Raw genomic sequence first — 144,179 nt, 5'->3', positions numbered from 1 at the left:
CATTAATCAAATGAGCTTTTGCTTTCCGGTTTATAAAAGGGAGCACGAATACCAGGAATATACTAAAGCTTTTTTTGGTGGTGAGAAACAAAGAATAATATGGCTGCACTTTTTGCTTTCAAAATAATGTTCCAATTATGAGTACCGCTCATGATATGATATGACCTGAATGCCTCGTTTGCATAAATTAACTGCAATTGCACAGGCAACCTTAGTGATTTCGCTCGAAGAGCACTTGGGTTGTCCTTTGGGAATGCTTTTTAGCAAATGGCAGCTGCGAGGCTACTTCCCCTCACCACCTTTATTTTCAGTTATTTATTTATTTATTATATATATATATATATGAAGACCTTTATTTTCAGTTGAGGATTCCTCATGACATGATTTGAGCATGATTTAAACTGCTTTCCAATTTTATTTTTTATTATTTTACAAACGAGGTAACTTCTTTTTGGGTATCTAATTTTTTTTTTATTGTATGCAATTATTTTTGTCTCACACAAACTAAATTATTTACAATTAAAAATCTATCGAAAGTAACCCAAAATACTAGGAAGAAATTTCAAACTTAAAATTATTAATATAATGAGATCTTAAAAACTATTTTAGCTAACTCTAATAGTAATAAAATTTTGAGAGAAGAACTTTATTTATTTTTCTCTTTCGGAGAATCTTTGTGAGAATTAACTCTTTTAAAGAATCTTTATGAGAACTTTTTTTTTTTTTTTTTTTTTGTTGATAAACTTCAATATTATTGAAACGATTAACAAAAAAAAAAAAAATTATTGACAAGACAAAAAAAAAAATTTAACAACGGTCACCCTCACACGTGGCCCGTAAGACCATGGGTAGACTTTGATGATATAAAACAAAAGGAACCTTTGACACAATAATAAGACAAGGACTAGTCGGTTTTTATTTTTTATTTTTTTATTTTTTTTTAATAGAGGAAACACATGACAGTTCCAGTTGTACTGATATATAACCCATTTATTTTGGGTACGTCAGTAATAGTAATAATACAGATATCTATCACATTGAGGCAGAGAACACAGTAATAATACGTAACAGCCGGCGGTAATGCAGATGTTTATCACATTTACTTTTAATATTTGATCAGACTTTCGTGCCCTCATTTTGATGGGTTGTAGTGCCCATTATTGCATTGCGTGGCATATTATATACGATTCTTGATTTGAAACTTTGAATCCGAGTACATACCTTTTTAAATTTATTTCTAAGTTAAAGATAGAAGTTGAATATATACTCTAACCTTTTTTGAGAATCAAATTGTTGGTACTTAATATTATTTTTTCTACCATGCACCTTTTAGTTAGTATTTTACAGGTATAAGCGATAAAAGTTGGGGTTTAATTTCTAGAAGAGAGTTTTATACACATGTATACTTAGATTAGACTAAAGTAGAATTTATATTATATATAAAAAAATTATATTTTTCTTTTATGATAGGAACTTAATACTTATACTTGCTTTTCTTGTTTCTGTTTAAAAGGTCCCAGTATATTTAAATGTAATATTTAATGGAAGGGTGATTATTTTTTGGCTAGTATTTGTTTGGGTAGAGGTGTGCATTAATCTCACTAAGCGGACAAACCAACATAATCTAACCCTACCCAACCATTGATTTGGTTTCGTAGGTTAGTGGGTTGGATTGGGTTGAGCTGAAATTTTATTTTTAGTTTTAGGTAAGGTCGAGTTTAGGTTGATAGTATTTTCAACCTATTTGCTTCAACTTGACCACCATGTAGATAAATTTATTTTTATTATCCTTATTCTAATTTTTTAGTTTGATTGATCTCGGTATTTTGAAAATTAGTTTTAATGAATTTGAAACTATGGAATATAAATTAAGCATATTATATGAATTGCAATAGTTTATTGAAAATGGTGTTCAAATAATTGATGAAACTCGAATATATATATATATATATATATATATATATATGTGTGCATAGCCCACTAACCGAACCGAACCCAATTCAACTCACGTTAATTAGGTTTAGAAATTTTCAACCTAACAAGATTGGGTTGGGTTGGGTTGAAAAGACCTTCCAACTCAACCCATGCACACTTCTAGTTTTAGGGATTCTACGCAACATGTTTAGATTTGGTGTATCATGTAGTTACTACTTGTTGATGTAAAAATTAAAATGGTAATTTTCTTTTAAATTTTATCTTTTTATTACCTTTTTAATGTTGTATTATTATTATTTTACCATTTTAAATATTATACCTCACAACTGAACAGTGATAATTGCACGGAGCAATAGCTCATCCAAGTCCCTAGCCAAATCATCCATTTACCAAAACGGATTTAACCCAATAAATAAATAACTTGTATTTCAAGTTAGTTTTTGCTGAATTAATGGGATTGAGTTGGATTTTGTTTTAATTAAAAAAAAAAAAAAAATCATCTTAGATTGGGTTCAGGTTGATAATATATGCAATGACCCAATCCAACATATATAATATATACTTTAAAAATACATACTGTTCTTCTTCGGTCAATCCGTTAAATATGATCATTTCAATTAAAGTATATCTAATATTATAATTGTATCAACTTGAGATTGAATTGTGTAAGTTTGTGAATAAATTTGTAAGATACCTAACTACTCTTTTTAATTTAGGGATAATAAAAATTAAAATAGTAAATTTCTTAATAAACATTATATACACTTTACAATACAAGATTGATAAATCCAATTTTGTTAAGTTCATAAATGAAAATTGTCACATGTACATAATCTATAAAACTTGAATAATATACTTGCAACTATAATTTAGCTTTTAAGTATTAATAAAGATTTTTTTTTTTTTTTTTTAATTTGAGAAACACACACACACATGATTGTTTTCTATATATACAGGGAAGAATAAGTTAGTCGAGCAATTTTTAAAAATGCGAGTTTGTTCATAAGAAAATGAACAAAATTTGAACGTCTAATTTAAAGTGTTAGGAGTTCTAGTTTGGCTGAACTAATTCCCTAATTCTTATCTCATAATACTTACATATAAATTATTTGGCAAGCAATAAAATTAACTTACTTTTCCCTGTCCACCTCTAGCACTAAAACCATTAGGTGCTTCAAGTGACCTAAAACTAGCACACTCGCTCAAGCTAGCCTTCCCCAATATGATAGCCCCAACATTTCTCAATTTGGGTACCACACTAGCATCCCTAGGTACAACTGAACCAAGCAGTGCAAACGAGCGAGCCAACCGTGGTATTCGGCTTATCCTTTGTTCCAATAGTATCCTTGATCAAACCTGGAATACCATGCAACCTAGATAGTGAATTTGGTTCCTTAGCGTTGCGCTCGTGGTCTGCCTTATCAGCTACATATAGAGCATCTGGGTTCACCTCTATGACTCCACCCAAATTTCTCCAATGTAAAACTCAACGAGTTGTCTTGAGGTGAGTTGGTTTTGCTCGAAAGCAAGTTGGAGGTCATCAATGGTTGCTTCTCTGATTGACAAACCATAGCCCGTGATAATGTGAGACCCGAATTGTAATATGGCTAGGAGAATTAAAAGAAGTGATAAGATTGAGAAGTTAGAATTCATAAGACGTGAGTTGCCATTGGTAGCTAAACATGGCAAAATGGGAGGGTCAAGTCGGTTCGGAGTTGGGTCAAATGGGTTGTGGATCAAAATCGGGTCATTTTAAGAGGGTTAAAAACAAGGTCGGATCAATCGGATTATGGATCAGGTTGGGTTGACCTGTATTTTTCAATCTTTGTTAACTATTTTATGGAAAAATAATTAACTCTTCATACATGCCTTTTCATGAAATATACGTGCCTTTTCAACTCAACCCAATCCAACCCACTAACGTACGAAACTAAATCAAGGGTCAGATAGGGTTAGATTATGTCAGTTTGTCCGCTTAATGAGATTAATGCACAACCCTACCCAAACATAATACTTGCAAAAAAAATAATATCACCCTTCCATTAAATATACCGGGACCTTTCAAAACAGAAACAAGAAAAGCAATTACAAGTACTAAGTTCCTATCATAAAAGAGAAAGTATAATTTTATTTTTATTTTTTTTAAAATATAAATTCTACTCTAGTCTAATCTAAGTATATATGTATATGAAACTCCCTCCTAGAGACTTAAACCCTAGCTAGGGTGCGGCTTATGCCCAGTGCTCCAGTGCACTGGAGTTGCATCGATTGTGACACGTGTCTATTTTTAGACACATGTCACAATCGCAACGCGTCCAGTGCACTGGACATAAGTTGCGCCCGCATTTATCCCTCAAAGCTTACAATCACTTATATTTGTAAAATACTTACCATCAAGTCAAGAGGGTACATGGTAGAAAAAGTATAATATTAAGTACGTAAAACTTGACTCTAAAAAAAGGTGTAATGAAGACTTGAAGTATATATTCAACTTTTATCGTTAACATATAAATAAAATTTAAAAAAGTACGTACTCTGATTGAAAGTTTCAATCCAATGATTGTATATAATATATATTGCCACGCACATGCAATAATCGGCAATACAACCCATCAAAATACTAATCATCACGTCAAGAGGGTGCATGGTAGAAAAAGTATAATATTAAGTACGTACAATTTGATTCTCAAAAAAGGTGCAATGAAGTCTTGAAGTATATATTCAACTTCTATCGCTAACCTAGAAATAAATTTTAAAAAGGTAAGTACTCCGATTCAAAGTTTCAAACTAGTGATCAAATATAATGCTGCCATGCACATGCAATAGTCAGCAATACAACCCATCAAAATATTAACCATCACGTCAAGAGGGTGCATGGTAGAACAAGTATAATAATAAGTACGTACAATTTGATTCTCACAAAAGGTGTAATGAAGACTTGAAGTATATATTCAACTTCTATCGCTAACCTAGAAATAAATTTTAAAAAGGTAAGTACTCTGATTCAAAGTTTCAAACTAGTGATCAAATATAATGTTGCCACGCACATGCAATAGTTGGCAATACAACCCATCAAAATACTAACCATCACGTCAAGAGGGTGCATGGTAGAAAAAGTATAATATTAAGAGGGCATTTGGATTGCACGTTGCGCGTCCACGTTTCCTCAATCCGCGTTTTCCCTTTTTTTTTTTTTTTTTGGCTGCATTATTTGACTCTGAGAGACAAAAAACACTGTGCATGAACAGTGCGTGCACTGTTCACGCACTGTTCATGCACTGTTCACGCAATAAAAAATATTAAAAATGGGTCCCACGGCACTATTCACACATTTAAAAATTATTTTGCTACAGTGTTTTCAATTTTCAGCTTTTAGTTTTCAGTTTCAGCAACAATAAGTTCAATCCAAACGGACCCTAAGTACGTACAATTTGATTCTAAAAAAAGGTGCAATGAAGACTTGAAGTATATATTCAACTTCTATCACTAACCTAGAAATAAATTTTAAAAAGGTAAGTACTCCGATTCAAAGTTTCAAACTAGAGATCAAATATAATGTTGTCACGCACATGCAATAGTTGGCAATACAACCCATCAAAATACTAACCATCACGTCAAGAGGGTGCATGGTAGAAAAAATATAATATTAAGTACGTACAATTTGATTCTCAAAAAAGGTGCAATGAAGACTTGATGTATACATTCAACCTCTATCGTTAACCAAGAAATAAATTTTAAAAAGGTAAGTACTCCGATTCAAAGTTTCAAACTAGTAATCAAGTATAATGTTGCCACGCACATGCAATAGTCGGCAATACAACCCATCAAAATACTAATCATCATGTCAAGAGGGTGCATAGTAGAAAAGTATAATATTAAGTACGTACAATTTGATTCTCAAAAAAGGTGCAATGAAGACTTGAAGTATATATTCAACTTCTATCGCTAACCTAGAAATAAATTTAAAAAAGATAAGTACTCAGATTCAAAGTTTCAAACTAGTGATCAAGTATAATGTTGCCACGCACATGCAATAGTCGGCAATACAACCCATCAAAATACTAATCATCACATCAAGAGGGTGCATAGTAGAAAAGTATAATATTAAGTACGTACAATTTGATTCTCAAAAAAGGGGCAATGAAGACTAAAAGTATATATTCAACTTCAATCGTTAACCTAGAAATAAATTTTAAAAGGTACGTACTCTGATTCAAAGTTTCAAATTAGTGATCAAATATAATGTTGCCACGCACATGCAATAGTCGGCAATACAACCCATCAAAATACTAATCATCACGTCAAGAGGGTGCATAGTAGAAAAGTATAATATTAAGTACGTACAATTTGATTCTCAAAAAAGGTGCAATGAAGACTTGAAGTATATATTCAACTTCTATCGCTAACCTAGAAATAAATTTAAAAAAGATAAGAACTCAGATTCAAAGTTTCAAACTAGTGATCAAATATAATGTTGCCACGCACATGCAATAGTCGGCAATACAACCCATCAAAATACTAACCATCACATCAAGAGGGTGCATAGTAGAAAAAGTATAATATTAAGTACGTACAATTTGATTCTCAAAAAAGGGGCAATGAAGACTAAAAGTATATATTCAACTTCAATCGTTAACCTAGAAAGAAATTTTAAAGAGGTAAGTACTCTGATTCAAAGTTTCAAACTAGTGATCAAATATAATGTTGCCACGCACATGCAATAGTCGGCAATACAACCCATCAAAATACTAATCAACACATCAAGAGGGTGCATAGTAGAAAAGTATAATATCAAGTACGTACAATTTGATTCTCAAAAAAGGGACAATGAAGACTTGAAGTATATATTCAACTTCTATCACTAACCTAGAAATAAATTTAAAAAAGGTACATACTCCGATTCAAAGTTTCAAACTAGTGATCGTATATAATGTTGCCACGTACATGCAATAGTCGGCAATATATCCCATCAAAATACTAACCATCGCGTCAAGAGAATGCATGGTGGAAAAAGTATAATATTAAGTACTTATTTATTCAACTTCTATCATTAACCTAGAAATAAATTTTAAAGAAGTAGTATTCCGGTACAAAATTTCATACCCGGGACCATATATAATGTTGCCATGCACATGCAATACTTGGCAATACAAACTTTCAAAATGAAGGGCGCGAAAGTCTGATCAAATATTAAAAGTAAATGTGATAAATATCTGTATTATTGACTGCTGTCACGTACTATTACTGTGTTCTCTGCCTCAATGTGATAGATATCTGTATTTTTAAATGGGTTATATATCAGTACAACTAGTCCTTGTCTTTTCTCTATTTAATAATTAAAAAAAAAAAAAAAAAAACACGACTAGCGACTTCCTTGTCTTATTAATCTATCAAAGGTTTCCTTTGTTTTCATCGTCAAAGTCTACCCATGGTCTTACAGGCCGCGTGTGAGGGTGACTGATGCTAATTTTTTTTCGTTTTATTAATTATTATATATTTTATTATTATTATATTTGGTAAATCGTTCAATAATATTGAATTTTATATAAAAAAAAAAAAAAAATCTCACAAAGATTCTCCAAAGAGAAAAATAAATAAAGTTCTCTCTTAAATTTATTACTCTTATTGGCTAAAGTATTTTAGGATCTCATTATATTAATAAAATTTTAAGTTTGAAATTTCTTGCAAGTATTTTGGGGTTACTTTTGATAAATTTTTAATTATAAATAACCTAGTATGCGTGAGACATGAATAATATATATACCAGAGAGAATAGTCAAAATGCTTGAAAAAAAGCTAGCCCCAATTTGTAAAATAAAATAAAAAAAATGGAAAGCAGCTTAAATCATGCTCAAATCATGTCATGAGCAATCCTCAACTGAAAATTAAAGGTTCATAAAAAAAAAAAAAAAAAAAAAAAACTGAAAATAAAGGTGGTGAACGAGGAAGCCTCGCAGCTGCCATTATGATGGATTGGGTACAAGAGTTTAGGGCTGTCAAACATTCGTGTGAAGCTTTCTAAGTAATTGGTGAACGCATCGATCATCTTTCATCATGTCCATCATTCCTAGATCACAGTTTTGACTTCTTGGTTGCTCACCACCCCACGACTTCATATCATTTCTTCTTCCTCGTGACCGAGGTGCACTTGCATTGTTGTCTGCTCTCAGCTTATGACAGTTAGGTTTAGTATGTCCTTGCATTCCGTAAAGTGACAGATAGTTTGTTCTAGGACCCTGCTGTGATCTTCGAAATGATCTTCCTCTCGCTTCATATTTGAATTCTAATTGATTGCAGGACTTATTGAAGACCCGTGAATTAGCCACACTTTCATCTTCTCAGCCTTAATTTTCTCAGGAATAAACTTATTCACAGTCATCTCTTTAACCTTTACAAACTTCACTTCTTTGATGACCTTGGCTGACGAGCCATTCCCTCCGGGTATCCCAACCCGGACTTTTCTGGGGAGGCTTTTAGATGAAATAACATCTTCTAACTTCTGGGAGGAGACTCTCTCTATCTTGGCAAGAATTGCTCTACCTCTTGCCTCAAAAATCTCACTTTTGTGTAAGGTTCTAATAGCTCACCATTTTAGTTTCAATCTCACACTTCGCCTCCTTGTATCGTGCTAGAAGACTTTTGTAATCTTCCTCAGCCCTCTTCATTTTTTTAATGGCTGCATTAGCCACTTAGCATATTCACCGGTCTTCTCAAGAGCGAGTTGTAAAGTCTCTTGCATCNACCAATAATTTTCTTCAGGCTGATGCCAGCATCAACTACATCATGATTGTGCAACATTATTGTTTACTATCGATACGGGAGATTGCTAACCAATCATATGGCGCTCAAAATTTGCTCCCTAGCCAATGAATGGATTTTGCTTTCCGCACATTGGATGGCCCAAAAGTGTTTTAACTTGTAAGAGCATCCCTATTGACTATGCTAAAATTGCTAAAAAGTTATTTTAGCACCTCAAAAAAAAAAAAAAAAAAAAAAACCTATATCAATGGTGCTATAGAATTTTTTTTTTTTTCTTATTGCTATAACAGTTTACTGTAGTTGGCTGCCAAAAATAAAAAATTAATACCCAACGTTTTCTCTTTCTTTGTTCTCAAGCCTAGCCCTCTCTCTCTCTCTCTCTCTCTCTCTCTCTCTCTTTGTGGCGCTGTTTGCCTTGGGTTGTTGTGTTCACTGTTAGGGTTGTCCACGGTTTGAGGCGGATCGGGTTTGGGGCTAACCCACACCCAACTTGACTGAATCGGGTGAACGAAAAATGACCTGCAGCCGACCAAATGTTCAAGTCGAACCTTGAAGACACAAGTCATCGGTTGAACGGATTGAAATCGTCAGGTGATTTTGGGTCTAAATCACAACAAGATAGAAATCAAAACCCAATGAACAAAGAAATAAAAACCCAAACAACAGCAAAGAAATCAAAATCCATATAACACAAACCAAGTCCAAAAACACCAGATCCATGAGACTGAAATGAAAAAGAGGGAGATAAGACAAAACCCACACCACCACCACCATTCCTTCCCCCACCATCACCAAATCCACAAGATTAGTACATTTAAAAAAATAATAATAAATAAAAAACTTTTTTTTCACTAACCCACAAACTACACAAGATCAAAGGAGATTTCAAGATCAGAGGAGGGATTCATCAAGATAAGGAGTTTCAAGTTGAACTTTGAGGCAGCGACGGCAATAATAGGCCCAACTCAGCGTCAGTGGCAATATGGAGCCTATGATTAGGGGCGACAATAGAGCCCAACTTGGCGGCAGTAAGGAGGCTAGGGTTGGGATTTGAGAGAGAGAGAGAGAGAGAGAGAGAGAGAGAGAGAGAGAGAGAGAGAGAGAGAGAGAGAGAGAGAGAGAGAGAGAGAGAGAATTTTATGAAACTAACATAGGTGAGGTTAAGGTTTGTTTTTTTTTTTTTTTTTTTTTTGAGAAAGGTTGACGGTCTGACTGTCTGAGGCGTATTTAGCGTAAAAGTACCAAGTTCAAGAATTTCCTTTTTAAAATTCTAAGTGATTGGGTTGGTTTATATAGGTTAGAATTCAAGGGACTTGAAACCGACCCGAAAAAGCCGATTTTTAAATTTACCCGTTACTTGACCCATCTGGGCATTTGGATTCACCCATGGGTCTTTTGGTCGAGCGGGTGGGTTAGGTTTAATGAGTTGATGGACAACCCTATTCACTGTGGTTGTGTTGTTCAACGTGGGTTGTGGAGTTTGTGGTGGGTTTTGGGTTTGTATGGTTGGGTGGTTTGGATCGGTGGTTAGTGATGGTGTGGGTTTGTGTGGTTAGGTTGTGTTGGTTTTGGTTGTGGCAATGGTTGTGTTGGTGGTTAGTTAATTGGAGTGTTGTGTTGGGTTTCCGATCGTCTTGCAATTTGGGGTTGTTGGTTTTTCTTGATGGGTTTTGGTCACAGTGGTGGGGTTGGATTGGGTTACTGGTTGTTGCGATGATGGTGGGTTGTTGATTAGGCTATGGGTTACTGTGGATGTGGTGGATTGTTGATCAACCTATGGTTGTGGGTTATGCTATGGGTTGTGATGGTGGTGGGTTGGCTTGTGGCTGTTGGTATAGATTTCAATTGAGGTGGTTTGTGATGTGCTAGTAGTCGGTGGTGGTGTGGTTGGTGGGTTTGTGGTTTTTTTTTTTTTTTTTAATTATAGTTGAGGTGGTTTTTGGTGGTTTAAAGATTTGACCTAAACCACCATGACCACAGTGGTTTTAGCAACTTTTCCAAATTATGGCAACATTGCTGCATGCTTTGGGCTTGGCAGTGTAGCTGGTATTTTTGGGCTAGACAATAGGGGAAGACGTTTAGGGGTTTTAGTTTTAATTTTAATTTTTTTTTAATTAAGAATTAAGGATGTTGTTGGGTGTGGGTGAATTTTTTTTTTTTTTTGGACAATGAGTTTATGGCCATGGGTTGTGGCAACTGCTTTTGCTTTTGCTGGTGGTGGGTTGTGCATGATGGTTGTTCTTGCCTTTCGTTATCTCTTCAAAGAACAGAGAGATAGAGAGGAAGAGAGAGAAAGAAATGAAGAATAAAGAAATAATAAAAAATGATAAAGAATTAATATTTAAATGAAGTGCTAAAAAAATAGAACCATTAATGTTGAGTGTGTTATAAAGTGATGTGTTAAAATAAATAAAGTAAGTTTTTAAGATGCTAAAAACTAAAAAATTTAGCTCCACCATTGTAAACGCTCTAAGCTATCTACCCCTTTGGAATACCTAAAAATGTTACAGCACTTCCAGGATATAGCTTTTGCATCAATTGGTGAAATATGGATTATGTATGGTAAATTACCATTTTCACATGAATTTATCATTTTTTTACTATTCACAATCAATTATTTCAATAAATTGAATTAAATATTGTGTCAAACTTTCTAGACATTCCTTAAGTTCTTTTGTTTTTTCAATCTTAGTTAGAAATTCCTAAATCTATCCTACACTCACGCACCTTAGAGTTAGGTCTAGAACTAGAGACCTTGCTAATCTCTAGACACTTCATATATAGGGAAATGCCTTCAAATCATTAAGATCATTGGCCTAGAAGTCCTAATTAGGATTGATATCAAATGCACTTGATGTAATTGATTTTCTCTCTCACAATTTTTTTTTTTAAATTTTTAATCTTTTTACATTTCCTATTTTATTTAAGGGAAATGTTAACCAATGCCCTTAAGGTGCATTAGTTTAGAAACATTTTATTGGGAGATAATAAAACAATAAATGTCGTTAACAGCTTTTTATACTTTTCATAAAAGTGGTGTCAAAACTTTCCTATTATGGTTATTAACAGTTGTCCTAGGGAATCTGTTAACATAACCCTTTTATTTAGGGTCTGTTTGAAATTCATTTATTTTGCTGAAAATACTGTAAATAAAGGTAAAAATTAACTGAAATAGTATAGTGAGACCCATAAATAGTACCAAAAAATGCAATATGGTCCATAAATAGTAAAAAAATAAACTAAATAGTAAAATAAACTAACTTTTTAATTTTGAGCCAAACACACACTTAATTCAATGATCGAGATTTAAAACTACATTTTCTATGACTCTCTCAGCTATGAAGAGCTCTCTCATCTATGGTGAGTAAGGATGTACAGCCAACTTGCCAAAACCAACTATACCCAACCCAACCCAACCCAACCTTTTGGGTTAGGTCGATTTTTAGGGCTTGATGGGTTTGGTTAAGTTACAATTTTTTTTTTTTGATAACGAGTTGGGTCGAGTTCGGATCATAAAATTTCAAACCCACCAAACCCGACTTGACCCACCCATATATTAATATATATTTAAAATATATTATATAATTAATATATTTTTTAAATAACCAGCTCTTCCTCCTAACCAATATAAAAGTCAATATTAATGTATATTAGTTCTATATTAATGTATAACTGAGTTGAAATATTACTTCATATATTAATGTATATTTTGTTTATCAACTCAGGTGGCAAGTGTGATATATTTTTTTCTGCTCAATTTAATAATACTAGTAATAAAAAAAATTGTCCAACCTATAGGTTCAACCTGACCTAATTTGACTCATGTGTGTTAAGTTGAGTTGGATTAAACTTATGTGTTAGGTTAAATTTTTTGTAACCTATGAATTAAAAAAACTCCTTAACTCGACTCAATTCAATCCATATATCCCTAATGGTTAGCAATTAACACGGCAATGATATAACAAGAAATACCCTAAACCACCAACCTCTGTGACACATATATATATTCTGTGTTGCCTTTGTCCTAAACTTTCTGGAGCTTCTATAGGTCCTGATTAGACTATAAGAACGATCACCCTGTCTGACAGGGAAACTGAGTCATGTCAAGTTAGTTAAAAGACAATGAAGATTTTAATTAATGGTTACCACTTACCCCTATCTGGCACTGGCGGCATAATCCTATAAAACTAGGCAGTGGAAACTGTTGGTGGAGTCCTTGGAAAACAGAGAGAAATATGTATATAAATAAATGTCGGCTGTGCTGTACGAGATTATCAAAACGTAATCAATGGCTCCAAAACTTAATTAAAGTAAGCTGTTAGCGCAATCATTGATGACGTATATATCGTTCTAGAAGAGAATTTTTGCATTTGGAATTGCGTACTTTGTCGGCTATAATTTTCACTCCTACCTCAACTGTGATAATTTATACTAATTGAAATGCAATGACACTGCCATACATGTATGCAACAACCACATTTACTTTCTCTTTATTTGTTTGTTCATTAATTTTTATTTTTATAATAATAAAAAAATAAAAACTGCCTCATTTTGTTGTGTGCATGCAATGTGTGTAAAATATATCCGAGTCTACATACACTGATACACATAACATAAATTTGATTGATAATTGAGTAAACAATTATACAAGAGGGTGACGGCTGTAGCACAATGCCGTAGTTCACACTTCACACGTTTTTAATTTATTAGATAAGATGATTTCAGACTGTATCTAAGAGAATTTTCCTGTTTTCTAACTCCATTCTCCAATGGGGTAGGGTTTTCTAATAAATTATGTAATATTTTAATAGTCGCTGCTTACCTAATTTCCATTCTATGTACAATCAAAATGAAAAGCAATATCCTATCAAAATAATAATAATAATAATAAAAATGAAAAGCAATAATGCTACTACCATGTGCTTTCACATATGTTGTCGGAATTATTTTACAAGATAGACTATGATTCATTATCTATCAATATTATATAGAGCTATTATTTTTTCTCCACCACTTAAAATCTGTCACATAAGACAGTTGTAGTAAAACAAATGTGAAAGTGTGTGGTCCAAACATTGTTTAATAAAAACTTGAAAACTTAAAATATATTATGGTTTAACCTCTCAAACTTAAAATTTTGAATTAAAGTCAAGAATTTTGTAACTTAATGGCATTGTTTTCTCTCTTTTATAAGGAAAACCAATGTTTAAATCCTCTTCCCACACCAAGAGCCTAGTAGTTCAACTGGTTAGCAACTCTTAATCTTTTTAAGACATCGATGTAGAGATATCAATGTTTGACACGACCCATGAACATGACATGAACACAACATGAGTTTTGCGGGTTAGTTTTAGGCCTTAGCGGGTTTGGGTCATCAAATTGGTTAATCCAAAAGCGACACAATATGAAACGTGTCATAAGCAGGTCAACCTGCATGATTTGCAATAGGCACGCCAATTTAATTATGTTAACTCGAAATGACCCATTTAATACAACCTATTTAACTTGTATTACGAATAAATATTCACTTTATTTTAAATTTGTCAAATATCCAACATATATTTTAAACTTAAAAAGAAGAGTAAATAATTACAAAAAAAAGTGATATAATTGTAAATTGAAACTTTACATACCCTAGATCTCTAAACCATACAAACCCTAAATCTCTAAACCTTCTAATAAATATCTTATTTTATTTTATTTCTATTAAATTATGTTATTTTGAATGTGAATTGAATACTTGAAGTATATGCACTACTTTTGGGATGTAAAAAACTTATTTATATATGAATGTTATATTTAATTTTATGTGTATTGAAATAGGTTGAGTCACATTCATGTCAACCCAACACGACCTGTTTATTAAGCGTGTCAAGTAGATTGGGTTATGTCAACCCGCCTCATTAACAGGTCGAGTTAGAGTTGAAAGGTTATAACATGATTATTAAATAGGTCGGGTTCGAGTTGAGCCATTTAGTTGAATACTCCTACCTCGACACGAATGTGACACACTAATTAACCCAAATCGACACCCCTACATCTATGGTTCAAAACCCTCCTCCTCATTGTGATATCCAAAAAAAAAAAAATCCCCTTCCCTCAATATTGTATTTATAAAATAGAAAAAATATTAGGTACAATAATGTTCCTACTTCTTTAGCACTCTTATGACTATTCCTCCCCTTACTCTTTTAATTCTATCTCATTAATGTCAATTTGTTCTGTATTTCAATCTCATTAATGTTGGATCAACCTTATTAGGAACATGAAGATACCTCCAACTTGTTTTGTTCCAGCCCTGTGCTGCTATGCAAGTTTTCCCACATAGTAGAAATGGGGCACCCCTAATTTAACTTCTCCTTATCTATTGTCATCCCTAGTTATGGCCTTAGAGTCATCTTAAGATACTAGTGCTCATTTAGTAAGAGATTTCTAGTAACGTTGTTTGAATTTTATAGAGATACGTGTGAGTAAAAAAGTATGTAAAAATACATGTTATGATGTGTAAACAACAGTTTTTGTTGTTTAAACACCGTTACCAAACGGGGCCGCATATCTCTCCTTGCCCTATGCACATTTTCCCTTATTATGGCCTTACTTAGAGTCCTCTCAAGATATTACATATCTCTCTATCAAGTGGTTTAAGAATTGACAGTCATGTGCGGCAAGGTATGATGGTGGTAGATCTTCATATGGGTGGAATAAGATCGGGTGCATGCAAGTAGAATAAAAAAGCCTGAATGACTCACATAAGAGGAGAGATTCTAAGATATATGCATGCGACTTGAAAAGTTCTACATCAAATATAACATGATTGAATCCAAATCATTAAACTTTAAGGTTTTGATTAAATAGTGAAACAATTGACTTTGTGTGACCAATTAGATAAAAATTAAAAACAAAAGGCAAAAAAAATAAAGATAAACTTTTAATGCAAGTTGTTTTCCCCGTCTTTAGGCGCGGGATAAATGTGAAACCAATGGTTCCACATTCCAAACGGAAGACAGATGGTTTATTGCAGGCATTGATCCCACATAGCTTTGAAATGATTCAAAACTATTTTAGGTCTACAAATTAAGACTTGCTTTTATAAGGTAGTTGATAAATTATCGATTCCCTTCAAAATTTAAGTTATTAGGATACGGTGAATTCAATAATTTAATATAACAATTTCCTTCATGTGTGAGCCACCATTAAGTGTGAATACAAGGGGTTGAAACTAAGACTATTTGTTCTGATACCATAATATCAAATTATAGTTCTCTCAAAAGTTTAAACTATTAGGAGATTGTAAATTAATTATTTAATCTAAAACTTCTTCTTTATGCATGAGCCACTATTAAGTAGAGATCCAACACATGAAAATATAAATGAGAGATAGGATTGATACAAGGGATAAAAAAGACATTTTATTTTGATACCATTATAAATTATAATTCTTTTAAAAGTTTAAGCTACTAGGAGACAGTGAATTTAATAATTTATATTAATGATAGTAACTTGTAGTATAATTACTAAAAAAAAAAAAAAACTTGTTGTATAATTGAGAAAGGATAAGAGATCATTGTAATTGATGAGTTAGTTTCAATTAATTAGAGCATGGGAAGGGGTTGGGCAGGAGGCAGCTGCTCCCCACACCACGTCATGGTGTTGTAGGAACCAGTCGGTGGCCCTTGGCAGTTGGCTCTTTAGTCTTCACAGTGATGGAAAAAGTGCTAAAGCCAAAAACCATGGAGGAGAGAGAAGATAAGACGTTCCAGTGATATGGGTCCCAACTAGTTTGACAAACTGCTGTTCAAGTCGCCGACAAGATATATATGGAGCGTAGATTTCTGACAAACGGTGCGTGATCGATGCTCTTCTCGTTCCTCTTACTCTTAATTATGAAATGAAACACAACACATTACCTTACCCCCAAACCATCGTTTTCCCGTCTCTCACCTTTGTTATTCTTCATGCCTATGCTACCCCAGAGCTTTTGTTTGTTTCAATTGCTGTAACCAGAGAAAGATATAATGGTAGGACATAAAATCTTTTAGTATTTATCGTCTATAGCTCTTACACCAACACCACTGCCACTACTAGTACTCAATAAAAATTGTGTGTTGGAATTGGACCTACTACTCATGCAACAAGACAAAAACAAAGAAGAAGAGCAAGTTCGAACAAAATGGAAAATTTGTGAGGCTCCACATGATAATTATGCGATCATTTGACCCCATTTTCTTTTACGAGGCCTAATTAGTAACCACATTCACCCTGATGGGAAATCATGATGTACCTTATCAGCGTACGCAATGTTCAATCACTTCTTTTTTTTCTTTTTCTTTTTCTTTTTCTCGTTTTTTCTTATCTAGATAGCGATCAATCAATTTAGCGTCAATTGCATGTTTGCACAAACTGCCAAAAACACATGCCACGCCCTCCGATATAATGGACTTTTCACAGAATAATCATTTTCATTTGTTGTTACAAAATGGACAAGGTTAATTTGTTTCTGGAAAATTTAGATAGTAAGTGTTTTTACTTTTTTTGGTCAGTATCATATTATATATATATATATATATATTACACAATAACTTATATGTATTACTTAAGATCAATCTAAACAATAAAATGTAATTAATATTAAGTAGTTTTTATAAATAATAAAAATATTAGACTTGTATTGTTTAGATAGTTCATCCAGTGTATTGTATTTATTTGTTACATATATTGAATATGAATAAATTGTGTTGTAATTTTTTCATATTCAGAATTTCACCTATATTCTCTTGTAATGATTTTTAGTAATTAGATAAATCTCAAGTAGCTAGAACTTATATATCAGTATTTGTTAAACTCAAAAAATTATTAACTATAATAATAGCGCTGAGACGTTTGTGGATCCAATGGCTCTTTGCTCCCCTCACTTTCCTTGCTTGTAAACAATCACCATCTGCTACTGCTATATCTTCTTTAGACCTTTTTTTTTCTTGGATAAGTTATCTTCTTTAGACCTTAATCACCTAACTACTACTCTATCAACACATCAACATCATCAGTGTTAATTATTTCACCACCAAGCCCTCCTTCATCCTCCCTAATTGTCTTCCCAAGTTCAAGTTGATTGTGGCAACTTAGGCGACTCGTCCTAATCTCTGGTGTCATCTCCAACTCTCGCACTTTGTTCCTATATGCAATTTAATTTGTTTTATTTTTATTTTTTACAAATATATTTAGAATATATTGTTTCAAAACTGATTTGATAACTTGTGTTAAAAAGCCAAATCCTTATTGAATTTATTTTCATACATTTAAATGTATAAATAAATGAATTGATGTAAGAATTTAATTATATATATATATATATATATGAACAAAATTCTTAATTTAAACGGATTCTTTTATATGTATGTCGACGTCAAGCTAAAGGGAGAGCTCATGAAATTGAACTAAGAAGAAAGTAGAACTTTAAGTGGAATTGGGTTACCTGCAGGAATTACGCCCCTAATTCTATTAAGTCAATAGGGCATTTATTTATAGAAAAGAGATTCTTTCGCATCTTGTTGGTAATAAATCCTATGTGATAAGTTGTTATTGGTTCTAATTTAAATTCATCATTGAAATTACTTTTTGCCCACTAGTATTTACCAATGGCCATTAGCCACCCATGATTACTTGAGATTTGTTGTAAAAGTTATTGTAATCCTAACCATTACTAATTTATTTATATATTTATTTAATTATTACGTGATGTGCACAACATTTTCATAACAAATAATAAACTATTTAAGATTTAAACTAACAATTTAAATTACTTTTGTACTTTTCATTAACCATCAATAAAAATAAATTATTTAAGATTTGTTATAAAAGTATTATGAAAATATATGATAAATAGTATCTCTCTTTTATTTATATAATAGGTATTCAATTAAGAAAAAGACCATTTGGTAATCCATTATGCAATCGGACCCACTTGTTCAAAGAAAACTCTGACGAAGCTTAAATGAGGGTGAAGTAGGAGAATTAATAATGGGCTAAAAGACTGGGCGAAGTAACAAGACTTGAAACATGCGGAACTCTGTGGAATGGGCCCTATAAATGCCGGAGCCAGGAGGTCATTAAAAGCCATTACTGTTCAATTTAGAGAATGGGCATGCTCTGTCCCCCATTTGCTTACAAAGATCCACCATTTCTTCAAATTCAAATCCGGGCTGTTACTACTGTCAGGCTCTCAGAAGAAACAGCTCATGCTTTTCTTACCTTACATTACATGATAATTCAATTGAGCAAGGATTTGGTCATAACTCATAAGGCTAAGGTGAGGCTCTTTAGTCTTTATGGATCTCAAGATAATCCTTCAAATCGAGGAGGATGTAACCAAACTCAGTAAAAGTGTCAGAATTTGGCAGTAGATATTAAAATCACATTCAAGGTATAAAAAAACAAAAACAAAGCAAAATCTAATTATATTTGCTCGTCGACAGCAGGATTCGAACCTGCGCAGGCAAAGCCCAACAGATTTCGAGTCTGTCTCCTTAACCACTCGGACATATCGACGGGATCATCTGTCGAATTTGGAACATTTCTTTATAATCTTACTAGCTAACTATTGACGATTGGATTTGAAAATAGAATCTTGCAAGAAAATAAGTAGGTTTTTGCTAGACTTGACAAGTAAGGTTGGACGAGTCAAATTGGATTTGGGTCTAAAATAGGTTGAAAAAACAAAAAATTTATGATCCTTCTCAGTTTTCCTTTTTTTTTGCTGAATCTTACTCAGTTTTCAGTGGACCGTGTTAAGTCCAGCCTATGAGGGGAAGTTCAAATTTTCTATATTGTTTTTGGAATCTCATATTGACAATGACTAGAAGGATAAAAAGGAGGTTTTACTAATCCTATTAAAAATAGTAGTCCAACATTGAAATAAAAAGATATAAGGAGGTGTGTCAATACCTTAAAAATAGGTTGTAGCTTTATTGTTGATTGCTTCTGCAGTTCTGCTTAGCTGTTAGTATGTCACGATACGCAATATGTATGGCATTAGAGCTTTTTTTTTTTTTTTTTTTAATAAAATAGAAATTTTACTCTAATCTAATCTAATCTAAGTGTATATATGTGTAAAACTCTCTCTTGGAGACTTGAACTCTGGCCTTGCTCCCACACTCCACAAGCACTTATACTTGTAGAGTGACCATCGCACCAAGGGTGTGCGATAGTTTTGGGCTTATTGCAGTGGAGCTTTTTTTTAGTTGCTTGGTACTACAAAAAGTTATATATTTTATTTACTCACTTTACAAAACAGTGGATCTATTTTAACTTTCAACACAATAAAATAATATAAAAATAAAAAACAATAGCAGTGTGAACGTACAAACAATATATAGTTCACAAAAAAAAAAAAAAACAAATGAGTAAAAGAAGTGTGACACCTTTATAAAAAATGGAAAACAAATGAGTAAAAGAGGTGTGAACACACAAACCATAGCAATGTGAACGGAGAAGAAGAGAATTAAGAATGAAATAATGAATTAAAATAAATAAAATAATCAAAAGTAGTGTGAACGCATAAATAAAAGAAAATTAACTTGCAGTAGTTGTGGGGAAAAAATATAGATTTGGCTCTACTATTGTAGGGCACATTTTGGTATTTTGTGGTGTTAAAAATAGCAATATAGCTATTTAGCACATCTATGTGGATGCTCTTATATATAAATCGTTACATATCATAAGAATGACCATGAATTGTATAATACATAAGTGTGTATCATTTTATAGTATTATAGAATCTTATGATATATAAATAAATGAGTTTAATTTTTTTTTTTGGGTTAAAATTTATACTTTTATTTGATGCCAACAAGTTGTTAGACTGGTTTTTAATACAAAATTATTGGGATATTTAATTGAGCCCAATAAAATAACATTTCCATGACTTTGTCTCCATTTGTTCTCTCTTTCTCTTATAAAATTTGGACTACACACTTAACAATAACTTTCATATTGGCAAATTTCTTTTGTATAGCATGAATAAGGTATTAATTAACAATATAATTATTCTTTATTATTATTATTATAAGCCTAAGAAGTTGGAATGCCAAGAAAAAATTATTAAAATAAAAGAATAAGATTATATAGTAAATGCCGATGATGAAGAAGAAAATGTTAATGAAAAAATAATTTCACAAAATGATGAATATTATGATACGTTGATTTAGATGGAGTTGATTAAGCAAGATGATGAATATGATGAAAATAAATTATTATATTTGCATCATGTATTAAATTAGTCATTAGTTGAATATATTTCAAATTTATAATGAATATATATATATATATATATATTTATTAGGTGTTTATGGGTCTTATGGTATACAATACAAAAATAAAAAATCATATATTTTAGGTTTCTTATGGTATCAATACAAAAAAAATCGTTTCACGATATGATTTATGTTTTGACAACTATGGTTGTGTAACTTGTGTGTAAGAGTTAGGGGCAAAGTTTAATATTGTGAAAGAGATAAAGAGTAAGTGTGCATAGTGAGTTAGTGTTAAGGACACTTTTAGGTGTACTGAGTTTTAGATAAATTTATGTTTGAGAGTTTTTTGTGAGAGTTCTTGTGCATTATAAGTTCCTATTATTTATAGTGAATTTTGGTTTGTGTTGCCTGTGTATTTAAACTTGAAATTAGTTGAACCACTTAATTTTTGTGTATTGTGGAGTGGTACTTGTTATTTTATTGCTTTGTGTGTCTTTTAAAACAATTGGTACCAAAGCTATTGGTTTGAGTTTTTGGCGACAGAGAGCAAAAATTTTGACTTGATGATCTTTGATGGGAAAATAGTTTTAGTCTTTGGCAAAGTACCATCAAAGACATCTTGATCCAGCAAGGATTGATTATGACGTTGTATGGAAAATTAAAGAAGTCGCTCGTTATGTTTGATGATAAATGAGAAGAGTTATATATATATATATATATAATAGAAATTCTACTCTAATCTAATATAAGTGTATATGTGTGTGAAACTCTCTCCTAAAGACTTGAACCCCAGCTCTTTTCCCCCACACTCCACACCCCACAAACACTTAGGGCACGTTTGGTAACTATAATTAGGGGTGTTCACCAAACCCATAAACCGCACAAACCACAAAAACCGCACCAAAACTACTCTCAAAATAGCATAACTGCACCGCACCGCAAGTAATATTGCATCGCACCGCACCACACTGCATGGTGCAGTGTGGTTTGTGGTTTTATAATAAGAAACCGCACAAACGCACCGCACCACAGCCTCTCTATATATTAATTTTTTTTAATTATTTTTAATATTAAATATATTATTAATAGTTTAATAACCTTAGTCTAAAAAAAAAAAAATAGTTTGATAATCCTAGCAAGTGTTGATTAGGAAAGCTAATCCAAAATAAATAAATTAAAAAAAAAAAAAAAAACTAGCTCAATAGTTTAGAACTTGGACCAAAACAAAGGGAAAAATTAGTTTTGGGCTGGGTAGAAAAAGCCCAAAATTTAAAAAATATACAACTTCAAATCATTCAAACTGCATCTTATACACGTACACATATGTGACCGCAAAAATGAGGTGCGGTGCAGTTATGGTTTTGGTTAAATTTTAAACTGCACCGCACCACACATGTACCGCAAAAATAAGGTGCGTTGCAATTATGATTTTAGTTAAACCGCACCGCAAAATGCGGTGCTAAAAATGGCCCAAAACCCACCGCGAATACCCCTAACTGTAATGATTATTACATGAAAATAGGAATAAGTATTACAAGAAATATATTAAGTTAGAATGTAATAAATATTACTATTCATTAGTTTGGTGACCATTTAGGAATAAAATCCTGAATATGCATCCACAATTTAGTAGAATATAAAAAGAATGTGTAATTAAATCATTTTTAAGTCAAATTTCTTAAAATACACTTATTTTAGGGTGTTCAAAATAAAACTAATAATTAACAACAAGGCAACTAATGGCTTTTTAGGAAAAAAAATTTAAAAGTTATTATATAAGGTAAAGAATAGATATTCAGTACTTTTGATAAGGAATAGTTATTCCTCATTTTGAAGAATAGCTATTCATAAGGAATAACTATTCATTGTAATAAAAACATAATCAAACAACCGAATAGTTATGCCATAGGAATATCTATTACATTATAGTGTCTATTACAGTCTACTAGACGTGCCCTTATACTTGTAGAGCAACCATCACAAAAAGGTGTGTGATGGTTAAATAAGAAGAGTTTGAGATGAATGCAATTGATATTATTTGTTTAATCTTACCCCTGAGGTAAAGTATTGTGTGTTGAATAAGACTTCTCCCAAGAATTATGGGGGGAAAATTAGAGAAAGTGTATATGCCAAAGTTGTTGACAAATTGGTTACGCTCAAAGAAATAGGTATACCAGCTACACATGGAGTAAGGAACTAAAATTAGAGATCATTTGAATATTTTTAATAGATTAACTACTCAATTGAAAACCATGGAAACTAAGATTGAGGTGGATTTAACTTTGTTGCTCTTAACCTTGCTCCCTCCTTTGTATGGCACCCTAGTGACTAATTAAACTACTAGTTGGTAAGCAGACATTAAAGTTAATTAGAAGGTTTTTTTTTTTTTTAATCTATTGGAGACAATGAATGTCAAGAAACAAACAAATATTTTAAAAGTTAGGGCATTTGCGGTGAAATTTTTATTCAAGTTGTGGTAGGAGTGGGTCATATATATGGGAAGAATGATAAGGGGAAGTTAAGATCAAAGACTAGATTGAGGAAAGAAATTAATTAATAATATATGGGGTGCTGTTATTGTCAATGTCATAGATGGGGCATAATCAGTCTGAATGTTAGAAGTTGAAAGCTAGGAGGACTTCAAGAAAAGGCATGTAGTTAGAAGTCCGTGGATGCAACAGTTGCTGCAGCAAATAGTGAAGATAAAGATTGTAGGAATAGGTACAGTAAAAGTTAAGATGTTTGATGGAACTGTGAAGACTTTTGATAGGGAATATTTTCATCAGTTAGGAAATTTTTTCTAACACCCTAGAGCCCTCGGTCACCAAAAGCATGATCAGATTACCAAAAAGAATCTTCGGTCACCAGGTGCTGTTATTGTCAATGTCATAGATGGGGCATAATCAGTCTTAACGTTAGAAGTTGAAAGCCAAGAGGACTTAAAGAAAAGTCATGTAGTTAGAAGTCCGTGGATGCAACAGTTGCTGCAGTGAATAGTGAAGATAAAGATTGTGGGAATAGGTACAGTAAAAGTTTAGATGGTTGATGGAACTTCATAAAGAATATTTTCATCAGTTAGAAAATTTTTTCTAATACCCTAGAGTCTTCGGTCACCAAAAGCATCATAAGCTTACCAAAAGAATCTTCGGTCACCAAAAATATTGTTGGTCACAAAGGGAGCCTGACACTACGCAGCATATTTCGCCTTGATGGTCGTCACGTATCAATGGGTTTTTAGGTACCAAGGGGTCATCAGGGACCTAGCAGTCGTCATATACCTTCCTTGACACCTCACGACATGCTCTACCCTAACGGTTGTCACATATCAATGGGTCGTCAGGTACCTTACCTAACACCGCATGACACGTTCTGCCCTGACAGTCGTCATGTATTAATGGATCGTCAGGTACCAAGGGGTCGTCATGGACCCAGCGTCGTTAAGTACCTTCCCTAGCATCGAGCAGCACGCTTCGCCTTAACGGTCGTCAGGTACCAATGGGTCGCCAGGTACCCAACAGTCATCAGATACCGTCCCTGACATTGCACAACATGCTCCGCCCTGACGGTCAATACGTATCAATTGGTCGTTAGGTACCAAGGTGTCATCAAGTACCCAATGGTTGTCAGGTACCTTCCCTTACACCGTGCAACACGTTCTGCCCTGATAGTCGTCATGTATCAATGGGTCATCATGTACCAATGGGTCCCTGGCGACCCAGCAGTCATCAAGTACCTTCTCTAACACTAAACAACAAGTTCCGCCTTAACAGTCGTCATGTATTAACAAGTCATCAAGTACCCAGTAGTCGCCAAGTATCTTCCCTAATACTGCGCAACACGCTTCGCCCTAACAGTCGTCACGTATCAATGGGTCGTCAAGTACCAAGGGTCGTCAAGGACCCAGCGGTCGTCAGATACCTTCCTTAACACCGCTTGACACACTCCGTCTTGACAGTCATTACGTATCAAAGGGTCGTCAAGCACCCTACTCACCACCCAGAACATGCAGACACTAACTTATCTAAATTGATGAGACACTTTTGGCTGACAACCCACTATACTCGTCCAATCAACAAACCAACTTGCACACTAATAAGGGTATTTTCGTCTAATAAAGTCCTTTGAGCACTTTGACCCATTAGGATGGAATACTCTACCACTGACCCGTCAAGGTTTGTGCCTCTTCTGGTGGGACCTGCTAACTACGAACCCGTCGAGACGAAATCCTCATTTGACTTCCTTGAAGTCTTTGCAAATCAGTGCTCCACGTATGTGCCCAACGAATGGTTGCATATGTACTCGACGGATGGTCACGTCTTATCCTCCATATTCATACTAATGGACAAATGGTGATACCGACAGACAAATGGTCATACCGACGGTTGAGTAACTGGGTCCCACAAACCTTTATGTATTCTCCACTCATGCATTGCTTGCTCACTCCCAAGTGCAGAAGATTGTAGCAATATCTCAGAGTACCGAAGTCGAACCACAAGAAGCAGGGTAAATTCAAAGACAATATAATTAAATAACAATTTGGGTGAAGAAGAAAAGTAATTTTGCTTGGTGATTGTTAACAAGAATAAGAATAAAAACTAATTTAAATCAATAATGTAAATACTAGAGCATCGGAGTACTTCCCTATATCGATATGAGATTCTTTGTGATCTAAGAAAATATATATTTCATAATTGATTGTTCTTATACAATTAAAAACTTATGATTCAGTTGAACTAAGACAACTCAAGAATGCATGATAACCTCGATTAATAATGCGGTTAGAAAAGTTTTTAAAAAACCCATTCACTTTAAAACCTGAATTCTATTTGAAACTATTAGAAATTCATCTAAACAATGAGAAAAACATGATTAAACTTATTGAAAGTATGGAAGAACTAATACATCAAAAGAAATCTAATTGAACGATCAAATATATCGTTGATAAAATCCTAGAAAGAGTCACATTGAATATTCATACCGTATAGAAGAAACATAACCCCTTGCCCTAGCAAAGAATTTAGGCTGCCATTAGAGAAAGGAAAATACAATTTTTTCTCTGCCAAAATTCGTTCTCCTAGCCTCTCTTCAAAACCCTAATGTCTAAGTGTCCCAAGAAAATAAAACTTTTACTATTTTAATTTCCGTCCAAATTTACAAAGTAAATTGTGAGTTAATTTCGGCCTTCAAAAATTGAGAATTTTGAAAACTCAAAACTAGAAAGTTGTAGATATTTAAGTCACGGTTCCAACCTATCTAGCCTTGCATCAATTGGATTTTTGAGGAGAGAGATACGCCCAAAATACTGATCAGTACTCAAATAAGATTTTTCTTTTTAGATTCTGCCTCTTTGATTTCTTTCCTTATTTGAAACTTCTAATCATGGTAGACGATCCAAGCCTCCAGCTGCACCTCCTTAGACGTTTAAACATGGTCCTTTAGCTCCGCTATAATTTTAGTTTGGCCTCCATTCTTTCACAAATTTTTGTAAACTCATCTTTCTCACATAATTTCCTGAAAGTAGAAAATTACACACAATGAATAGCATCTTATTCAAGAAATTATGTAAAGATAAATAATAGGGACTAATGCAAATCATGGCTTAATTATACAAATTAAGCATATTAATAAGGAGATAATGCCCACATAAATATATAACAAGTACATATTTTAAGGCTTATCATGCATCCCTATATGGAAATAACTTGAACTACACGCCCAAAAACCATACTCCACGCTCATATCTTCCCTATATGGGAAGAAAAGCTCAAGATCTCGGGGTCTTAACTCCAAATCTTCTCTACAAGGAAAAACTCTACATTCAAGGGTCTTGATCAGCTTTACACCACTATATAAGCACTAGGCCTTCTCTTCCTTAAGGTAGTGAATTCTCGCTAGCTCTTGTACTCTTCAGTTCTTGAAAATTCTTCTATTACTAACTTAACCTTTGGAGAGTTTTTGGCCAATACCCCACCGGTGCCATTTGATTGGTTCTTCTCTTTTATTCTTCAGGTACACCCATTGGTACATATGTGGACATCAACTCACTGACGATTTTTGTGCATCATCAACCTTGGTAATGAAAATTTACTAAAGTTTGGAAGAAATGAGAGATAATAAATTATGGAAGTTACTATAAATGTTTTTGGGTGATGAAAATGAAATGAGAGAAAACTTTCGAGAATTTGTAAGGTTGAAGTAGGAAAGCCTAGTGAAGCAAAAGGCAAAGAGAAGCCTTAAGTTAATTAGAATATCACATGGAAAAGATAATCATGGATGGAAAAAGCGTAAATTTTGTGGAGATTAGTTGTCACCGGCGCCGCCATATATAATGTGACGTTGTGAATAACTGGACAACACCAACCATCACAAACCAAGAAATTAAACTTTAAACCCAAATTAGAATAGAATAAAGAAGAAATTTAAAGAAATTGTTCAAATCCTAAACTTTAAACGTTCAAATATTTAAACTCATATTAGAAGTTCAAATATTTAATGTTTAAACCCAAATAACGACAATAAACTTTGAAGCCANAAATTCAAAGACAATATAATTAAATAACAATTTGGGTGAAGAAGAAAAGTAATTTTGCTTGGTGATTGTTAACAAGAATAAGAATAAAAACTAATTTAAATCAATAATGTAAATACTAGAGCATCGGAGTACTTCCCTATATCGATATGAGATTCTTTGTGATCTAAGAAAATATATATTTCATAATTGATTGTTCTTATACAATTAAAAACTTATGATTCGGTTGAACTAAGACAATTCAAGAATGCATGATAACTCGATTAATAATGCGGTTAGAAAAGTTTTTAAAAAACCATTCACTTTAAAACCTGAATTCTATTTGAAACTATTAGAAATTCATCTAAACAATAAGAAAAACATGATTAAACTTATTGAAAGTATGGAAGAACTAATACATCAAAAGAAATCTAATTGAACGATCAAATATATCGTTGATAAAATCCTAAAAAGAGTCACATTGAATATTCATACCGTATAGAAGAAACATAACCCCTTGCCCTAGCAAAGAATTTAGGCTGCAATTAGAGAAAGGAAAATACAATGTTTTTCTCTGCCAAAATTCGTTCTCCTAGCCTCTCTTCAAAACCCTAATGTCTAAGTGTCCCAAGAAAATAAAACTTTTACTATTTTAATTTCCGTCCAAATTTACAAAGTAAATTGTGAGTTAATTTCGGCCTTCAAAAATTGAGAATTTTGAAAAACTCAAAACTAGAAAGTTGTAGATATTTAAGTCACGGTTCCAACCTATCTAGCCTTGCATCAATTGGATTTTTGAGGAGAGAGATACGCCCAAAATACTGATCAGTACTCAAATCAGATTTTTTCTTTTAGATTCTGCCTCTTTGATTTCTTTCCTTATTTGAAACTTCTAATCATGGTAGACGATCCAAGCGCTCCAGCTGCACCTCCTTAGACGTTTAAACATGGTCCTTTAGCTCCGCTATAATTTTAGTTTGGCCTCCATTCTTTCACAAATTTTTGTAAACTCATCTTTCTCACATAATTTCCTGAAAGTAGAAAATTACACACAATGAATAGCATCTTATTCAAGAAATTATGTAAAGATAAATAATAGGGACTAATGCAAATCATGGCTTAATTATACAAATTAAGCATATTAATAAGGAGATAATGCCCACATAAATATATAACAAGTACATATTTTAAGGCATTATCATGCATCCCTATATGGAAATAACTTGAACTACACGCCCAAAAACCATACTCCACGCTCATATCTTCCCTATATGGGAAGAAAAGCTCAAGATCTCGGGGTCTTAACTCCAAATCTTCTCTACAAGGAAAAACTCTACATTCAAGGGATCTTGATCAGCTTTACACCACTATATAAGCACTAGGCCTTCTCTTCCTTAAGGTATGTGAATTCTCGCTAGCTCTTGTACTCTTCAGTTCTTGAAAATTCTTCTATTACTAACTTAACCTTTGGAGAGTTTTTGGCCAATACCCCACCGGTGCCATTTGATTGGTTCTTCTCTTTTATTCTTCAGGTACACCCATTGGTACATATGTGGACAATCAACTCACTGACGATTTTTGTGCATCATCAACCTTGGTAATGAAAATTTACTTAAGTTTGGAAGAAATGAGAGATAATAAATTATGGAAGCTACTATAAATGTTTTTGGAGGTGATGAAAATGAAATGAGAGAAAACTTTCGAGAATTTGTAAAGTTGAAGTAGGAAAGCCTAGTGAAGCAAAAGGCAAAGAGAAGCCTTAAGTTAATTAGAATATCACATGGAAAAGATAATCATGGATGGAAAAAGCGTAAATTTTGTGGAGATATAGTTGTCACCGGCGCCGCCATATATAATGTGACGTTGTGAATAACTGGACAACACCAACCATCACAAACCAAGAAATTAAACTTTAAACCCAAATTAGAATAGAATAAAGAAGAAATTTAAAGAAATTGTTCAAATCCTAAACTTTAAACGTTCAAATATTTAAACTCATATTAGAAGTTCAAATATTTAATGTTTAAACCCAAATAACGACAATAAACTTTGAAGCCAAATCTATTCTTCAAAACTTTAAAGAAATTGAGAAAATAAACTCAAAACGAAACCACCCGATCATTCAAAATGTTAAGAAATCAAGTAACTAGAAGTTGCTAGAAAAGTACTGCTGGAAAGTGCCTATGGTGTTTAAAGTTGGTTGAATAGTAATATTTAATACTAATTAATAAAAAATTATTCATTCAACCATGGGTTCGAACTTGATGAAGAGAATTTTCTTAGATTTTGGAATGTTCTGTAAACGGATGAGTGTTATTTTGTTAAGTTTTGGTATACAATATCATTCCACTAAACCTAAGGAAATTTTTGTAAATTATCCTCTCTCTTTTTCTTTTTTCCAGTAAAATTAAAATTCTAAAACGATTTTTTTTATTTTTTTATTTTAATGAATCAATAATTCAATCTTTGATTCCTCCGAAAATAATGGGCTGCAACGGAATGAAAGATTACTTCCAAAAAACTTGAGAATTTGGCCCAAATTTGTATAATACTCATTATATTTTACTAATATATACTATTTATTCCTATGTCTTTCTGAACGCACACACACACCTCGTTAGTCGCTACTCTTGTCACTCAATTTCATACCGTCATTGTCAGCCTTCTTCCATTCTGTTAGTTTTTTTTTGGTTTTTTATTATCCTTTCTTTAATTTTTTTTTTTTTTCTTTGTGCATCAACTTATTTAGTTTTATTTTTATCTAAAATTAGGTCAAAGAATGATTGTAATTTGAAAAAAAAAAAAAAAAAGAAGGTTTTTATAGGGTTGTACATAAAATAAGTTGATGGCTAATGCATCATTATAAAATCTCAATCCAGCCACATTAGCAAGTTGCTGTTTTTAGTCGTTAAATAAATTGCTTTGGTGAATCTCACTAGAGAAGAGTCCTTTACAGAGTCATAAGATTTAAAGATGTAATGAACCCTTTAAAATTAAGATGGATTTTATTCTATGTTGATTTTCGAACCATGAGGAGACCCTTGTTTAAGCATACGTCGTTCAAATAAATTGGTCTTTATTTGTCAAGGCAACTCAAAGCCATTGGACATGTGTCATTTGGGTTTCTAACTCTAACATAGGACAATCATAGAATTGATGAGTTTAAAGGCTGTCTTGTTTAATAAATGTGGGTTTTTTATGATTGTGAGGACTTAGGTTGCAACAAATTGATTGTCATGTTTCTGGGAAGTTTGGAGACTGGCAAATTAGGTTGTGACCTGGGTTTTGAAGCATCAGTTTGGTGGAGAATAAGGATTTAGGTTTTGTAAACATATAAGAATATGAATATATATATATATATATATATATGATTGAGATCAAGCAATTATAGTAGGAATCAAGTCTTATGGCCCTTCATTTTAGTTTCCTCTTTCACTAAACTTATGTTTCATGTACTTTTTTTTGTCATACTCAATTGAAAGCTTGTTCCCTCCAATTTTCTAACTAGACATTTGTTGAGGTACAATTTTTCAAATTCTAAATTCATTGGCCCACTCACAAAAATACTCATACAAGCCCATAAACTATTTTGGGCCCTCACAAATATTTCCAACAAATTACCCAAATATTCTCCATATTATTACCTAACTTGGGCCCATACAAAAATTACCCATTATTTTCCACATATTACCCAACTTTGACCCACACAAATACTTCTCATACCATTACAAAAAATGAGCAACAAAATTATGTCATCTCTATAAAAACCCAAACTCATTTACCTTGTGAGCAAAACCCAAAAAGCCCAACAAAACTCTCTTACAAAATCCGTTGCTACACAGCACCCTAAAGCATGTTGCTACACGGCACCTCTTAAGTCCATTACTACATGGTACTTCTAAACCTCGTTGCTACACGGCACCCTAAAGTCCGTTGCTACACGGCACTTTTACAAAAGCCCATTGCTACACTGTAATATTTTTACAAAAATCTCAAACTATTTACAAAAGCCCAACACTATTTTGGTAACTATTAACAAAAGCCCAAAATGCTATTTTGGCAACTATTCATAAAAGCATAATATTATTTTGGCAACTATTTGCAAAAGCTCAAATACTATTTTGGCAACAATTTACAAAAGCCCAAAATACTATTTTGGCAACTATTCACAAAAAGCTTAATACTATTTTAGCAACTATTCATAAAAGCTCAATATTATTTTGGCAACTATTTAGAAAAAGCCCAAATATTATTTTGGCACATTCTATAAAAATAAATAAATAAATAAATAAACCCAAAACTATTAGGCAAACAATTATTCTACCAAAGCCCAAATATTATTTGGCAAAAGAATTATATTCAAAGCTCAAAACTATTCTTTGGCAAAAACATATTTTGATATATTAAACTTCCTAACTCATGGGAAACATAAATTGCTTATGACATATTACCCATATTTCAATACTAGTTCTTCTACAAAATGGGAACTTTGCTTCTTTTTTCTTTTCTTTTTTTTCCCCATAAGAAACTCTAACTATAAAAGCCCATGTATATTACCCATAGTAAAACTATTCATTTTGTAGGGATGAACAAGCTCAAAGAAGCCCAATAACAAGGCCCAGCCGAGACAGCCCAACCCATGTTCAAATCTCAATAACTAAAGTTGTTAAACTAGCCACTGGTTAAGTTTCAGCACAACTAAGCTGACAGTTTGGGCCCACTACTATCATTTTTAGCTTGTTAAATCATATCAGAATGGGACACATGTCCAGCTGAGCTTACGCTCTTCCTTGGCAAGTTGATTTTCATGATTATTGATGTAACATAAAGTTATGTTGTCAAGACATAAAGTTGGGCTGACAAGACATAAAGTTGTGAAACTGAAGCTAGCCATTCTCTCTCTCATCTCCAACACATTTGGTCAAAGAACAAGGGGCAGCCATGAACAGACCATGGAAGCTTCTGGAATCACTTATAAATAACTCATTACCATACCAAAAATGTATTTTCTGGTTCATAAACCAAGCACATGAACCCTAATGGGGAAACTTAGAGAAATGTGGTTTGGAAGGAACCAAGGAGATCTCCAACAGAGGGCTCCAAGATTGACACCTGGCTTGAGGTGACACAATCTGCCATAGGAAGCTCTGATACTAGCAGCAAACAACCAAGATCATTAGCCTAGTACATGCTCTATCTCATTGGCTAAGGACAATCAATATTTAATTCTAAATCAGAACCTTCAACTACTATTATCCAAAATAGCAAGAACACCTAAAAGCTGAACTTACCATTCTTGACCAAATCCTAGGAACGATTTTCTAAGAATTTTATGAAGATTAAGTTTGATTTTGGCAGAGATTATTTGCTAAAAAGCCCTTTAAACTCAACTATAAATAGAGCTCTTCATCAATACCTCAAGACACACCAATAGAGAAGAGTAACTCTCTCATAAACTTCTTTATTTTCCTCTTTCTCTAATTTTCTTAAACTCTTATTGAGGTTCTAAGCTTCTAAGTTCTTAGTTTCAAAATTAGAAACTAAGCTCTTCAACCCCCTAGCTCACAAATATCCCTTACACCTCTACTCATAAGCTCTTATCCTTCCTCTAGCAGAAAGTCCCAGCAACTTCGCTAAATACTCTCTCTCTCTCTCTCTCTCTCTCATACTACCAAAATGACCCCCACCACTCACTACATATGCTATATCCATGAGCATACCCTGGCATAATAATAATCTTATTGCGCTAACTAGAATGTCTCTCTCTCCCTTTATCTCATACTAAGTTTTCTTCATTAGAGCATCTACAGCCGGATTCTATATCCCATCTTATTTTACCATCTTAAAAATCTACTTTATCAATTATATCATACCATTTACAATATACTCAACATCCCAAAATTCTATTTTCCTCTTCTACTCATTAAAATAATATATTTACGTAATAAAATATATTTTTTGTTTTTTTGTTTTTTCTCAATTTTCTCCCCCACGGGCGTCATCCTCCATTCCTTTACTTTTCACCTTCTTCCAGCCTCCTTCTCCAAATCCATCATCCATATCAACCCAACTCCTCCACACAACTCCTCCATCATCCATATCAACAACCCAGATCGGCGAAACAGAAAAGAAAAGAAAAGAAAAAAAAAACCATTAACAAGCAAACCCAGAAATTTATATACCAGAAACAACACCACGCCACAAACCCAGAAAAACCACAAACCAACAAACCGTTCCATGCCACAAACCCACAAACCCAGAAATTTCTCAAACCTAGAAACCCAGAAAAACCATCCACCGATCTTTGCCACAACCACAACCACCACAACGCCGATACTAGCAAACCCAGAAAAAAAAAAAAAAAAAAAAAAAAAAAAAAAAAAAACCCACACCAGATCACAACGCCACAGCCACCACAGCTCCACCGATCTCGTCACCCACCAATCTCCGCCGTGCCAATCTCACCACCCACCGATCTCCACCACGGGGTGTTAAGTCTGAAGAGAGCAGATGAGAAAGAAAGAAGGAAGAGAGAGAAAAGAAAGAGAAAAAATGAGAGAGGAGAGAGAAATTGCCGGGTTAAAAGGAGAAAGGAGAGAGAAATGAGAGTATTAAAAAATTAATTTTTTTTTTTTTTTGCAATTCAACTATAGTACCATCTTACATTTGAGATGGTATTGTAGCTATATCTCAATTTTTTTTAGCATTTTAGTATATGGCCTTCTAGTTGCTGGCCTTTTTTTGGGCTTGTATGCCAAATGTGCCTTGCATTTGGCATATAGCAATCCGAATGCGAATGCTCTTATTTGCTATAATAGACCCCATAGTGTTTGTTTATTCATTTACTATTGAAAGCTATAATGTAATTATTACCGTAGAGTTTTTCCCTCATGTTGTTATATTGGAAGACTTTTTCTCGCTGGATCCTATGGATGATGATTTTGGAGATATAAACACTCTCCTTAATTTATGAAATAATTAACGGCTGGAGGTTTATTCTGTTCTCTCATTTTACTATTGGAATATTTTACCGCTGGAATATTTTATTGCTGAGCTATTTCTTTATTGCAGTAGGCTTTTCTATTGTGCTAACATGTCTGCTATAGGAAACAATTGGGCCATCCTATAATCCTTGCTAGTCCTAACCTAGGCCCAAGGAATAAAATAAGGCAAATTCTCAAAAGTTTCACCGATAGCCTTTGGGCCGTGCTTCAAGCCCATTGTCGAGTTTTGATCTAGGCCCCCAACCCAACACAAATCTCATTTGTCGGAAGGAAAACTTTTCCACCCCCAACAACATTAAATATTTAGTTTTATCCACTAAAACTTCTTCCTTTTCCAAAATCCATCATATAACCTCTCTAAGAACCCTATGCTTTCTCTAGTTTAATTAAAACCATATAAAGATCATTACGGCCATCTATATTTTATTTCTTTAGGTGTTTAACAAAAAAATATAGGTTCCATGGTAAATTGCCAAGTACAAAACCAAATTAATTCTTCGATATTATTGTTTCACATTTTAACTTTCAATTACTCTCCCAAAGTTTTATAGTGTGACTCATAAATTAAATTTCATGATAATTTGCTTCAAGCCCATTGTCGAGTTTCGGTCTAAGCCCCCAACCCAACAAAAATCTCATTTGTCGGAAGGAAAACTTTTCCACTCCCAGCAACATTAAATATTTAGTTTTATCCACTAAAAATTCTTAATTTTCCAAAATCCATTATATAACCTCTCTAAGAACCCTATGCTTTCTCTAGGTTAATTAAAACCATATAAAGACCATTACGGCCATCTATATTTTATTTATTTAGGTGTTTAACAAAAAAACATAGCTTCCATGGTAAATCACCAAGTACAAAACCAAATTAATTCTTCGATATTGTTTCGCATTTTAACTTGCGTTCAATTACTCTCCCAAGTTTTATAGTGTGACTCATAAATTAAATTTCGTGATAATTTGTACCATTTCAAATTTGAGATTAAGGAAAAAAAAATGTAGGGGTGTGTATTATCATTTAAAATAATACTCTACCTATTCATTCATTCATCTTTATGTAATGTTATTGAAAGAGCATTTGGTGTGCTAGATATAAGACATTTTTTTTTATCATTAACAGGCACTACAGAGCTTACATATTCTATTAATACACAAATCGCAAGGAAATATAATGGATCCCATGGATGATGCTCCGCTTGATGTATTATATATTGAGCATTCTCATCTGATCCTTTAAAACCGGATGCAACGTTAAATGCGTTCTGCATTTCATAAAATTTTATAAAATAAAGCAAACTAAGCCTTACACCCCATTATCCATCCCTATGGCTATTTTAACACATTGCTACAGTATCATCTCTTTTTAGTTATAAATAAAATGATAATAAAACCCGGTGTCAATGCAATGACAAATTCAAGGAAGGTTGGAATGATCTAAATATGTGAATGGCTGAATGTGAATTTTGGAACCACTCATAATGGTAAATTATCATGTTATCTCGAGGTTAGTTTTCAGATCCGGACCGTTCATTGAATCGTAAAAGGAAAAGGTTTAAGATTTTTAAGGTTGAACCGGGGTCAAACTGTGATGACATCATAATTAATTTAATAATTATTTAAATATAAATATATATATTAAATTAGTATAAATAGAAAAATTAAATTAAATTACCCAATTATATATAGAAATCTATCTTTCAAATATATTTTTTCATATCATAATTTTCATAGGACAAATAAGAAATATCATATCCTAAGCACACATAGATATAATATTTCTTTATTTATTTATATGTAGATTAGTTAAACTCGTTATAGTAATATTGTAATAATATAGGAATTAGAAGGACACTTAGTAATTTTGAATTAAAATAATTATTTAATAATTATTATATACTTAATTGTATTCACTATTTTTTCTCTACTATTCAAACTTTTTTTTTAAGTAAACAATAATACTTATTAGAACACATACAAAAAATTTAACAAATAAAATATTATAAGTACTTTTAATTAATATTTACAATTTTTTTTATACCTAAAAAATCTAGTGTTACAAAATATTTCACAACTTTTTTTTCACAATTATGATGTAGCAAAGTTTGAATGATCTTTTAATTATTATTGTTAATAATACAAAGTTTTTTTAGATGACACATGTTAGTAAGTTTTGTTAATTATTATTATAATAAATCCATTAGAAATTGATATATTTGGGAATTGGTGTACCGTAGTTGAAGTTAAAAATAAAATACATAAATAAAAAAAACTTAATAAAAGGAAGTTAGATTAAATTCATCTTCACGTGAGTGTGTGTTAGACACGCAAAACAATAAAAAATACTACCTTCGTCCCATTTTTTTTGTCCTCTATTCTATTTTGAGATGTCCCAAAATATTGTCCTGTTTCTAAAAATAAAAGTCATTAATTTACTAATATTCCTATTATACCCCTATTAATTTACTAATTCAATTTTTTGATAAATTTTTTTAAGGGTAGTTTTGGAAACTTATACATTTTTAAAAGATAGATAAGACAATAAATTGTGTTCCTTTAAAAAGTTTGACTTTTCAAACAGGACAAAAAAAATGGGACGGAGGTAGCATATATAAATTATTTTATTCAAATAAATTAATAATAATAAAGGGGCTAAACGGCTGAAGTTAGAGCTTTGAACTTTGAAGTAGTTGGGTAAAGCTGTCAAGCACATAAAACAAAAGGCACAAAACAAAGAAACTCAAAAGCCAAACTAAAACAAAACAAAAGCCAAGAACTGAAGAAAGAGGGTCTGGGTTATTTAACGAAGAAGTGGGAGGAGAAGAAGATTGGCAAAATGGGATTTCGGCAACGTGGCGATGAGTCGGTGACTTTCTGGCAGCGGCAGCAGCATAGTGAGAGACTATAAGTTAATATGTTACTAAAAGAGGATAGACATCTTTTGGTTCCAGATCTAAAAAGATCCTACTTTGTCATCTTCTTCTTCTCCTTCTTCTCAGTTTGTTTTTTTTTTTTTTTTTTTTTTTTTTTTTTTTTTTTTTTTTTTCTAAAAAAAAAAAAAAAAAAAAAAAGAGAAGAAGAACTGTGAGAACCGTGAGAACCGTGAGGTTCGACTGCGGTTCGCACGAGTCTTAACTTTTTTTCCTATAGAGCGGTTTTTGACGCTAAAAGAACTGCTAAAATAACGGTTCAATGTTTTTCCGGTCGGACTGTACGGTCCGGTCCGAGTTTCAAAACTCAATTAATGTGTCATGAGAATGTATATTTGTTTTCATAATATTAAAAAAGTAAAAAATTAAAAAAAGAAATCCTTGGTTTAAGATGGCACAGATTTGGACCAAAGATAGAGTAACAGATGAGCATGTTGAAACTGCAAAGAAAGGTGTAAGACGTGATTCCCCGGGCTCTATTGATGACTTTGATTCGATTCCTTCAACCCCTTTATTATGACGCTTTGATGGAGTCCCTAAATGAGCAAACCATGTCATCTGGAGTTGATGAAAATTGTTCTCGAGCACCTTCTCCAGAGGCAAAAAAAGAAAAGTGTCAGAAGCTAAAGAAAATGATGATGCAAATGCAATTGCTCGTGGACTTGATAGTATATCTAAGGCAATTAATAGGGCAACTGATGTTCTTGCAAAGTGTTTGGGATCGAAAAGATCAGGGGAAAATACCTTTGCAGCTTTGGAGGAAATGAACTTGAATCAAATCTCTTGATCGAGGCCTGCATATGTTTAATGAGTAATCCACTAAAGCTGGAAACTTTCTTTGGTTGTCCAACTACTAAGCGCAAAGAGATCTTACTGAAGTTGATGTCTAGATTTAACAACTAAGAAGTCAGATTTGTTGCAATGTTTGGACATGCACTATTTTGCTGCAATGGTTGGTTCGGCCAATAACTCGTTGGAGGTGTTTTGGTTACAATGCATGGACTTCTAGCAAATGGTTTATCATTTGGTTGAAAATGAATATGTACATGAATGTTCATGTTGGCTGTTGTTAGAAATGTGTTTATTATCATTCATGATGTGGATGGTGTAATAACTATGAATCATTGTGTTTATAAGGGTGCACAGTTTACCAAGGTTTTGAAACCTGGACCATTCATTCAACTGTAAAAGGGAGAGGTTTAAGGTTTTTAAGATTGAACCGAGGTTAAACCGGGGTTGAACCGTAATGACATCATAATTAATTTAATAATTATTTTAAATATATATAAAAATTGAAAAATTAAATGAAGTTAAAAATAAAATACATAAATAAAAAAAATAAAAAAAAACTTAATAAAAGGAAGTTAGATTAAATGCATCTTCACGTGAGTGTCTGTTAGACACGCAAAACAATAAAAATATATAAAAATTATTTTATTAAAATAAATTAATAATAATAAAGGGGTTGAACGGCTGAAGTTAGAGCTTTGAAGTAGTTGGGTAAAGCTGTCAAGCACATAAAACAAAAAGCACCAAACAAAAGAAACTCAAAAGCCAAACTAAAACAAAACAAAAGCAAGAAAGAGGGTCTGGGTTATTTAACGAAGAAGAAGTGGGAGGAGAAGAAGATTGTCAAAATGGGATTCTGACAACGTGGCGGTGAGTCGGTGACTTTTTGGCGGTGGCAGCAGCATAGTGAGAGACTGTAAGTTAAAATGTTACTAAAAGAGGAGAGAGATCTTTTGGTTCCAGATCTGAAAAGAACCTACTTTGTCATCTTCTTCTTCTTCTTCTTCTCAGTTTGTTTTTTTTCCCCACACAAATCTTTTGGTTCCAGATTTGAAATGTCCAAAGTGCATAAAGATTTTAGCCAGTATTTGCTGAAAAAAAAAAGGAACTGTGAGAACTGCGAGAACCGTTCACGGTTCTCAGAACCGTGAGGTCCAACCGCGGTTCGCATGGGTCCCTGCTTTTTTCTCATAAAGCAGTTCTTGATGCTAAAAGAACCGCAAAAATGAACGGTTCAAAGTTTCCCGGCGGACCGTACGGTTCGGTCCGGGTTTCAAAACCATGCTTGTAACAATCTTTTGGCAACTTAAGAAGGAAGTAAATCTTGCAAGACTTGGAGCAACAAAGTGAATGATTTGTTAATCCAACCACAAAGAGTCTTTAAGTGGTACAAAACCACAATGGCTGAGAATATGCTAAATTTTGTACACCCTTTGTAGAAAGGTTTCTCCACATCTTCTATTAAGTCATAAAACTTTTTTTCATCATCATTGGGACCTTCAACTGGTTGTTGCACAGAAGGAACATCTGGATCTTGTTGCACACTAGGACCTTCGTCCATTGAAGCTAGTGCCATATCATGCATAAGGTGTAAGTCATGCAGCATCCCATGGAAATCACCATATTGATCCAAACTCTCATGCACACGACTACTTCCGCCTTCAGTAGTGGTCGGTGTAGACTCAAATTCCCCATTAAACACCCAAGTTCTATAATTCTTCACCATGCCAAATGAGTACAGGTGATGATGCATGACCTCTACATCAAGCATATGTCTATGCCTATAGTTCCTACAAGGACATGAGATCTTCCCTTGGCATGTCGTGCGAGCAGCAAACTCCACAAATGAGTCAAGCCCATGGAAGTATTTTTCGGAACCCCTTTTGGTGTCCATCCAACTCTTATCCATTGATATGTGCCAAATTATGAGGCGCACCTATACTAAGATTTCACCATTGCACATCGAGTTTCAAAAATTTAACAGTCATAAAACAAACAACACTCCTAATAGAAAATACTCTACCTTCATGCAAGCCACCCACTTGCTCCAAATCAATGACCCACCACAGCATACTATATGAATTTACTTAGACAAAATATGAGAAATTGACAACAAATTGAACAACAATATGTCAACATTCGCAAAACAAACAACACTCCCAATATAAAATACACCACATTTTCTCTCCATGCAACCTGCTTGCTCCCAAACAACAACCTACCGCAACATACCATATGTATTTACTTAGAAAAAATATGAGAAATTGACAACAAATTGAACAATAAGACAATATTCACAAAACAAACAACACTCCCAATATTAAAAACACCACTTTTTCTCTCCATGCAAGCCACCCGCTTGCTCCCAAACAACAACCCACCACAACATACTATATGAATTTACTTAGACAAAATATGAGAAATTGACAACAAATTGAACAATAAGACAATATTCACAAAACAAACAACACTCCCAATATTAAAAACACCACCTTTTCTCTCCATGCAAGCCACTTGCTTGCTCCCAAACAACAACCCACCACAACATACTATATGTATTTACTTAGACAAAATATGAGAAATTGACAACAAATTGAACAATAAGACAATATTCACAAAACAAACAACACTCCCAATATTAAAAACACTACCTTTTCTCTCCATGCAAGCCACCCGCTTGCTCCAAAACAACAACCCACCACAACAGTAATTTGGACACATAATTTTACAATTTCAGGGAATTAAGAAGCAGATTTTACTCACCCTTTAGCAATCCCAATGTTTGCCCATGGAAAGAAGAAGGTAAAATTCAAATAAGCTGCCACTCCTGCAAAAGCGAAGTGACCATTACTCACCACCATTGGAAGCTAAAATCAGGATATAACAAACATGCTCAATGGTCAATTAAGCACAACTTTGTAGAGCATAAAGGGTTCTCACCTCCCTGCTATTTTATGAGCTCAGTTGGTCATGTTGGAAGATGTAGCATGCAAGCTTAATGTCACTAGGTGACGTAAATGCAATAGGAAAGTGGGAGTGAGTATTAATCAAAATTAGCAATTACAATATTTGAAAAAAAATTGGTAACTGAGTTTTAATTGAAGTAGTGTTTTAAAATTCTTAAAATTTTGTATAGACACCCTGAGTGGCAACCATTAAAAATATAATTTTGAGCAATCTAATTAATATCCAATGTTAAATGATCATTTTACATAAAGATAAAATTTTTGCAATTTACTTAAGGTTTAAGTCAATTTCATAATAGGTCATCATGGAATTTAATTGCATAGTCCTTCATGAAAGGACTTGATTAGACAATTTTCATTAATTTTGTAGGCAAACTTTAAGGTATTTCTTAGTGAAAGCTGGTATGTATCATAAATTTGCTTTTTACCCCAAAAAAAAAAAAAAAAAAAAATTCAAGCAGTAAGATAAATTTCTTATTTTCACAATCCGGGACTGATAATGCTTTAAATCTTACAAATTTTTTAAAGGAATGAAAAATACCACTAGAATGATTTTAGAAGTGTGTGGAATGCACTAGCATAATTTTTTGTTTTTTAAGTTCTCCAGGCAATGCCACTGAACTACCACAAGGTTCTTAGCACACTAACAGGATGTTGAATAGTTGAGAACTTATGATTCCAAATGCACGTGAATATTAGACCATTCTTTTCATGAAAAAAAAAAATGTAAGTGAAGCATGGTAAGTAAAGTAGGCCAATCAAAAAGTAAAGAGAGATCTTGAAATATCAATCCTACTTTGTGAATCACACTACAGTGATGTTCTTCACTACTTGTACAAACAACAAGAAGTAGGAACTAAAAAAAGTACAAACTAAAAAATATATAAGGCTGTAAACACTACAAACATTTTTATGGAAACAGGTTAAGCAAGGAAACATTAATCTTGGTCCCAATTAAAAATACAAAAATGTAGATATAATTTGGCAACCTAGTTGCACAAAGAACTGCCCACTCATTAGCACATTGATTCCAGAAAATCTGATCTAAGTTGTTGTCTTTAATATCTAATACATCATTCAGTGAACTACAAACTGCTAACTTCATAAGTGCTAGAATTGCCAATGTTATTGCACAATATATTGTAGATAGCAATGACCAATTGTATATCCTGAATCATCTTGACCCTGCATACAAAATGGCATATGGCTGCATATATTGTTGTATATCTCTCATTTAACATTCACAAGACTTAAATCAGCAAGAAACTTGTTAAAATAGTTACCTTTTATCTGTATATAATGTCAATGACAACTTTCAGCAGAGATTTAAACTATGACATTCTTCTCAAGAATGGTTACTTCACCATAAAACCTAAATTTCCCCCTAACACAAAGCTCAGGCAAAAACTTTGAGGCATTGCAGGGTCTAACGAGGAATCAGAGATAACCTAAAAATGAGTAAAATAAGAAAGAGAGCTAAGATATCATATTAGCTTCAGATAATTTGTACACCAAAGAGCCTAAAACACGATTTTTCAATTTCATGTGTTGGTTTGGGTCCCTTAAGTTCTTTTTCCTCTCCAAGTTTATGGTCACATTCTCAAAATTCTTAAAGTTGCTACCAAAACCAAGAAATAAAAAAAACCAGAAAGCAGTTGTTATGTAAAAATTATTGTACCATATTTACAAACCTGTGTTGGATCTTGGAATGTCACAATTTCATGTACAGCAAGACTTCTAATGTAATATGATGCCTGAAGATTATCAAGCGACCATAACGGTGGTCAAAGTTAGAAGTGAAGAACAATTACAGTGATGGAAAAAACACTGAAAATAATCACCATATAATCATTTCTATTCTTCCTGATCATAAAATATAGTGAAAGAGTGCTAGGTTCCCCCACCCCCAAAAAAGAAAAAAAATCTGCTTGGTTTTGTTGACTCCAATTTTTCAATAGAATTTCAAAATTCAGAGCACAAGATATGGGAATAGGCCAATATTCCTTAAAACTCATGACTTCAAGTGCCAGTCACACTTTTGTGCTTGTGAAGATTATTGTATGTATAATATTCTACCTCATACAGTATCTAAAAAATATACAGTAACTTGAAACTTCATTTCCTCTAGTAAATATGTCAGGTGAGAGTGCAAAATGGGTGCAAAATTAAAATTTTTCTAATACTAATTGGGTTTATGTTTGGCCACATTAACTGTAGCTCTATTGATTGTTGCTGTAATTTCCAGTTTGCAATTATCTTCTTCTTCTTCTTCTTCTTCGTCTTTTTTTTTTTTTTTTTTTTTGGTTATGGGTCCTTTGATTGTGCTATATGTGAGGTAATTAAGAAATCAAATTCGAACTGATAGGAAATTATGATTTTAATCATTTAAGTATCATTTTAATGCTCCCTGATACGTGTTGGATATGTGCCATAGTGTAAGAGTCCATTAGAAATAGTGGTGTTATCTGCCATGCTGTAATCCCTTCACTTCGAGGTGAGTTACTTGTAACCAACACCAACACCAACAAATAATTATTATCTTCATCAGGTGGAAACAACACTAGGCAATGGTCTCCTTCAACAAATCAGAAACAACAAAGACAATCATTACAGAACACCTAGTGACAAAACTAAGACTTAAGCAGGAAGCTGCACACTACCATACAAGCATAACAACACATCTAACCACTCCACCTCTATATGACAATTTATACGGCATAGTGACGCTAGAGACCATTGATTTTAATTGTTGCCATCATCAATATAAGTTTCTGTTGTCTTCAAAGCCCACAATTTTCATACTTTCTGATGGGTTGGTTTTAAATTTCCACAGCATTCTAATCAACCAAACTAAAAAACCAAAAACCCAAGACAAATATTTTATGGAAAAAAAAAGTGATAAATAAATAAAGAGTGGAAGGTATACTGTCGGGGGTGTGTCAGGCGGCTGAGGGAGGGAAGGAGACTGAGGATGGCCATGATGGCTGTGTTGTTAGAGGTGGTGGTGTTGGTGGCAGAAGGCAAGGTAGACGAAGTGTGGGAGAGTGAGGGAGGGAGTGAGGGAGAATGAGATTGTCCCTTTCTAGATTGGAGCACAACTTTGTATTCCTTGAAACAATATGATATACCAAGAATGTATTGACCGCTTTGGTAAATTAATCAATTAATTAGCCAAGTTAATTAATTAGATTCAATTATATGTAATACGCATGGTAACACAAACAAATCACCAAATAATTAAATGCAATGGAAAATAAACTTGACATAGTGATTTGTTTATGAATGAGAAAACCTTCAAGGCAAAAATCCCATCGAGTGAGTTTAAAGTCACTACTCCCGAGAATCCACTATTATCAAAACAAGTGGTTACAAGTAAAAGAATCCCAGTACCTTATACCAACCTACAATTGAACCCTTACCTCAATACCCAATTGGACTTGTAATGTAGTGACAATCTCTCCTTTCAATGTATGGCTCCAAGTACGTGACTAACCAATCAATGCACGGATCCCAGTACGTAATTAACACACCAACTTAAGAAGGATGTTAGCTACAAAATTCTTCAGTTCATCTACACGATGAAGATCAAGAAGCTCTTTGGTTACAAGACCCTGCGGCGTATAAATGCAATAGCTTTTTTAAAAGAAAGACATACTAGGGCAAATTGTCTCCAGTCACAATATGCTTGCAACAAGTGCAACAACCTTATAACGACATTTAAAATAATCTTTATATATGTCTAGGGTTATGAGAGAAAAAAACCTAAACACAACTTGGATATGCGTGAAAAATAATTCTGAAAAATTATTTTCATAATTCTCGATAGATACAGCTGTTGAGCTATCTGTTAAGCTTTAAAACACAACACTTCTTAACTTGATTCTTGGACAAATTTGCATGGCTTCAATACTTGAACTTGAAATCTTGTTTTTTAAAGTATTAAACACATCTTAGATCTATCAAAATACAAGTAAAGTGCGTTTTGTCAAAGGATTAACTAATTCTAAATAACATATGTTCTTAACATAATCCACATATGTCCTAACAATCTCCCCCTTTGGCAATCTATGACAAAATCACAACAAACAAATGAACATATGAGTGAAATCATAAAACACTCAACTCATACTCACTTATTGAATACAATAAAATCTATCCTAACATAAACTCTTGAAAAACTTTGCAAGAAGAAAGTTCATGACATGGAAGACTTTGACAACTTATATTTCTGAAACACTTTAAACAAAACTCATCACGACATCTTAGTGTGAACCAGAAATAAAAGATTGCATACAATAAATAAGAAACATGTACATAAAAAAAGAAAAGAAACAACATATGAAAAGATAGGTGAAAGAATGTAATAACAACCTCATCAAATATATATATCAAATAAATACAAGGTTTGCTATCACTAAGTGGTCACAAGACCAATATACAAGAACAATGTATCTAAAAAATAAAGAAAAGAAAAGATACAAAAAGTCCTCACTACATCCCTCATAAAAAAATAAAAAAAAAAACTCCCCCTAACAAAAAATCTCCTATACTAACTCTCCCCCAAAGAACATGACTACTCTTATACCCAAAACTACCCCTTTTTGTCACTTAAGTTAAATTCATAATGAATTTGAGCAATTGTCAAGAAAATCCTTTATAGCACATACAGATACATTATGGTTATAAACGAACTACGTCACTAAACCGTCTTTTGAACTCTTGACCTCTTTTCAATTATGGTTATAAACGAACTAAGTCATTTATAAACAATACGATCTTCGTTTGAGAAAAAACTTATTAGAAGATATTATAATATTGTATACATTTTCTATTATTAACCTATCTTCCCTCCTAATAATATAAATACCAAGTTTACTATCAAATGTATTTTTGGCATATATCTTGTAACCTGACAATTTGACTGATCTGCAACCAGTCAAATATCCATGAGTAGTTTCTTGACTGATATCTGATCTGAGTTCAATAACCGTGTTCATGATATTCAACTATTCAAACTAGGTGCCCCCTCTCAAGGAGAGAGTGTTTATTGCTTAAGGCAACTATATCAAAATGGAGGTCTATATCTCAACCAGCCACCATAGGACTCAACCTCCTTGCAATGATCAGGACTCAAGGATGAACCCATGCATTATTTGAAATTGGCTCCAACTTGTAAAGCTTCCAGAAACCCAATTTCAAAGTTCAAACCCAACAAATCAAGGGCCACCAAGAGAGTAACTAAAGCCTAAAGGCTTATCTTTCTTTTCAAAACAGAAAAAAAGAAAAATTGAGTAACTAAGCCCCAGAAACCCAGTTTCATACACTGCTGTCCTCATAAAGCTAAATCTTTCCAACCCCTCAAGAGCACTTGTGGGCACCAATAATGCACTGTACTGTGCATTTACAGCCAATCAGACCATGTTGTACATGACTTGCAAATTCTTGAAAGTGGCTGCTGCTTGTGCCTCTTCCCAGCAAGTTTCCTCAGCTTTCCAATTCTAAAATATTTGTCTACTTAAAAGCACAGATAAAGGTCTGTTAGTGAGGGGCAACAAGCTAGTCCAGGGATTGAACTCACACAGCCATAATTAATTTAGCACCAAATTTTATGTTGCTTATACAGGTAATTAACCCCACCCCCCCTACCATTTTATTGATCATAACACAGCCACAGAGAATTGAACCAACAAACTCAACCTCCAATCCTTATATAACAGGAGCCTTGGTCAAAGAACCACTAGCATTAGTGACTGATTCCTTTACAGACAACAAAGTCCATAAGTCAATTACAAGGTTATAAATTGTACTTTTTATGAACAAATTTCAAGATTATTACTTTCACGGCCCCAAGCTGAAATAAATCTAAATGCAAGACTATACACATACATACTCTTAGAGGGAAGAACAAATGAAACCCCCCCCCCCCCCCAAACAAAAAAGAAAAAGAAAAAGAAAAAGAATCAACCTCGAGATAAGTCAAAGGCAGTAAAACAACTACATGTATAAAAATAACCATTCTACATGTATAAAAATAATCATTTTATTATAGGATTTATTTTTATATTATAAACATGCCTTTACTAAAATGCATCAACAATTGTTACCAATGTTTATGTAAGTAAATAGATATTCAGGAGAAGAAAAAAAATGCAAATAGATGCAAGTTCCCTTTTTTCTTCCATAAAAAAATTTGTAAGTAAATATGTGCAAGTTCTAGATTTCTACCTAAAATGATTTGAGAAGAAAAATATATTCGTTACTAGCACTTAAGTTAGAGTATTACTTTATAAAATTTTAAAATATTCCTCTTTGATAAAATTAACATGCTTAGTCAATGAGAAGAAATAATAAAATAAAAATCTAAGTAAAACCAAGAGAGTGAGAGTGAGGCTTTCGTACAACATGAACTTCAAAAATTCTAAAGACACATACTTTGTCATTACTTAAACATGTGTCAAGTGGTGATTTGATTATTTTTTACCAAGTATTAGTAGTGTTCCTATTTGTAAGTGATGTAACCCAATTACAAGTTCACAAATGTGCAGGTAATGGTAAAGTGTGTGTCCTTGTAAGAATTGGAAACAAAATCTTAAAATATTTCTTGTTGAGAAAAATAACATGCTTAGTCAATCCATAAGAAACAATAAAATTAAATTAAGAAAGAAAAAAACAGATGGACTTTTTTTTTACAAACACCAAATCTTAAAATATTCATTGCTGAGAAAATTAACATGCCTAGTCAATGAAGAAGAAACAAATAAATCAAAAATCAAGCAAAACCAAGAAAGAGAGTGAGACTTTTTTACAAACACCAACTCCAAAAAATTATCCAGTAGTGAGACACATTTTAACACACTCTGTCACGATTTGTACATATATCAAGTTGGTGATTTGATTATTTTTCACTAAATAACTAATGTAAATTTAATAACAAATTGACAAACATGCAAGTTGTGTTAAAGTAAGTGGTAAAGTGTATGTCCTAAAATAATTGAACTTGTAGTCTAGCATCATCTCATCTCTAGTCACTTTCGGCAATCCCTCTTCTGTTTCATTATAATAACTCTTAGCAGTCTCTCCCTGCAGTTTTGTTTTTATTTACCATTATGGATCCTTAAATTTCTGTGCAACCACACATGCTATATACACAGTAGCAGAATAGACAATAATCTTGCATATAGTCACTTGTTCCTTTTCAACACATGAACACCCGCATGATATCAATCTACAACTCCAATTGAATTGTTGACCAAACATAGATTTAACACCTATTGCCAGATGATCTCTATGTTCCAAACAACTAATTAAGCATTAAGTAAAAATAAGAGTACACAACACATTCCCATTGTAACTTCATTTGGCTATACTCAAACAACCCACTCAATAACCTGTCACAAGTGGATAACTTATTCTAATTTTTGACCAATAGATATCAAATGAATGCTTTGTAATTCCAACAGAAACCCCACCATTTTCCTGTTCAAGCGGCCAAGACAAAACAGCAACTCTCACAATGGATTCCCTTGTTATCTAATTCCGGATAAACTCTAAACAATGAAACCGGTTTTCAGACAGTAACACCATTAAGACTCTTGCTACCAACGCACATGGCTTACCAAGCCGCCGTCGAAATCACACACAAAACCCGTGTGTGTAGAATGTAGACAGAACTAGATTCCTCCTCCTGAAAGTGATTTTTTATCGCACACGTCGCTTTTCCTCTCTCAGGTACTCGAGCTCTATCTAGACCATGCATCAAACTTCCATTCTATACATACCTTCCATTCTTTCAAATTAGTCAATGACCCCCCACACATATACCAAATCCAAAAAAAGAAAAGTGCTTATAGTTATTTTATGAAAAAATCAAAAAACCAAGACAAATATTTTATGAAAAAAAAAATGCTAAATAAATAAAGAGTGGAAGCTATACCGTCAGGGGTGTGTCAGGCGGCTGAGGGAGGGAAGGAGTCCGAGGATGGCTGCGGTGGCTGTGTAGTTGGAGGTGGTGGTGTCGGTGGCAGAAGGCAAGGCCGACGGAGTGTGAGGGTTGTCGGAGGACTGTTGGACCGGTGGTGGGGAGGACGGTGGTGGCTCAGCAGTCCGAGCAGCGAGGGTACAGAGACGAGAGTGAGGGAGAATGAGGTAGAGAGTGTTTGGGTGGGCAGTCTGATAGTTTGATTTGAGTGAGAGAGTAAAGAGACCCCAATTTTTTACGAAGTGTTTTGGTGGGAACCGAAAAGTTTTGGAGGGAATTCAGCAGATTCTTATTGTGACAATATTTTGACCTATTATAGTAGATTTAAAGCTGCTGCAATAAAGAAAGAGTGGGCTAAGGTTTATTATGACGGGAATATAACTTGTTGTGGCGAAAATCAAGCCTAGGGGGGGGGGGGGGGGGGGGGGGGGGGGGGGGGGGGGGGGGGAAGGAGGAAGATTAGCTGCAGGCTAGGACTTATTGGTTTCTTTTAGTTCGGATACTTTGTTTCTCGCCTTCATAAGGTCCCTTAGACTTTTGCTCCCCGTATTCAAAGCCAATTCTTCTTCTTCTTCTGAAGTGTCGTCTGAAAAAGCAGTTATTAAAATGGAGGCATGGACGCTGAATTGCCGGTCGGTCTCTTCCTTGGCGTTCGAGAGGGGAATCACCTGTAACTCTCGAGGCACCTTCTCTTCAAAACGAAACTTGTCAATTTGTTCCTCTAGTGAAGAGGTCGAGGAAGCAATTCCTTCTCTTGTTGCGGCTTCCTCAAAGGGAACCTGTTGAACTAGGGGGGCAAGCAGTGGTACACCCTATGAGACCAGATGTGGTACTGGTGGAAGATTGAACGGAGCCAAAAAACTAGACCGAGATATGTCGATCCGATTTATCCGATAGTCACCCTGCCTTATAGCGTTGCCAACCTCTTGAAATTTGTCCGAAAGAGGCTTGAAATCCAAAATTAGGTGGACGGCCCGAAGTTGGCCATCTTCACTTATGAAAATTTGGGATCTCAACAGGTAATTAAGGGTTGCAACATTGGTCAAGCTGAGCTGAGGAGCTACGTGCCTTTTATTTGTTAATACCATAACAGAGCTAAGCATAGTCAGAAACTTAAAGTCTACTGTAACCAAAAAAATGGAAAACATACAAGCGAATAATAAAACACTAAGACAAAGAGAAGTAGAACAAAGCAGATGATAAAGAACCTATCTATTGTTAGGAAACCTAAATCTAAGATATCCCACCTAGCTCTCCTGGTTGGGTTGGGCAATGAAGACCGTCATGCTACGCTCCCGAGACAATCAGGTAGTCGTCTTTCAACCCCTTATTAAACTTAGGAAGACAGGAGATGAGCCTGACAATGTCAGATCGGGATTTAAGGTAAAATCCCGCGCCTTTTTATTTATGACACTCGTACATATGGATTACATCGAACCAGGTGAGCCCCAAGCCTAAATGCTGGTTCAAAGCATCGACCGCTCCTAGGATCCTAAAGAGGTTAGATGCGCACTGGTGGGGACAAATCCTATGGTTACGAAGGTAATCTCTTGTAATGCGACCCATGGGGAGAGTCATTCCCTCTTCTATGAAAGCTATCATAAGGATTATGACTTCTTCTACTTCTCGGTCAGTTGCTATTCCTTCCGGGGGACAGTACCGCAAAACTACTTCCTGCGGTATGTGATACATTTCTTTAAACATATCTACCTTGGCATGGCTGTCTACTAAATACTTAAATCTACCCATTTCAGATAACTAAAAAAGGGAAAACATTGGAAATGACAACTGGGAAAATGAAAATTTAAAGGCCGAGGAAGCTAGCTGATGGGGAAAAAGAAGGGTCAAAGAAATCAAAACTTACACGAACTAAGGGGAAGGAAGATCTTTGAAACCTTTAGAAGAATTCTCAAAGATTTCTAAAGAGATAAAAGTTCAATGATTTAACAGACTTTGTAAGTTTGAATGCTTGAGGTCGCTAGAGAGTTTGAGAGATTGTAAAGTAAAGAAAAAATAATCTCCTTCGAGGCTTTATATAAGGGGGCAAAAAATGAGTGGGAGTTATCCCACCCAAATCCTAAGAAAAAATATCACCCGTTGGATCATTGTTTCACCGTTGGATGCCAAAGACATAATGCCGCCTGAAGCAATTAATGACGCTTCGCAAATTCCGAAACGTCAGTAGCAATGATGAAACGCACAAAACTATACTTCCACATGTGTAAACTCATATATTTTGACATTTATAGCCCTTATATCTACGGCAAATCAAAATCCCAATTTTTATCCTTGAATGCAAGGGAAAAACCAAAATTTTGAGGGGGCTATTGTGGGTATAAGAGCCCAAATTTGTATATTGGGACTTGGGCCTTATCCGAGGACGTGAATATGTTCGAGGAGGAGTAAATGATTGGAAGAGGCCCCGAAATTGAGAATCACGGAAGAAAAGAATGGAGGCATATAGTCTGAGAAGTAGTTCCCTCTCAAATACGATGAATATCGATCAAGCACGCATTGGGGTAATTTAGGTGACCTTTTAGGGACATCCAACAATGATCAGGATGAATTTCAAGCACATACAAAGGTGATAAGAACACAGAAATATCTAAAAGAAAAGCTACTACCACCGCATTAAATGCACTACAGCAACTTTTCTAGCCACATTTATATGGAAAAGACCCCTGAACAGTATAGTCTTAGCTACCACCATTCCCAAAGAGCTAAAGAAGATGTTTGATGGGACATGTATTCAAGTGAAGGTTTAGATGATTAACAAGTGTACGATCAAGAGAGTCTGAAAGGAAATATATAATGAAAAGACCTCTCATAAAAGTGGGGGGAGAAAAAAAAAAAAAAAAAAAAAAAGAAGGAGGAAAAAAGGAATTACTGTAGCACTAAAAGCTGTATTAACTATCAAAACTATTAGATTAATTACTAATCTATCTCCTTGGACAATTATTTTATTGAGGTTTACGTGTGTTGCATGCTTATTCATCTTTTAAAATCATTATTAATCATTGTCTAATTCACCAAAATCCCAGCTCTTTCACCCACTTTCTACAAATTCATTGTACTAGACTCATTGAGCTCATATCCCATATCTTTTGAGCTTGGGTTATGAATTGTGATCCTACAATAAGAACTTGAGGACTTGTGGCAAAATGGCAATACACGTACATTATGTCATGTCACATCACGTTGGGCTCAAGGTTACTCAAAGCTAAAAGAGAAGTTATGACTGAAATATTCAGCTCATTTTTTATTCAAAAATTCAAAGTTTTCAACATTTCCAATGCAAGTACTAATCAGTAGTTATGTGGAGACTTAGGAAACTTCAAAAAGAAATTCAAAACAAAGAAAGAGAAACCACATATAACAAAAGTTACATAGCAATGTTTAGCAAAAATAGAGATTCGGAGAGGAGACTAGTTATTGTAGAGTAGTGGAAACAGACGGACAGAAGAAGAAGAAGAAGAAGAAGAAGAAAAGGAAGAAAGAAGAAGAAACTACTACTTCATGGCGCCGCCTCTGTTTCGTTGTCTTTTTGTTCCTCTTCTCCTTCTTCTCTATTTTTTTTCTTTAGAAATTATTTGGTTCCAAATCTGAAAAAAATAAAACCGTGTAAACCGTAAAAACCGACTACAGTTCAGAGAACCATACGGTCTAACTGCGGTTCAAACAGTTTCGTGTTTTTCTCGCATTGAGAGGTTCTTTGAGTTAAAAGAACCACAATAGGTAGAGGTTCACGGAATAAAAAGAGATCTGCAACTTGAGAATTATTTCTAACGAAGCTTATAACTTTTAGTGTTTCACAGAATAACTTAGTAGACATTATTTATAGATTTTGGTTTGCTCTCTCTTTAGTGTACAAATGAGAAGAATAGCAAATAGAGTATCTATGGGTGCCATGAAAATGCAGCATATGCATCTAGACTGATTTATCACTAAACATAAAACTATTTGTCATAATTAATAATTAATGATACGCCACAAACAAGAAGAGTTTTCTCTGGCTGGTACCAACTTACTATTTCCTAGCTGCCTTAACTGGGCACTGCAAATACAAACAAGATAGGTAGATCTCCAGAAAATATAAGGAACAGTTATGAACCAATCTACAAACACATAAAACCGCAGACATTTACATCGAAGCTACCATGTTCTTCTGGCCCATCCACCGTGTAATGGCTGATTTTATTCTTGCTGCTAATGCCAGCGCTCTTGTCTCATAGCAATCTGGATGGATAACCTTCGCTTTCCCTGATACAGTATTCACAGATACTTTGCTACAGGCCGTGGACACAGCAGTACCTTTATAAGCCTTGCAGATATAGCTTAGAAAGTTTTCATAATCCTGCAGTGAGAAATTATATCATTTCTTAGAGAGAGCAATAATAATGGTTACCCATTACCCATCACTATTTTAAATGACCAGAAATTAATCTAGTGGTTACAAACAACCATCACTTGTTTAATTAGTTCAAAATGAGGTTACACAAATATAATCCAATCATGTATGCATATGCCTTGGTGAATAATATTGGAAAACAGAAGAACTTTACATAGTCAAAAGAACAAACCTCATAGAGTGGTTCTCCATCCACAACAACCCAAGGCACATACTTATGAGGAGGCTGAAGGGTGTTTGTTTCAGCTGCATATTGCAATTCAAGCTGTATAAAGAAAAAATAAATCCAATTATAGATAGCTAGAGAATTTCTGACAGTAGTAAACCATAGTATAAGTGACGAGGTAAACAGAAAGGAAAACGCTGTGCCTAGTATGATTCCAGTCAGCAGAATAATAGCACATATCCCCCCTCCCCACAGAAACAAAAATAAAAAGGGCCCCTAAAGTGGTCCCATATGAAAGAATGGAATGATTTTACAAACAATCAAATGTCAGAGAAGTCAGTTTTTAGTGTGTCAATTCAAAATACTTGCACTAAATTACCACTCTATGTAAGAAGCTCTTGATTTGGGGTTGTGTTCTTCAGTATTCTAGTCACAAGTTTAAATATAAAAGTATTTCGTGGTCATGGAAGCTCCAACCATTTCCTGGCCACGTTATTAATTAACACCATCCAAGTATTTGGCAGCTCATTTTTTATAAATGCTGATTTCACCCAATCCTTGGTGCGGTGGCATGCCATCCACCAAAAGCAAAAGGTTGTAGGTTCGAGTCTGGGAATCATCTTCTCCAAAAAAATTTGGAGGCTTGCAAAAGTGAGGGCTTTGTGCATTGGGTACAACTTTTTTTTTTTTTACCAATTTCACCCAAGCCCAGTAAAGATTAGTCCTTCACTAATTCCACGGGATCCACAATTACTCACCTTTACAGTACTACAAATGAAAAGCCAAATAGTTTAAGGACTGATGATTCATTCAACATAAATTCAAACTCTCTTTCCTATGTTCCTAAGAAGGGTCAACTGCAAGTACTTGCATACCCAAATCTTACAGCTTCTTGGAGGAATCAAGAAAACAAAAACATATACCATCTGTCAATAAGCTATATTTAGCAAGATAGAATCCATGTAGGAAAAAAAGTATAATGACAGTTATTCAACCAGAGGTATCTCCTTAGGTAAGCTAGGGATTCTTTGGTTAGTAGCCTAGCAATTATAAAAAAAATTAATGGCAAAGCACTTCCAACCCTTCAATTATAATTATTATGTACCAACTACCAAGTGATCACACAACAAATATTCCACCTTGATGATGTAGCCCATATAAGGCTACACGATTTCAATAATGTATGTTGGTTCACATTAAGTAAAGAATATTTCATTTATTCACCATAGGATAATCTGTGCTGTCTGTATATTTTAGTTTATTAGACAAAGCTGGTATAAATAGTACAATCAACTGTTATTTTGCTACAATTTGATTCTTAATAGGATAATATTAATATTAAACTTGGGAGTGCACACTGCAAACGTCCAGGGGGAACTATACACATCAGAACGATTAGTTCTAAGAGCCCTAAACACCCATGATAACCAAAAAAAAAAAAGGTGTGCATCCTGATATTTTCACCCAAACAACTTACGCCACTTGAATGGAAAATTTAATGTTAAATTCAATTGAAGAAAGCCAACCTCTTTACCATGTCCACTACTAAAGCAATCTGAAATAGGTTTTGGATCCAAGCCCAGCTTCTCAAAACATGATTCCCATTGGGGGTACTTGTGTTCGTAGACCAAAGTCTCAACGCAATTAATAAAAGGAAAATGCTCACTCTGCAACAACATGAAAGTGCATGAGAACATAGCATTGCCACTCACATGTTATTAAAAGTTAAAACCCTTGAATAACTGACCAAACAACTCAACTAACTTAAGATTTTTCATTTTCCAAGAAGAAAAAACCACACTAGTATTTGTTGGGGAGATAAAACCTTGGGCAGACTCCAATTGAGGCCTTAATATAACATATAGGAACACCACTTAACCCAACAACTTAAGCCTGTAGGTTTGAGCCTAATTGTATTATATTAATTCCTCATCCTCTTTACCTTTTCTCCATGTGAGACTTCCAGTCACACATGTGTAACCTTCAGTATGCATATGATCAAAACATTTTCACAACTATCCACAAGACTTTCAGAAATACTGAAATGATGTCCCTGTGCACACCACAACTAAATATAAGCTTAGCACCAAGAAGAAAATGCTAGTAGCACTTTTATAGTCTTATGTACCAATGGGTTCTTATCATTTTTTATTTCTACTGTCTTATGGTCAGCAACAAGTCTTACCAATTTGCCAAGAGCTAATTGACACCTCTTGGTATTTTCAATGGAAACACCCAGATTCAAATCCTCACTCCCCCATTGTAACTATCGAAATATTAAAAAAATGAAGTCTTACCAAATCAGGCCAGACATCAATTGCACAGGCTTGCACAGTGTTTAGTAAGCATTCATATGGGCCATGCTGCAATCATCATCAAAAAACTTAGTACTTCATCCTATGTTAATACATAGAATAATGAAAAGTACAATTTTGACGTTCTCAATACAAGTAAATAAGTCCAACCCATATGGGAAAATTGTCAAATAGTATAAGTATACAGTTCCAAGCAATTGAATTGTGATTAATCAAACAAAAAAAGAAAAAAAGAAAAAGAAAAAGAAAGTCATAAAATTGTGGAATTAAGGAAAACCATGACCTGGCAATCGAAGGTGTTGTTGGCTCTGAGTTTGGCGTTACCCCAAGGAACGAGTTTGAGATCGACGATAGAGATGAGATCAGTTTCGAAGAGCTTGTCCAGGTAATTGATTATGAAATTGGCGCTGTAGGGGCATAGGGATTCGTAGTATAAGCCCACAGAGACTTTCTGAGAATCTGATGGTAAAATAATTCTAGAAGCTGACGAAGAAGAAGACGTGAAGAAGAAGAGGTAAGAGACGAGAGAGAGCGTAATTACAAGATTAGAAGCCATTGGAGAAAAAGGCTGAGGGATTTTCAGAACAATGGAGCTGAGAGTCAGAGAGGGAGTGCAATCCAAGAAAACTATTATATCTATATGCAGAGAAATATAAAAACCAGGACTGGAAAATTACAGGTGTTTGTTGTTAGAGGCCGCCACTAGTCAGAAAACGGTTCATGTACATATATTTCATTCTTTTTAAATTTTGGGTTTTTTTTTTAATTAACAACAAACACACACGGAATAAATTCACTCTATCCACGTATTGATATTTATGGACAAAACTTTGATAAAATTGTTTATATATATATATATATATTGAGAATTTTTTTGTTCAGAAGTTGTATCTTAAATTCTTTAATTAAATTTAAATATATGAATATATTGAATTTAATGGTCTTTAAAAAAGATAAGAATTTGTATGTTGTATTGATGAATGAAATCACTTAATTTTTTACTTTCTTTTTTTCTCGTTTTACCACTTCACTTTTTAACAATAAATTTTTTTTTTATTAATCTTTTTTTACTGGATACTTGAAATTGAAAGTTATTTTTCTCAACTTTCATTCTCAAGAGCAACTAAACGTGCAATACCCTACCTGATCTCAATCCCTTAAAAATTATATCTAAATATTGTCCTAAATTTATTATAAGAATAAGTCTAATAAAAAAAGTTTTTTAACAAGTCCAAGGTGTTAAATGTTAATGATGGATCTATATTAAAATGGTTGTGTACCATTCTTAATTTACTACCTCAAATTATGAATAAATAAATAAAAATTTTGTCAAATCTCAATAGCAAGAATAATAAAATAAAGATATTAATTTCTCACTTTGAAAATTACTTTTATTGGCTACCAAATCTAATTATTTACTAAAAACCCAAAAAAAAATCGAAAAACATAGGTAAAACTCCTTAATTAAATTTAACTATCTTTTCCTAGTAATAATTAAATTCAACCATGTAGTTTATTGGCTAATATAGCCATATGGTTGAATTTAATTAACCTTCCTAAAATATAACATATAAGTAATTGTATCTAAATTTTGTCCTTTTTTTTAATGATTCAATAGTTGCGGGGTGGGGGGGGTGGGGAGCATTTGAACTCTAGAAATCCTCATTTGAAACACCAGGAAGTGTAATTTGAATTACAAGATTCTTGGCAAATTTTGTTAATTATCCTAATTTACTTATAGTGCATCACAACTCACAAGATGCAAGGGGGAAAAAACACTAGAAAAATGAAAAATGTGTCCACTTGATGCAACCACTACATGTAGAATGTAGAACATAAGCTTTATTATAGGGTAAATTCTGCAAACCTCTATTGAGGTTTGGGAAAATGATATTAAGTCCCAAATCTTAAGAGAAATGACACTTTATTTCTTAAGATTTGAGAAAATCAACACATTAGTCATTTTGATAATAATAATAACAAAAAATTTCAAATTTTGAAAAGATTCTCTCAATCAAACCATAATCATGGTAATGAATTTTTTTTTTTTTTGGGTTAAATATTGTTCTTTATCACCAAATTGTGGTTAGGGTTTGGTCAATGCAATATTTTCAAATTTTGAAATATTCTGTTGTTGTTATTAATGGAAGGACTAATATGTTGATTTCTCAATCTCAAGGAAGATAAATGTCATTTCCCCAAACTTAAGAGATATTTGTAAAATTTCCTCATTTTCTTTTCCAGGGTAAATATATTGAAATAATTGTCTGAAATTTATGAAATTAAGCTGGTCTATTTCAAGGGTTTTGTATTTTTTGCTATAATGAGCAGGGGGGAAATGCACCTCTCCGCATCCCCTCGAATTAAGAAGAGGTTCGATTGATTTATTTTATTTTATTTTTTCAAGTAATCTGATCTGTAGAACTATAAAACCCGGAATTTCTTTATATGCCGATACCTACCATACAATTGCACAGGGCGAGTCAGGGTTTAATGAGCAATTTGACAAATTGCGTACTGGGGTGAAGCCAAGCACCATGTGGTCCACCTGCCAAAGCTGAAAGCTGAAAGCTGAAAGGCACACCCAACAAGAGCAGCTGTGAATTTTGACAAGTTTTGAGGCCAAATGCATTCTTTTCTAAGGATTAAGACAAGGAGTTTGAGTGGCGGTTAGTAGTAAGCTCAGAGTCTCAATCAATCTCCCATGTATTCTCATTCTAGATTGTTTCCTCTTTGTTTGTTAGTGTTTGCCATGTCTTTTGTTACCTCCTACTTAATTCGGTTTCTTTCCTGGTTTCATTAGTAGAGTTTAGGACTGTAATTGCTTCTCCGTTGACTTAGGCTTCTTCAAGGACATGATCCAAAAAATAACTTCCCTCTTTTTTTTCTTTTTTTGAAATAGTCTTTAATAACTTGAACCAAAATACTAATTATTAACTAGTAACTACAACTTTTAACTGCTAAATTCTAAGATATGTTATTCTCAATAATATATTAGGGACAGGATTACAAGGAGATCCAAGCTACATTGAGAAACCAGAATTCATTGGCTAGAATTGTTCATAATAATACTACAAATCCTCACCGATAAATCAGTTCACAAGATAATTAGATCCCTAAAGTGTTCGTGAACACCTGTAGCTGGCATTCAAGAAATAAATCCTTTGCTCTTCAAACTTTCAACAGATTCCTTGATAATTTGCTCCATAGGAATGAATTGTAAGCCCAAGTCCATCAGCTTCTTAGCTCCATCCTTCGCCCTCAGCAACCCAGGTTGAGTATCCTTTGGCAACCTGCACACAAGGGGACATTATAGATTCAGCAATTTATACAACCACTTCTATTGCATTTAAATTCTAAAATTGGCATCAAGCAGATATGATAATGTTCCAAAGGATGAAGAACCAAAATCAAAGACTTGGAAACCAACCAGATACATGCAACAATAAGTTTACCTAACTGGAAATTCTAAAATCATTAAGGTATGGCAGCACAAAGGGAACTTAAATAAGCTAGCAAAAGATGAAATATTATTAGAAGGCAAGAATAAAAATTGCATGACTGGGTCTCTATAGATCAGACAGCACTCAGTCCAAGGAATGGAGTTGAGTTGGGTGGGGCCAAACCCAAACAAAAATTGAAGTTTAAAGTTGATTTATGACCTATTAAAAATAGTCGAAAACAAAACAAAATAAAATATATACACTTCTATGGTACTTCCTGCGGCAGACAGTGCAGTATCAATGTTAAACCCAACAAACCTCATTTGACAATTGTTAGTTATATATCTTCATCTATTAAGCATTATCATATCTGGATCATAATTTCCCTTAAAATGCAATTCAATTCCACCATGTCATTGACTTTTGTTCTAATGCAGCTTTTATGGTTATCAGATACTCAAGAGATGTACATAGTTCCTGTTTCAAATCCATTTCACAGTCACAGAAAGTCGAATGTATTACCTTGGAATTTTATATTCAGGGTAAAGTTCAGCAACCTTTGCTACAAAATCACCATAATGTGATATAGCTTCAACACACAAGTGCCTTCCAGTTGCTGATTTGTTCTCATAAACCAATATATGTGCCAGGGCCACATCTTTAAAATGCACAGATCCCATAAAAAAATTTTCATATGTTTCAGTGCATCCTGCAGCAAGGATAAAATCGCATGGTTAAGGCTTTTACTAATTGTAAATATCAGAAACTTACAGTTAAAAAGGAATTATTATTTTGTTTTTAGAAGTAGAGGAAATTACAAATCCACAATAATCAACTATAGTAAAAAGTAAGAGAGCTGGTGGTGCATCCTCCCAGGGTTGAAGACTACATCCAGTTAAAGGTGTGACGGAGATAGAATTGTCCATATAAAGGCAGAATGACATCACGTGTCGAAAGCTTTCATCTATTGTGATTGCATGCTGCTTATCACTTAGCATGCATCTTTCACTTTTAGCATGGCTACTTCCTAACCCAAAGAAGATTGAAGGGTGGCATGGTTTTGACAACCCAAGGAGTACCTAAAGCAAAACCCTTATGAACATAAACTTCCACAATAGACCTATGCTAGAAGATGAAGAAAGTGGCATATCACTGCACTCCTGCATACAGTGAACACTGTCCCTTCCTCCAAGTTTGGGACTAGCCCACATATATGACCACTAAGTATGAGATAAAAAGTATTGAATGAAGACTTTTTTTTCTGAAGAATATTTATAAACCGAACTTTTACAGTGCACAAATCTTAAGCCTTTACTCAAGGTCAGCCTCAGCCACTTGACTAAAGCAGAGAAGAACGAATTGCTGTTTTATTATGGTTTAAAAAAAATGACATATGAATTCTACGAGTTTTAATTTGCTGATTCAAATTGAAGTGACAAATAACGATGGTTAAATTAAACAACTCATGTACATCAAATCTAATACACAAGTGAAAACGCTCTTAATAGCAACAACATTAGATCGATAGAGAGAGCGAGCATTACCCTGAAGAAGGCGAAGAAGCATTAGCATGCTAGCATTGAGTCTAGGAGGAATAACCGGGCCCATGACAGTCCCGGGATTGACCACCACCACATCCAAACCCTTCTCTTTAGAAAAATCCCAAGCTGCTTTCTCGGCTAGGTGTTTAGAAATTGGATACCATAACTCCTTCTGCTTGCAGTAGTCAAGGTCGGACCAGCAATCCTCAGCCTTGACAACATCAGGTGGCCAGGTAGGGCTGGGAGTTATAGAGGAGATTGATGACGTGACCACCACGCGGCTCACCCCAGCTTCCTTAGCTGCAGTCAGTACATTTATAGTACCCTTGATCGCCGGGTCCAGAAGTTGCTTCTGTAAATGCACCACTCCCAAATCACATACATATTACTAGAAAAGTAAAAAAAAAGAATCAATTCCAGGTGCAAGAGAATATCCAAAGTTTAAAGATAGATAGACCTGGGGATCTTGGACTTGATCGACGATGCAGGGAGAGGCGAGGTGGAAGACACCGGCGCAGCCATTAACAGCGCGGAGAATGGAGGGGTAGTCGAGGAGATCAATCTGGAAGAGACGGAGACGAGTTTCGGCTCCTTCTAGACCTTCTAGATGCTTCGTTTCATTCTCATCCTCTGCAACAGAACAGAAGAGATAGTGGGTTAGGAGAATAATAATAATAGAGTGATGGAAGATCGATGGAGCAAATTTGGTTTTTTTTAACTGAGATCTTGGACGGTGGCATGGACATTGTAGCCACGATGGAGGAGTTCACAGACGAGCCAGGATCCAATGCACCCGCTACCTCCGGTCACGCACACCACCTCTCCCTCTTTTGCCATTTCCCTTTCTCTCTCTCTCTCTCTCTGTCTCCTTCACCCAATCTTCACGCTTCACTCACTGCCAATTTTACTTGCAATTTTTCTTCTATAAAGATTTTACTTGCTGTCTGCATTCCGCAGAGACATGAATAGATGGGATAGGATAGGGGAAAGGATAGTAATATAGAATTGAATATGATGAATGATGATGCAGATAAATATATATATATATATATATATATATGTAAAATAAATATAGTGTCCAACCATGAACCAACACGGTATAGATTTCCAACCCTCTTCATTTCAACAAATCCCATACAAGTCACTGCATCATCCATATATAGTAATAGTATGTCCGTGTCACTGCGATCAATCAAAGTAATAACAATGATGTACAAGTGATGTTACAGAAAAAATTTATAATAATAATTAGACAAAAAAAATGTTACATTTCTACTAGAACTCACCGGATAAGGAATAATTTTTTTTTTTTTTTTGCGCTATACATCCATAGATATTTTTTCTCTACTGCTACAGGTGCTTCCCAACCGCATTTAGGCACTATATTTATTTTACATATATATATATATATATATATATATTTATCTGCATCATCATTCATCATATTCAATTCTATATTACTATCCTTTCCCCTATCCTATCCCATCTATTCATGTCTCTGCGGAATGCAGACAGCAAGTAAAATCTTTATAGAAGAAAAATTGCAAGTAAAATTGGCAGTGAGTGAAGCGTGAAGATTGGGTGAAGGAGACAGAGAGAGAGAGAGAGAGAAAGGGAAATGGCAAAAGAGGGAGAGGTGGTGTGCGTGACCGGAGGTAGCGGGTGCATTGGATCCTGGCTCGTCTGTGAACTCCTCCATCGTGGCTACAATGTCCATGCCACCGTCCAAGATCTCAGTTAAAAAAAACCAAATTTGCTCCATCGATCTTCCATCACTCTATTATNACAACCACCCCCCCCCCCCCCCCCCCCCCCCCCTTCATTCTCTCCTTCCCTCCAATAGCCAGTTCTCTCTGCCTCTCATTTTGAAGAGGAAGAGGAAAAAAAAAAAATAAATAAAAACTGGGCTCTGCGCTTCTGCTCCTATCCTCCATTGAAATGAGTTCTGGTAGACTTCTCGGATTTGGAGGATTTATTAGAGCAATTGTGACAATTATATTAGAGCAGCTTGACTTTATTTACGTGATCCTTTTATAACCTAAAAGGTAAAATTTAAACAAGGTCACACTATTGTATAGATGTTTGGTTTTTCTCATGATGTTCAAAATTTTACAGAGGTTATTTTGTTGATTTTGCTATAAATACAATGTCGTGGTATAAAGTCCCCCATCCCAATCCATATATATATATATATATATATGTATATATAATATTAAACAAACAGATTTATTTAACTAATATATGGAATGGGTGGTGGTTTATATCGGGGCTTACAGACTCTTCTGCTATTTTTATCACTATAGCCTAGAAGTTTGCCAAAAGCTCAATCCAACCAATATAGCTTATGCTAAGAAGCCCGTCAATGTCCAGAAGCTGTAATGATTTTCCAACACTAAAAGTAAATAGAATAACATTATGGGAAACTCCCTTTCACTGTTATCTTTGAATGCCAAACGCAACATGTATAATAGTATCTACTTAACCTACTAAACTTCCTCAGTTTGAAGAATACTTCCGCAAAGGAAACTATCATGAAAGAAATACAGTATTCGTACAAAATCAAAAATCATGAATTCCCTCTAATGCATCCCTTTAATTAAGGGGGATTATATCTATGAAGAAAATAAGGCATCATAAATTTGAAGATAAGCTATCACTTCTCTTGTAATAATTAATGCTTGCAAAATTGGATCACAATAGCAACGCACTAAATCAATCGTGTCTATCCAGAAACTTCTCTATCAGGACTGAAAATGCTGCAAAGCCAGCACAACCAGCACAAGCTGCTTTTGGACCCCCTAGAAACACACAACAGAAGACAATTAAGATGTAACATGGGAAGAAAATGAAGAGAATGTAAAGAATCATGATAGCAATAATTCACGGTAAAAGAACTCTAATATGTGAGTTGAGTGCCAGTCAGTTTTCGTGACCTTTCTTAAAAAGGGGGGGAAAAGAGGAAAGAAAGTGCTAAAGGCATGAGAGAAGATCTACTAAAGAATACAGCCTCAATCTACAACATTATGCATCATCTGCAAAGTTCATAACATTATCCGAAGGCACCTCATTATGATTATGAGAAATATAAGCGACTCCTTCAAGAGAGTAGAATAAGCAAAGGACTGCATGAGTGTCTCCTTAAAAAGTAACCAAAAGAACTTATGTCTAATGACTACACTGTAAATGAGTAAAATGAGACATAAGCCACCACCATGTCACAAAATTAATGAATACCTTGGTTCTAAGTAAACCTTTTTTGCAACCGTAAATGTTCATACAGTCAAAGGCAAGCATGTAGCTTCCTGAGTTTGATGTTAAAGCTTAGAAACCAAGCCCAACTAAGCCGTTCCCCTGTATTTTAGGAGAGTTCCACGCAACCAAGTCCAGAAGTAGGCACCTCTCTACAGGTTCACCCTCCCCTCCCCCCCCCTCTCCTAATCAAGGAAGCTTTATAATTTAAGTACTAAATAAATAAAAGCCCCAAAGCAATTAACAGTTATCTCTTCAGGTATTTGACAATATATTATGGCCTACATGTCATTCAGATGTATCTCCAAAGCTCCTAAACAACACTATTTAAAGCTACTAAAACAGTAGCCATTTTTTTGGGATAAGTACAATAATTTTATTCAAAAGAGGAGATAGATCAAATACACAATGTGCATTGACCCACTCCTAAAGAATTACAATTTCAAACTCAAAAGGTCTAGAAAGCCTTAAACAGAAGAAAAGGGGATACTGCCCGAAACAGTCATCCACTTGTATACAGACTTCAAAATCATTTGCTTCAAAACATGATTAGATCACTCGACACCACCAAAGGTCCTACTATTCCTCTCCACCAAATGGTCCCCAACACACACAAAGGAGTAGCCTTCATATCTTAAAATGGCTACAACAACGAAACTTTACCCAACAACTAAATCAAGTCTTTGGCATGACCCAAGAGATCCAGAGTAAACACAAATGAACACAAGGCCATTGCTAAGGAAAATTGAATAGAAGGTGATTAACAGGCTCTTCATTACCAATGCACATGCAACACTAATCAATACTCATAAGAGAGTGTTTTTAAAGATCCTCCACTAAAATTTTACCCAAAGTTGTTGTCCAAACAAAGAAAGCTATCTCACGAGGTACCTTTATACTCCAAATTCTCCTCCATGGGAAGTGAACTACTGCAGGTCCTCTCAGATGCCCATAGAAAAAGCAGTGATTTCATTACATTCACAATCACATCCATTGTTGTAAGCATATCTCAAACCAATCAGATCTTTTCCATGATACTGATCAACGGAGCTCAATACTTATGCCATTTTGTGTTCTTTTCTTTTTCCTTTTTTTTTATTTTTATGTCAATATATAACATAATAGAATCAAAGGGAATATTTCACAGCTAACAATATAGACTACTAGAGAACATGAATATCGTTGTATATGTATTCTTTTTTCTTTTCTTTTTTTTGTTGTGGGGGGGGGGGGGGGGAACAGGCTACTAGCTCTTTATTCCTAAACCTTTTTTTTTTTTTTTTTTTTTTTGGGTAAAAAGGCTTGTGGGTTTCCTTTTGTTGTCAAGCGGATTGGCACGAAATTACAAAATAGAGAGAGAGACTTCCTTAAAACTCCGAGGCCCGAGGTCCCTGACCCATTGGAGAACATCTAATGTATCAGCTAAATTGGAGAAGCGGCCCATCCACAGAGGGCTCAGTACTGTTAACAGTTCAGTGGCAATCCAACATGCACAAGTATTTGACTGTGAGACCTTCATCCCCTATCCGGGCTGCAAGGGTTATTTTATATTTGGTGGGCCTATGTATCAAGTAGTTTTATCATCAGCAAAATTGCAACTATGACACTATGTGGACTATACGTATGATAGGATCCTTAGATATGGGATTCGTGAGTTTGTTTATTTGTTTGGGTTTTTTTTTTTTTTTTTTTAATAGAGTTTGAGCTTATGAATTCTGCTCTTAATAGTTTTTCTTTATTATCAAATTAAGAAATTAATTGATTTTTAATGTAGATAGTGATCAAACCTCAAACATCTTATTTAACAACAAAAGACTTTATTAGTTAAGTAAACCAGAACTTATGAGATCATGAGTTTCAAATTTAAGAATATCGAGCATCAAATATGATTAGGATAGATATTTTATCTTAGTTTGATTATGTCGTTTAATTTACGTGTCAAATGGAACCCTAAACTAAACTTGAGAATAAAGAGCGATAACAATGATGCTTTTATGGTCCTATTGTCATGAATCATATCAATTACAAATATGGAGCCATTTGTTTCCGTTCTCTCACTTTGTCTACCAACTGTTCGAGTTGAAAGTTGAAATTCTCTTGCACATAGCTTCTGAATCCAGCTATTAATGTATGAAAAAAAGTTTAGTGTCAAATGGGTTTAGAGTTACTTTCCTCTGACTCATTATGTGACAATTGATAAGGCCATTAATATATATTTTTTAGTCACATGAATTTTTTTATGAGTCATGTACCTTGTTTATAAATCGGCACGTGGTAGGTTGGAAAAGATAGTTTGCAGCTAAACTTTGTCAAAATTAAATATTTGACAACAAAAGGCTTTATTAGTTAAGCAAACCGGAACTTATGGGATCATGAGTTTCAAATTTAAGAATATCGAGCATCAAATATGATTAGGATAGATATTTGATCTTAGTTTGATTATGTCATTTAATATACATGTCAAATGGAACCCTAAACTAAACTTGAGAATAAAGAGCGACAACAATGATGCTTTTATGGTCCTATTGTCATGAATCATATCAATTACAAATATGGAGCCATTTCTTTCCGTTCTCCCACTTTGTCTGCCAACTATTCGAGTTGAAAGTTGAAATTCTCCTGCACGTAGCTTCTGAATCCAGCTATTAACGTATGAAAAAAAGTTTAGTGTCAAATGGGTTTAGAGTTACCTTCCTCTGACTCATTACGTGACAATTGATAAGGCCATTAATATATAGTTTTTAGTCGCATGAATTTTTTTATGAGTCATGTACCTTGTTTATAAATTGGCACGTGGTAGGTTGGAAAAGATAGTTTGCAGCTAAACTTTGTCAAAATTAAATTGCGACTAATTTTTAGCCACTTCGGTTTGGATAAAGTTTGGCTACATACTAGTTTAGTTTATAGCCAATGGCTACAACTCCATTAAATTTGTTTTTATTGGATGTGAATTGAATTATATTTTATTTTTATATCCTCCATACTTACAAAATTTTCAAAGTCAAAGATCAATAATTATGTCATCAATCAAATATTTAAATTTCAAGTTTTTGTATTCTAAAATTATGTATTAAAAATGAATTTATGGATTGAATAGTAAATCATTCGATTGGTACAAAATTTGACATGCGTGTTAAAAACATAAAGAACGTGTAATCTAATGATTAGATTTTCAAAATATATAGTCATGCTAATTTTTAAGTGAGAGTTGTAGCCAAAATTTGTCCTATTGGTTTTGTCCTTCTTATTTATTTATTTATTTATTTTTATATAGAGTTTGGTTCCAAACTTAGTTGTGACCTTACTAAATCACATTTTATATAATTATTTTAAACAAGTCATATGCATTGCACATGACAGGAATACATATTATTTTTTTTATTGTTAGTTGTAAGCGCTAAGTTTTTTGTCAAACCTTATCCCCTGTTTTTTCACCAAGAGATCTAAATTGAATTTCAAGTTACTGGCAATTTTAACCCTATTTTTTAAGTTAGTAGTAACATTGAAATAAATTATAAAATATAAATAAATAAAACTAAATTGATGCAATTGAAGATAAACTAAATTGAAACTGGCCCTTGAAGCACCAAAAGTGCATTTTGCCTATAAATTCTGTTTAACGTAACCAAAACTTGTTACCATTAGTCATTGCACACAAAAAAATGGTTGATGTGACGTTCTTCAATTATTGAACCATAATTTTAAAAATACAATACTTAGACATAACATGAGTGATGTGTGAAAATAATATTACTTTAATTATAACGTCATTTGCTTTAGCTCCACCAAAAATTATTGTCTATTTTAGTATAAGTTTTTTTTCTCTATTTTACATACTTACCTTTTAAAATACTTCATATCAAATTATTTATTTTATAGTACTAGGGCTGTACATGGTGCGGTGCAGTTGGTTTTTTGGGCATTTTTGGACCACACCTATAGGGGCGGTTTTCCCTCATTCCTAACCGCAACTCACCTGTGGAGGGGTGGGAACTGGTCTACACAAGGAGCAATGCAAAATACCAGTTTAGTGCGGTTAGTTCGGTTAATTCCTCATTTTCTCAGGAACCTAATACAATGCAACTAACAACCCAAACCACATCATACTCATTAAAATAAAACAAAAAACCCAAATATTCAAAAAAAAAAAAAAAAAATCAAAAGAAAACAAATTCACAATCTTTCTCTCAAACATACCCATTTCAAATTACAAAAACCCAAATAAAAAAACTAAACCAAACTTATAAAAGATCAGACAAAACCATCGAAAATAAATTACATAAACAAACCTGGTAGAAAGCATTACATTTGCAAGGAAGAGCATCTGAAGTTAGAATCATCACTAGAAACTCTTGAGAATATTGTGACAAAGAGGAGAGAGGGTGAAACTCCAAAAAACGTGGCATCAAACACTAGATTACAGTGGCAGTAAGCAGTAGAGATTGAGGGGGGAGAGAGAGAGAGATGAGAGATGAAGACTTTTGTTGTTGACTTGCTAGGACTAAAAGAGGCAGACAGATGAGACTGAGTGATATAGAGAGGGGTGGGTAAATAAACCTAGGGTTTTAAATTAGAAGGCAAAAAAACGTTTATTTATTTATTTTATAAATTTGATGATAAAACTACGTCGTTTTGGAGTTGATATTAAGTCCTAAAACGACATAGTTTTAGTGCCAGATCATATATATATATATAAACCTATCATTCTCCTTAACCCATCAGCGCCATTTTCTTCTTCTTCTTCCTTGCATTTGCTTTCATGTATTTTTTGGGTTTTCTTCAATCTACTGAAACATAAAAATATAAAACTGTAAACATTGATACATATATGTTAAATTATAGTGTGTCTATATATATATGCCGGTGTGGTGCAGTTTCTCGTTGGAGTACAAAATAGCTGCCGCTCACCGCATCGGACGTCTTCAGTTTGTCCAAATTGCTGTTGACCATCGCGCCAGATACCTACAATGAGCTTGGAAGCAGTCGGATTGGTTCGGCGTCGGCCGGTTTCATCGATGCCAGTTGGATCCTGAACATTCCTATTTTACACTACATTTCATTAAAATATCAATTTTTTTTATTTTTTTTTTAAAAACATATTTTTCTTTATTTACACGCAACAACCACCATCCACTTTCTTATTTTATCCTTGAGACACAAAAAAAAAAAAAAAAAGTAAAAAATGAAATGCAAAATGAATAGTGCTAGTATAAATTTACACGATTACTATATCAAATTTGTCAATTTACAAAATTATATATTAACTAATATAAGTCATTTTAAGGTAAAATTGTGTAAATTTTACACATTTTTCTATTATACATCTACTGAATGCTCTAGGAGTTGTAAAATTTATTGCGTCTAATGCTTCTTCATTGTTGGATGCTTATCAAAACCCAAATCATGAGATAAATTTATAAAATCAAAACTTGGAGTCTTGGAGAATATTTATAATTTGTTGGTTTATTGTACAATGTATTTAGAGTAGTTTTACGATGACAAATTATTCCATAATTCTTTTGGCAAAATTTTGACATGATAGACTGTAGTGACTAAATATCACTTACAAATAGATCAATCATTTTTTATTTACTAATCACACTTAAATAAAATAAAATAAAAAAGTTGTAAAAAAAGAAGGAAGTGTTACTACTTACTAGACTTTTTCGCGTACATAAAGTAGTGTTGGACTTCATTTTCATTTTTAATAGGAGTGTTGGACTTTCATGAATTGCTGCAATCTAGCTACTCCACAAGAGGAAGAGGCGTGTCCTCTTGAAGTTTGAACACAAGCGTACTACAGGAACGCAAAAAACGTGGCATTTCCACGGTAAGGAGTTATATACCTAATGGCATGTTTGGATGTTTAAAAAAAGAGGAGGAGTAGAGTAGAGGGAGGGAGAGTAATGCAATTAACTTGTTTGGAAGTTTTTTAAAGAATGAGGGGGAGGGATTTGGAGGAGTTTGGAGGGATTTAGACTCCTTCTAGCCCCCTAATTTTAATTCCCCCAAATTGGAGAGATTTGGAGGGAAAGTAAAGGACATAAACTATTGACCAAGTAAATTACTTAATTTACCCTTATTATATTAACAAAATTACACAAGAGGAAGGGCTAATTACTCCATTCTCCCTTACTAATTTTACAAATATCCAAATAAAGTGGAGGTAAATCATTCTCCTCTACTCTCCTCCCTACTACTCCCCTTCCCTCTACCTAATATTGTATGTATCAATTTAAACCCTAATTCAATTAAGCACCTTAATCAAACCATACAATTTAATTAACCATGGGCTTTTAAAATTGTATCAATTTAAACCTCCAACTCAATCAAACCCTTAAACTAAATTGATTCAATTTTAAAAATTCAAAGTTTAATTTAAAATAAACAAAACTATAATTTATTTTAAGGTTTAATTTGAAAATTTTTAATTATGTGATTTGATTTGAAACCATATAAAATATAGAGTTAAAATGTATTTCATTCTATTATTTTCTATTCCTTATTAATTTTAATTTTTCCAGACATTTTATTATTTTATTTCTTTTCATTCTTATGTAAAACTTCAATCCCAAATACTTTTTATTTCTTTTTCATTCTTATACAAAACTCCAAACCCAAATCTAAGTATTTATTTGGAATTGAGAGGCCTCTTTTTTCTTTTTCCTTTTTTTTTTAATGCATCACTAAACACTGATATGATAAACAACTTTTTCCACTATTTGTTAAGGCAACAATTGCAATTAGTTCGACACCACTTTCACATGAGACCACCTCTTACGTCACTTTTCTTATACACCAATCACAATAAATCAACAAAACAATTTTGAAAAATGTTGTAAAAGTTTTTGTGTCATTAGGCTTCTCGTACAACAAATTGGTCCATCCAAAAAGATTGCCATTGTATTGGAATTATGGTGGTTCTTGTATTACCCTTCTTTATAGGGTGCCTCTTGATTGCAATCATATTGAGGCAAATGTCGGGAATCAAACCACAAACACAAAATGACACCCCCCACCCCTTTCTCCCTTTTTATTTCTATCTTGGCCTATCCCTCAAAAGAAAGATCATCAAGCCAGGAACAGAAGAAGTGGTTCCAAATGACCACAAATCTCCAAACCGCATAACTTATTCTGTAAGAATTTTTTTTCTTTCAAGAAAAGACCTTTTAACACATGAACCAATGCAATAACTTGATTTTGACAGTGACAATGACTCACTAACTTTTCCCGCAAGACCATTATTTTGCCAGTGACTCATGCTTCCAAGCTTCTCTTATATTTGAAGGGTAGCAGCTATGGAACCAGCAAGGCTAAGAACTTCAAATGGTGGCTTGTTCTTCACTGCCCTTACTGTTATTGGACATGAGTCTGTTATCCAAAAGTAGGTCAGCCCATTATCAGGATTACCTGTATAGAACAAGGAAATAACAGAGAAATGGATTAGACTATCATATTCTAGAGACAGTATAATTGCCATCATATCCATTTCAAAGGAAACATTTTATATATATATATGTGTGTGTGTGTGTGCGCGCGCGCGCGCGCAAAAGGGTGGAAACACAAGAATCCCTGTCAGTTATTTTTTGTAATAAACTATCTGAAAGACTGAAAATGTAAGTCAGAGCATGCAATACCTCCATTATCGTGTTCAAAGCGTTCCCACGACCTATTAGGGAATATTCCATGTGTCACATAAGCACTGATTTTTGTTGCTCCATGGGCAGCCAGTACTTTCTAAAAGAAGCAATAGTGTAAGTATGCACTTCAGAAAGACTAACCAATAAACATGGAAAATAAAGGGAGTCGTATTTTTCAGTGCAAAAGTCTAAAAGTAGGGGCACAAAAGATGAACCTAGTGAAGTGAGCTTTTATTTTCCAACCCTGTGAACAAGGTTTCCATGTGTCCCCACTTAGTCTATCTTCACAAATAGTACAGTTTAGAATGGCCAAAATCATGAGACCAACTTCAAAATTGAGAGCAATGTAGCCAAATCATACACCCACATTGGTCCAGGAGGCGGCTATAACGCATAAGCCTTGGTTGATGTATAGAGAAACTACATGGGGCAGCTAGCAAGAACTGTACTTTAAGGTTATACAATTTTTTTTATATGTAATCACTTTTAAAAATTAAGAAAATCAGCAATAACAACCCAAAACTTTCTTCCAAGCAGTTTTAGACACATATCAGTAAACCAGTAGGTATCAGTGTATCACCCCTTAAGAAGCTTTAGTTGTTAGGAGTTCAGCCAAACATAATAATGGTATTTATCTGTCCCCAAGTTGTTGAACTCAACTCTGTAAGATCTTATTCCAAATCCACGGCCATCTGAGGTAGTCTGGTTTTAGCAATAGCCAGGGAACTCAATATTAATGCCTCATACCACAACCCTTTGACAAAATGATCAATTCAATTCATCAGCTGTTTGTCCTAACCATACAATGGATATGATACGATGCACAATCATGATATGTGTTGGTATAACTACTATTGTGCAGGTCTAAATGGTGGATTACTAAAAGTCAAACTTGATACCTCAACATTTGTGCATGTTCTCCAGATCGCAAATACAATTCCAGATTGAGAAACTACATAAGAACTAACATAGTAAGAACAAAATGTGCATGGATTTGTGTACCTGGCATTCAATAAGAGTGCCACCTGATTGGACCAAATCATCAACAATCACAACATGCCGTCCTGCAGGATCTCCCTCCTTGATTCGAACTATTCGCTTGTCTCCTTCCCGAACTTTTGCACAAACAATCTGTAAATCAATTGTGCGATGCAGGCAACCAGGGACAAGATTAGTTGTACAGTCAGAATGTAAACCAAATGCAAGCATCTCTGTGAAAGATATGAAAAGTTATAGTTGCGCAGATAGCGTCTAGATCTACGGCTGAAGCAGAATTCAAAAAAGTCATCTCATTTCATAGGATATAAGGGAGAGAAATAATCAGCCAGGATCAATGAAGAGGATCAAGAAATGTCATTTCCTCCATACAAATTAAATTGCATCCAGAATCACCAAAAACACTAAAATAAAATTCCCACTTGGAGATTTCCCTTTCCCCCACAAACCAAATGGACAAACTGCACGACCGTATGCATCCTTTTTCTTAAGTGCACATTAGATTCAGAAGAACACAGCTTTTATGAACATACCCAATTTACCTTTGCAGTATTAGATTCTTAAACTTTAACCCGAGGCCACTAGGGAACCCTGCAGGATACACACTGAGCTGCAGCCCATTGGTATATCCCATCCATCGTTAACATTCACATACATTGTAAAAGAAGGTTTCCTACAAGCAAATGTTTGCTGGGGACACAAGCCCCCAAGTAGACACTACAGTCAGCCAAAAGATATATTTAATTAACAAAACAAGAGATCCAATGTATTTCCCTGGTTCACTCCAGAAAAAGATTAGATATAAGGCCCTAAACTCTTGGTTAGAAATAATTCACTCACATTGTCTCATCCTAGATAGATCCTCAATCCATGTATCCAGTAGGACTAGATGTGGGGGTATTGGTGCGTGCAACATAATGATCATATCCCCAGAGTTGACACAAATAAATATATATTTTAACATTAACATAATCTACTTTGTGGTTTTTAAAAATAAAAAGAGCAGATTTTTTAATTTAGTGCAAAATATCAAATTAACTGGAGTAAAAATTGCATCAAATTTACACAAGCACAAAAAGTAGTTATATATGCCTATGCATGAGTATAAGTGAAACACAGGATTCTTGTTAAACAGAAAATTTTATATAATACCGTTGGGAAATGCTGCAGTTGTGTATGAAATCGTTTCCATGCACCATCATCCGGAAAGGCAACAGATATCTGAAAAAATGAAGAACACCAGCATTCATTGTCATAGGTGAGAAATTGCTCCAAGTTAATTACTCTTATCAACATCTAATCTCTAGATTTCCATAATTTCCAAGAGCAACTTCACAGTCACTAATCACGATCAGTCATTTTTACTCTCACTGCTACAAATTCTTTGATAATCTTCTCCATCTTGTCTAAGTGCTGAGAGCCTAAGACATGCTCGTCCCCTCTTGCATCTTAGCATTTCAATTTTGAGGTACAAAATTAACTTAGACCCTGGATTCCAGACTCAAAAAATAAAAAAAAAGTGAACTGTATTGCTAAAGAATACATGCTTACTAATTAGAAAAGCATCCCAATCGGTTTTTTCAGAAAAAGGAACATCAAATAAAAAACATATATAATATAGCTTGGCCACTGGTCTGAATACAGGTAAATAGGTTGAAACCATTAGAAGCAAATAACCATATTTGGGGGATCTTTCAAGTATAGGAACAATCAAAGTTTCTGGTTTTACAGGTCCCATATGCTAACTCAGGAATTTAAACTATTTATTGTGCAGGTTACCCAGAAGCCCTTGTCTCTTGTCTCTGGGGTTTCAAACATGAGTAGACTTCACCATATTAGTGAATTCTTAAACAACAACCCCATAAACTGGGAAAAAAACACCACTCTACAAATACGAAGCTCAACATATATCTTACATGCCCAAAAAGAAAAGAAAAGAATCTTACATTGTCAGAATCAGGGAGCTGTTGGAGCCTATTTTTAAGCAAAGGTATCCCACTATCAAAGCATGGTAGAATATTATCACCAAAGTAGAACCTCTCCTAAGATACAGCATGATAAAGAAAGCAGATGGTCAAAAAATTTCGAAATAGCAAATTGTATTCGCTAAAAAAAATCTCACATATTAACCAACAAAATAAATTGTATACACTAATATTTGCAAATATAATTGAAAATGACCTTTAACTCAAATGCTACCAATAGCCTTGTAGCTCAATGGCATTACTTGGTCTCCTTTATTAGGGGTACCAAAGTTTGAATCCCCTCTTGCCCACTTGTAACATTTTGTGATAATCTGATAGTTACAATGAGGAAGAGGGGGATTTCAACCCTGAATGTATCCATTGGAGACACCAGGATGTCCAATTGAACCACAAGGCTCTTGGCACCCACTTGTTATAACAATTGAATGATCAAAAACCTCATATGTCACCTCCTTCTGTTCTAAAAACAAGGTGAGTGTAAAGTTTCAAGATCCACTTGATTCGTCTATAATTTACCCAAAAAGGCCAAAACATAAAAACAATTCTACAAATACAAAGTAGAAACCTGCAAAGCATGGATATCGAAGGTCACTAGGCTAGTAGGCCCTCCCCTTGAAATTGGTATGTTGGACAAAATCCTAGCAAGAGTAAAAGCTGTTGCAACATCTCCTTCATCCTCCATTCGCTCAGAAGTACCCGTGGGGAAAAACGGAAGTACTAGTGTGAATGAGGAGATGAATAGTTTTGGCAATGCATAGATCACAGACAGCTGCTCAAATATTACTCCAGGGGAACTAAATGAGGCTAGAAACGCTACATGCTGTCCACGAATGCCTTGAGCATTAGGTATGAACAAGTTGGGGAATCCATCATCAAATGTCCTAAACCATAAATTACCCAAAAAAAAAAAAAAATNGAAAAGGGTTGGATTACTCGAACTCGAACTGGATCGGACCAATTCTTGGGCTTGTCAACCTCGAAGCTCGTGATCTCGCACCTCGAATTGATACACCGCCTCCTGATCTTGTTCGAGGATTCAAGAGCCGGGAATTTAAGAAGGGATTGAGAAATGGAAGTGGGTTTGAGGGGTTTGAGTGCGTGAGAGTTGGGGTTTTGGGAAGGAATGTTGGATCGAGTGGCCGCCATGTGGCAGACACTGTTGTTGCACTGTAATGTTACGGTGGAGCTGTGTAGGTGCGTGTAAAGTGTAAACAGTAACACAAAACAAAAGGCACAAATTTCTGATAGTTTGGTTGGTGGGCTCTCCGGTCTTTTTGAGAGTTGAGACAGAGATTGAGTCTGATTGTCTGAGAGAGATGACTCTTTTATGGCTTGTTTGGAAGTTTAGAGACGGAGGAGAATAGAGGATAATTTTATATTTGAATTGAAACTAATGAAACTATACTTTTAATCTCTCACTCTTACTCGTCTCAAAAAAAAAAAAAAAAAAAAAAAATCTCTCTCTCTCTCTCTTATAGTCTTACCCAATAAACACAGGTTAAAACACTTCTCTATTTAGTCTCAACTTGTTAATAATCTTCAAGTTAATAGAATTTTTTTTTTTTTTCAATAAAGACATTAATTTGTTAAGTGTTTTATAACTCAATTGACTAGCACTTTTTTTAGTATTTCTAATATAGACATCTAAGATTAAAATCTCTTGTTCTAACTTTCATATTATTATAAAAAAGAAAAGAAAAGAAAAAGACATATGTTTGAATTATTATCATTATACTATCTCTATAAAATAGGGAGGATTTCATTCTAATTTTAAAATTGAACGGCATAACGATAATTTCAAAAAATTCAAACGATATAGTTCTTGATTAGTTCAGTTGACGTTCCTATCTCTCCTAAACATCCAACATGGTGTTAATATTATCTTATTACCATCGCATACTCTTGGTGTAATGGTCACTCTACGAGTATAAGTACTTATGGAGTGTGGGGGGTTCAAGTCTCCATGAGAGATTTTCACATACATATACACTTAATACACATTTGGATTGCCTCTACAGAGAAGCGTCTTGCATTTGGTTTTTTTTTTTTTTAGAAGTCAATTTTCACATGATTATGCATTATTCAGTGGGTCCCGTGCACTGTTCCCGAGACCCACAAATACTTTATTAAAAAAAAAAACTTAACTTTAAAATTAAGCCTCATAATACTATTCATACATTTAAAAATTATTTTGTTATAGTGTTTTCAGTTTTCAGCAAAATAAGCGGTATCCAAACGGACTCTTAGATTAGATTAAAATAGAAATTCTATCTTGTATTAAAAAAAAAAAATTATCTTATTTATTTGATTAAAACAGTTAATATTAATTTAAGTAACCATGACACACTCTCTCTATTTTAATTACCAATTTTTCTCCAACATTGCCTTCAATTTCACGAACATCCTAGTCAGAAATTAGACTTTTTAAATTTTTTTAAGACACAGTCGCCACTTGGCAGTAGTACTGTTGATTATTATTATTATTTTAAAAAATGGTCTGCACTCTGCAGTCTGCAGCACCTAATCAGCAGCATACCAAGCATATACTACCCGCCATTCTTCTCGCAAACCCATTTCCTCCCCCTCCCCTTATCGAACTCTCCGAAACAAGACACACAGATAGAGAGAGAGAGAAAGTAGTGAGTATATCGCCATGAAAGCTCTACTCAATCCAGAGCTTTCTTTCTCATCCATATCTCAATTCCACACCAACAAGCTTCGTAATTTCACGCATTCGCCTAACCAGACCTCTCTCCGATTTCCCTCGAAGTATCGGATTGGCAAAGGCGCTTGTTTGGTTGTGAAAGCTGCGCTGGACTCGGCTATTATGGACCAGTTGGGGCTCTCCGAGTCTGATATTCGGAACCCGTCCGTTTCGACTTCGTATCGGAGCTCCGAGTTGCCGAACCCGAATCAGACTCTGCTTGATGCCCAAGCTAGGGTTTGCACTGGCCCCATGCAGACCAGGCCGCTTAGTGAGGAACAAGCTTTTAAGGTTTTCGATACCATCTTAAGATCAGGTTGGAAATGTTTATTTTTATTTTTATTTTTTGTTGATGTTTTGTCTTTTTGTTCAGCCAATATTACTTTCAAGCAGTTCATAATTAGCGTAAAAGCTAAGCGAATTAGATTCATAAGAGCAATACATTAGATTCCTCAATTACATTGGTTGCATACTTGAATTGACCAATAAAAATACAAATAAATTTTTTTTTTTTTTGAGGACAATTAAATTCAATACTTAATTGGAAATCTAGTGTATTATATCTAATTTTTACCATCATTTCTCATTTTATTAGATTATTAATATGTTTTTATTTTTTTCGCTTTTTTGGGAAAATATTAGAATAATGGTTAAATGACTAAATTTACCATTTTATAGGAGAGAGATTTTGGGACAGTTGTTAATTAATCATGATATTAGAGCAGGTGTGTTTGGGATTTCATTTATCAAGGGAGAGTTTGGGTCCACACGCGAGAATGAGTATTATAAATGGATAAATGATTAAATTTATTGTATCCTAATATCTTAAGTTTTTTGGACAATGGGTAATTTACCAGGAAATTTTATCCTCAAGAAATGTGGAGCACTTAATTATTCTATAGCCTTTAATTTACATATGTGCTAGAATTTTTCTAGGATTGCTTTCAATTATGTGTACTCATGTTGTGACTTAGCTATTTATTAGACATAAAAGGTGTGTTTTATGTTTCGTGTTTAATGTGTTAGCTAAGGGAGAACTTAAAGATGAATATAAAGTTTCAAGAGCACAGTTGGGGGCTTTTTTTGCGGCAATGACAATCCGTACCAATGCCTTTCCGCAAGCAACTCAATGGAGTGAAGGGGAAAAGCTTGCAATTAACACATTCTGGCCACTCTTGGTTCGTGTGCTTCCTCCTGATATAATCTTCATTGCGGATCCTGAAGGCTCCATAATGGGATTAGGGAGTTCTATTGGGCCCCAATATGTTGGCAATTGCGCTACTGAGATGAGATTGGTTGGTGCCCTTAGGGAAGTTTTGGCCGGTGGTCATCTTGGATATGAGGAGGTCCAAGGTATTTTAAGAGATGTTCTTCCGCTGAAAGTAGATGATAAGGAATCGTCAGGTGTAAGTGAGTCATTGCTTTCGGCCTTCTTAATAGGTCAGCGTATGAACAGGGAAACAGATCGTGAGTTAAAGGCATACTGCCTTGCATTTGATGATGAACTTGGTATAGGTTTTACTTTCATTTGTGAGCTTATGTTGGCTTATGAGTAATTCTGCAATATAATTTGAAATATGTAATTTCTTTTGGTTGATTTATTCATCTAATTATATTCAGGTCCTCCTCCAGTTGCTGACGTTAGATCATTGACTCATTATGGTGAACCTTATGATGGAAACACACGTTACTTCAGAAGCACATTGTTTGTTGCTGCAGTTAGATCCTGTTATGGTGAATCTTGCTTGCTTCATGGTGTTGAATGGATGCCACCAAAGGTCAGCCGTCAACTTAAAAGAATTAACTAATTCTTCTTGATTCCAATAAGAATCTATTTAATATAGAGTTTTGATGTTGCCAGTGATGCATCTCAATTTTTAAATAAGAATTCCACGTGAAAGTAAAAAAGAAAGTAAAAGCATCCCATGATTTTACTGTCTTTGACCTTTTTTCTTGCTGCAATAAAAATGTGGCCTTCCATGTAAATTTTCTCATGATGTTTAAATGTTTCTTGCTAATATCTAATTCTATAGTGTCATTTTTTCTGAAACTTGTCCTACTTGGGCTGTGAATTTGAATTCAGGGGGGCATAACTGAAGAACAAATGTTAAAGTTTATGGGAGCAAATACAAGCTTATCCCCATTGCATGCAAAAGATCTTCTTGAGGTCTCTGTAATTTGCATTTTGCATTCCATTGGGACATTTTTTCTCTTATTTTTTTTTTAACTTTGTTATTATTATTTCAGGATGAGGAGGTTGGTTTTGCTTACGTAAGTCAACGTGAAGCTCACACATCTCTGTATGAAAATCTAACCAAATAGTACTATTCCAAGCCTTTTTATTTTTTTTGGTTGCAAAACGTATCCCATTAATCCCCTTATTTCTGTGAAGGAATATTTGTTTTCAGTGCACCAAAAAGAGAAAAAATAAAAACTGAATTTAGTTGGATTTGTTTTTGAAAATTAAATGATTAAGTCCTTTATATTAAAGATAACATTATTTTGCCGTCTCAGTTTGAATGTGTTTCCCCTGAGTTTATGTTAAACTAGTTACTTTAAGGAGCTAAGATTATGAGATTTTCATTAACCATCTGAATCTTTAATTTACTTCCTGCTAACAAGGATAGAGAGTTACAGATGCTTTTTCCCTATTAGTCTCTGATAAAACCAAAGTGCATCAAGGTTCAAGTCAAGTTTGCCATAGAAAGCACTTGCTTCTATCATCTCATTTGAGAAATCAACTAAAGATGCTTTTTACTTGTCTTAATGGATCACCTTTATTGAATGAATGCTTTTTTATTTTTTTTTGTCAAGATAATTGTGTCTTCTTTGAAATTTTACACTAGGTTGAAGATACACAAACACCTATGTTGTTCATTCCTTTTCCGGTCTAATGCATTCGACATGATAACTAAAAGAGATTTAAATAAAAATAGAAGTGATTTTCCAATTACATCTTTTTTAGGCTCTAGTTCTAACATTTTCTTTTTCTTCCTCACTTTTGATTTTCAAATAAAATTATGGATGCACTCAATCGCTTCGTGCTCTGTTATTTAAGTTATGGATTTCATCTTCTAAAGTATTTTGGTACTGAGATTCCTTGATTCCTTATATTATGCTTTAAAAGAAAATTCAGGGGTAGGAGGAAGCCCCTAGAAAATTATAAATCTTTTGGCGTACCTTGTGTGCGCTCTAGGTTTAACATGTCATATTTACTGACACTAAACAGTTTGAAGCTAATAGCAAGATTTTTGTGATTTCAGTTGATGCTCATACTTATAAAAAGATTATTATTGCAGATATTCATTGATTGGTGTGAGGGAGCATATAAAAAAGCGCCCCCCTCTGGCAACAGCTGAAAAGGTTCAGCAATTTGTGAAGGTGAGACCCGTCATTATTTAACTACAGTATTATTACCTTTTACTGTTGGTCATTGCTGCTTCTTGATGAATACTTCATGGAGTGAAAAAACTCAAATGGCCTTTTAGTATATAAAAATCTAGATTCTTCCATACATCAGAATTTACAGCAAGTTAAAATGTTTCTAAATTGTTTTTATTTACTTAATCTGCAATTGATGTACCTACTTTAAAGTAAATTATCAGTCATGAACATCACATGCATGTTTATGTGTGTGTACATAAAACTAGTTTTTAGGATGAAAATTTGTCAACCATCCTTGTAAGTCTGAGGAGCCCGGTTGTCCAGAATGTAAAAAGTTTCATTTTCTGAACAGGCTCGAGGGAAGGAAGCAATGGTTGCTGGATTTTATCATGATGGTTATGAGGAACCACTGTTGATGCTTATGAAGAGAAGAGGTGTTCATTCTGGCTTGGTAGTGAAGGTCAGAACTTTGCTTTTATAAATTCTATTGCTATGTTGGATTTTTATAAATTTAACTTTCAACAACTTTGCATTGAAAGGGGATCTGCTTATTAAGAACAAGGGGTTTGCTTGCTCTCATTTAATGTCAAGATGGTCTGGTATATTGTCATTCAGTAATTCAAGTATCCACAAGGTATTCCAAGCTAACCACTTGATATAATCTGATTATGCTGTTAATGTAGGGTGAGGAAGGGGCCCTCTCGATGACAACAAGATTGCGGTCAGCTAGCATTTCAAAAGGATTTCCTGTAAACTACTGCTCAGGTTTCCGTTCACTAAGTATGGTGTCTGCTTTCGAAGTTGATGGTTTGTATCATTTTGCTACCTTATCTTCATTGTGTTCCCTTGTATTCACGTATTTATCTATGTATTTAGTTGAGAGTATGTACTTCACTTTTGTCGATCAGTTCAGTTGATTGAGATTCTGGCACCATTCTTTTATCATTAATACTGCAACCTTACAATTTACTGTTGCAGGTGTATCACGTCAGAATTTCAATCTTGAGGTCAATGCCATGGACTATGGTTTTGAACCTACTAATACTCCAAGAACTGATAGATCGGTAGAGTTTCTGAGTTCTCTTCTATTCTCTTTTCTGCATGGATTATCATCTGACCTTTCTTTTGATGAAAACACAATCGGCAGTTGGCAGCCACATTACTGATAATAAATTATTTAAATGTTGTGTTCTACCTCCTAAGTATTTCCATGAAGTTGTCATTTGGGCAGTCAAGGAAAAGGATATCAGTTGCAGTGGCACTAAAGGCAGAGGGAGTGGGGAGGGGAGGCCCATGATTTTTAAAATTCCTCCCTCCTATTACCAAAAGATTATATTGCCTCCTTCTAACGTGATCTTAGATTGTGACCACGAATTTCAGCCATTAAGATTTTTAAAACAAAACTTCAAAACAACATGAAAAATGGATTTTTGAGTGTTTAACTATGTTTGTAGAAGGAGAGATTGCCAGGAAATTTGGTATAGAATCATTTACAAATGATTTTAGAATAATTAAAGAACGTAGAGCACAAAAGCACAAATTTGTAAGTAAAAGCTAATTTATGAAAGAAAATATATGTTTTGAGCATTGGAAAAATTATTTTGATATAACTTTTACTATATAAAACAATAACACACGTCATATTAAAAGGCATACTTGATAGTTGATACATATACTACTCACACAAGTATTAGCAATTTTTCCTGCAACCTGTGCGAGAAAAATTTCTGGCTTTGATATCGTGCAGTTGTAACCTAGTTAGCGTTGAATCCATTTTTGTAGTTCTACTTAAATTCATTTGCTACCTTCGGCATTTTTAACTTTTTATGACAAGTAATTATATTTTCTGCAAGTACAGGTCTCAAAGAATATAGAATTGGGTCTAGCAGCTCTTCATGGTGAAAAAGGGCCTGCTTATGATCGGATCGTCTTAAATGCCGGAATAGTAGATCACTTGCTGGGATGTGATGGTGCAGAGGACATATCCGCGGCCCTAGATAGAGCCAGAGAAGCCATTGACAGTGGCAAGGCTTTAAAAAGGCTTTTAAATTACATTAAAATCTCTCACAAATTGAGCTAAATTAGGTCCAACCGGTGCTTGCAATTTTTGGCTTGTCTTTTGTAGGTTAGAATTGTAATTTTGTATTTTTTTACACGTTAGTGGATATTGATAAAGAAAGACAGAGAACTAGAGCCTTTCTTCCTTTTTTTCCCCTTTATTTGTAAAATTAGCTCAGCTGCCACCTGCCACCTGCCAGCCTCATAGTTTCATTTATTTCTCCCCAGTTATCATCCTTCGTCTGTCATTGTGTCAACAGTACAAGAGTATCCCCAAATATTAAAATAGCAGTGTCAAAAAGGTTGATTTTGGAGTTTCTTTATTGAGTTTTCGTGTCTTTTTGCATGAATCTATTTTGATGATTGTTACTTGGTTATTTTTACACATATATTTCTTATTTATTGAATTTTGATAGGAATGATGTGGTATTATATTGATAAAAAATTTGAGCTACCTTCTAGTACAATTGTGCCATAATCATATGCAAGTGCGCACACAGCCAAAACTTACTGGATTCTAATTTCAAATTAAAGCTACATATACAATATTAACAGGCATGCTGGATAAACTTAATGCAAATATTGGGATACGAAATGATATTAGAAATACAAATAAGCTTTTAACATATGTGAGAGATTGACCCCAGCAAAGCAAGGTAATGGATTAATTGTTATTTATACCCAAAATTAGCAGTTTAACAAAGGACACAACCACAGTAATAATCACCACAATCCAAAGCAATAAAAATAAAAGTTAAAAAGAACATACAAAGCAATAAAAATAAAAATTAAAAAGAATATACGAATACTGACGATGAAGTGGAAAACTTTAGAAAAACTCTTTAAGAGAATAAATACTCAAGGTAACCAACCCCACAAGAACTTTCTGATGATGAAATGGAAAACTTTAGAAAGAAATTTTTAAGAGAAAAAATACTTAAGGATAACCAACTCCACAACTTTTCAATTTAGAAGAACCAGTTGTTACCAAAAATTCATACAATAAAAACAAAAACTTGGTCCCAAAATTTAGGGTTGGTTATTGATCCTCAACAGATTAGCTAGGATTAGCCACATATATTCTTTCCTCTATTTTATTTTATTTGAAATCATTCTCTCTATTACTTCTTTAAATGATATGTCTTTTTTTTTATTAATTCTACTAATGTAATTTTTGGCCCTCTACACTTTTTCCCCCTTAACTTGGTCACTCTTTCTTACAATGCATTAATCTTTCTCCTTGAACATGGCCAAATCATCTCAAGCATTTAGTCTTATCAAATTTTCCTTTTTAACTTAATAGGCATTTTACTATCACACAAAACTCCTAGTGACGGAGCCACATTGGGGCTGAAGGGGGCCTTGGCCCCCAAAATATTTGAAAAACAATTAGTAGATAATATTAATATGTGAATTACTCCGACTAATTTAACAATTTACAAGGATTAGATATGCTTTTGGCCCCTCAAATCATGGATAAATATTCTATAATGTTATTTTTACAACATTTTTGCAACAAATTTTTACTTTCACAACAAATCCTAAGTGAAAAATTGTTATTCATTGTTATAGGTAGACAAAAAAGTAATTTGCTGTAAACAACCAATTTGCAATACAAAAATCTAAATATTATTACATATATAATAATATTTAGATTTTTTTATTGCAAATTGGTTGTTTCTTATTAGACTTTTATTGAAATTTGAGTGATTGTTTATCTAATTTATTTTGAAAATAGAGGTCTATAGGAAAATTAAAAACTATTGACTCATTCTTTTTTTCAAATTTTTTTCTTGATTTTAATAAATACATATTTTTCGCACACATTGAGCTATAAAATATTTAATTAATATATTGAATTGCATTTACATTACCATCTGAAACTATTATACATAATAGGAATATAATTGATATATACAAAGAAAAAATTATTTATTATTTGAATCCTCAAAGATAAAATTTTGGCTCTGTTGTTGAAAACATCAGGTGCTTTTCCATTTTACAAGCATTGTGCTATAATCTCCTTTTTCCTGATTAGATGAGTGTTGCTCAACTTCATTTTTCAAGCTTGGTGTTTGAGGATTATAAGTTTCAAGAGAATTCATAAGATTCACGTTCTCAAAAGCTCTGCATACACAGCAAGCTCTGATCACACGCGCAGAAGAGAGGCGACAGAGATGGAGGCTGGAAGCTTCTAGTTTCAGGGAAAATAAGTGGGTTGGGCTGGGTTGAGCCTGATCCATTGTGTGAGGTCCGACTCGGTCCCTTAAGCCCAGATCCAAGTTGTAGTCAGCTTTGGTCCCGGACCAAAATCCATTAGGCCCATTCGCACGTAAACTAGAGAGCCCTTAGGCCCTTAGGCCCTCAGTCCCTTGGAATAAAAATCTGAAACCTTTTTTGTTTTTGTTTTTTTTTGATAAAATGATCTGAAACTTTTTTGTTCAGTCCACATTCAAAACAGAGAAATGATATGTACATAATATTTTCACAATATTTTTATAATAAATTTTATGTGGCAAGTTGTTACAAGTTGTTATTGGTGAGATAGAAAAATAATTTCAATGATAGGTTCAAATTAGAACTAATAACAACAAATCACCTATAATTTGTTGTGAAAATGTAGTGAAAATATTGTGTATGTAATATTTCTCTTCTAAATAAGTTTCCAACACTCATTTTTTTATTTTTTTTACTGATAACAGCACTATCGCTTTTTAAAATAAAGTCCAATCCCTTTCAATGCTTAGCTTAAGAGTCTGTTTAGAATCTACTTATTTTGCTGAAACTAAAAACTTTTTGCTGAAAGTACTATAGATAGAGGTAAAAGTTAGCTGAAATAGTATGGTGGGACTTATGAATAGTATCAAAAGTGTAGTAGGGTCCATAAATAATACAAAAAATAAGTTAAATAATAAAATAAATTGACAAAAATAATTTTTGCCAAACACACACACTAAACCCTTATACTTCAGATTTAAACCCACCTCCCTTTTAAACAAACTGTCGGCCCACACACTTAAAATAAAAAGGGTCCACTAGCATGCCATCATATTGTCCATTTTTAGTTCTCAATAATAATAATAATAATAATAATAATAATAATATTGTCCATTTTTACATGTTAGTCCTTACTTTCTCATATTTGCATTATGCCATCATGCTTTGTCATATTTGACTTTTGGTCCATAAACTTGTCATGTTTGCATTTTAACTTAAAATTTCCTACATTCATATTTTGACCTCAAAATTTTCCCAAAATTTCATTTTGACCAAACACTTTTTGATATTCATATTTTGACCTGAATTTTTCCCAAAATTGCATTTTGACCCATAAATTTATTTTGGACCCCAAATCCTTCTAAAATTGCAAAAAAGCCGACCAACTTTTCAACAATTACAAAGAGGCCCCTTAACTCTTTGGAAAGTTGTTTGAAAGCACCTAAACAACTTCCAAGATCTTTTAATCATCTTTAAATCCATATTTTTTCTTGCCTTTGTTTAAGATAATTGCTTGGAAACTTGTTTGATGTTTATACTTGTAGCTTTGTGTTTGCCTTTTGATGATTAAGAGCATCCACGTTGTTGGAGCAATAAATTTAGCAATTTGGCACTACAAATAGTTACTTTATCTATTTTACCTTCTCACTTTACAAAACATTCAATATCAGTGGTTTTATTTTAGCTTTCAACATGATAAAATAATATAAACAACACAATACAATACTATATTCACTATAGTAAACAACAATCACAACCGCCACCACCACTGCCATCGCAACTGCCACCACCTCCACTGCCACCGCAACCGTCACATAATAGCAAATAATTTGAACACACTATTGAAATTATTTTTTTCTCACCAATATTAGCTAGTAATAACCTACTATTTAAGATTTATTGTGAAAATATTGTGGTAGTATTTCTTGATTTTAATTTCTTATTATTCTTTATTTGATTTTTCCCTTTATCTCTTTATTTGTTTTCATCCATACACATTTCTTTCTTTTCTTTTTTCCTCTTTTTTCTCCTCCACACACGTATACTTCCTCTTCACTCTATCTTCATTTTCATTATTCTCTCTCTCTCTCTCTCTCTCTCTCTCTCTCTCATACACACATAGAGATCGGCGGATAACAAAGGCTAGAGAGAGTTAGCCTTTTAAATCAACGTTCACGAATTGCGCCACGTTCGCTCCACCGTCGCTTGCCCTCCCCCTACCATAGCTTAAATGGATTAGTTTTGTTGTCTTTTTTTTTTCAATTTTTTTTTATCGTTTTGATTTGATTATTTTTAAGATTGTGATTTGAGTTTGTGTTTTGATTGTGATTGAGTTTAGATAGGGATGTTTGAAAGAGAAAAGATCTGGAATGGTTGAGTGGAGGAAAAAAAAATGAAAGGGAGAAGAGAGATTGACGAGATTGGAGAATGAGGTGAGGTGGAGGAAGAGAAAAAATATAAGTGTAGGATAGAAAGAGTGGAGAAGTGAAGAGTGAGGAAAGAGAAGCAACAAGTAGAAATAAGAAAGGAGGAGAAAAAAGAAAAGAAAAGAAAGTATTAAAATATTTTGACCAATGTGAACGCAACATAATTATTATTTTTTATTTTATTTTATTATTTTATTTTTTACCTTTGAGCTACAGTGCACAACCATTTTTGGTCATGCACTGTAGCTGAGAAGCCAAAATTTTTTGTTTTAGCTCCACCAATGCAGCCTTAGTTTGTAATTGGTGGTGCTAAAAATAGCCATATGGCTTTTTAGCATCACCAATAATAATTCTCTCAGATGCTATGCTTGAGTGCCTTTTGCTTTGATATTTTTGATCCCACATTTTCCCCAAAATTGCATTTTGACCCAAAAATTCCCAAAATTCCAATTTGGCCAAAAATATTTCTAAAATTGCAAGAAAGCCCTCCAACTTTTAAAAAATTACAAAGAGACCCTCGACCCTTGAAAAGTTATTTGAAAGCATTCAAAAAACTTGCAAGTAGGGATGGTAATGGGGTAGGGCGCGTCCAAAGGATGGGGTCTTTGTGCAAACATGGTTTAGTCTTACCCTATCCTTGGCCTACCCCGCATTACGAGGAAAATTCTCCAGTTGTTACTACTCCTTGGGATGGTGAGTGTTTTGCAAATGGAAGAGCATTGTTGAATCAATTCATTGATCATTATGATACAAAGATTGCATTTCTAGCAAGGATGAGTTGACGTTGCCCAGCAAACATCCAAAAAATGAATGAGAGGATGCATGAAGATGCAAAAGATGAATTTCTTGTTTCAGTCTCTCAATTTGTTAGATGGTGTGCTATAATAGCTTCTTATCCTAGAGAACCAAACCAAATAATTTTGGAGATGATAGATGTCATTGATGCAAACCTCATAATCAATGTGCACAAACTTTTCCCACCCATGAAAATTAAGTGGTATGCTCCGAGTTTTGATCTGTTCAAAGAGATTGATTTAATTTCTTATTCTTTTAAAACTTACAAGTAATTCATTTATTTTCTAACTTTTCGTTATCTCCACACTACAAGAAAATAGTGTTTATAGCAACGAAATTTTTTGTTGCAATAAGTTTCATTTTGTTGCAATAAACCTCTATTGCAACAAATTTTTTTTGTTGCCCATAAAGTCTGTGGCAATAGAATATTGCAACAAAAATTTCGTTGCAATAGAGTTTTGTTGCAATTAGTTTGTTGCAATAAAAGATTTTTATTATTATTATTAAAAATACTTTATTGCAAAAAAAAAAAAAATTGTTGCTATAATTTAATGCAACAAATTTTTTGTTATGATAGGTTACTGCAATAGTAATTTTTGTTGCAATAAAGTACCTCTGGAAACGTATTGCAACAAAATTTTTGTTGCAATAGATTACTGCAATAGTTTTTTTTATGCTTGTTTATACTTCATTTTCAAATGCTTGATTTTCAAATGCTTTAACCGTATTTGGCACACCTCATCTCTCTTTTCCCGCTTAAAACGTATAGCCCATGGCCTATAAATGATTTAATTTCTTTTTTTATTAGTTGTAACAAGTAGTTCATTTAATTATAGTAGTTAATTTATTTTATAATCTTTTTTTTTCTCCATTCTCTAGTTGTTACTATTTGCTGGAGTGATGAAATTTTTGAAGATGGAAGACAACTTTTTAATCAAGTGATTAATAACTACGATGCAAAAGACGACTCTTCTTGTTAGGAGATGAAGCAGCCATTGGAGTTGAAGCACCACTTGAAGCTCATTTTGGTAATAGGAATAATTTTCACAGGTATTTTACTGAACTATCCCAACAAATTTTTTATTGCAATAAGTTTCATTTTTTTGCAATAAAGCTCTATTGCAACGAAATTTTTTCGTTGTCCACTAATGCGATTAAGTCTGTGGTAATAGACTATTGCAATAAAATTTTATTGCAATAGTTTGTGGCAATAAAATATTTTTATGAATAAAAATATTTTATTGCAACAAAAAATATTGTGACTATAAATATTTCATTGCAATAATTTCTTCATCTTTGACATCTTCCATCTCCAAAATAATGTTGTTTGCATCTCTGAGATAAGCAACAATCGTTGCGCTCCTTTGTACAAAGTGAGAGATTGCAACCAGAAAATCTTCCTTGGTTGCTTCATGCAATTTCACATTCAATTTTCGAGTGTGTGATTCGTGACGTTTGCTCATCCTAACTAGAACAGCCCTCTTTGCATTATAGTTATCGATCATTTGATTAAAAGATCGCATTCCATCTTAAAAAATTCGATCACTCCAGAGAGTTGTGATAACTATAGAATGGAGATAAACTACTATAATTAAAATGAACTAGTAACAACAAATAAAAAAAGAAATTAAATCAAAAAATGTTAAAGAAACTTACCAATTGTTTCATGAATTTCTTGAAGGTATTGCTCCATCTGCTCAGTATTGTCTCCTAGTGGACATTGAGCTAAAAATTTAAAAAGAAAAACAATTCAGTAAATAAAAAATGAGAAAAAAAGAAAACTATAAAACTTACCAATGCGAGAATGAAGCGCTATAGGTACTGCTTCATCTTCTTCTTCAACTGCATGGGGTGCATCAACGCTCAACTTATTGATTTCATTGAAAATTCAATGAATGTTCCTTTTCAACATTCCCACTCTCTTAGGTACCATTTTTTTGAGTTGTTTGGCTACGGATTTTGCATTTGTGTGCGGGTAGTGGCCACTGCTCATATTTATAGGACATGAGCTATAGGTTTTAAGCGGGAAAAAGAGGTGAGGTGTGCTGCCAGATACGGTTAAAGAATTAATTTGAAAATCAAGCATTTGTATTTGGTAATTTGTCAAATAAAAGGCATTTTAATCTAAAATAAAAATTATAAATTGCTAACATGTAAATGAGCAATTTATAATTTTTATTTTAATCTAATGATCGATAACCACACTGCAAAGACGACTACTCTGGTTAGGATGAGCGAACGTCATGAAATTCACACTCGAAAATTGAATGTGAGATTGCATGAAGTAGCCAAGGAAGATTTTCTAGTTGCGGTCTCTCACTTTGTAAAATGGAGCGCAACGATTGCTGCTTATCTTAGAAATGCAAACGACATCGTGTTGGAGATGGAAGATGTCAAAGATGCAGAAATTATAATCAATGTCCATAAACTCTTCCCACTCACCAGGGGAATTATTTTGCACACTACAAGTGTTCTTCTATCCTTGGAGATTGCAAAATTTCTTGAAGAGGTGGACATTCCTTTTGCAGAGATCTGAGATCATATGATAATTTCTCGAGTAGTTAATGAATCAAAAAAGGACAAACATGTAGATCCACTCCTTTCTATCTTTACTTTTTGTCAAGGAAATGCACTTATGATGGATCATAGAACCATGATGGATAATAGTTAGTTTTGTTTGGGTAAATTGTTGTGACCAATAGATTGTTGATAACTAACTAGGATATTTGTATCCAAATTGAATTTCAAAAAATGTCTTTCCTGTTCTTCTTCTTGTTCTTGTTCTTACTCTTGTTTTTATTTCTATTGATATGGATATAGATTGAATTCTTATGTCATGTGTATGAGTTATGTTATTAATTTCAACTTAAACAAAGTATAAAGGAAAGAATAGAGAGAGAAAAGAATTGAGGAAAAAAAGTAGTAGAACAGGGTAACACAACACCCACCCATACCCATTTCTTCTTGAAATAGAAATAAATACTAGTAAAAAATTAAAAATTAATTGAAATTCAATTTTGAGATATGTGGGGTCAAGGCTTCACCCGGTCACGACACGTTGACGTGTAGGGCGAGTCAGTGATTTTTTTTGGACAGAGAGAGAGAGTGAGTGAGTGAATTGATTTTGTTTTTTGTCCTACTATTTATTTTGGACTATTTGTTAAAAAAAAAAAAATGAAAAAGGCAATTCGGATTTATTTATTTATTTATTTTTATCATTTGGGTTTTGTGCTAATTAAAGAAATTGAGAGTGAAGCTCGTTTTGGTAATAGGAACAAGTTTCACAGGTATTTTACTGAACTATCCCAACAAATTTTTTATTGCAATAAGTTTCATTTTGTTGCAATAAAGCTCTATTGCAACGAGCTAGCAAGCAAAACGAAAGACCAAACACATTTCAAGTTGCAAATCACAGAAAATCCATATCATTTCATACCTGAAAAATATAATAAAAAGAGATGCGAGGAAATGAGCAAAACTTTGAGAAACACTCTCCGAGAAGGCCTTGGACGGCTCTTATAGCACAGGAAAACCCAAGGTAAATCTCTCACTACAATAATGGCTCATCCCTCTCCATCTCTTTGTAACATTACTCCTAAATAAATAAATTAAACTCACAAACCACTCTCTCAGGAACATATTGTGGTTCTAAGAATTTCAAGTTCAACCTTCTTAAGACTATAAATAAAACTAATAATCATAACAAATACTAATTGATCCTAAGCTGCAAAACTTATTGGCAGGGTATATTGAGGGGTTCATCCATCCAAGAAGCAATGTCGTTGCCAATATCAGCAAAATCCCAGTCAGGAAGCTCGCTAGGGCCATCATTGTCAAACCCACAAATCTCAATGTCCTCCAAGCCGCTGTAACCATCGAAAAACTGGCCAATATTATCAAAGCAGAGAGGATCAAACTCAGACTCAGGCTCAAAATTGAGCTCTTGCTCAAATGGAACATCAGCAAATGTCTCGTCCATTAGACCAAATCGTCAGGTATCTGAAGCTCCGCCAAACTAATCTCGGCATTAGTGACCTCAACACACTCATCAGTGATCAGGTCAGTTGCATTACTTTTGGTGTTGGACGCAGAGGTCTCCAATTCGAGGACAGAAGCTGGAGATGTATGCGACAACACACCCTCAGAATCCTCAGAAGACACAGGTTGCGGGTTATTCTGTGAAGGAGATACCACAGCCGAAGACGCCGACGCATTATTGCTCTTTCCAGAGGAAGCAGAAGCCGTAACTGCAGGAGTCGCACTAGACATGGCCATAGCAGCTTCAAACTGGAGTCTCTTTCGCTCATAAGCTTCAGAAGCCTCCTCTGGAGTATTGTAAGTCCCAACCAAATCCTAGCTCCTTTGAATGGGTCTCGAATCTCAGCAGCCCATTTCCCCCATTTCCTTTGCCTAACCCCTCTATACTTGGAAGAAGAGGGTCTTCTAGATGGGGTTTTAGCCAAAACCCTTTTCTTCTGCCTGGCTTCAACAATATTGGGGGTTTGGTACCATTGTTGTTGTTACTGTCCTGACAAGAGCTCTCTGACTCAAGAGAAGAAGGCTTTGATTGTTGTTTCAAAACAAGGGGGAGATTAATTTCACGGATGAATTTTTTGCATTTCTTAGCCCTCCTATCCTCACACTCATCCTCGCTTGAAGATGAGTCAGTAGCATAAGGATCTGAACAGATCACACGGACTTTCCTCATCATCGTAATCGATGATTCTCCAGAGGGAATTGTTGCTGTGGATTTCTTAGACTTCGCGGGTTGTTTCCGAGGCTCTGGCATTTTATTTTTCTTTCTGAACAAAATCTCTCCAAACCCCTCAAAATACCCAGAAATTTTTTGAAGAAAAATAAATTAAAAAAAAAAAAATAGCAGACAAAACTGAAAAAAAAAAAATATATATATATATATATAAGGCTCTCTTCTCTCTCGAAAATCTCAGAATCACACTGATGGTATCAAGTGAGACCCCTCTCAGGAACAAGAAAAGAAAAGAAAATCTTTTTATATGAAAAGGCGCAAAACACTCTACTCCAGAACAAGTCCTGCAAACACCAAATCAAAATAAATAGAAAAACACATGTCAGATTCGTAACCAAAAACCCAGAAATCAAACCAGGGTTTAACAAAGATTTAAGCTTTGACAAAAAATAGTTAAAACCCACAAACCTTTTTAGCCTCAAACGCATCGAAACAGACGAGAGCACAAGATTCAACCTCTGCCTTAAACAGCAGAGAGTAAAACAACACACAGATTCGAAGGTAGCAATAGTGAAAATCCAGAGCTGCAACAGAGCCCCAATCGAAACCAAATCAAACTCAGCCGACATAAATCCGCTACCGCAACCTCCGCGCCTTGCACTTTTCCTCCTCGCAACACCAAACCCAACCTCTCTTCGTTCTAACAAAGAGAGAATAGCCCAAAAAGAACCAAAAAGAGAAAAAATTGTATCAGATACCAATAGATATAGATATCACAGCAAGGAAACGAAACCCAAAAAAGAGATTCAGAGGATTAGGAATCTATGGTCACGATTTTTTTTCTCTAAATACTGACAAAAAAGATCGGTTTGAGTTATTATCGATTTTGCAGAAATAGTGATATAGACCGACTAGACCCAGAGAGAGAGAGAGAGAGAGTATAAAAGACCTATGACTATTTTACAATTCAACACAGACGCAAATCTCTATAGAAACATCGTCAGAGAAAATAAATAAATCAAATACTATTATTTATCGAAAAACACAGACAGCAACAATAAACAAAACAAAAAAAAATTTGATTCCTAAAAAACAAATCCAAACGCTCACATAGTAAAGCATGTATACCTTCTTTGCCGGTCTTGTCTTTCTCTCACTGAATTAGCTCTCTCACTCTCTCTCTCTTAATGTGCCTATGTGCACGTCGCTATCTCTCTCTTTTCTCTCTCTCTCTCTGCGCTGGGTTTTGTTTCACACACTCTCTTAAACCTATTTCACCTTTTCCAAGCGGTCAAAACCTAGCATTAAAAAGAGAGATTAAAGGAGGTAAGTAAAAATTTAATAGGAAATTATTTATTTTTGGTATTAAATTTATTGTTGATGAGCTGGCATGACTATCTATAAAGATGCATGCACATTCATGGAACATGACCCATTTCCTAGTTCATAATAAAAAAAAATGGCCCATTTCCTTTGTTATGTCTGGCACATCACATCATTTATCATACATAACATACATGGTAAGGGGTCAGAGACGTTTGTTATAGTCATCAGGAGGAATCCTAGACTAACGTTCTCTTTGTGCGCGTGCCCCAAGCTTTCCGGATCCAACGGTGGTGGTTATGATTCTATAATTCTATTTGGGTTTGTATGGTAGACTCATTCGTTGGTTGGACACGCCCTTTTGAAGGAGCGTGGTGAGCTTTTTTGGGAAACACAGCGCCGCGATTCGGCAACGTACGATTCAGCAGCTCTTTCTGACGTTAATTGTGATTCTTTACGTTAATTTTAGACCTAAAATTGGTGTTATTTACGATACTCTGCCACTGAGGAAAAATTGGTGTTACCTCTCACTAAAGTATCCACACCATATATATAATATATCTCGCTCCCTAAAATGAATATTTTGCTCATATATATTTTTTGGCTTATTTCTAAAAATTAAATTAAATTAAATTCAAGTACCGATAAAAAATAGAAAAGGAAAATAATATTATTAACCATATGAATTTAGAAATCTCTTTTTTCTTTTTCTTGTGAAGATTCGCAATTAGTTCAATTCCTTTTTTAACATGATATATATATATATATTTTTTTTATCGTAGGATTCTTTTTGCTTCTTAAGAGCATCTGTATCAGGTGTGGTAAATGTGCTAAATGCCAAATATTTGGCACATTTACCACACCAAACAAAAAAATGAAGCTTTATGAGATGGGGCAAATCTCAAAATTTATACCATATTGCTACAGTACCGTTGCAAATTTGCAACGGTACGGACAGATGTGGCAAAATTTTTAATCTTTTATATTCTCTTTTCTCTCTCCTCTCTCTTCATTTTTTTTCTTTTCTCTTCTCTCTCACACACCGGCTCCCTCTCTCACATCAGACCAGCTCTTCCCTTCTCTCTCACTCACCGGCTCGCCATCGTCACTCAGATTCGATCGCCACTCCGATCGGATCATCGGTCTTCTCTCATCGCCATCGTCACTCCGATCGGCGAATCATCGGTCTTCTTTCATTGCCATCGTCACTCCGATCGGATCGCCACTCCGATCGGATCATCGGTCTTCTCTCATCGCCATCGCCACTCCGATCAGACCCAGCTCTTCTCTCATCGCCACTCCGATCGGATCATCGCCGTTGGAGGCTCAAGCGGCAAGGGCGAGGCCACTCCGATCATCGCCATCGTCATCGCCGCTCCGATCTCACCGATCGCTCTCTCTCTCTTTTTGTCTGTTGGTTGTTTTGATTGTTGGTGGTTGGCTGAATCTGAAGTTTGATGGTGGTAGGCTGATTGGATTGTGGGTGTGAGATTTAGGATGGGTATGAGATTTTGGTTGATGGTGGTTTTTTCTGGTGTAGGGGCTGATATTGGTTGTAGTGTTTGTTTGAGTTTTTTTTTTTTTTTTTTTTTTTGGTAGCAAGTGGCTGATATTGGTGGTCGGTGGTTGATCTGTGGCGATGGCCGGTGGTTGTGGGCTGTGGCGGTTGAGCTGCGGTGTGGGTTGTTGGTGCTGTTGCTGTTGTTGATAATAATGAATTAGGGATAATATATTATTTTAATGTGTAGGAAATATTATTTTAATGTATAGGATTGAATTATAAAACATCTGATAAATGAAATGTTGTAAAATGATATGGTAAAATAATAAAGTAGGTGTTTGATGTGGTAAAATGGCAAAAATTTTGCAACATCTGATAAAGATGCTCTAATATACCATAATAAGAATTTTTTGTACTTTATTCTGTAGATTCTTATTATTTGTTTTTTGAAAGCACAAAATAGCCACAAAGGCACCACGTAAATAAACAATTAAAGAAAAAATTAATGAAAGAAAAAAAAAAGTTAGAGGTCAAATATATTATGGTAGGGCCAATTAACTTTTTTTTCTTTTTCTAGTTCTAAACAACTAATCGCTAACCCGTGTGATGCACGGAATTATTTTAGATCAAATGTTAGCATGTTCAAGTTTAAACATTTTTCTAATTTTAATTATTGAAAGCTAAAAAGTCCCCAATGTAAGATCGTTTCCAAATCATCTAATTATTGTAGCAATATTATTATTTATACGAAGGAAATTTTTTTTAAAAAAAAATCACTTAGCTAAATCAAAAACTTTCATCCAACCAAATCAAGGCATTCCTCCATTTTCATACACGGCCAAGTCTACCTTAGGCTTGAACTCAAAATGATTTCATTTCTTTAAGTGTTGCACAGAATTAAATTTGTTTGTCTCAATATTATTTTACAATATAAAATTATTATGATAGATGATTAGAATAAAATCTAATGTTTGGGAAATTTTTTGAAATATAATTCAAATGTCTTAAAACTTAGTTAATAGAGTTTCTATTTTACCTAAAAGTGAAGATAGCCATAGGTCCAATTTTTATTTTATAGAATAGGATGTTACAGTTAGCTTCATACCATGTATAATACATTAGTTCATTATGATAGTTCCAAATAATATCCTAATACCTATCTATATGAGTTTTCTTTTTAATGATTCCATAAAGGATGGAGTTTAATAGAAGTCATTTAAGATCCAATGTATCCAATAATTTGTTTTTTAAAAAAATTTAATTTCAAAAGTCTTTTAATTGTATATTTTTTTAATCATAAAATAGACTCTATCTAAACTCTAAAGGAAAGCATTCAGAATGATCACATCATTGATACCATATCAAGATGGTTGCAAATAACAATATTATTATTCATGATTAATAGATGAACAATGAAACTGTGAATTAACAATTTAACAATTCAAATATCAAGTTTAAACTACAACAACACGTATACAAAAGACTTTAAATAAAACTTTAAAATACGATCCTAGATACTTGTCCATTCACATACAGCGAAAGTAACAAAAGTTTCAAAGAACAATATGTCAAGCAAAAATTATTCTCATATCAAGTCATTTACAGAAACCTTAAGCTAAGAAATCACTCTGCACGTACCCATCTTTTGCAAGCCCTTACACAACCTCCTTCACTCTTTAGAGCATAAGGAACCATATCATCAAACTACATAAACTAATTAGGACAATAGTTTGATATCCACCATAACAATGTGCAACTTAAGGTTGCTCTACTTTCTCCACCACTTCTACACCTTCTAAAACACCAAAAATACCCAACTTATTAAAATGAAGTTGTTTAATGAAATATCTTTTAAATTAAATCATTAAAATAATAAAAATGATTGAAAAAGATAAAGACTTTGTGAAAAAAAAAATTTTAATTTAAAAAATCAAACTTTTGCACTCACTAGGGGATATCAAATCGTTATGTTTTGACTCAGCGTGTAACGCCTTCATCGAGCATTGTCTTTGTGAAAAAGCTTAAATCATGAGTCCAATATTGAGGTCGGTTTGATAATAGCCTTAATAAACCGCTTTGTGAACCTGAAAACACCAAACAAAGAAACAAACTCAATCATTATCAGAACAATTAAACAACCAAAAAGAGGCAACAATTTCATTCAAATGAATAAACAATCTTTTGAAATTATAGCAGATGAAGAGGAATAGTTCTAAATCAAAACCTTAATTAAAACAAAATCTAACCCAATCACTTAAATCAAAACCAACTAATCAAGATACCAAAAACTAAATCCTATTAAACCCCCAAATTTAAAATAAAATTTTACTTTTTAAGCCTCTATATGTTTTGATGAAGATTTAATCTTTCAAAGATGGAAAACTCATAGCTTGTGTATAATTATCTTATGGGTAACATCTAATATAACAAAAGAGTAGCTAACTGACATTGACACCCAAAAATATATTATCTATCTAGAACCTTATTCAAAAGTTTTGAATTAAAATAACACAATTTAAAAATATTAGTAAACCAAAGTGCCAATTGGACATAAAAACCATAATTTCACTCCCACTAACAAATAAAGATATCTAGTAAGGGGAAAATCCTAAAATTAAAGTAAAAAAATCGCTAACCATTCTTTAAAGCCCATGTAGAATTTGATCTTCTATGATGTTTCCCAAGATTCTACTAAAAAGAATTGACTGGAAAAAGGAGGCTTGGTCATGTTGCTATAATATATGGTTTTAATGCCTCTAAATCATGTTACTTGCTAGTGTCACAATTCACATTCTATACATAAATATACTCTATTCAGTAGGATGGAAAGCTAATGCACTCGAATTTTATTCTTTGTTTAACCAAAGCTAGAACAACATGATTTTTATTACTCATTTTATAATTCATATGGTTACAGAAACTAAAGCCACAAACTGAGAACCATGCCCAACCTATTTTAATAAAGAAATGAATATAGTGAATTAAAATAATTACCTGTTGAGGTTTGAAAATTTTCAATAACTTCACTAAAAAATCGTCAAATATCCAAGGAATCAGCTGCGCCCACAATGAAGCCATTCTTGAAAAGGAGCAGCTCTTCTACTAACACCTTGTTGTGATTTTTATCCATGCCAAACTATCAGATATAAGTTTGAGAACATACAAAAATAAGCATATAAATGAAAGGAAAAAAAAAAAAAAAAAAGATTTACCACTGATTTTTTCAATAGAGGCTTACATAATTGCATTATAGATTCGCTCCTTCATCTATCCTAAAGTTTTCAGCAAGCAATCAACTATTTTCTATTAAAAATTACAGAACGTAAGGGTGTAATTTAGTCACAACTAACTATAAATCAGAAAACAAAAATGATTCAATTTTGCTTAATACCCAAATGAAATTAGAGAGTTAGGTGTTACCTGGGACGTTGATCTTGAAGATGTGGGCATTAGGGGATTCGAGCCAGTCCATGAGGGCTATCAATCCTGACCATTCTCAGAATATATTGAGCAATTCCAATCAATATATTTGAAAACATTGTAGCAGGAATGCCATAGCCCATAGAGGTTAGAGATTTAGAGTGAGAGAGGGAGTGCTTCTGCATTAGGTCTTTTTTGGCGTTAGCGTTAGGATTTTTTTTTTTTTAATGGAAGAGACTGCGTGCATGAGGTTAAGGATTTGGATGAAGGTTAGGGTTATTTTCAGTGCTTCGGATTATTTTCAGTGCTTTTTCTTAACGAAGAAAGGCCCAAGTTTTTGAGAACCAAGGCCCAAGTTTTTAGTTTAAAATAAAACCTAAAAGAAAATAATGGTGACATGGAAAATTGTGGGAGCTTCAGAGGTTTTGGTTATATAATAATAATAATAATATATATATATATATATAGAGATAAATAAATAAATAAATAAAGATTAAACAAATACATTGCCGACCAAGTCTCTAAACCAAACCTCGGTCATCTAAGTTACTAACACTAAGGGTGTGTTTGAATACCACTTATTTTGCTGAAATTGAAAAATTATTGCTGAAAGTACTGTAAATAAAGGTAAAAGTTAGTTGAAATATTACAATGGGACTTATAAATGGTGCCAAAAAGTGCAGTAAGACTGATAAATAGTAGCAAAAATAAGCTGAATAGTGAAATAATTTTAATTTTTAATCCTAACCAAAATGCACACTAAGTTGATAGAAGTCTCAATTAAGTTTCTCTTTTCATGTCACTATGGGTACCCCATAGAGACTAGGTAGTAGAATCCCTTATCATCGTCTAGGAGTGATATCTTATCCCTCCAGTAATAGTGTTATTGATAGGGCTCATGGTTTCTCTTTTCCATTCGGGGGTGGGGAAACAGTTCTAGTTTATAGGTTTTTTCTTCTTCTTCTCATCTAGTTATATGACTCTTCTAACATGGACGAAGTTTTAAGAAACTGGAATCACCTATCACTCAGTAAGGACAAATGGGCAAGAGTCAATCTTGAAAGCGATTCGGATGTGACAACTAATGAGTTCATTCTTGCAACTTTTTAACCCGTAGAGTTTTAAATGTCGAGGCCATTGGTCGAACCTTCAAACCTTTATGGAAAGCACAGAATGGATTCCATATTCGAGTTGTGGGTAGTCACACGATCCTTTTTTTTTCAAAGTAAAGAGTGATGTCAAACATGTTTTAGCCATGGAACCATGGACTTTTGACAAGCACTTAGTTCTCTTACAAAAGTATGATGGTTCATGTCCAGTCTAAAATTTGAAATTTTCGAATATCAAGTTTTGGATACAACTACATGGTCTCCTAGTGAACAAGTTAAACTGGAAAATAGCTATCGAGGTGGGCAAATCAGTGGGATGTGTTTCTTATTCAAAGCATAAGGGGGACATGATAGGGGGTGACTTCTTGCGAGTGAAAGCAAAGATAGATGTCTCGAAACCTCTGTGTCATGGTTGGAAAGTTTTGTTAATGGTGATAGCGAAGGGTGGGTGTCATTCAAATACGAAAAAATGCTAAACTTCTACTATTGGTGTGGTATGGTAACTCACGATGACAAGGAATGTAGCATTTGGATAGCAAGTAAAGGGTCACTAGCAATGGACCAGTAGGAGTACAAAGCTTGGCTCAGAGCTTTATCGTCCACCTCGGGTAGGAAAACTTTCATGGCAATTGAAGGTTTTGGGAATGTGTTTGGGGAAGAAATACTAGCAAGGAAACCGATGAACGACGTATCTCCAAGCTCCGGCGCAGCCCCACCGTCCTTGGAAGTTACAGAAACTACCAACTAGGTTTCCTGCCAAGGATTTTCAAATTTGGAAGCTCCGATTCTTGAGGAAGTTATCCTGCAATCTACTCGGTTTCAAGTTATTCCAAAATTTGAAGATGTAACTACAAACCCGAGTATCTAGCAACCAGGTTTCACTACAAAAAACGAGGGCTATAGTCGCATTTTTTTTAGCCACGTTTATGAAAAACGCGACTATAGTTAGAAACGTGGCCAAAGCCTCAACCTATAGCTGCGTTTCTAAAAAACGCGGCTATAGCCAACCTATAGTTGTGTTTTTAAAATGCGGCTATAGGTCCTGCCGAATAATTTTTTTAAAGGGGACCTATAGCCGCATTTTTTGAAAACGCGGCTATAGGTAACCTTTAGCTGCGTTTTAAACGTAGCTAAAGATTAGCTATAGTCACGTTTTCAAAAAATGCGGCTATAGGTCCAGCCATATAACCTGAAACTGCGTTTATCAAACGCTGCTTATTCACCCTTTAGTGACGTTACCTATAGCCACGTTTTTTAAAAACGCGGCTTAGGTCACCCTTTTGTGACGTTACCTATAGCCGCATTTTTCGAAAACGCGGCTATAGGTCCAGCCGTATAACTTGAAACTGCGTTTTTAAAACACGACTTAGGTCACCCTTTAGTGACATGACCTATAGCCGCGTTTTCAAAAACGCCGCTATATGTAACCAAAAAAAAAAAAAAAAATTCTTTAGCTTCCCACATGCTCCCCCCTTTCCCACCTACATCCCCACCTACCCCCACTTTCTTCTTTTCTTATTTCTCCTTCTTTCTTTTTTACTCTGTTCATTCTTCACATCTAGTGCTCCTCCGTAAGGATCTTCTTTCTTTTCCTTTTTTTTTTTTTTCCTTCCTTCCTCACATCTAGGTAACTCTTTTTTTTTTTTTTTTTCCTTTTTCTTTCTTCCTTCTTCACATCTGGATAACTTTTTTTTTTTTTTCTTCCTTCTTCACTGGGTAACTTTTTTTTTTCCTTTGTTTCTTTGGAGCTGTTGCTTTTTTTTTTTTTCTTTCTTTCTTTCATTTTTTTCTTCATCTCAAGCACACTGATTTGTCAATAGATTTTTTTTTTTTGGTTATTTTATGTTTAGTTAGTAAGAAAATGGAGGAAATGCTATTGTGGATCTGTGCTTGAATTTGTGCTATTGTGTTGTTGATATTGTGATTACATTTAAATGGGTTTGTGTTCTTATATTTTGGAGCATGTTGTGTTTGATTTTGAATTTCTGGGTTTATGTTTGATTTTAAATTTTTTGGGTTTGTTTGTATTGTGAATATGTTGTGTTTGATTTTGAATTTTCTGGGTTTGTGTTTGATTTTGAATTTTTTTGGTGTGTTTGTATTGTGAGTATGTTGTGTTTGATTTTGAATTTTCTGGTTTGTATTTTATTTTGAATTTTTTGGATTTGTGATTAATTTTGAATTTTTTTATTTGAATTTTGAATTTTGAATTTTCTGGGAAAAAAAAAACCCAGAATTTTTTTTTTTAGAAAAACCTATAGCCGCGTTTTAAACGCAGCTCAAAGAGGGCTATAACCGTGTTTTTTAAAAACGCAACTATAGGCCCCAATATATCCTACCAGGTTAAAAACGCGACTTCAGGTCTGGCTTTTAGTCGCGTTTTTATAAAACGCGGCTATAGGTATTATCTTTAGCCGCGTTTTTGAAAAACACAGCCATAGGCTTGTTGCTGTGGTGTTTAGGCCGTGTTTGTAAACACGGCTATAGGATATGCGGCTCTATCCTATAGCCGTGTTTTTGGGGTCTATAGCTGCGTTTTTTAAACGCGGCTAAAGACCCTTTTTTTTGTAGTGTTTCAAGATAGATTCTTTTGAATTTCAAATTCAAGAGATAGATTCTGAGATAGAGAGAAATGATAAAGATGAGGGTGCATTAGCTAGTAAGAAAATCATGGCATCTGATGATTACTATCAAGACTCAACTTCTGGAGATTTCTTAGGTGAGGATAGACAAGTACATTCAAACTTCTTTACTAAGGATGAGCCAATGCACGAGTTATCCAAAGGAACCAGTAGGGAGAAGGTAAGTGGACAACCAAACCTGAAAACGTGGAAAAGGATTTGTTGTCTAGTGAATTCAGAAGACCAAACCATGCATGTCTAATCATGCAATGGTAAATGCTTTAGAACTTGCAGTGAGGATGTCCAACCCGATTTACCTATTAAGAAGTTATAGGTTTTGAAGGAGGATGGAAATATCAATTATCAAATGGTGGAGGTTGTTGGACAGCCCCACCAATCACAACGAGTTGCTTATTTTGGAACTGTCGTGGGCTTGGGACCTATGTCCAAAGAAAGAGCTTGGAGAGTTGATCCAGGAAGAAGATCCCTCCATCATGGTTTTAGCCGAAATATGGGCGGATGAAGCAAGGCTAAAGAAAATAAAAAGAGATTTTGATTTTTCCAATATGTTGTTTGTTGATAGGAATAATCGAGGTGGAGGATTGGTGCTGTGCTTGAGGAATTCTATGGTTCTACAAATTAATACCAGCTCAAAAAACCGCATTGATGCAATTGTCAACAAGGGTAAGAAGGATGTTTGGCGGCTAATAGGATTTTATGGAGAACCCATCACGCACAAAAGATTTGAATCATGGAATTTATTACAGCAACTCAATAACTGTTTTAATCTTCCATAGGTGTGTGCGGGGGACTTTAATGAGCTACGAAAGTATTTAGAAAAAATGGGTGGAAGCAATAGAAGTCAGAAAAAAATGTAGCTATTTAGAGAAGCAGTGGATGAATGTGGTTTTATCGATCTTGGATTTGTGGGTTTGCAATTTACGTGGAAAAAACACTTCATTGATGGTTGTGAGAGTTCCTTTTTTTCTTAGCATAGTGGCCCAAAGATCCTGGGCCAAATAATTGTTCTTGGTGGATTGGGCTTGGTTCACCGCAGCTAAAAGGCTGTTTAAGAACCAAGTGGTATACAAAGCAAGCTACCTACAACACAAATAAACTAACAAAAGAAAATATTTTGTATTGAATGATAGTTCAACAGCAAAGAAATGCACAGCAAAAAAAATACAGTATAAGAAAAAGTTAGGGATCCTCGAATTAGTGAGAGGCATTTTATTAATTTTCCTTAGTTATGATTACAGTGCTCACTAAGACGTGATACAAGGTTCAACTAAGTTCAAAAATTACAGACTTAAATAGCTGTTCAAACTTCCAAGACTTGCAAAGTTTGAAGTTTTTGAATCCGAGTATGTGCTATAGTGGCCGTCTCTGGGATACCGGGAGCGGTTCCTCTGTTTTTCTTGAACTTTACAGAGTTCTTTCTATGGCTCTATATCTTTTTTGGGAGACCCAGAAAAATGGCGTGTATGCTTGAATAAAGAAAATTAGTGAATCAAAATCTGAGTCCCTTCAGCATGGATTCCCCTCTCCTTTTATAGCGCAGCTCTAGGGTTCCGAGGTACCAATGATTTCCCCCTTTTGCCCAACAGAGTTTGTGTTGTGCCAGTTTTGCTCAGAGGCTGGTCGTTTCCCCTTTTTTTTTCATAAATTATTGCTTTTGGTGAGACCAAGCAGAAAGCCCCTAGCTGGTTTTCCATTTCCAGGTCCCCTTCGTTCGTTGATCTTCAGTTACTTGGCCCTTTCTTCCACCTCTCTAGCTTTTGGTTGCACTCCATCCTTGTCATTTTCCCCAAATAGTTGGAATCTTTACTGCCGGGTTGAAAGCTCCTTCTAGTTACCTCTTTTTTTAAATTTTTTTTAATTTTTTTTTTTTTATGGTTTTCTCATTGTTGGTTCCTTGAGGCATAGCTCCTGTGTTTTGCTTCGTACTTTCTGATCCCACTGTATGTCTAGGCGCATGAGACCCGCATGCTCTTTGTTTTTTATCCCTCTTTTAAATCTGTTTCAATCTTACTTCGCACGTCCCAGGGATCCCCGAACTTTGGTAACTTTGGGGATCCCGGCCCAGCTCTTCTTATTGAGCTCCTTTTGGTTTATTAATCCTGGCCGGCTGGGCCTCTCCATTGCTTCATGTATTTTAAGGTTTGTTCTTCCATGGGTTTTTTGGATCCCAATTCTTTGGACCTCTCACCCTTTTCTTCTTTTTTTCTTTTTTCTTTTTTCTTTTCTTCATTACATAAGCCCAGCCCCTTTTTCTTATTTTCTCTAGCTTCATTTTTTCATGAAATTAGCCCAATGTGTTATTTCTTTGGGCCTTGGACTATGATCAATTTTGAACCTCAACATTTAGCCCCTCGAGTTCATGGGTTGCCTGCAGCCTATGCGTGAGTAGTTGAGTTTCTGCAGGATTCTTCCATTTTGATCCTTCTTCGGGGATCTTGATCTTTAATTTTCGGTCTTTGGTATCCTGGCCCCCTTTTCTTTTTGCTTCTTTCTCTTGTAACTCCTTTTTTTTATATGGGACGTGGCAGTTGAGTTATGAAGTAGAAAAACTTTCACCACCTACTTTTACGTTTACCATAACTCCCATTAATAACTGCTAATAACTCTTCTCTCTTTAAATTAAATTTCTGGCAACTGGCGTGTCTTTCCACAGATTGTCTTTTCTAACTACTCTTTATGTCTTTATTCTAGGCATTTCACATTACCTTTTTATCTCCCTGAATCTTCCATTCCTAGTCTCTTTTCTCTTCCTTTTGATTAGTCTTGCTACTTCCTTCTTTTTTTCTTAATTCCTTTTACTTTCAAGATACCCATTGTCTCAATGGCTTCTTCTTCTTCTTGAAAAAGAAAGGAGTGTACTCCTAGCCCTTTTGAAGGTGAAGGTTCCTCTAGTTCTGCACAAGATGAGTCTCATGAGGTCATTGAGCGTCCTGCTTTTCCTTTACAAGACCCCTGGTACAATCCTAACTTATTCTTCCCTCAGGTGTCCCACGGCGAGACCCCTCTATCCTCTCATGTCTGGGTATTCTCTGGTCAGGCGGGTTTCATTGGTTCTGCTCAAGTCCCAAACCCTAGGGAGATTTTTGATCTCCAGATCAGGCGGGGACTTCAAGAGGCGGTCCCCATCTTTTTTGATTTTGTTGCTGGAAAGATCCAAGGTTGGCCCATCTGGGTGGATAGGGAACTTTCTTACGAGGAATTTGTGGGTTGCTTGGAGCGCCCCGGTATCCTAAAGGTAGTGGCTATTTCCAAGAATCTTGAGGGTTTTAGAGATGCCAAAGGACTTAGGCATTTAGTATGCCGTTGGTGTCCTGCTCTGCACACTTTTTCTTTTTCTGTTGGCGAACTGACTGTCACCCTGGAGGATGTGGTCAACAATTTCCTCCTTCCGATGCTTGGGGATGAAAATCCCTTTGATATTAATCTTTTTTTATGAGGATCTCAAGGTGGAAGAAAAGTTATTTGCTCATTTTGGTGGACATACTGCTTCTCCTTATGGGAAACCGGCCAGGATGGATAGGTGGGTTATGAATCTTTCGTGCGAGAAAGATAAGGAAGTTAGGCGAGCTGGGTTCCTCGCATTCTGGCTTAGCAAGTTTTTGTTCAGTGAGTTCCCTGGATATGGGATCAAGTCTACTCTTTTTCCATTGGCGATTAGGTTGGCTCAAGGTGCTCAATATCCTCTAGCCCCCATGTTTTTGGGCCATGTCTATTCTCAGTTGGATTAGCTTCATGGAGATGAAGCCGAGGGTGACTCTTGTTATGTAATTACTTCTTCTCTTCATTGCGCCATTCTCCAGGTATTCATGTGGGATTGTTCTTTGGTTACTTTAGCAAGATGTAGGAATTTAAAGTTTGTAAAAGATAAGTTTCAGGGATCCCCTAATGTGTTTAAAGGGCTTTGTGGCAGCTCAACTGACAGCCACCCTATTATTTTCCGTTGGCTGAGTCTGAAAGGTGGCAACCTTTACTTGGTTGAATTATTTAATCAAGCAGGTCATTTGCATTGGCACTCTCCTTGGGAATTTGGCCCCGATTTTGTTTGTGATTCTGTGTTATCTCCTTTTCTTACTTTTACAGGAAACACTTTCGATTTACGTCGTGGTGATGAAGGTAACTTAGCCTACCTGGCTTGCATTAGTCCTTCTTGGCTTCCTGTGCTTTCCTCAAGTGGCCCCCGGTACACCCATTACTCGGCGCATTGAGTACTTCGACAGTTTAGTTTCGATTAGGATATCCTTCTAGTGTTTAATGACATAGTACCATCTCTTCCTTCCTTGGATCCTTTTATGAGATTTTAGGCCTTCTCTTATTGGTCATGAAGGAGTCCTCAGTTCACAGTGCCCAATTTTCAAAGAGGAGTTTTTGCCTCCAGTGGTTGTGTTGACTATTGGAAAAGGGTGCAAAAATCCTTTGTTAACTATGCTAGTTCTGACACAATTAGGAAAGTTGTTGTGTGCCGTGTTGATTTCCTTCAGAGATTCTTCGCTAGACTCTTTATTTGAAGAAAAGCTCTTGGAATGGAGGGGAGTGGTGCAGGATCTCTTAGAAGCTAAGTTCAACCTGTCCTTTTTGCTGGAGTACCTGCAATCATTAGCCCACACGCTATTCCAGAGGCAAGCTTCTAAGAGCATTGATGCTAAGATTGATGCTGCTGAGGAAGTTTTAGCTCATGCTCACAAGACTTTGCAAGATTTGAAGATTAAAAAGCAGAGGGTTCTTTCTTCTTCGGCTGTCCCTGCTCTTTCCCCAGATGGTTCTTTGTTGGCTGGCCTTATTTCCTAGCCTTTTTTTTTTTTTTTAGCTAGTTTAGATGTGTAGGAATAATCTGGGGTTGTATAAGTTTCTATTTCTTTGTTTGAACATTGCTTCTGGCTTAATTTTTTTTTTTAACATAGATTTGCATTTATGCTTTGAGACTGCTTCTATGTATTTGTGCTTCAGGATTGCTTCTAATCTTTCTTAATGGTATGTGGATCTTCTTCTTTTTTTGTCTTTCTTTTTGGCACTGAGTCCTGGGTCATGATTCCCACAAGTTTTGTTGTAGGTTCCGAACCAGGTACCCTTTTTTTTTTGGTTGCGCAAGTACTGAACTGGGTACACTAGGCAATTTTTTTCTCTTTTCCTCCCTTTTGTCCCAGTTCATGAGCTTGGCAAGTTTTTTTTTTATTTTTTTTTATTTTTTTTATCAAGTACTGGGCTAGGTATCCTTAGCATTTTCCTAGTATCCTAGATCATGTATTTGAAACTTAACTATTTGCAATTATTTGTGGGGTGATCCTGGATCATGTATCAGAAGATTTTTTTCCAAGTATCCTTCCCTGATTCCGTCCGAGTTAGGACTTTGCAATACTTAGGATTTAATAGCTGAGAAATAAAAAGAGATTTCACTGAATTTAAAACACAATTATCATTCAAGGAACACAGCAAATCTAACAAAGATAGTAAGGATCACAGAGTGTCCTTCTACCATGGATTACTAAACAAAATTACTTAAGCGATAATTCATAATATAAAAAAGAAAAAGAAAAAGAAACACTTAGCAGGTTGGAAAGTTGGCAAAAAAAGGATCCCAGTGTACTGAGACCTCTCCCTTCTTATGCATAGTACTATTTTAGCCACTTACCATTTATGGGCTTTGTCAGGATTGTCCCATCTTCCTTTGTAAGGTAGTAATACCCACTATTGTGAGCCTCTCTGATGATGTAGTGTCCTTCCCACTTTGGGGCAAATTTGGAGGGTCCTGGTAGGTTTCTTCTCATATGCTCTGCTGTTCTTGGTACTAGCTGCCCTTTAGTGAAAGTTCTTGGGCGTACTGCTTGTGCATTTGCTCTAGTCATTCTTTGCTAGTACCTCTGGCTTCTTCTCTTGGCTAGCTCTCTTTCTTCCTCTACCCCTTCAAGGTTTGCTAATCTCCTTTTATTGTTTGTGTCCTCGGTGTCCTCCTTACTTTCTTCAAGTACTACTCTTGGTGTAGGAACAATTAATTCCATTGGGCTGATGGCTTCTATTCCATAGACTAGGGAGAATGGTGAGAATCTCATGGCTATCTTTACGGAGCTCCTGCATGCCCAAAGTGCATCTGCCAAGTGGTCACTCCATTTCCCTCTATACTCCTGCTTCATCTTCTTAAGGATCTTCAATATCACCCTATTAGTGGCCTCTGCCTGGCCATTTCCTTGTGGGTAGTATGGTGTAGATCTTCCATGCTTGATGTAATAAGCCTTAATCAACCTCTTCATGTCTTTATTTATGCATGGGGTCTCGTTGTCACTGATCAACCTTCTGGGGATCCCAAACCTTGTAATGATATGCTTTCGAATAAAGTTTGCTATAGCTGCTCCAGTGGCCTTTTTCAAGGGGATGGCCTCTACCTATTTTGTAAAGTACTCAATAGCTGCTAAGATCCATATGTAACCACTGGATGGGGGATTTATAAGCCCTATGAGATCAAGCCCCCAAGTGTGGAAAGTCCATGGCGTTGTCATATCCTGTAACATATTTGGGTAAGTATGGATTGCATCTCCGAGGACTTAACATGCGTGGCAGGTTTTGACTAGCTCCTCGGAGTCTCTCTTCATTGTTGGCCAGTAGTACCCCAATAGTAGTAACTGTTTATAGAGCCTCCTTTTTCCTAGGTGACTTCCACAGTCACCGGAATGGACTTTCTTGACTACTTCCCTGGCTTCCCTTGGCCCCAAGCATCTCAGGGGATCTCTATTGTATTCTTTTTTGAATAGGATCCCGTTCTGCAAGAAGTATCTGACTGCGAGTTTCTTGAGCTGGTGGGCTAGTGCCGTGTCAGTCGATAGGATCCCTTGAGCCAAGTATTCCATCAGGGAATTCCTCTAATCTTCTATAATAAATATAATGTAGCTTTCTTCCTTATCCACCGAGAATTGATATTCTTGACATTTTTTCTGTATAGTTGCTGCCTCTTTGTTCGTATTTGGCCAATAGTATCCCATGCGTTGCATTCTTCTATATAGGCTGATTTTTTCTGAAGTCCCGCAGACTTGGGTATGTAGCTCTTCCAATCTTAGTTTTCCTTCCTATATAGTTCTCCTTCTATTAGAGCGTAGTCCCTCAGTTCTTTAACATTCCCTCCGGATCCTGTTTCTTTCATTTTTTTCTTTCACTTCGCTTCTCTAGTCCCATTGTTTGGGCTCTCTAGGGGATATCTTTTGGGGGATTTTTAAGATAGAATGTTCCTACCTTTCTATTCTGACCAGAGTGTCTTTTCCTTTGAATGGTACTTGGGATCTTAGGGTGGCAAGCGCATTAGCAAACCTGTTTTCTCTTCTGTGTGTGTACTCTATGCTGAAGGTCAGGAATTCTTGCTCTAGCCTTTGTGCTCAAGTCCTGTAGACTGCTAAACTTTGTTCCCTTAGTGCAAAGTCACCTTTCACCCTTATACTAAGTGCTAAACTACAAGATTGGAATCTCTCAGTACTCTCATGTGTTTTACCTTTATACTGACTGCTACAGTTAACTTGGTTAAGTATGCCTCATATTCAGCTGTATTATTAGAACAGGAGAACCCAAGCTTGAAAGATAAGGGTATGGTGTCCCCATCCTCATAGCTTAGTACAACTCCCACTCAATTTGAGGTCGTTGTAGCTGACCCATCAAATCTCATTGTCCATTTCTTTCTTGGGATCTCTGCTACTGCTACCTCACCTAGGATCTCATCACTTAGTGAGCTTTCTTTCTTTCCTAGGAACTGTGCTAGGAGGTTTGCTATGGCTTGACTTTTAACAGCTTTGGGGGTCCTGAGACCTGTGTTGTATTGAGAGAGCAAAACCAGCCACTGTGCTATTCTTTATGTTAGAGGGGCTAATGCAGAAAGTGCTTTTATGGGGTGTGACTTAGTCACTAAAAGGATCTAGTGAGCTGAGAAATACCTCTTCAGCCTCTGGGATGCATAAATAACCACTAGGTAGGCTTTTTCTATCCTGGGATACCTGGTCTCGGCATCCTTGAGTGTCCTGCTTACATAATAAACAGGCTGCTCATTCCTATCATCATCTTCTTGTGCCAGCAAGGCTCCTATCGCTTGGGATTTTGATGCTAAGTACAGTAACAGGGGTCTCCCACGCACTAGTGCTTGGAGAGTGGGTAAATGATTCATAATCTCCTGAATCCTTTGGAAAGCTTCTTGTTGTTCCGTTCCCCAGGTGAACTCAATTCCTTTCTTTAATAGTTTGGATAAGCCACTTGTGACTGAAGCCAGTCCTGGCACAAATCTTCTAATGTAGGAGACCCTTCCTACGAAGCTTTTGAGCTTCCTCACTGTTGTTGGTCTTTTCATTGTGGCAATGGCTGCAGCTTTGGCTGGATCTACATTTATGCCTATGTGATGTACTAGGAACCCGAGAAACTTTCCCGCAGATACTCCAAAGGCACATTTCATGGGGTTCATGCATAGTATGTATTCTCTACATCTTTTGAAAACTTGTTCAAGTACCTGAAGGTGTCTTGTCCTAGTTTTTGACTTGACCACAATATCATCCACATAGTCTTCCATTTCCTTATGCATTACATCATGGAAGATTGCTGTCATGGTTCACTGGTACGTGGCCCTTGCATTTTTTAGGCCGAAGGGCATCACAGTGTAATAAAAATTCCCAATTGGGGTCCTGCATGCTGTTTTCTCGACATCCTTGGCAACCATACGAATTTGGTTGTACCCACTATACCCATCCATGAATAAGAACGTAGAACTTCCTGCAGCTGAATCCACAAGGAGGTTAATATTAGGCAGAGGGAACTCATCTTTTGAATATGCCTTGCTCAGATTGCAGAAGTCCACATAGCAACGAATCTAGCTGTTCTTTTTCTTCACAGGTACTATGTTGGAAAGCCATTTGGGATGCTAAATGGGCTTGATAAAACCAGCTGCTAGCAGGTTTTTGACCTCTTGGGTTATCTGAGCTTCTACATTAGTGTGAAAGACCCTAGTTGGTTAGACTACTGGTTTGACTCCTGGGTTTACGTTAAGAGCATGGACCACCAATCCAGGATCTAGACCAGGCATCTCATCATAGGTCCATGCGAACACATTTAAGTATTCTTTGAGCAAGGTCACCAGTGGCTCCTTTTCTTGTGCTGCCAATTAACTACTAATGAAAACAGGCTTCTGTGATCCCAGCTCAGCTCCCAAGTTTATTTCTTCCAATTCTTCCTCAGGTTGGATTTGTGTCTCTTTAACTAGTTCCTCTGGGACTTCCTCTTGAGCTACCATACATTCTGGTGGTTTGGGACCCTCCTGCACAATGCACTCAGGCCCCGCGCATCTTCATAAGTAGTAAATCAATCTTCCCCTGGGTTCCTGTACTACTACACATTCCCGAGATCCTGAGGTGCTGGGCTCCTTCTTTTGCCTTTTTCTCTTCAAGAGGTCTCTTAAGTCATGGGTACCTCCTCCTTCTTCTTTTTCCAAAATAGGTGCTCTTGGGGTCCCTAGCATGGGACTCTCATCGTCAGGTTCTAACTCATCATGGAACATTGTTTCCACAAAGTTTACTTCCCCTTGGCTGAAAGATTTATGGTTGGTAGGGATCCTTACAGGCGTCCCATTTAATCTCCCTTTAACACACTGATGGTACATGAGTGGTATTAGGCGGTGCTTATAGAGCCATGGTCGTCCCAACAGTGAAAGGGGTCTACGGTGGTTTGGATGCTCAACCTCCATGTCTTCATCAGTGAAAGTTATGGCGTTGGTTATCTCCAGGAAAGCTCAACTAGCATGTGATTCTATTGTGAAACATTCCGTTCCTGAATCTGCTGCTATAGTCATGAGAGACTCTGTGGCCACCCTTCTTGCTTCTGGTCCAAATCCCAGCTGGTTGAATAATGATATGAACTTGGTATTCATCTGGAGGATCTTGACTGTGTTTGGGTGAAATGATCCTTTTGGCTTTTCTGCTTCTGCTGGGTTCCCGTGGATTACTACAGACACCACCCCCTTTCCTTTGTGGTTAGGCAAGGGGTTCCTTTGTACTTCTGGCTCCTTTTGAGTGAGCTCTAGGGTTTCTTCTCTTAACTTCTTGTGAAAGAGTCTGCGGAGGGTCTAACAATCCTTGGTGGAATGCTTGACATAATTATGAATTCTGCAAAACAAGGGATTTTTCCTTTCTTCCTCCGTTGGTGGCCTAGACACGGTGAATGGCCTAACCACTCCATCCCCGATCCATTTGTCCAGGACATGGTTTAACTCTTTTATAGTACATGGGATCACTGGTGGTTCCTCGAACACCTTTCCGTCAGGCCTCTTCCTTTTTTCCCCCACTGATGCTGTCATGGCTTGGGATGCTGGCATTCTCTTTGTCCTCATAGTTTGTGCCGTCCTTCTAGTTCTCTATAATAGGTCAGCGAGCTGTATGATACATAGATTTTCGAGGTTGAATTTGTAATCAAAAAGCATGTTGGATATGCAAGTCTCTACGAGTTCTTTCTTTTCATGATCCCCATAACAATCTAGGGACACATCTTCAAATCTTTTGATGAACTAGACGGGATCCTTTCTAGGCCTCTGTCTTACCATTTGAAGGCTTTAGAAAGTGACCTTGTCCTTACCGGGGTAATATTTTGCACAGAATCTCTCCATCATCTTGTCCTAGGTTTTAATGGACCCAGGTCTCAGTGTGGTGTACCAAGTGTATGCTCTATCCACTAGGAATTTCTCAAACTCTCTTAGACATAGCTCTCGATCTTCTGTGTAGGGGCCCATGGTATGGGTAAACCTACTCATGTGTTCCACGGTGCTCCCATTTCTTCCATCAAAAGGATGAAACTTCGGGGGTTCATATCCTTTGGGATATGGCTTGCCGAGGATTTCTGGTGGGAATAGGGGATCTCGAGAAAATTGCCTAGGGATCCCCGAAAGTTTTTCCCTTTCTTTGTCCAAGAGGGCATTGCCATCTGCCAGTGTTAGGTATTTGGGGTTAGTTCCTCCTCCCACTGTTGGCCCTTCCTCTAGTTGGGTTCTATCTTGGTTGTCCACATGGGGGCATTGTCTCTGACTTCCTGAGTCTTGCCTTCTTTGAGAAGGCGGACTTCTTGCTACAAATCCTTCAACATTGCAGTCATTCAAGCCATGGGGTCTGGCTCCTGTCTTGCATTCCTTTGTTCGACACGGCCTCCTGTTCTGTTAGGGGCACCTTGCCTCTTTGTTTGGAGGCCACTTCATTTTCTCCCACAGGCTCAAAGGCCGCGGGTGGCATATTGGCACCTTTGTTGTTCCTTGGTCTTGGAGGCATGCTCTACGAAGGGATTGCTTCTTCCCTTTTCTTTACCCAGTCCCTAATGAAGTTGCCAAAATGTGAGAGTGCCTTCTTTTCTCAGCACAGTGGCCCAAAGATCCTGAGCCAAATAATTGGTCTTAGTGGATTAGGCTTAGTTCACAGCAGCTAAAAGGCTGTTTAAGAACTAAATGGTGCACAAAGCAAGCTCCCTACAAAACAAATAAACTAACAAACGAAAATATCTGTATTGAATGACAGTTCAAGAGAAAAGAAATGCACAGTAAATAAAATACAGTATAAGAAAAAGTTAAGGATCCTCAAATTAGTGAGAGGCATTTTATTAATTTTCCTTAGTTATGATTACAGTGCTCACTAAGACGTGATACAAGGTTCAACTAAGTTCAAAAATTACAGACTTAGATAGCTATTCAAGCTTCCAAGACTTGCAAAGTTTGAAGTTTTTGAATCTGAATATATGCTATAGTGGTTGTCTCTGGGATACCGGGAGCGGTTCCTCTGTTTTTCTTGAACTTTACAGAGTTCTTTCTATGACTCTATATCTATTTTGGGAGACCCAGAAAAATGGCGATGAATGCCTGAATAAAGAAAATTAGTGAATCGAAATCTGAATCCCTTCAGCATGGATTCCCCTCTCCTTTTATAGCGCAGCTCTAGGGTTTCGGGGTACCAGTGATTTCCCCCTTTTGACCCTTAGAGTTCTTGCTGTGCCAGTTTTGCTTAGAGGTTGGTCGTTTCCCTTTTTTTTCATAACTTCTTGCTTTTGGTGTGACCAAGTGAAATGCCCCTAGCTAGTTTTCCATTTCCAGGTCCCCTTCGTTCGTTGATCTTCAGCTACTTGGCCCTTTCTTCCACTTCTCAAACTTTTGGTTGCACTCCATTCTTGTCATTTTCCCCAAATAGTTGGAATCTTTATTGCCGGGTTGAAAGCTCTTTCCAGTTACCTTTTTTTTTTTTTTTTAAATTTTTTTTTATGGTTTTCTCATTGTTGGTTCCTTGAGGCACAGCTCATGCGTTTTGCTTTGTACTTTCTGATCCCACTGTATGTTTGGGCGCATGAGACCCGCATGCTCTTTGTCTTTTATCCCTCTTTTGAATATGCTTCAATCTTACTTTGCGTGTCCCAGGGATCCCTGAACTCTGGTGACTTCGGAGATCTTGGCCTAACTCTTCTTATTGGGCTCCTTTTGGTTTATTAATCTTGGCCAGCTAGGCCTCTCCCTTGCTTCATGTATTTTAAGGTCTGTCCTTCCATGGGTTTTTTGGATCCCAATTCTTTGGACCTCTCACCCTTTTCTTCTTTCTTTTTTTTCTTTTCTTCATTACGTGAGCCCAACCCCTTTTTCTTATTTTCTCTAGCTTCTTTTTTTCATGAAATTAGCCCAATGTGTTATTTCTTTGGGCCTTGGACTGTGATTAATTTTGAACCTCAATAATGGTCATTTGATCTGGGAGAGATTAGATAAGGCGCTAGCCAACAATGAATGGATGCTTAGATTTGTGGATTCGAGAGTTCACCACTTATCTACAATCTCTTCTAATCATAGCCTTTTATGGATCATGCCGAAAAGTTTGGAACTCCCCTAAATTGCCAAACCATTCCGTTTTGAAGAGATGTGGTTGTCTAACAAAGGATGCACAGAAGTGGTTGAAGCCATCTGGTCATCTCAACATTGTTCAGATCCAAACACAAGAGTAGTTCAGAAAGATAGAGAAGTGTGGGAAAGAATTAGAGCATTGGAGTAGAGTTCACTTTAGGAATGTTAGATCTGAATTGAACCTGAAGATGAGATTACTTGTTGTAGCCGAAAAGGAAGCTATACAGTTTGGGGACAATGCCCGTGTTAGGTCTCTTAAAGCGAAAATAAATGATATCCTTGATAAGGAGTCACACATGTGGTTATAGAGATCAAAAGTTTTGTGGCCAAAGACTAGAGATCAGAATTTAAAGTACTTTCATAGAAGAGCTACCCAAAGATATCGGAAATCTCCACTGCAAACATTAGAAACTCAGAAAGGCACTTGTGTTCGAATATGGAAGAGGTGACGGCTACATTGGTAGGTTATTATAGAGATCTCTTCACATCCATACATCCTCCCTAAGAAAATGAGACTATCAACTCCATCCAGAGCATAATTATATAAGATATGAACAGTTAGCTTTTAGCTCAATTTATGGAATGGGAAGTAAAGGAAGCAATTATGCAAATGGCCCTGCTAAAGGCCCTAAGTCCTGACAGTATGCCCCCTCTATTTTTTCAGAATTGCTAGAATTTAATTGGAGATGATGTCACTTAGGATGTTCTCAATTTCCTAAACATTGCTACCCTTCCCCCCGCCCCCCGCCCCCCACCTTAATCGCACTTTCATCACCCTTATCCCTAAAACAAAAAGTCCAGAAAATGTTTAGAATACAGACCTATAAGCCTATGTAATGTCCTTTACAAAATCTTTTCGAAGGTTTTAGCAAATAGACTAAAAAAAGTTTTACCAGAAATTATCTCTAAACATCAAAGTGCTTTCACAAAGAGTAGACTAATTTTTTATAATATTTTGGTAGCTTTTGAGTCACTACATAGCATGCAGAAATATAATGGGAGAGATAATTATATGGAAATTAAATTGGACATGAGCAAAGTCTATGATATGGTGGAGTGTCATATTTGGTGATGGAAATAAGGAAGTTGGGGTCTTATGAGCAGTGGGTTAATCTACTTATGTTGTGTGTTACTACAGTCTCATATTCTATTTTGGTGAATGGGGAACCTAAAGGCATGATCCATCCAACAAGAGGCATTCGCCAAGGAGATCCACTCTCGCCTTTTCTATTTTTACTATGCACAGAAAGACTACATGGTCTTATAAGTCAAGCCTCAGTCTCAGGAGAGATCCAAGGCTATCGACTTTGCAAAAATAGCCCTAAACTAACCCACCTTCTTTTTGTAGATGATAGTCTTCTGTTTTGCAAGGCAATAGTGTATGGGTGCCAAAACGTCCTTGACTTACTGGAGATCTATGGTAGATGTTCCGGTCAACAGATTAATAAGAACAAAACTACCATCTTCTTTAGCAAGTCCACCTCAAAGGATATGAGAAACCACATAAAGCATGCCTTGGGAGTTCTTGAAATCAAGCAATATGAGAGGTATTTGGGGTTACCATTCTTTTGTGGGAAAGAGAAAGAATGCCAGTTTTAACTTCATCAAGGAAAAGGTGTGGAGAAAATTACAAGGCTAGGAAGAAAAGCTACTCTCACAAGATGGAAGGGAGGTGCTAATTAAAGTGCTGGTATAACCAATCCCCACTTATACCATGAGTTGCTTCAAAATTTTGGTAGGTCTATGCTCTGAGATTGAAAGTCTTATCAAGAAATTTTGGTGGGGACAAAAAGGAGACCGTAGGAAAATCTATTGGGTGAAGTGGGAGACCTTCCGTCAACCAAAGAAAGATGGAGGTATAGGTTTTAAGGATTTGGCTTTATTTAATAATGCTCTCTTAGCAAACTAGGCATGGTGTCTCCTACACAACAAACAATCTCTATGTTTTATGGATTTGGCTTTATTTAATAATGCTCTCTTGGCAAAATAGGCGTGGTGTCTCCTACCCAACAAACAATCTCTATTTTATTGAATCTTCAAGGCTAAATTTTTTCTAAACTATTCAAACATGGAGGCCCCTTAGTCATCAAAGGGGTTTTATGCTTGGCAAAGCATATTGAAAGGAAGAGAAGTTTTGAAGAGAGGAGCAAGATGGAAAGTTGGCTATGGTGATAATATTAGCGTGTGGAATGACGCCTGGTTACCTTCTCTGGATCATCCTACAGTGCAATTACTAGCTATGGAAGGATTTCAAGAAGCTAGAGTGGTGGACCTCATCAACCCGGTTTCTCATAAGTGGAAGCCCGAGTTAATCAAATGTTTGTTCACTCCCCAAGAAGCTGAGTGATATTGAGTATTCCATTGGGCCAGAATCTGATTGAGGATAAATTAATTTGGCCTTTTGTCTCTTTGGGTAGTTACTCTGTCAAATCAGGCTATAATAATCTTGTTATAAAAAATTCCATCTTAGACACAAATTCAAACAATCCAAGCCTTCATTAGGACCTCTGGATGAATATTTGGGGAGCCACAATTCCTAACAAAGTCAGGAATTTCATATGGAGAACGTGTAGGAATCCAATCCTAGCGAAGACAAATCTGGTCCACAGGAAAGTTCTGATAGATAGTACTTGTGATCACTGCCATGCTTCTCCCAAAACAATTCTTCATGCGCTATGAAGGTGTCCAACACTCCATAAATTAGTTAAATATGTCATTGTTGAAAGGAAGGATCTAGAGAAATTTGCCACATTCGCTTGGACAATTTGGTATTGCAGAAACCAAGTCAGGGTCAACTAGAAAGGCTTCCCATACACTCAAATTTGCCCTTTAGCCACCTAATTACTACATGATTTTCTGCAGGTGATTCTGGAGTGGCAAACTCAGTTACCGAGAGCAGGGGGTCAGCAAGTCAGATGGCAACCACCACCGGAGACAAACCACAAGGCAAACTTTGACGGGGCAGTATTTAGAGAAAATAATAGAGCGGGGTTGGGCGTGGTGATTCAAAATCACCAAGGTCAGGTGCTAGCCTCTTTGTCCGAGAATATCTTGCTTCCTCCTTCCACCGATGATGTTGAAGCAGTAGCAGCAGTCCGAGCAAAATCCTTTGCTACTGAGCTAGGCTTTTCATCAATCATCGGAGATTCAGAAGTGGCTATTAAAGCCTTGAAGAATGAGGAGGAGTCACTTGCAACTTTTGGTCATATGATTTCTGCAGCAAGACCGACTATAGATGCCTTCTGTAACATAAGTTTCTCCTCCACTCACAGACAAGGCAATACTATAGCACATAACATAGATAGATATGCTAGATATGTTAATGGTTATTTAATGTGGATGGAGGATGTTCCACCGCAGTTACACAATGTACTTCAAACCAATTTTGGCTAATTTGATTCAATGAAAGTTTATGGTTTTTCTTCTCCAAAAAAAAAAAAAAAAAAAAAAAAAAAAAAAAAACCCTCAATCAGCCATCCCAAAACTAACTACACGTCTACATTCAATCTCTATCACTACCATACTTAGAGCAGCACAGCCAGCACCATTTCTTTTAAAAAATAAAATACAATCTCTAATTTATAAAGAACCGAAAACATTTGATTTTTTTTTTTCATAAAAAAAAAAAGATTTTTGGTTGACTTCACAATATTTTATAAGATAAACTTTTGTAACTTTATAAGTTTACACGTTATTATTCTATTATGTAGTAATCGAAAGTTCGTGCATGACACACTTTTGGTTATGAATTTATAAAATATATTAATTTTATTTATAAAAAATATTACTAACTAAATGTTACCTTCTTCTCAATGTTACCTGGATTAAACAATGGTTGTGTATTAATAAAATATTTATAGAAATTAATAATAAAATTATTATTAAAAGGCTATATAAGTGTTAAATAGGTAACGTTTCTACTCTATTTTTTTATAATTGTAAAGTTTCTATTTGGCATAACCACATCTATGACCAATGATGATGCAAAAAATCAGTAATTAAGTTCCTCGTTAATGTAAATGGATGACAGGGATAGATCTGTCTCTGATAAAAACCTGCAATAAGACTCAAGATAAAAAAAAAACAAAGGAATACACCGTTGTGGTGTTTGATGATTAAGTCAGAAAAGAATTCACTTGAAGTGTGTAGTGAGAGAACTCGACTTGAGAGTGGTTTTTGGGATGATAATTGTGTGTACCTCTTTGCTTCGTTCTCCTTTCACTTTATTCTCATCTCTACTTTAATAGGCAACGGATCTCTGCATTTATTTGCAATGGCTAATGCGTTACAAATCGGCATTTTGATGTGCATTACTTCTTTGTTATCGTTGCTCCATCCATTACTCTTTGGTGTAAATGCTCGCCATGAATGAGTAACGTATATTTGCTTCATCAATATAATATGACGGTTTTGATATATTTTTTGGACTCATTAGTTGCCCCCTTATTCTTGTCTTCATCTTTGAGACAAGATAGGAATAAAGTGATTCATCGCTTCGTGTTCCTTGTGCAGCACATTTATTGCGAGGTGTGGTTAGGATGGTCTCGTCGTGTCAGTTTTTCTCGGTTTCCCATGCATGATCTTCCATTTATTCCATATCTTTCTCTCCTTTTTTTTATTGCTTCATTTTCTTCTTGTGGGCATTTCGTTTCTCTAGAGCTCTCTCCTTCTTCCTTGTCATTTCCTCCATTTTCTAGTAAGTTCTTTCTTCGGGCTCTCCCTTTTCCTTTGTTTTCATCTTTTCATGGTAGATTTTTCCTTGGTCAGATTAGATTGTCCCTCTTTCTTTGCTCGTTTATTCGATTTACTTGAGTCTATAGGTAGAAAACGTCCTAAAGTTAGGCTTTTCGTAGGGAGAGATTGCCCTTATAGGTTCATTTTACTATTTCTCTTTCCTTTAGTTCATCACTTAGTAGGAATTGCCCAAACTCTGACATAGTTTGGAGAGGAGGAGGTTAGGTTTAGTGAACTTGAAACATGCTTGTTTTTGTCTGAGGATCATGAAGCCCTTGAGGTTACTTCTCTGTTTACTCCGCATAAGGCTTGGAGTATATGTTGTGCTCTTAAGGAGAAGAAAGAAAAGAGAATTAGGGATAGGTTCCAACTTTCCCCTTCTGTTAGGATTAGGATTCTTGATAATGACCATAGGGCTTGCCATTCCTACTCTAACAAAGTGTGCTTTTATGAGGCTGACTTTGTCAGTGGCCTTCGTTTACCTATTCACTCGTTTATCAGAAAGCTTTTCTTTCATTTACAACTTGCTCTTACTAATTTGTGGAGGATGGCAGTTTTCTATATGGTCTTTGTTTACCAATGACAGGGACACCAGTAGGATAGATGAATTTTTGTATCATTATCGTTTAAGACGATCCAAGACTCCGGGCTACTGGGAATTTAAACCTTGGGATAGGAGTTCAAGGTTGGCTCTTGATTCTCCATCTTCTTTTCGCAACTAGAAAACTAGCTTTTTCTTCGTCTCTGGTGTCAGTTGTGAAACCATTCCAGGCGAAAACCTAGATGACGCTCCTAAATTGCTTAATAGTTGGGGTACTCCTATGTCTAAGAGCATCCTTATCAAGGATTCTAAAAAATTTAGCATTTACCATCTCAAAACCCAAGTTTATAACATATAACACACCACTTTACAATACATTCTATATCAAAACTTCTATTTTTTTTACCATTTCATTTAAATATTTTTTCTTTATTATTTTTCAATAATATTTTATTTTTCTTCTCTCTTCTGTCTCTCTCTTCTATCTCTCTCTTTCTCATAACACTACTGGTGCCACACTACCACATCCACTCACCACCACCACCACTAGTATAATAAAACCCCACAGCCACCACACCTAACATCCAATAGCCACCTCACCCAGCAGCCAATAGCCACCACAAACCCATCACCCATAAACCCACCACACAAACCCAACCACAAATCACCACAGCACAACCACAGCTACCATCACCGGTGGCACCCACAACCTTTGTAAATCGGGATTCCCACCACTAAAACCACCAATCAAACCCAATACCACCACAAATCACAAACCCATGTTAGAAATCATAGACCCAAAATTAGAAAGAGCATATTTTTGAAATTTCTCACCCAAAATCAAATCATAGAACCCACCCAAACCCAGCCATGCTTACCAAACCACTGCAACCTAGCCACCTCGATCAACAGTAGAGACCCACAAACCACAAACTCGACCTCATCTTCTTCACAGTTTCGCCAAACCACTACCACCATGGCTTTCAGTTATGGATGCCGGTGAATGAAGAAAAGAGAAAGAAAGAAGAAAAGAGAAAAGAAGTGAGACCAGTGAGAGAAGGAAAGAAGAAATAAGAGAAGAAGACACCGGTGAGAGAAAAAGAAAGAGAGTACAGGGAGAGAGATGAGAGAGCAATAAAAAATTATTTTTTTTATAAGATTTGAGCTACAGTGCACTCTCATTTTTGAGAGTGCATTGTAGCAAGATTGCAAAAATTTTAAGATATAGGATGTTTGATGGAGTAGCATTTCGTGGTTTCAGATGCTAAAAAATAGCATTTATAGCATTTACAACCTTTGTTGTGAATGCTCTAATGAGTCCTTTTATTCATTCTCCTCATATGTGTATGATTTTTTTTTTTTTGGGTGATACTATTGCTTCTTTTTCCTTCTTTGTAGATTCTATTCATCCTCGTTTGAAGAAGTGATACCACAATTGTTTGGAGAGGATTAGAGAATATCTCGAAACTGTTATCGATTTTGACAAGCTTATTTCTCCTCAATATCTTTTTCTTCATTTCCTTGGACTAGAGCCCTCCACTCACGTCCAAAAAAATATTGAAGTTGTCAAAAAGAGTAAGTTTACTGACTTTGTTCACACTATGTAAATCGATCCACTAGAGAATAAGTTAGAGTACATGAATAACAAAAGACCCTTCAAGCCTAGTTTACCCCATGTACTTAAGCCCTCTAAGCTCCTACTACCAACTAACTTGATGAAGTCTTGTCTTCTCTATCTCTCTAAATCACGCAATCCAGCCCGATTGCATCCACTAAACGATTGGCTTCTTCCAAGCTTCCTAATAGCACCAAAACCTTACTTTACACTTAGAATGGGTGCAGTAAGTGTTTAGGCTATCAACCTCTCAAGGATTTAAATATGGAGAGGTAGGAGTTTAGGAAAACCACAAAGGAATGTGTAGAGGATTATGGGTATATCAATCTTTAACTCTCAAGGGTAATATCTAGGGTTTTCTCTTTGAAAAGTAATCCTTCCAATATTGGGTAATGTAGGCATATATAGTGTGGGTGAAGACATGGTGTAGCAGATATGCTGAAATAGCAAAAAAAAATGTTTCGCGGGTATTTCGCAGGAAGGCCTTATCTGCAAAATACTCGCGAAAACCAGTTGTCATGACTCTTTGCATTCTAGTCATGCGCTCTGCACATAGCTCACTTCATGGGAAGGCTTCTAGCGAAACTTCTCATGAAATCCACTTTGTCTTCAATAGGCGCTTGAGTCTTCACACTCTCTCTCACACACAACCTATACAATAAAATTTCGCATAAAATATAGGGTATATATGATTGAACAAAAATACAATCAAATTTAGCATAGAATTAAAGCCAACACAAAATAGTTGTAAATAATAACTTTACAATCTCCCCCTTTGGCTATTCCGTGACAAAACCCCTAAAACAGACTCTAGACTTAAACATGAGTTAGAGAACAATGGCAAAACTTACTCACACCTAATCTAGAAGCTGTAAAGCACTTGCATGTACCCTAAAACACTCGCACACAAACAAAACTTTCATTAAGCTTATGACAAGTTGAATACAAGGTACATATAGGAGCAAGTAAAATGCAATCAAGGTAATTAACAAGATATAAACTATGAAGCATATCTTGATTAAACATGAACAGTCATTAAAGAATGACTACAATGAACATTTAGCTAGTAAATGATTATCGGAACATACAATGCAATTAAGAGCAATGCAAGAATCAATTGCATGTCTAACACATAACCAATGCAAAACACTAAAGTATTTGCATCAAGGATACAAGATCCAACAAGGGCACAAGTGTGTAGTACTAAAGATAATGCAACATAATCTAAAAGTACTTAAAAACGCTGCAAAGCAAGGATACATAAACAAAGTACTAAATATAAATTGAAGTTTTAAACTAGAGTACTTTAAAGCTTTAAAAGAAAGCAATGTAAATATTCAAGAGTTATAAAAACTATAAAGGTAAAAGAAAGTGGACTACTAAAACCAAAAGTAAACTACTAAGCCACCACCAAAATAAACCAATGTCTATGAAGTACTATGCTATGCTCTCCCTCAAACGAAGCTGCTCTCAAACTATTCCCCCTTTTTGATCGAAATGGCCAAAGAGGTTAGAACGCTTCAGATTTTGATTTGGAGCCCTTTTGTTGCTGTCGTTGCTGCTCTATCATCATGTCATCAATTTAGGAAGAGAGTGTAGTGATTTGGCCTTTGACATAGATAAACTAATCTGAGTTGTTCTTCACATGCATTTCTAGCATTCCATACATTTGCTCAACTCTTGCAATAAGGCGATCAAGACGATCGGGTCCCTGTGCTTGTGTTTGAGAGGATGGTTGTGCAGAGCCCTCTAGGGCTAATTTGTATATATCAATTTCTTCCTCTGTTTCCCCACCCTCTTCCTCAACATTATCCCTTGGGATTTGGGAAATGCCGATTTTTGGTCCGGTGATGTGGGCTTTGTTTCGAGTCATTATTTGAGCACCAATCAGATAGTCCCTTTGCATGATGGTAAGACTGTTTGGAATCTTCAGCCTTGTTTTTGCTATGAGAGCTAAATGGCAAGATTGTTCTCGAGTTCCTCTTGGTGATGCTTTTGGTCAAGAGGTAGTATATGTGACTACATATGTTGATCTCCTTATGTGTAAAGAGATCATATAGAAAAATAGTTCTTGGTCCAGACAATGTGGTCAAATTCATCACTGGGTAGAGGTTGGAGAGCATGATATAGGCCAAAGTCCTCATCTCCAGAGTGAAGGGAATTGTATTCAATGACTTCTTTTTGAGAGTGCCACCAAGGATTTCTGCTATTGGCTCAAGAGAACCTAATCTTTCTTTGTATTGGATAGAAATTTGTTGAGACGGTACACGAACTTCCAATACCTCTTGGATTGAGTCTCTCGTGATAAAGAATTCTTTTTGCCTTACCCAACAATTGATGCGTTTTCCTTCCACAAGGGCATTAGCAAAGAATTCCCTTATGATTCAAAAATATTTCCACTTGGGTTTAGCAACTTTGTCCAAGTTCTCTCCTCGAACACTTATGGAATGTAGGTGTCTTCAAGGGTTTGCATATTGACAACCCTTTCCATGATGACTGGGGCCTTCTTATAGAAATCATTATAGGCCATGTTTGCCTCGATGCTTTGGAAGTTTTCCAAGTCAGAGCATGGACGCTTTGGTTCCTTTATTGTGGTAGAGTGCTTAGTAGGAGACATCTGCAAAAACAATCACAAACACAAAAGGACAAGTGCAAAAACACAAAACAAGAACAAAAACTTGAATAGTACTAAGTTAGTTCATAAAATAAATACAAAGTCCTAAAAAGAACAAACAATGTCACAAAATCATGTTATAAGTGCTAAACATGTAACAACATTTATCTAGCATTAGTGATACGCAAAACATGACAAGTGAGCAAGTGTATGCATCAAATATGCATGTGGTGTGCATATGTGATGCATGATCAAGGCATGACTAAGCACATTTGGGTCAAAGTATGTAAAACACACAACCAATTATCAAAACATGATAAACATGTATAATCATGGAATCCCCAAAGTTGGTACTCATCGAAGTCCAAAACAACACCAAAATACCATTTGGGCATTTTAACAAACACTTATTATGCACCACCACAACTAACATGTAAGCAATGCATGAACATGTGTAAATCTTGCCTAAATACATGTTAAAATGCCACAAGGGGCCAACATAAACACAAACAAAGCAAATGGGATAGAGCCAATCAAGAAATTGAAAAAAAAAAAAATTGCATAAAAATAAAGATTCCCAACCCTTTTTCAAAAATATACCCAACTCATGCAAAACCTAGAATTTAAGGCTTAATTTAAGGAAATAAAGAGAAAAGAGTGATCAAGCATACCTTAGAGAAGACTTTGAGAATATTTCACTTGAGTTTTTGTTGGGTTTTTGAGAGAAAATAGGTTTAGGGTTGAGAAAGGCTCGAGGGAGGCAAAGTTTTTATGTTTGAAAAACTGTTATGATCAACTATTAAAAACTAAAAACACATGTTTTTCGTGGGTTAGCTTCTCACGAAGTTACTCTCGAAAAATGCCTCTGAAGCACAAAAAATTTCACTGGAAAGATTATCTTGCGAGATAGTCGTGAAAGTTTCTGTCTAAAAGTTTTGTGTTTTCAAGTTTAGCCTTTCTCACTTTCGCAGGAAGAGCTTACTCGTGAAACTTCTCATGAAAATTCCTCTGAGAGAGTTTTTGATGAAAAATATGAAAAATACAATAAAAACTAAAACTCAAAACACGAAAGCATAAAAACACTTTCAAAAACATATAAAATACTCAAAAACCTTTTTGGGTTTGATCGACAAGCAATTGAGTATATACATCACATTTGGACATGTATAATCACACAAATGAAATAAGTATTTATTGAACAATAGATTTGTGTGTTATATGTGTGTATCATATGTGGAAAAGTCCTTAATCTAGAGTGAAACTTTAATGATCAATTTAATCAAGTCATACACAACTAGTAATAAGTCAAGTGGTCTATCACAATTATAGAAATGAACATATATGACCTCCCACAAGGAAATGATTACATATCTTTGAAGCTTTACTTTTGGCTTCTTTCAACTCATAACTTTTGATCATTTAAGAACAATACATCTCATTTTGAGATAAGCCTTTGGCTTTTTAGGCATCATACATTTCAATACAAGTCACTTTTCCTTTTTCCTAGTCAAACACTAGTATGTGCAATGGCTTTTGCAGCTCATTATCTCTATTTGAGATTTTACATTTGTTGAGCTATAAAGCAAAAATATAAAAGTGTCGGAAGATATATAAGTACAAGTCTATGCATGTATCAAAACCATCAAGACTATTGACTAATCATTCATGACAATCTTAAAGATAGATTTACAACAATCACACATAGATGTAAAGATTTTTCCCACAAAGATAGATGTGCATACATGACAAACTAAGCTCATAAATGTACTACGCCATTAGTACAAAGGTACTAGGCCAAACTCACATGTGATATACACAACACAAATAATCAAACTATTTGGAGATTTTTCAATTTTTATGGGTTTTGAATTTCTTAACACACTCAAAAACAGAACATGAAAAGTAAGATTAACGCTAAAATGAGAACATAAGTGAACAACTAACCCAAGTCACAACATACAGAAAGAATTGATGCATGGACATGGTCTAATGCTTATGCATATGTACCCTTCTTCACCCACATGGCACCCGTGTTTAGGGTGATATCCCTAGAGGATTGGGTACTCGAGACATGATTCTTAAACCTTTGGCTGAAGCTTGCCAAACAAGAAGTGATGGTATCTATTATCTTCATCACATCATCAAAACTGGAATCAACTTCTCACCCTTTTGATTGCTTGGCATTCCAATTCTCCTTTCCTTGTCCTCTTAGCCTTTGAGAATCCGCTTTCTTCAGTGCGTGAAGTTATAGTAGTTAGGTCTTGTGTATCCTCAAATTCTACAATGGGGGCAAAAATGCTGAACTTGAGGACCCCTTTGAGACTTTGGAAGAGACTTCCCTTTAGCCTTGGGTTTGCCCATAAATGGGTATTGAGGTTTTTTCAAAACCATCTAAACAGTTCCATTTGGCTTCTTTTCCACCTTCACATTCTCAACACTTTGAGTCATTACCATTGGTTTCTTAGCCTTAACAAACTTCATCTCTTTGGACACATTGGCACTTGAACTACTATCTCCGGTATATCCTAAGCTACTGTTGTCAGAAAAAGGCTTTTAATGAGCAAGCACTTTGTCAAGCTTCTTGGAGGCAACCCACTCCACTTTGGCATTAGCTTGAATCACTTCAATCTCAAAAAACTTGATCTTGGGGTAGGCTTCGGTTAATTCTTCATTCAGTGCCTCAACTTCACACTTCGTTTCTTTATACCTCACGAGTATGCTCTTGTAGTCTTGTTCAGCTTTCTTCATTTTTCTGAGGGCTACCTTAGCCACTCTAGCATACTCTCCGGTTTTCTCAAGAAGAGAATTATAGAATTCTTGCAATCCCTTTACTTCTCCAATTCCCATAGACTCTACTTTAGTGTGCCCACCGAATTCTTCCACTAGAAGGCTCAAATCTTCCGATGAATCCACAGATGTAATGGCCATAAATGCGGAGTAGTTTCCTTCTCTGTCACAACTTTCTTCCGAATTTGAATTGGAACCATCCAAGTCACTAAGGTAGTTGCAAAAACTTTACCCTTTGCTTTCAGATATGTGGGGCATTCTTTCTTCACATGCCCATGCCCTTTGCACTCAAAGCACCTGACCATTTGAGATGGAGATGAATCTTTTGAATCCTTCTTCTTGAAGTCTTTCTTGTCCTTCTTGAAATTTGAGAATTTGCCTTTCTTAAAAGACTTCCCATCTCCCCTGAACTTTAAGAACTTACGGAAGTCCTTAGCAAGATACGCCACATCCTTTTCAATCTCATCCTCATCCAAGGAGTCTTAAGCTTCAAATCTCTCATTGGTTGTCTTGAGTGCAAGAGATTTGCTTGTCCTTTGAGATGGTAAAGGTAGCTTATGGGTTTGAAGAGAACCGATGAGTTCTTGAATTTTAATCTCATCAAGGTATTTGCTCTCTTTGATGGCAGTAACCTTTGCACGGAAGCTCTCCAACAATGATTGTAGAATCTTCCTCACAACCTTGGAGTCCTCCGTCTTTTCTCCCAAGTTGAATTTCCCAATCACCATTTCATTTAGCTTCCAATAAAATGAGTTGAATGACTCGTCTTCACTCATCTTCCGCTCCTCGAAGCGTGTGGTAAGCATTTACAACATGGTGTCCTTCACCTTTTTAGTGCCTTCATAGGTCATCTCCAAGATTTGCCACGCCTCTTTGGCAATTGTAACATGAGGGATCCTATGAAATTTGTTAGGAGAAACACCACAGAAAAGAGCATTTTAAGCCTTGCTATTACCATTAGCTACCGCAAGGGCTGCCTTATCCTATGTGGATTTGGCGGCCTTCAGCCTAGTCCATCCTATCTCAACAGCGTCCCAAATACCATCATCAATAGAACAAATGAATGCCCTCATATGGACTTTCCAAAAAGCATAATTGCTTCCATCAAAGTATGGAGGAGCATTAAACGATTAAAATCGATCCATCTCAAAAAGGGTCTAGGATCACACCAAGGAAATGAAACCACAACAAGTGTACCCGCTCTAATACCAATTGAAAGCTCGAATTTGTGTAAAAACACAAGAGCTTGTTTAGACCCCAAATTAAAAATTACGACTCAGTTGATTTACTCTAACTTAACTAAGTGCGGAATAAGAGTAAATGCGAGCGAACAAACAATAAAACTACTCTAATCCATTTTCATCAAATAACAACAATAAAATGAAAGTTAAAAGAGTAGGGAATAAGGATGCAAACACAAGATAACACTGCAATGTGTTACCAAAGAGGAAATCGAAGAACTCGGCGAAAAACCTCTCTGCTGCCCTCCAAGCGGTAAATCAATCCACTAGAGAATAAGTTGGAGTACACGAATAAAAAAATACCCTCCAAAGCTAGTCTACCCCATGTAATTGAGCCCTCCAAGCTCCTGCTACCAACTAACTTGACGAAGCCTTGTCTTCTCTAGCTCTCCAAATCACGTAATTAGCCCAATTGCATCCGCCAAACAATTGGCTTCTTCCAATACTTCCCAGCAGCACCAAAACCTAACTTTACACTCAAAATGGGTGTGGTAAGTGTTTGAACTATCAACCTCTCAAGGATTTGGATATGGAGAGGTAGGAGTTGAGAAAAACCATAAAGGATTATGTAAAGGAATGTGGGTATAGCAATCTCTAACTCTCAACGGTAATTATCTAGGGTTTTCTCTTTGAAAAGCACTCCTTCCAATATGTGGGTAATGTGGGTATATATAATGTAGGTGAAGACATGGTATAGCAGATATGCCAAAATAACAAAATAGAATGTTTCATGGGTATTTCGCGGAAAGGCCTTACCTGTGAAATACTTGCGAAAACCAACTATCATGACTCTTTGCATTCCAATCATGTGCTTTGCATGTGGCTCACTTCATGAGAAGGCCTCTCACAAAACTTCTTGCGAAATCCACTTTGTCTTCAATAGGCACTTGAGTCTTCACACTTTCTCTCACATATAACCCATACAATAAAATCTCACATAAAATATAGGGTATATATGATTGAACTAAAATACAATCAAATTTGGTGCGGAATTAAAGTCAACACAAAATAGTTGTAAATAACAACTTTGCAAGGAGAAACTTGTATCTGCCCAATCTAAGGTGGAGTCTCTTTCTTCTGAGAACAAATTGCTAAAGGAAAATGTTTCCTCTCTCATTGATGAGGTGGAGAAGACTAAGATCATCTCAAAGCTTTAGAGAAGGATGTGAGTACTAAGAAGGCTTTCTCCAAGTTAAAGGACAAGCAGATTGACGAAGCTCTAGCCAAACTTCAGAAGGTCGGTCCTAAGGCCGTGGAGAAATTCAAGAAATCTGATGAACATTCTGACAAGCTATGTGATTACTACATGGAGGGCTTCGGCCTTTTTCGCAAGTACATGGCCAAGCACCAACCAAATTTGGATTTCTCCACTCTTGACATGGAAGAGGTTGAGAGAGAAATCTTGGCAAATCGTCATTCTGATCCAACAGTAGAGAACATGGAGATGATGGAAGATGACACCACTATTACTGTCAAGGCTCCAACATATTTGTCTCCTTCCAATCTTTCTTAGAACATTTTATTCCTTTGCTCTTGAAAAATACAGTTCCTTGGGCTCATTATTTTAAGTGTGTTTATATTTATGATTTTTTGGAAATAGTATTTCTAGGCTTGCTTGTTTTGGGCATGTTTACTTTCTTTGTTCTAACAATATTCAGTTTCACGTTTAAAGCTTTCTGTGCTTGGTATTTACTTTGTCCTTGGATGGGATTTGTTAACTTTCACTAGTCTTTGTAAATATGTTTGAATGATGAATATGCTTCAGTTGACTCGTGAATCGCGTATTAATGATTGTCGATGTATTTTGGTCGTGAATCAGTGACGTTTCGAGTTATGCATTAACAACACTTTAAGTCATAATTTTATGAAGTCGTAGTTATGCACTAATAACATTCTTGCCATGTATTAACGACGATTTAAGTTATGTATAAATAACTCTACAAGTCATATTTTAATGACAATTTGGTCGTGTATTAATAACATTCTTGCCATGTATTAATGACAATTTGAGTTATGTATCAATAAATCTTTTGTAGGAAAAACATAGTTTGTATTGCATAAAAAATATGCATAATGGAAACTTAACGGATCTACTTCATTTCAATTAATAACATGTACTATGTAAATTTCAGAATTTAAGAACTAGAGAGCGTACTTCAGTGTGGTGAAATTCAAAACCAAAAATTAGTACTTGGAAACACTTCTAATCTTCACTCCAATTTCACTTATGCCTAAGAAGTGTGGCCTCTCAACCAGTTTACATGTATGTGTTCAAGGGAGATTAAGAGAGTGGCTTACACTCACATACACACCCTTTCATTCATTTACAAAATTCTGTATATTTCTCTCCTTATATATAATTGATTATCTAATTGGGCTAGCCTTTTGGACCATTCCAATTGGGTTTTAGTATGTGGTTTGGAGTGGGACCAAAAGGGACAAATAAGACACTAGCTCTAATGGGTTTTAGACCTTTCTGTCAACTCTTAACAAGCCCAAAATTATCATTAATTATATTTAATACCACTATATAAATATAATTGCATTCTAGGCCTTATTAACAAATTATATCTCAAAACTTTACTATACATTCAACCTCTTCATTAAAATATTTGTAATAATACAAAGTCATGAATGTTGACTGCCATTTGAAGATTATTACATCTTAATTCTTGAGTACTCAGTTTAATCTTTTAAGTTATTCATCATATATTTATGAAATTCAATTTCATAAATATATATACTTTAATAACTTCTAATTAAAGTGCTTAGGCCTAACACTCTGAACAATTAAATCTATTAAACTTATTTTAAGAGAATATTTTATATCTCCCTTAAGAGATTATGAATTTTATCTTGAGAATTTATGTTCCGTTAATATTAAAAGTAGCTGACCAACACACTGAGGTTTTGATTGTGACTTTAGATCTCACTATTGATATATCAAAATAACCTACACTTCATGATCAGATTCATCATTCTCTTAGGATTGAGAGTTGATGAAGATAGAAGTCGTGAGATTTATTATTCATTTGATAGTCGTTAATAGAATAATATATCCCACAACAGTCCAGTTCAATATGTCTTAACACTTAAAACATATAAACTAGAAGTCTCCATTTCCATGATCAAGACAAATTATCTTCGTTGATATGTTATAGTTTTCGTAAATGAAATGCCTAATTTCATCACCAACTATAAACTAAAATTCTGAGTTTACAAAGAGCTTGTGATTTATATCTTCTGTGACTAAGTCACATACTATGCATCTCATGGACTATGATAATGTCAAAATATTCATATTACCATTATTTTAGATAATAATAAAACAACTTTATTAATTACAACATAATATCATACATAATGTCATACATGGCATACAATAGGATTTTAAGGCACTAATTCCAACAATCTCCCACTTACCCTAAAGACTATTGTGCACTAATCTAACTTCCATTCCCTTCAAAATGTGACTTAAAAGTCCTTTGGAAACTGAATATATTGTGACTTGTGAAGCAGTAAAACGAAGTTGTTTGGCTCAAGAAATTCCTTTCTGATCTACTTGTTGTCAGAATTGAGCAAGTTCCTATCACATTATTTTGCGACAATAGTGGAGCGGTTGCACAATCCAAAAATCCAGGAAATCACAAGAAAGGAAAACATATTGAAAAAAAGTACCACATCATTCAAGACATTGTTGCTCGAGGAGATGTAGTAGTATGGTGGAGCGGTTGCACAATCCAAAGATCTAAGAAATCACAAGAAAGGAAAGCATATTGAAAGAAAGTACCACATCATTCAAGACATTGTTGCTCGAGGAGATGTAGTAGTAGCAAAGATTGATTATGGAAATAATCTAACAAATCCCTTTACCAAAGCCTTGCCACAAAGGACTTTTGAGTCACATTTGGAGGGAATGAGAGTTAGATTAGTGCACAAAAGTCTTTAGGGCAAATGGGAGATTGTTAGGACATGTGCCCTTTAAGTCCTATTGTACGCTATGTATGACATTATGTTGTGATTAATAAAGTTATTTTATTATTATCTAAAATAATGGTAACATGAATATTTGGACATTATCATATATGGTTCATGAGATGCATAGTATGCGATTTATGTGATTTAGTCACAGAAGATATAAATCACAAGTTCTTTGTAAACTAAGAATTTTAGTTCATAGTCAGTGATAAAATTGAACATTTCATCTGCGAAGATTATAACATATCAATTAAGATGATTTGTCTTGATCATGGAAATGGCAACTTCTAGTTGATATGTTGATATGTTTTAAGTGTTAAGACATATTGAACTGGACCACTATGAGATTTATTATTCTATTGATGACTGTCAAATGAATAATAAATCTCATGACTTCTATTTACATCAACTCTTAATCCTAAGAGAATAATGAACTTGATCATAAAGTGTAGGTTGTTTTGATATATCAGGAGTGAGATCTAAAGTCATGATCAAAACCTTAGTATGTTGGGTAGCTATATTTAATGTTGAAGGAATATATACTCTTAAGATGAAATTCATAATCTCTTAACGGAGATATAAAATATTCCTCTGAGATAAGTTTAATAGATTTGGTTATTCAGAGTGTTAGGTCTAACCACTTTAGTAAGAAGTTGCTAAATTATATATTTATAAAATTGGATTTCATAAATATATGATGAATAACTTAAAGGATTAAATCGAGTGCTTAAGGATTAAGATGTAGTAATCTTCAAATGGCAGTCAATATTCATGACTTTGTATTACTACAAATATTTTAATGAAGGGGTTGAATGTATAATAAAGTCTTGGAATATAATTTATTAATAAGACCTAGAGTGCAATTATATTTATATAGTGGTATTAAATAAAATTGTTAGGTTCTAAAGGTTTAGGAATTTATGTATTTAGAACTCTAATTTGGAATATTGGCAAACCATGATCAAAACAATATGTTTAGTCTTGTTTAAGCTTGTTCAAAGTTGATTAATTATTGTAAAGTTGGAATCGAGAGACTGTAGATGCATTGGGGAATTTCGGTCTGGCTCGATCGATCGAAGAATAGACTCGATCAATCGAAAGTAGACCAGATTGCATTTTCTGCAGTTTTTTCAACTCAGCCCTAACTCATTAAACGTTTAGGGTTTTATGTTTTTGCCCTAGGTATATAAGGCAAAACCCTAGCCACGTTTTTAGAGTTGCTCCAGTTGTATTGTTGTTCATACATTACTGTTTTGTGTAAATCTCTTGTGAGATCTAGAGGAGCTTTCCTTTACACAAAGCTTAGGATTTTCAAGACAGAGATTACTTCAACATCTTGATGATCAACTCGGTTGCTACCATTGAAGCTTAAAGAATATCAAGCGTGGGTGCTTGTAGCTGATTGAAGAATTCAAGAAAGAAGGAGTCCATGGATTCGGAGCTTGCACGGGGTTGTGTCAGTAAGTTCTACGGTAGGTAGCATTAGAAAGTCGAGTGGGGAGCTTGTAAGTCCTTTTGTATGAACTTCAATTCTTTCATAGTGAATTCAGTTTTGCCTTGAGGATCGGTGGATAAAATCCTTCCCAGGTTTTTTATAGGTTTGGTTTTCTTGGGTGATCATATCTTGTATTATTTACTTTTCCGCTGCTATATATTCTTGATATGATTGTTTGATTGTTTTAACCTAGAATTGCTTAATTTGACTAAGTAACAACTTGGCTAATTAACTAGGCTACTCAATTTGGTTGTGTGTTAAGGGGTCTAAAACCGTTCAAGTGGTATCAGAGCAGGTAGCTCTTTTGTTTGAGATTTTTTGATTTCTGAGCTGATCCTTGACCCCTGTTGTCATGGAGCATGGACACTCTCTTCTTGTTCCTCCTCACTTTGATGGGAATAACTATGCTTATTGGAAAGTAAGGATGAAAGCATTCCTGAAATCCATTGATGAGAGAGTTTGGAATTCCGTTGAATACGGATGGCAGAAGCCCACTACTCCAATGAGTGAGTGGCAAACTTCTGAAAAAGAAGCAGCTAGCTTCAATAGCAAAGCTATGAATGTCATCTTCAATGTTGTTTCTATGGAGGAATTTAAGAGGATCTCTAATGTTGAGGTTACTCATACTACTTGGAAAATCCTCCAAACTGTGCATGAAGGCACAAAGGTAGTTAAGATAAACAAACTGCAGCAATTAACTTCTAGGTTTGAGAGCATTAGGATGTCTGATGATGAATCCTTTGATGAATTTTATGTCAAACTGAATGATATTGTTAATTCTGCTTTTAATTTGGGTGAAATATATGATCAACCTAAAATTGTTAGGAAGATACTTAGATCTTTAACTGAAGACTTTAGACCCAAAGTGACTGCCATTACTAAGAGCAAGGATGTGGACTCCATCCCTGTTGATGAGCTTGTAGAATCTTTTCAGTCCTATGAGTCTGACTTACCTAAAACAAATAAATCCAAATCAATGGCTCTTAAGTCTATTGATGATGTTGAGGTTGGTGGATTTGATGATGAGCTCTCTGCTACAGAGATAGCTTACCTTGCAAAGAATTTTAGAAACTTTCTGAGAAATACAAATAGAAGGGCAAGAGGTACAAACACTACTGAACCTAGAAACTTTAGGAAGAATGATCCCACTAACGTTAATAACTTTGAGAAACCTAGAGAAAAAGTAGGTCAATTTTCAAACAATTCTTTGGGTGCTCAGTGTTTTGATTGTCAAGGGTATGGTCATGTTAAATCTGAATGTGCTATATTCTTGAGAAATAAGGGTAAAGCTATGGCTGTAACCCTTAGTGATAATGAGGTTTCTGATGATGAGTCTGAATGTGACGAGGATGTAAACTTCATTGCTTTCATTGCTACTACTGTAGTTAATGAAAGCATATTTGTTGAGGAGAACCCTTCTGATGGGGAACTTTCTGAGGATGCAGATCTTCAAGAGGCTTATAATAGACTTTGTAAAGTTGCTGCAAAGGATGCTATGAATATTGAACTTGGCCTGAAGAAAATTGAATCTCTTGAGCTTGAAAAGAAAAATTTGCTTGTTAACTTGTTTGATGCTAATGATCTTTTGAATAATGTTAAATCTGAAAACATGCTCTTGCTTGATAGAGTTAAAACTTTAGAACATGATTTATCTGTTGCTAGATCTGCTAGTTCTAAACTTGATCACATGCTGAATGTTCAAAAGTATCCTTCTGGTAAATCTGGGATAGGATATGTTGAAAGTATCTCTGTGTCTACTCCACATTCCACAAACTTTATTCCTCCATCTTCTTCTGAACCTTCTACGAGTGAGGTTGTGAGTGAAACTGTCAAACCACCTGTGAGTGAGGTAGTCAAACCTGTAGAAGTTTCACCTCCTAGGAAGATTAAGGTTGATCTGAGAGAAACTAAACCTAAGGATTCTACCCTTTCTAAGGACAAGATGCATGGTAAACTTGCTTGGGTTTGTCATTATTGTAGAAAGTCTGGATACATTCGTCCTAACTGTTACAAGCTTCAAGCTGCTAAAAGAGCAAATAAACCAAAGGTGCCTGTGCCTCAAGCACAAGATCCTATGGCACTTATTGGTGAATTGGTAAAGGCTTTGAACCTTTATTCCAATCCTAGAGTTGGAAATCATGCAAATGTGAATAATAACTCCAATGCTCATGGTGCATCTAAAAGGTTTTGGATGCAAAAGACTCGATCTAATTGAGTCTTTCTGACATGGTCCTTGTGCTTCATTGCTCATTTCTTTGTGACCATTGTTATTTGGGTTTTTTGTGTTTTTCTTTGTTCTAGGACTTGCATTGCATTACATTCATGCATTTCATTCTAGGATTTATTTGTTTTCTCTTTTGAAAAAAAAAAAAAAGGGAAAAGCAAATTGTGTTTGACACTATTTCTCTTGGTTTTTGAAAACAAGGTTGGTCAATTTAGTTACACATAACATGTCTTATGTACCTTGTTTAACTTTAATGAGCTTATTTATTGCACTTGACTAGTTGGAATTTTGTAGTGCATGTTGTGTGGGAAAGATGTTTATGGTTGTTGATCACTTTGTCTCGATCTTGAAGTCATATGTTATTTGACTGTCGGACTTGATCCTTTTGAGAAAGGCGTAAATAACCATCTCACCACTGTTCACTGGCCAATCATGAACACCTTAGTGCATATCATAAGATTCTATACTCGAGAAAGTGTAGCACATGCACAAAAAGAACATAAGGTGTTGCCTTGGCTTAATTGCTTAATGCTTAAAATTGGTGTGTACTATTAGGCTTGATGCCATCTCACATAAATAAAATTGATGTGTATTATTAGGCTTGATGCCATCTCACATAATAATGAGGCAAAAATACAAGAAACTTACATGATTGCAAGCTTTTGTTCTAGGAGATGTGGGAGTTATAGGATGTAACTCTTTACGTGATAGTCTCTTTTAAATTCTATGTGATGGATTGTGTAGACTTTGTGATTAATTGCTATTCACATATCACCTCATATGTATCTCAAATTGTTTTGCTAGTTGCACACACTATACAAGTTACTCTTTGCTAAACTTTGTATATGTTATTGTGTGTGTTTTTGGTCTGACCAACCAAGTTTGAAAATACTTTGAGAATTATGCAAAACATTTTTTTTTGCTTGAGAATTTAAAAAGAAGAATGGCTGAAATTTTCTTTGGAGAAACTGGGATTAAAACTTGGGTTTTTTTAAAAAGTATTCCATCTCATACTCATGCATTTTGTTTCAATTAGTTTAATACTTTGAGGAGTTGTTTTCAAAATATGGTTTGTGATTTTCAAAACTGTGATTTTTCTCAAAACTTTTGTGAGCCTCTGCCTAGTTTGATCGATCCATTCTGATTTTCGATCGATCGAAAAAGTGCTTTAATTTGTTTAAAAATGACTATTTGATTCGATCAATCGAATGTATTTTTCGATCAATCGAAAGTCGCGAATCAGGTTTTTTAAAACACTGTTCTTGATTGATTCAAACACTTTTTCAAAAAGTTTTCAAACTTTTCTTTCTCTCTCCGACTCGGCAAGGCTAAAAATCCAAATTTTTTGTCATTTTCCTCTGGATTTTTTGCAAGGTTTCTCTTTCCTCAAGCCGGTATGACTATCTTAGCCTTTCTTTTGAGTTTATTTACATCTTTTCATGCATTTTTCTTTAAATTTTCAGACCTTTCTCTTTTTGGGATTTTTGTTGATTCAAGCCTAATTTTGTGTAATTGATTAATGGGTTTTTGTGGGGACATGCTATAAACATGATCTTAATAGTTTAATTTGATCAATTTTGGGTTTTGTGAGAAATTGAAAATTCTAGGGCTTGTAATTGATCCGAATTGGGGATTTCTGTTCAATTGGGTTTAATTGATGAAATTGGCTTGTTGTTTTGACGAAATTGGTTATTCTAATCTGTTTTCAACATTGTGTGATGATCAATTCATCAATTTGTTTCAAAATTTTCAAGTGGTTTTTCAAATTTTTAGGGTTTTTGTTAGAAACTCTATGTTCGAGCCAATTTTGTGAAATTGAATCTAATTAGAACTGTGTTTACTGCATTAGTTCATGCATCACAACATTGTTATTGTTCATGCATCATATAGATTTTTTATATTTTTATTATGCTAACTTGCAGTCTGCCTTGGTTTTGTTTTATTCTGTTCTTTTGGTTTTCTCTTTGTGTCTCTGTCCTTTCCTTAGCATCATGCCTAGGAAGACTAGAGCCCGTAGGACTATTCCCTCCTCTTTTCCATCCCCTCCTTCTTTTGACCGTGAGAAGTTTCCGAGTGAGAAAAACCAAGAGATTTTTGAGAAGCTAAACCTTAGGAGAAAGATTTGGGTTGAGCGTTCTGTTCTCTTAGATGAACTTGATCCTGCCATTAGGGCAAACTTTGAGCGTCGGAGCTGGTTACCCTTCGTGGATATTTCTGATCCTCCTCCACCTTCTGCCTTAATTAGAAAGTTCTTTTCGAACATCTCTATCCGCATCTATGATTCCAACACTTTGGTAAAGAGTTGGATACGAGGCGTAGAGTACAGCATTACTCCCCGGGTAGTGGCTGATGCTTTAGGGGTACCTTTGGTCCAGAATCCTGTCTATCCTTATGATGAGTCTTCCGAGTTGAGTGATGTCTTGTCTTACATCACTGGGACTTCTATCCAGTGGGGTTCTGATCCTAGGATCACTTCTGCTGAGCTTTCAGGGTTGCACTATTTGTTCTTTAGGATAGCCTGTCATTCTATCTGGCCCATATCTCATGTTCACACTATTCCTTTCGAGCGATGTGTATTTTTGTACGCTCTGGTTACTAATGCTCCTATCAATTTTCCTCATCTATTTCTTCGTTCTTTGAACGATGTTTATAGGAGTTCATCTAGTTCTCATGCTCTTGTTCATCCTATTTTTATTCATAGGATTTTACTTTATCTTGATCTTAGTGGCTTCCCTTCCTCTGAGCCCGTTCATGTGATTGCTCCCATAGGTGTGTCTTTTCTTAGACAGAGGGCCGCTCATCTTAGAGCTAGTTCTAAACACCCTAGGTCTGGGCCTTCTAGTAGCGCACCTCCTCCTTCTTCTTCTACAGGTCCTGCTGGTGAGGATGTTCCGAATCCTGTTGGTGATGCTACTGCTGCTAATGTTCCTCCACCTTCTTCGGCCGACTTTGATGTTTGTCGTACCTTGGAGACTGTCATGACCGTTCAGGCGGCTCACGGTCAGATTTTGTTGGACTTGCTTGATGAGATTTGTGCTCTGCGAGCCGACCTTACGCATCTTCATTCACCCTTACCACCTCCTTTTGATGCTGACTTGTGATTGCCCTTTGGCATTCCGTCACAAAAAAGGGGAGTGGAGTTTTTGACTTGTAGAGGGGTTTTTGTAGTTAGGGGGAGATTTTTGTTTTTTGTTTTTGAGGAGCTTATGGAGTTTTTAGATTGTATCTAGGTGCTTCACTTTGTTTATCATTTTTTGGGATATTCATTACTTTGATTGATATACATGATATATTCATTGATTCTTGTTACTTTGTGATTCACTGCTTATTGATTTATATTTATGAGTTGATCATTAATATATGTCTTTATTCTGTGTTGTATGAATCTTACAAGAATGTTATACCTGTTGTTTTACTCTTTTCTATCACACATGCGTTTATGCATTTGTTGAGTGTTTCAGGAATATACAGGTTGATTCAATTGAGCTGCTGTCTACACTTGCAACTGATGGATAATAGTTATAATTGAATTTGAGTTTATGAGCATTATTTTTGTAAAGGGCTTTTTACTTATAAACTTTGAACTTTTAATTTGTGTTTTGTCACAGATTGCCAAAGGAGGAGTTTGTTAAATTCTAAAGGTTTAGAAATTTATGTATTTAGAACTCTAATTTGTAATATTGGCAAACTATGATCAAAACAATATGTTTAGTCTTGTTTAAACTTGCTTAAAGTTGATTAATTATTATAAAGTTGGAATCGAGAGACTGTAGATGCATTGGGGCATTTCGGTCTGGCTCGATCGATCGAAGAATAGACTCAATCGATCGAAAGTCGACCAGATTGCGTTTTCTGTAGTTTTTCCAACTCAGCCCTAACTCATTAAACGTTTAGGGTTTTATGTTTTTGCCCTAGGTATATAAGGCAAAACCCTAGTCACGTTTTTAGAGTTGTTCCAGTTGTATTGTTGCTCAACATTGCTGTTTTGTGTAAATCTCTTGTGAGATCTAGAGGAACTTTCCTTTACACAAAGCTTAGGGTTTTCAAGATAGAGATTACTTCAATATCTTGATGATCAACTCGGTTGCTACCATTGAAGCTTAAAGAATATCAAGCGTGGGTGCTTGTAGCTGATTGAAGAATTCAAGAAAAAAGGAGTCCGTGGATTTGGAGCTTGCACGGGGTCGTGTTAGTAATTTTTACTGGTAGGTAGCATTAGGAAGTCGAGTGGGGAGCTTGTAAGTCCTTTTGTATGAACTTCGATTCTTTCATAGTGAATTCAGTTTTGCCTTGAGGATTGGTGGGTAAAATCCTCCCCAGGTTTTTTACCAGTTTGGTTTTCCTAGGTGATCATATCTTGTGTTATTTACTTTTCCGCTGCTATATATTCTTGATATGATTATTTGATTGTTTTAACCTAGAATTGCTTAATTTGACTAAGTAACAACTTGGCTAATTAACTAGGCTACTCAATCTGGTTGTGTGTTAAGGGGTCTAAAAACCTTCAAAAATTAATGGTAATTTTGGCTGCAAAGTTCTTCACTTTATCAATAATGAAGATCAAGAAGCACTTAGTTAAAAATCCCTAAGGCGCAAAAACACAGCAACTTCTTTTAGAAAGAATAAGACATCGGTCACCTTTTTCATGTGTTTTCCTTGTATTCTCTTATGTGATGGCCTCTAAAATAAACCTTATATATGTCTATGGTTGTGAGGAAAGAAACCCTACACAAATACATAAGCATGGGCCAAAAATCAGATCTAGAAAACTAATTTTCGTAATTCTCAATAGATACCTTGTTAGATAGCTATCTGTCGAGCAGCTGTTGAGATTTAATGAATCAACACTTTTTTACTTGTTTCTTGAACAGATTTGCGTGGCTTCAATACTAGACTTGAACTCTTTTTCTTTGAAGTATTAAACATATTCTAGATCTACCCAAATACAAGTAAAGTGTATTTTGTCAAAGGATTTGCCAATTTCATAAAGTAGTGACATATGTTCCTAACAAGTGAATCACATATGTCCTAACAATTTGCCCCTTTGGCAATCCGTTACAAAACCACAACAAACAAATGAATATATGAGAGAAGTCATAAATCACTCAACTTATATTCATTTGTTGAATACAATAAAATCTATCATAATACAAACTCTTGAAAAACTTTGCGAAAAGAGAGTCTATGGCAAGAAAAACTTTGACAACCTGACAAGTGAATCACATATGTCCTAACAATCTCCCCCTTTGGCATTCCGTTACAAAACCACAACAAACAAATGAAGATATGAGAAAAGTCATAAATCACTCAACTTATATTCACTTGTTGAATATAATAAAATCTATCCTAATACAAACTCTTGAAAAACTTTGCAAGAAGAGAGTCTATGGCAAGAAAAACTTTGATAACATGTATTTCTAAAACACTTTAAACAAAACTCATCAAGACATCTTAATATAAAACAGAAATAATAGAATGCATACACTATAAAAGAAGTACATGCATAAAGAGAAAAAAGAAACAACACATATAGAGGTAGGTGAAGAAGTCATACATCACACACACACACACACACATATATATATCAAAGATAAGCACAATGTATGTAAACATGATTACAAGATTGGTGTACAAGAAGAAGAATGTAAGCACTCCCCCTAAGAAGATGAAACACATCTCCCTCTTGCAGAGGCATGTAGTCTCACCCTAACATGTAGAATCTTAAAAAAAAAAAAAAAAAAAAACCATATATTCTCCACAATTTCTCCCCCTTTTTGTCATGATTGACAAAAGGTACAAGAAGTTAGAAAGCTTCACCCGAGAAACATAAAGATGATCAAGGATGATCAAGGGGGCACAAGAAATCCATATAAATGCCTGCATGTAATGAAACAAGATGCTATGTATGACAAGATAATAGAAAGATGCAAAACATGTGAAAAACAATGTATGCAAGAGAATCTCGATAGATCGAGAAGTGTCGAGAAGCTATCGAGCAGAAGCCAACCTCGATGGATCGAACAGCTATCGAGGGGACAGAAAGTTGCTCGATCAATCGACTTAGCTATCGAGAGGTGTCGAGATTGCAATAAAAAGCAATCGAAGAGCTCGATAGATAAGCTAGGTGTCGAGAGGTGTCAAGGAGTTGTCGAGACTGCTTAAAAATAGTTTTTCAATGAAGAGGAAAACACAGACATGAATGCAATCAAACATGCTACATAACCAAACATCCAAGACACACACACATGCACACTAAACAAGTCTAACCAATTTAATATTTCAAAAACAAGTTAAGATAGTTTAGTGAGCATATATTAACACATGTAAACTTTGTGATGACCAAATCATATTGTACCTGCATATGTATCAAAAGTAGCAAAAAATATTACATGTTGTGTGTGTGAAAAGCATCGCAAGATTGAATAAGTGTATAAATGTTATGACGATTTGAGATATGAGAAAATCACTTTAACGCACACACAATCATAACTGTTTGATGGGGATTATCACCTTCGCGGTACATACTATAACTCCCACATCTCCTAGAATACACGCTTGCAATCATATATAAAACATTTTTGATTTTTTTGCTTTTTATTTTTCTCTGCATATTTTCATTTTAAGCGAATCATGCATGGGCACATAAGAGAAAGAAAAGAAATACCCAATGATGGTAAGCATTTGACATTCTAATTTTGCTATGCTGAATCATACAAATGTCATTGACATTGTACTTTTGTTATACAGAAACATACAAATGTCATTTTATAATTGGCGGACAACAGTGATGAGATGGTTATTTATGTCTTTCTCTTATGAATTTTTAGTCCTTCCCGTCCAAAAGAGTGATACAAGTGTTAAGTACAAGAGATTACTTAATCTTACTCATCACAAATAAGAGCTACAAAACTCACTTACTTAGTTGTGCATTGAGATGCTCATCTAAACTACAAAAGATACAAAATTTAAAAAACTTTGTTTCAATGGTCATCCAAGGTACACAAGTACCAATGTACACAAAACACACACTATTTTGTATTTTTTTTCTCATTTTTTTTTTTATTTTGAAAAAAATAAAAATAAAATAATGACTAAACAACCAGACAAAAACAGACAAACAATATGAAGGCATGAAACAAAGATGCATATGCATAGAGGCATGA

At 35.0% G+C, this 144,179-nt stretch overlaps 6 protein-coding genes, 2 long non-coding RNA genes and 1 other non-coding gene across 11 annotated transcripts; 2 read left to right on the top strand and 7 right to left on the bottom strand.

The window, feature by feature from the left end:
• Nucleotides 1-19,157: 19,157 nt before the first annotated feature.
• TRNAS-CGA (transfer RNA serine (anticodon CGA)) lies at nucleotides 19,158-19,239 on the bottom strand. Its single transcript has one exon. It is a non-coding gene; the product is annotated as a tRNA-Ser (tRNA).
• Nucleotides 19,240-40,586: 21,347 nt separating this feature from the next.
• On the bottom strand, nucleotides 40,587-49,314 carry LOC112035733 (uncharacterized). 2 transcript variants are annotated; one of them, XR_010632210.1, is made up of 5 exons: nucleotides 49,070-49,314; nucleotides 48,753-48,904; nucleotides 44,556-44,747; nucleotides 42,828-42,890; nucleotides 40,587-40,997 (listed from the first exon to the last, which is right to left on the bottom strand). It is a non-coding gene; the product is annotated as an uncharacterized LOC112035733 (long non-coding RNA). The 2 variants fall into 2 exon arrangements; XR_010632211.1 differs by lacking the exon at nucleotides 48,753-48,904.
• A 3,745-nt stretch (nucleotides 49,315-53,059) lies between these two features.
• On the bottom strand, nucleotides 53,060-56,711 carry LOC111994401 (gamma-interferon-responsive lysosomal thiol protein). Its single transcript, XM_065781605.1, has 5 exons — nucleotides 56,287-56,711; nucleotides 55,986-56,051; nucleotides 55,215-55,355; nucleotides 53,695-53,787; nucleotides 53,060-53,468 (listed from the first exon to the last, which is right to left on the bottom strand). Exons 1-5 carry the CDS (start codon nucleotides 56,557-56,559, stop codon nucleotides 53,256-53,258), a joined length of 786 nt encoding a protein of 261 aa, XP_065637677.1. The 5' UTR covers nucleotides 56,560-56,711; the 3' UTR covers nucleotides 53,060-53,255.
• A 2,243-nt stretch (nucleotides 56,712-58,954) lies between these two features.
• LOC111994396 (cinnamoyl-CoA reductase 1) lies at nucleotides 58,955-62,021 on the bottom strand. Its single transcript, XM_024026270.2, has 5 exons — nucleotides 61,707-62,021; nucleotides 61,445-61,617; nucleotides 60,991-61,339; nucleotides 59,969-60,155; nucleotides 58,955-59,296 (listed from the first exon to the last, which is right to left on the bottom strand). The coding sequence occupies exons 1-5, from the start codon at nucleotides 61,822-61,824 to the stop codon at nucleotides 59,152-59,154; spliced, it is 972 nt and encodes a 323-aa protein (XP_023882038.2). The 5' UTR covers nucleotides 61,825-62,021; the 3' UTR covers nucleotides 58,955-59,151.
• Nucleotides 62,022-71,044: 9,023 nt separating this feature from the next.
• LOC112010104 (ribose-phosphate pyrophosphokinase 4) lies at nucleotides 71,045-76,214 on the bottom strand. Its single transcript, XM_065781604.1, is given in 7 exon segments — nucleotides 71,045-71,646; nucleotides 71,874-71,973; nucleotides 72,879-73,007; nucleotides 74,025-74,093; nucleotides 74,819-74,914; nucleotides 75,423-75,760; nucleotides 75,763-76,214. Coding segments are annotated over 7 exon segments (1,107 nt in total). The 5' UTR covers nucleotides 76,004-76,214; the 3' UTR covers nucleotides 71,045-71,512.
• Nucleotides 76,215-77,357: 1,143 nt separating this feature from the next.
• On the top strand, nucleotides 77,358-83,330 carry LOC112010092 (uncharacterized). The gene is made up of 10 exons (XM_024042431.2): nucleotides 77,358-77,877; nucleotides 78,588-79,070; nucleotides 79,182-79,339; nucleotides 79,645-79,728; nucleotides 79,809-79,861; nucleotides 80,861-80,942; nucleotides 81,298-81,405; nucleotides 81,629-81,752; nucleotides 81,924-82,009; nucleotides 82,804-83,330. The coding sequence occupies exons 1-10, from the start codon at nucleotides 77,511-77,513 to the stop codon at nucleotides 83,023-83,025; spliced, it is 1,767 nt and encodes a 588-aa protein (XP_023898199.1). The 5' UTR covers nucleotides 77,358-77,510; the 3' UTR covers nucleotides 83,026-83,330.
• Nucleotides 83,331-91,624: 8,294 nt separating this feature from the next.
• LOC111997305 (ethylene-responsive transcription factor ERF119) lies at nucleotides 91,625-93,977 on the bottom strand. The gene is given in 5 exon segments (XM_024029385.2): nucleotides 91,625-92,209; nucleotides 92,212-92,568; nucleotides 92,571-92,730; nucleotides 92,733-93,274; nucleotides 93,399-93,977. Coding segments are annotated over 4 exon segments (1,050 nt in total). The 5' UTR covers nucleotides 93,012-93,274; nucleotides 93,399-93,977; the 3' UTR covers nucleotides 91,625-91,955.
• A 3,242-nt stretch (nucleotides 93,978-97,219) lies between these two features.
• On the bottom strand, nucleotides 97,220-99,404 carry LOC136070939 (uncharacterized). Of its 2 annotated transcripts, none has more exons than XR_010632216.1 (4): nucleotides 99,175-99,404; nucleotides 98,993-99,057; nucleotides 98,749-98,863; nucleotides 97,220-97,838 (listed from the first exon to the last, which is right to left on the bottom strand). It is a non-coding gene; the product is annotated as an uncharacterized LOC136070939 (long non-coding RNA). The 2 variants fall into 2 exon arrangements; XR_010632215.1 differs by having other exon boundaries at nucleotides 98,749-98,890; nucleotides 99,175-99,402.
• A 13,234-nt stretch (nucleotides 99,405-112,638) lies between these two features.
• LOC111997298 (uncharacterized) lies at nucleotides 112,639-119,180 on the top strand. The gene is made up of 2 exons (XM_024029374.1): nucleotides 112,639-112,794; nucleotides 118,650-119,180. The coding sequence occupies exons 1-2, from the start codon at nucleotides 112,639-112,641 to the stop codon at nucleotides 119,178-119,180; spliced, it is 687 nt and encodes a 228-aa protein (XP_023885142.1).
• Nucleotides 119,181-144,179: the final 24,999 nt, after the last annotated feature.

This window comes from Quercus suber, unplaced genomic scaffold (genome assembly GCF_002906115.3).
Source record: "Quercus suber isolate HL8 unplaced genomic scaffold, Cork oak 2.0 scaffold_272, whole genome shotgun sequence".
Classification (NCBI taxonomy): domain Eukaryota; kingdom Viridiplantae; phylum Streptophyta; class Magnoliopsida; order Fagales; family Fagaceae; genus Quercus; species Quercus suber.
This window is presented reverse-complemented; position numbering and strand designations above follow the sequence as displayed.

What these genes read in the sequence shown, in the direction of transcription:
- LOC111994401 (XM_065781605.1), bottom strand. Translation starts at nt 56,559, where the DNA reads ATGGCTTCTAATCTTGTAATTACGCTCTCTCTCGTCTCTTACCTCTTC. An exon ending in GTAGTGGACATGGTAAAGAG is followed by an intron (nt 53,788 to 55,214) that starts GTTGGCTTTCTT and finishes TTCTTTATACAG; the next exon opens with CTTGAATTGCAATATGCAGC. An exon ending in ATGGAGAACCACTCTATGAG is followed by an intron (nt 53,469 to 53,694) that starts GTTTGTTCTTTT and finishes TTCTCACTGCAG; the next exon opens with GATTATGAAAACTTTCTAAG.
- LOC111994396 (XM_024026270.2), bottom strand. Translation starts at nt 61,824, where the DNA reads ATGGCAAAAGAGGGAGAGGTGGTGTGCGTGACCGGAGGTAGCGGGTGC. An exon ending in TGCCACCGTCCAAGATCTCA is followed by an intron (nt 61,618 to 61,706) that starts GTTAAAAAAAAC and finishes GTTCTGTTGCAG; the next exon opens with AGGATGAGAATGAAACGAAG. An exon ending in GCTTCTTCGCCTTCTTCAGG is followed by an intron (nt 60,156 to 60,990) that starts GTAATGCTCGCT and finishes TCCTTGCTGCAG; the next exon opens with GATGCACTGAAACATATGAA.
- LOC112010092 (XM_024042431.2), top strand. Translation starts at nt 77,511, where the DNA reads ATGAAAGCTCTACTCAATCCAGAGCTTTCTTTCTCATCCATATCTCAA. An exon ending in TTGAATGGATGCCACCAAAG is followed by an intron (nt 79,340 to 79,644) that starts GTCAGCCGTCAA and finishes ATTTGAATTCAG; the next exon opens with GGGGGCATAACTGAAGAACA. An exon ending in CGTGAAGCTCACACATCTCT is followed by an intron (nt 79,862 to 80,860) that starts GTATGAAAATCT and finishes TTATTATTGCAG; the next exon opens with ATATTCATTGATTGGTGTGA.
- LOC111997298 (XM_024029374.1), top strand. Translation starts at nt 112,639, where the DNA reads ATGGCGTTGGTTATCTCCAGGAAAGCTCAACTAGCATGTGATTCTATT. An exon ending in TGAATAATGATATGAACTTG is followed by an intron (nt 112,795 to 118,649) that starts GTATTCATCTGG and finishes GATTTTCTGCAG; the next exon opens with GTGATTCTGGAGTGGCAAAC.